At 45.9% G+C, this 144,179-nt stretch overlaps 2 protein-coding genes across 6 annotated transcripts; one reads left to right on the top strand and one right to left on the bottom strand.

Annotated features, from left to right (window-relative positions):
• Window positions 1-14,960: 14,960 nt before the first annotated feature.
• On the top strand, window positions 14,961-53,224 carry LETM2 (leucine zipper and EF-hand containing transmembrane protein 2; the record flags this gene model as incomplete). The annotated part of the gene is made up of 10 exons (XM_080710584.1): window positions 14,961-15,007; window positions 23,131-23,578; window positions 26,692-26,835; window positions 33,544-33,681; window positions 37,716-37,916; window positions 41,098-41,217; window positions 48,139-48,252; window positions 50,832-50,924; window positions 51,781-51,888; window positions 53,162-53,224. The coding sequence occupies 10 exons, from the start codon at window positions 14,961-14,963 to the stop codon at window positions 53,222-53,224; spliced, it is 1,476 nt and encodes a 491-aa protein (XP_080566710.1).
• A 4,771-nt stretch (window positions 53,225-57,995) lies between these two features.
• Window positions 57,996-104,824, bottom strand: FGFR1 (fibroblast growth factor receptor 1; the record flags this gene model as incomplete). 5 transcript variants are annotated; one of them, XM_080709819.1, is made up of 17 exons in its annotated part: window positions 57,996-58,172; window positions 58,309-58,414; window positions 58,570-58,707; window positions 58,941-59,011; window positions 59,166-59,288; window positions 60,584-60,774; window positions 61,471-61,581; window positions 61,975-62,096; window positions 62,320-62,465; window positions 64,342-64,538; window positions 66,408-66,552; window positions 68,444-68,634; window positions 69,526-69,649; window positions 72,660-72,832; window positions 73,096-73,179; window positions 74,510-74,776; window positions 104,734-104,824. In XM_080709819.1, the coding sequence occupies 17 exons, from the start codon at window positions 104,822-104,824 to the stop codon at window positions 57,996-57,998; spliced, it is 2,457 nt and encodes an 818-aa protein (XP_080565945.1). The 5 variants fall into 5 exon arrangements, with proteins under 5 accessions (XP_080565945.1, XP_080565944.1, XP_080565943.1 ...); XM_080709818.1 differs by having other exon boundaries at window positions 73,090-73,179; XM_080709817.1 differs by having other exon boundaries at window positions 73,090-73,179; window positions 104,722-104,824.
• Window positions 104,825-144,179: the final 39,355 nt, after the last annotated feature.

Here is a 144,179-nt window from a genome sequence, read left to right on the forward strand (position 1 = left end):
GGCGGGTCGGGGTCGCGCGCCGCCGCGGGCGCGGGAGGAGCCTCGGCGGGCGGGCGGGCGGGCGGCCGGGCCGGGGCGGCGGGCTCCCAGGCTGCGCTCGCTCCAAGTCGCACGCCTCTCCGCCGCGACTCGCGCGCTGTCCCTGGCCCCCGCCTCCGCCTCCGCGCTGGCCGCCGCGCCGCTCCCGCCGCCGCCGCCGCCGCCGCGCACAAAGCCCCCCCACCCGGCTCTCGGGGCGCCGCCGCCGCCGCCAAATCCGCAGCCGCCCATTGGCCGCGCGCCGCGCCGCCTGCCGGGAAATGCAGTCCCCGCGGGGGCGCGGAGGGCGCGGCCGCGCGGCGAGGGGAGGGGCGAGCCGAGCCTGCGCGGCCGGAGCGGCCGGACCGACCGGAGCCCGGGCGGCGCTGAGCTCGCGCCTGCTCCCCGACGCTGATTAATAATGGCGCGCAGTAAGTGCCGTGCGGCCCTCCTCGGAGCGGCGCTGCGCCACACTTCTGGGCGTCAGGCGAACCTACGACGGGCACCCGCTAGGACGGCGCGGAGACTGCGCCCGCCCGCCCGACAGCTGTCAGGAGCGCTGGGTGCCCCGGGCGCGCCCGGCCGTCGGGAGCCCAGGGCCTTCCGGCCGCGACGCGAGCGGCGCCCTCCGACCCCGGGGTGGCGCCCGCTCTCTCGTGGGCTCCGCCGCCCGCTTCCTGCTCGGCCCCGAGGCTTGTGGGTAGCGCGGAGGCCGTGGGCGCCGGCACCCGCAGCCCCGCCGAGCGCCGGCCGCCGTCACGTGCCCGCCCTGGCCGCGGCCCGGAGCCCGAGCCCAGGACGCCCCCTCGCGCACGAGGAGGAGCCGGCCCGGGACGCCAAGCCCAGAAAACCTCAGCCCTCCCCCTTCTAAGAAATATATGTAACAAGGAAGATCCGCGGTGTGTGACAGCAAAGGAGACGTGCAGGGGCGTGCACATTAGTCATATTTCCTGGGGCCCGGCGAAAACGACTTAGAAAGTAGCAGCACAGAGAACGTACAAAGGAAACGCAGGCAGCAATCCGATGGGGAAACCGAAAGTACTCTGCTCTCTATTCTGAGAATTGGCCACATCATGGCCAGACTCTTGGTAGACATTAGAGAACTGCGTCTATTTGGTACCATTACAAGAAATACCTTGTATCGTGTGTGTGTGTGTGTGTGTGTGTGTGTGTGTGTGTGTGTGTGTTTCTGTGTGTTACTAGGAATTGAACCTAGAGGCATTCTATCTAGGAGCTACATCCCCAGACCAACTTTACCAACCTTATTTCTTTTTTTTTGATGGTACTGGGGTTCCTGGAAACCCTTCTACCTCCGGGCTACACTCCCAGACCTATTTTTTATATTTTTATTTGGAAACAGGTTCTCTTAAGCCAGAGAAGCTGGCTTTGACCCAGCGTGATCCTCCTGTCTCTGCCTCCCAAGCGCGGGGATTACAAGCCTGCGCCACCACGCCCGGCTTCAACTTTATTTGGAAACAGGATCTTGCTAAATTAATGAGTCTCACTACTTGCTGAGGTTGTCCTCGAACCTTTGATCCTCCTGTCTCAGCCTACCAACTACTAGGATTACAAGTGTGCACCACCACACTATCTTATATCTTTAAGTTAGAAGATTCTTGCAGATCAATTATTTTAATGGGACCTAATTATGTATTCGTTTGTTAATATAACCCTGTTAGGGCTGCAGGTGTAGCTCAGTGGTAGAGTTGTTTGCCTAGCATGCCCTTGAAATGCCTTGGGATAAATAAAATAAAAATAATAACACCAAAATAAAATATAAAATAAAAATATAAGAACAGCACTGTTAATACAAAGGATGAAAACCGGGTGTGGTGTTGCACGCTTGTAATCCCAGCATTCGGGAGGCTAAAACGGGAGGATCACGGTTCGCAGACAGCCTCAGCTAATTAGGCCCTCCACAATTTAGTGAGAGACCTTGTTTCAAAATAAAGAATAAGTCGGGCGTGGTGGCACAGGCTTGTAATCCCTGTGCTTGGAAGGCTGGGACAGGAGGATCGCACACATTCGAAGCCAGCCTTGGCTACTTAGTGAGGCTCTCAGCAAATTAGACCCTGTTTCCAAATAAAATATAAAACAGGCTTGGGAGTATAGCCCGGAGGTAGAAAGCCCTTGGGTCCACCCCCAGTACCGCCAATAAATAAATAAATAAGAATAAAAAATAGGGCAGGGGATGTAGCTCGGAGGTAGAATGCCCAGACCCGCAAAAAAAAAAAAAAAAAAAAAAAAAAAAGAATGATACTGAGAATTAAGAGTTCCCATTACTATTAAACCCTAATTTTATTTATTTATTTATTTATTTATTTATTTTTGGTGGTGGTACTGGGGTTCCTGGAGCCCTTAGACCTCCGGGCTACACTCCCAGACCTATTTTTACATTTTTATTTGGAAACAGGGTCTCCTAAGCCAACGCGCGCTGCTGGCTTCAAACCTGCGCGATCCTCCTGTCTCTGCCTCCCAAGCGCGGGGATTACAAGCGTGCGCCACCACGCCCGGCTAATTTTATTTATTTATTTATTTTGTAATACTAGGGATGGATCCCAGGGGCATTCTACTCCGAGCTACACTCCCAGCCCTATTATTTAGTGTGTGTGTGTGTGTGTGTGTGTGTGTGTGTGTGTGTGTGTGTGTGGTACTGGGGTTCCTGAAAAACCCCGGGGCTACACTCCCAGACCTATTTTTATACTTTTTTACTTGGAAACAGGGTCTCTTAAGTCAGCGAGGTTGGCTTCAAACCTGCGCGATCCTCCTGCCTCCCAAGCGCGGGGATTACAAGAGTGCCACACCACACCCAGCATCTTTTTTTTTTTTTTTTTTTTTTTTTTTTTTGCGGATCTGGGGGTGGAATCCAGGGGCATTCGACCTCCGAGCTACACCTCCTGCCCTATTTTTTATTCTTTATTTTGAAACTGGGTCTCACTGAGTTGCAGAGGGCCTCACTAAGTAGCTGAGGCTGTCCACGAAACGCGATGTTCGGGTCTCAGCCTCCCGAATGCTGGGATTACAAGCGTGCGCCACCACGCCCGGCTCACCTGGCATCTATTTTGAAACCGGGTTTCACTGAGTTGCAAAGGGTCTCACTAAGTAGCCAAGGCTGTTCACGAACCACGATACCCCTGTCTCAGCCCCTCCCCCACAATGCTGGGATTACAAGCGTGTACCAACACTCCCGGCTTAAACCGTATTTTTATTTGATTTATTGGTTCTGAAAAGGAGTCAAGTTATGTTGCCCAGGCTGACCTGGCACACTTGGGCTCATTTGATCTTCCTGCCTAAATCTCCCAACCAACTGGTACTAAAGACAGTAGTGTGGTACCACACCCCTGGATTTTTTATTCTTTCTTTTTTTCTTTTTTCTTTCTGTTTTTTGTTTTGTTTTGTTTTGTTTTGGTACTGGGGATGGAAACCAGGAGCATTGCACCAGTCCTATTTTTTAGTCTTTTTATTTTTTGAAACAGGGTTTCACAGAGCTGCAAAGGGTCTCACCAAGTAGCTGAGGCTGTCAGTGGACAGTGGTCCCTTGCTTCGCGTCCTGAACGCTGGGATTACAAGCGTGTGCCATCACGCTGGCTCTTTTTTTCTTTCTTTCTCTGTTTATTTATCATGATACTGGGGATTGAACATAAGGCATTCAAACTTTGAGCTACAGTAAGTTGTGGAGGGCCTCACAGGTTACTGAGGCTGGCAGCGAACCTGCGATCCTCCTGTCTCAGCCTTTCAAATACTGGGATTACAAACATGGGCCACCATGCCAAACACCGCTGGTTTTTTATTTTATTTATTTCTTTATTTTTGGTGGTACTGGGGGTGGAACCCAGAGGCTTTCTACTTCTGGGCTATACTCCCAGACTCATATTTTATTTGGAAACAGGGTCTCACTAAGTTGTTGAAAGCCTCACTAATTAGTGTAGGCTGGCTTTGAACCTGTGCGATCCTCCTGTCTCAGCCTCCCAAGCGCAGGGATTACAAGCGTGTGCCACCACGCCCGGCACACGCCTGGTTTTTTAATTATTTTTAAGCCTTTGCTTTGTGTAGTGCCAAAAGTTAAGTCAAGGCAGTCATGGTGGTGCACGCTTGAATCTCAGTACTTGGGAGGCTGAGATAGAAGTATCACAGATTCAGCCCCCTGGGTTCTACCCCCAGTATCACAAAAAAAAAAAAAAAAAAAAATAGGGCTGGGGACGTAGCTCAGAAATAGAATGCCCTAGAGTTCAATTCCCAGTACAACACACACACACACACACACACACACACACATACACACACACACACACACACATTAATAAAGACACATTATTTACTATAAATAACATCTTTTTAAAACAGATGACCAAGGAGCCAAGTGTGGTGGTGCACGCTTGCAATCCCAGCATTCCGGAGGCTGAGACTGGAGGATCACAGTACGCGGACGACCTCAGCTACTTAGTGAGGCCCTCTACAACTCAGTGAGACCCTGTTTAAAAAAAAAAAAAAAATAGGCAGGTGGTGTAGCTTGGAGGTCGAATGTCCCTGGGTTCCATTTCCAGACCTGGAAAAAAATCAAACAAAAAGAGATGACCAAGGAGGCCACCTGAGCCTTGTTTCAGTCTGTCTCCTGGAAAGAGGGGTTAAAGTCTTGGTTTTTTTCCTATGGTATTTTCTACCTCCGTCCTTTTTCCACTCTCCTGTACCCTTCTTGATTTGTTGATAAACTTACCTTAACTTGGTACCTGGATTTTCCCCTTGAGAAGAATCTGGTAAATTGTCCCAGTGTATTTGAAGCCTTATAGCTATGCAGACAACAAAAGTTTAAGATTGAGCCAGGCGTGGTGGCACAGGCTTGTAATCCCAGTACTTCGGAGGCTGAGACAGGAGGATCGCACAGGTTCGAAGCCAGCCTCAGCTACTTAGTGAAGCTCTCAGCAACTTAGTGAGACCCTGTTTCCAAATAAAATATAAGTCTGGGAGTATAGCCCGGAAGTAGAAAGCCTCTGGGTTTCACCCCCCCATACCATCAAAAATAAAAAAGTTTAAGATTGAAATTATATGACAAGTCGGGCGTGGTGGCACACACTTGTAATCCCAACATTTGGGAGGCTGAGACAGGAAGGATCTGGGTTTGCGAACAGCCTCAGCTACTACTTAGGCCCTTTGCAACTCAGTGAGACCCTGTTTTAAAACAAAGACTAAACTGGGCGTGCTAGTGCACGCTTGTAATCCCAGCATTTGGGAGGCTGAGACCGGAGGATTGTGGTTTGTGGATGGACAGTCTCAGCTACTTAGGCCCTCAGCACCTTGGACCCGGTTTCAAAATAAAGAATAAAAAGTAGGGCAGAGGGTGTAGCTTGGAGGTTGAATGTTGCTGGGTTCCATCCCCAGACCTGAAATAGATAAATAAATACTAAAAAATAGGGCCTGGAGGTGTAGCTTGGAGGTAGAATGCTTCTGAGTTCCATCCACAGTACAAGAAAGAAGAAAGAAAGAAAGGAAGAAAGAAAGAAAGAAAGAAAGAGAGAAAGAGAAATGATATGGCATAGATACATACATAGTGTCTCCCTGAAAGCCGGGCGTGGTGGTGCACACCTGTAATCCCTGCACTTGGGAGGCTGAGACAGGAGGATCACACACGTTTGAAGCCAGTCTCAGCTACTTAGTGAGGCTCTCAGCAACTTAGTGAGACCCTGTTTCCAAATAAAGTATAAAATAGGTCTGGGAGTATAGCCCGGAGGTAGAAAAGCCCCTGGGTTCCACCCCCAGTACACCAAAAACAAAACAAAACAACAAAACAAAAAACAAACATAGTGTCTTCCTGAGAAACATTAGAAAATACAGTTAATATTTGATCTGGAAGCCAGGTGCAATGATTCACACCTATAATCCCAGTTCTTGGGAGGCTGAAACAAGAGGATCACAGATTTGAGGCCAGCTTCACCAATTTATCCAGACCATTTGAAAATAAAAGGCTGAACCGGGCATGGTGGCACATGCCAGTAATCCCAATACTTGGGAGGCTGAGACAGGAGTATCACAGGTTTGAAGACAACCTCAACACGTAGTAAGACTCTCATCAACCTAGCAAGAACCTATTTCCAAATTAAAAAATTAGGAATGGGGGTGTAGCTCAGAGATAGAATGTCTCTGGGTTCAATCCCTAGTGCCCCCCCACACACATATGCTAGGTCAGGTGTGGTGGTACACACCTGTAATTCCCAGTACTTGGAAGGCCAGACCCAGCAACTTAGTGAGGACTAGTTTAAAATAAAAAATAGAGCCGGGCTGGTGGCGGGTTTATGCTTGTAATCTCAGCATTTGGGAGGCTGAGACCGGAGGATCGTGGTTCGCGAACAGCCTCAGCTACTAAGTGAGGCCTTCTGCAACTCAGTGAGACCTGGTTTCAAAATAAAAAATAAAAAAATAGGGCAGGGAGTGTAGCTCAGAGGTTGAATGCCCCTGGATTCCATCCCCAGACCTGCAAAAATAAATAAATAAATAAATAAATAAAATCATAAAATAAAATAAAAAATAGGAGTTGGGGTGTTCCTCAGAGGTAGAATATCCCTGAATTCAATCCTCAGTACTACAAAACAAAACAAAACAAAACAAAACTGGGGACGTAGCATGGAGGTAAAATGCCTCTGGATTAAATCTCCAGTACCAAATATACATATGATCTGGAGCCATACTTAGGGAAATGAGCACTAAAATAGTGACATTTTCAGTATCTAGGGTTTTTTTGTTTTTGTTTGTTTGGTTTTTTTTTACGGTACTGGGGATAGAACCCAGGAGCATTCTACCTCCAAGCTACACCCCCTGCCCTATTTTTTATTCTTTATTTTGAAACCGGGTCTCACGGAATTGCAGAGGGCCTCACTAAGTTGCTGAGGCTGTCTGCGAATCAAGATTCTCTGGTCTCAGCCTCCCGAATGCTGGGATTACCAGCGTGCATCACCACACACGGCTGCCCATTGTAATGCCAGCATTTGGGAGGCTGAGATGGGAGGATCTTGGTTTGAGGACAGCCTCAGCTACTTAGTGAGACCCTGTTTTAAAAAAATAAAAGAGAAGCCGGGCATGGCAGCACGCGTTTGTAATCCGAGCATTTGAGAGGCTGAGACAGGAGGATTGTGGTTCGCGGACAGCCTCAGCTACTACTTAGTGAGGCTCTTTGCAACTCAGTGAGAGAGACCCTGTTTCAAAATAAAGAATGGTAGATCTGTCTTTAGATAGAGAAAGGCCAAATTCTCCTCTCCTATTGACTTATTAATTTTTTTTTTTTGGTGGTTCTGGGGGTGGAACCCAGAGGCCTTCTTCCTCTGGGCTATACTCCCAGACCTATTTTCTATTTTTATTTGGAAACAGGGTCTCACTCAGTTGCTGAGAGCCTCATTAAGTAGCTGAGGCTGGCTTTGAACCTGCGTGATCCTCCTGTCTCAGCCTCCCAAGCGCGGGGATTACAAGCGTGCGCCACCACGCCCGGTGACTTGTTAATTACTTTTAGCTATGTTAATTTACATTGGAATAGTTGCCTGCTTTTAGGCAGAAACCAAGTCCTTGCACAGATTTGCCACTCACCCAATTTTTGAAATATATTAATAATCATAGCTTTCTCAAATCTTCCTAGGCCATTCCCAATACTGGTACACTCTGCAACTTAGTGAGACCCTGTTTCAAAATAAAGAATAAAAAATAGGGCAGGGGCTGTAGCACGGAGTTCAAATGCCCTAGGTTCCATCTTCATACCCGCAAAAAAAAAAAAAAAAAAAAAAAGAATAAAAAATAGGGCTGGGGTGTAGCTAGGAGGTAGAATGCCCTTGGGTTCAACCCCCAGTACTGAAAATAAATAAATAAATAAATAAAAGAGTCCGGCGTGGCTGGGTGTGGTGGTGCAGGCTTCTAAATCTCAGTGCTTGGGAGGCTGAGTTAGGAGGATCGCACAGGTTCAAAGCCAGCCTCAGCTACTTCATAAGGCTCTCAGCAACGTAGTGAGACCCTGTTTCTAAATAAAATATAAAATAGGTTTGGGAGTATTGCCCGGAAGTAGAAAGCCTCTGGGTTCCACCCCCAGTACCACCAAAAATTATATTATATATTACATATTATATAGATATTATCTATGTATAAATGTATTATATAAACATGTATATAATTTATAGATTTTTATTCTGGTATAAATGTTCCCTAGTGAACTGAGAGAAATATTTTTGTATCCTTATGATATTTTCCATAATGTATACATATGTAGTAAAGCAGTAATTTATTATATAAGTATGAAAATTATGGAGCCGAGTGTGGTAGTGCACGCTTGCAATTTAGCATTTGGTAGGCTGAGACCCGAGGATCGCAGTTTGCGGACTGCCTCAGGTATTTAGTGAGGCCCTCTGCAACTTAGTAAGACCCTGTTTCAAAATAAAGAATAAAAATAGGGCAGGGGGTGTAGCTCGGAGATCAAGTGCCCCTGGGTTCTATCCCCAGACCCGCACACACACAAAAAAAGAAAGAAAATTATGTCAATCTATTTTTCTTGTCTTGGTGGTAGTGAGGTTCCTGGAAGCCCTTCTACCTCCGGACTACACTCCCAGACCTATTTTTATATTTTTATTTGGAAACAGGGTCTCTTAAACCAGTGCTGCTGGCTTCGAACCTGCGCGATCCTCCCGTTTCCGCCTCCCAAGCGCGGGGATTACAAACGTGCGCCACCATGTCCAGCTATGTCTAGCTTTTAAAATTCAGATTTTACTATCAGGAATTTCTAGAGAGGGAAAAGTAAAGAGGAGAAAACTTTGTAGATTTTAATTCTAGTAAACAGAACTGGTAGCAAAATGTTTATGTAGAAGGTTGGTCATCGAATATGCACAAAGGGACCTCTAGTGGCCAAACTGAAAATTTTTGCCAGTCGGGTGTGGTGGTGCAGGTTTGTAATCTCAGTTTTTGGGAGGCTGAGATGGGAGGATCGCGGTTCGCAGACAGCCTTAGGTAATACTTAATGAGGCCCTTTGCAACTCAGTGAGACCCTGTTTCAAAATAAAGAATAAAGAATAGGAGTGGGAGTGTAGCTCGGAGGTAGAATGCCCCTGGGTTCCATCCCCGGTACAGAAAAAAAAAAAAAAAAAAAAAAGTTTTGCCTATTTAACACAGTTGATCAATTCAGTTAGCTGAAAATGCGTTGCTGATTAAAAGTGGCCTGCATTTCTTCCTGCAATTTAATACCCATCATCTTTCATTCTTACAAACATGCTGCCCATATGAATAAAATCTGTAGTCTGTTCACATGTGAAGAGAAATGTTCTTTTTGAAAGAAACACTAAAATTCCTTGCTGTCTAATGTTAGAGTAGAACGATTAAAATTTTTGTTTCCCTTTAAAAGAAAAGCCAGATAAAATGGAGAGGAAGAGATGGCTAGAGAACAACATTGCTTTCTCAGGTCTGCTCAGTTCTCATTCTAGAAACTACAGTGAGACAGGAGGCTCGCGGTTCAGGGACAGCCTCAGCTACTTAATGAGGCCCTCCACAACTCAGTGAGACCCTGCTTCAAATTTAAAAGAATTTAAAAAAAAATAGCTGAGGCTGTCTGCCAACCGTGACCCTTCTGTCTCAGCCTCCCAATAGTGTGTGTGTGTATATATATATATATATATATATATATATATATATATATATATATATATTTTTTTTTTTTTTTTTTTTTTCGGTACTGGGGATGAAACCCAGGGACATCCTTCCTCCAAGTTACATCCCAAGCCCTATTTTTTATCCTTTTTTTTTTGTGTGTGTGTGGTATTGGGAATGGAACCCAGGGGTATTTTACCTCTAAGCTCCACCCCCCAGCTTTTTTTTTTCTTTATTTTGAAACAGGGTCTCATTGAGTAGCAAAGGACCTCACTAAGTAGCTGAGGCTGTCGGTGAACTGGGATCCTCCTGTCTCAGCCTCTCAAAATGCTGGGATTACAATTGTCTGATACCACGCCCGGCTTCCCAATAATATAGACATTTTATTTTATTTATTTATTTTTGCAGGCCTGGGGATGGAACCCAGGGGCATTCGCCCTCTGAGCTACACCCCCTGCCCAATTTTTTATTCTTTATTTTGAAACAGGGTCTTGCTGAGGGCCTCACTTAGTAGCTGAGGCTGTCTGTGAACCACAATCCTCCCGTCTCAGCCTCCCAAATGCTGGGATTACAAGCGTGCGCCACCATGCCCGACTCTAGACATTTTATTTTATTTATTTTTCTTTTTGGTGGTACTGGGGGTGGAACCCAGAGGCTTTCTACCTCCAGGCTATACTTCCAGACCTTTTTTATATTTTATTTGGAAACAGGGTTTCACTAAATTGCTGAAAGCCTCACTAAATAGCTGAGGCTGGCTTCGAACCTGTGCGATCATCCTGTCTCAGCCTCCCAAACACAGGGATTACAAGCGTGTGCCACCACGCCCTGCGGCTCTAGACATTTTAAATATTGAGATTTCAAGCTGGGTGTGGTGGCGCACGCTTGTAATCCCAGTACTTGGTTACTGTGTGTGTGTATGTGTTTGTGTGTGTGTGTGTGTGTGTGTGTGTGTGTGTGTGTGTGTTACTGGGAATGAAACCGAAGGGCTTTCTACCTCCAGGCTATACTCTCAGACCTTTTTTATATTTTTATTTGGTAATAGAGTCTCACTAAATTGCTGAGAGCCTCACTAAGTAGCTGAGGCTGGCTCAAACCTGTGTGATCCTCCTGTCTCAGCCTCCCAAGTACTGGGATTAGCTGTTCGCACTTGTAATCCCAGTACTTGGGAGACTGAGACCAGAGAGTCACAGGTTTGAGGCAAGCCTCAGCAATCTGTGAGGCCCTCTGCATCTTATGAGACCCTATTTCAAAATAAGAATAAAATAGTTCTGGGGGTGTGGCTCAGAGGTAAAATAGCCCTGGGTTCCATCCCAAGTACCACACACACACAAACATTTATTTTATTTATTTATTTTTTGCGGGTCTGGGGATGGAAGCCAGAGGCATTTGACCTCCGAGCTACACCCCCTGCCCTATTTTTTATTATTTATTTTGAAACAGGGTCTGACTGAGTCGTGGAGGGTCTCACTAAGTAGCTGAGGCCATCCACGAACCGTGATCCCTTTGGTCTCAGCCTCCCAAATGCTGGGATTACAAGCCTGTGCCACCATGCCCAGCTAATAAATGTTCTTTTATAAAGATGTTGCTCATGATAAAGTTTGTATAGAAATCTCAACATTTAAAAAAATTTTTTGTGTGAGCTGGGCTTAGTGGCACACACTTGTAATCCCAGCATTCAGGAGGCTGAGACCGAGAATTGTGGTTTGCAGATAGCCTCAGCTACTTAGTGAGGCCCTCTGCAACTCTGTGAGACCGTTTCAAAATAAAGAATAAAATATAGGGCAGGAGTGTATCTAGGAGGTCGAATGCCTCTGGGTTCCATCCCCAGACCTGCAAAAAATAAATAAATAAAAATAAATAAAAGAACATTTATAAAACAAATTTCTTTTTTATCCATGTGTGTGTTTTACTGGGGATGGAACAACCCAGGGGCATTTTACTTTGAGCTATACCTCCAGCCCTACTTTATTATTTTATTTTTAAACAGCGCCTCACAAAGTTGCAGATGGCCTCAGTAAGTTGCCTAGGCTGACCACGAACCTGTGATCCTCTTTCTCAACCTCCCAAGTACTGGGATTATAAACGTGCGCCACCACGCCTTGCAGCAAATTTCTCTAGTGGAATTCAGATTTCCATAGGAAGAGATCAGCCTTGGGCCCTGGAGAAGGGAGAGGGATGTTTTCCTTCCAATTCCCGCTATTTCTGTCATCGCTCAACCTCCTTTCCAAGTTGGGTCCCCCTAGTCGGTTTCGTAGTTGAAGGGGGCAGAGGGCGACTACATGAAAGTGCTGTCATTACGGATTCCAAGATGGTTACCATGGCGATGATCAGACATTACGAAGGTGCGAGTCTCTTCCACCCAGCCTTCATTCAAAGAATTTCCCAGGGTTGGCCACAGACAACGGGATGTGGATAGGCAAAAAGCGCCAGTCTTGAATCCTCTGGCACGGACACTAATCGTCACTTCGCTGGTGCAAAGGAGACAAGGTCGTCTCCCGGCCAGCCACAATTAAAGACGCCCACCCTGTCTAGAGTTGAGAGCTAATTGGCCGGTGGTGGCGTCACTCCGTGACGTCATCACGCAGCGGGAGGAGGTGGGGCGCGAGCGCGCTCGGGCCCTTCCCGCGCCGGGTCCCGAGGAGTCGGGGGCCTCCGGGAGGACCGAGGCGGCGGTTCCTGCGAGCGGGCGGCGGAGGTAGGGGTGGGCGGCCGAGTTCGGCGAGTTCTGGGTAGCCGGCTCCCTCGGCGTCCCGCTCTCCCATCCGCGCCCAGTTTTCTCTGGGGCTTCCACCGCGCCCTCCTTAGTGTGAGACTTCATCCCCTCCGGACCTCCCAAACTTTGGAGGCCAGCCTCCATTCCCCTCTCCTCCAGCGCCTCACCTCTGAGTTTCTAGTCGGTGCCCTGAGCCCTCCGCCTCTTCTTCATTTTAGAAAACCCGGATCACCAACCAGGGTCATCGTTCCCGTGCCCGCCCCAACCCACATAAAAAAAATAAAACAAGCCGGGCGTGGTGGCGCACGCTTGTAATACCTGCATTCGGGAGGCTGAGACCGGAGGATCGCGGTTCGCGGACAGCCTCAGCTACTTAGGCCCTCCGCAACTTAGTGAGACCCTGTTTCAAAATAAAGAATAAAAAATAGGGCAGGGGGTGTACCTCGGAGGTCAAATGTCCCTAGGTTCCATCCCCAGAGCCGCAAAATAAAATAAAATCCCGCAACCCCATCAAAAGTCCACCCACATGCTGTGTGCACCGAAGCCGCAGGCTGAGTTTTGCGCCTGGATGGTGATGTGCCAGAGACAGATAACCTTAGGAGTCCAGGGCGAGGAGCCGCGCAAAAATGGCAACGGGCCAACCCCAGTCTGCGTCCGGGCTCCCGCGGGCCGAGGTGGTAACCGCCTCCCTCCGCAGGTCCGGCTCCTCCAGCCTAGCACCTCCGCCCCTGAGCTGGGTTCAGAGGTGCGAGCCCTGCTCAGTGTCAGCTCTGTGACTGAGGTTTCCACTCCGGAGAGATCCTGGTATTTCTCTAAGCCCAGTGGCAGGAAAGCAGAGGTGAGGGTATGAGATGCAAGCTTCAGGAAATCCTGTTCCTTGCGGTTGAATGAATGATAGTAGATGCCACGTTTCTTCTCTGTGACACAAATGAGATTAGGAGGTTCCTTCAGACTTTTGGCTCTGGGGTTGCTTGGCCACATAGGGAAAAAGTTAAATGAAAACAAATCTAAGCTGGGCGTGGTGGCGCACGCTTGTAATCCCCACGCTTGGGAGGCTGAGACAGGAGGATCGAGCAGGTTCGAAGCCAGCCTCAGCTGGTTTAAGAGACCCTGTTTCCAAATAAAAATATAAATGGGTCTGGGAGTGTAGCCCGGAGGTAGAAGGCCCCTGGGTTCCATCCCCAGTACCAAAAAAAAAAAAAAAAAAAATAAATAAATAAAAATAAAAAATAAAAAAAAATAAAAAGAAATCTAAGATACATACCAGTATTTTTAGACTACAAACAGGGTGGCTTTCTTTTTTAAATACTTGGCAAAGAAAGCTGGGAGTGTTGATTCACGCCTCTAAGTCTAGTACTTAGGAAGCTGAAGCAGGGAGGATCACAAATTCAAGGCCAATCTCAGTAAATTAGCAAGGCCCTGTTTCAAAATAAAATAGGACTGAGGACGTAGCCCAGAGATAAAACAGCCCTGGTTCAATCCCCAGTGCCACCAAAACAAAAAATACCTTGGCAACCATTCTAGTTATATCCTAGACACTACTGTCCAGAAATAAAAATGACTTTGAAAGCTACATCATATTCATTAAGCATTATCATAAATCATTTTTGTGTGTTGGGTATCAAAGTACCATTCTCAAATCCAGAGCTAAGAAAATATTGCTTATTTTTGTTGTTGCTTTGTTTGTTCTTGTGGACATTCTAACTCTGAGCTATATCTCGAGCCTTAATTTTTATTCTGTGTGTGTGTGTGTGTGTGTGTGTGTGTGTGTGTGTCCCTAGGGATTAAACCTAGGGGCATTCTACCTCAGCTACATCCCCAGCCCTATTTTATTTATTTTATTACAGGTAGAACCCAGGGGCTTTCTCCCTCTGGGCTATACTCCCAGACATATTTTATACTTTCTTTGGAAACAGGGTCTCACTAAGTTGCTGAGAGCCTCACTCAGTAGCTGAGGCTGGCTTCAAACCTGTGTGATCCTCCTGTCTCAGCCTCCCAAGCATTGGGATTACAAGCTTGGGCCACCACGCCTGGCTCTTATTTTATTTTCATATGAAACAAGGTCTCACTAGGTTCATGAAAGTCTCACTGTTTGCTGAGGTTGTCCTCCAACCTGCGCTGCTGAGTCTGGCCTTGAACCTGGGATTGTCATGTCTCAGCCTCTCAAGTACTGGGATTACAAGGGTATGCCACCACAGGAGGCTTGAAAATATTGTTTATGGTTGTTGGAAATATGCTTTAAGGATGTTTTGTACCTTGAATAGGCAAATTTTCTACCCTTGAAGTAGTTAAAAACATTTTGATCCTGGTATCTTTTAATTGATGCCTTTTTATTTATTTTTTATTCTTTTGGTGGTATTGGGGGTGGAACCCAGAGGCTTTCTACTTCTGGGCTATACCACCAGACCTATTTTATATTCTATTTGGAAACAGGGTCTTACTAAGTTGCCAAGAGCCTCACTGAGTAGCTGAGGCTGGCTTCGAACCTGTGCAATCCTCCTGTCTCAGCCTCCCAAGAGCAGGGATTACAAGCGTGTGTCATCACACCCAGAAATTGATGCCTTTTTAAAATACTAAATTTCTTTTGCCTAGGTCTCTATGTTGATTAGTTGAGACAAAAGTAAATATGGCCTTCTACAGTTATAATTCAGTCTCAGCTATTGTCTGGACAAGGTAAGTATTGGAATCCCCCTATCCCTCCTCCATACACCCAATATACACACTATATACATATACATATGTGTGTGTGTGCGCATATATATGCTTCATTGTTCTAGATGAATAGGATGTATACACAATATACACACATACACACACACACGTATATATGCTTCATTCTTCTAGATGATAGGCTATATATAAAGAAGGATTGGCTTAATACATGAATAAAACTTTCTTACTTTTCGACTATGTTGGTTCTTAGGAAGCTAACATTTTAATGTATTTAAGTTTACCAAGCCAGTGTGGTGGCGCACGCTTGTAATCCCAGCATTCGGGAGGCTGAGACTGGAGGATCTCGGTTCGAGGACAGCCTTAGCTACTTAGTGAGGCCCTCTGCAACTTGGTGAGACCCTGTTTCAAATTAAAGAATAAAAAACTAGGGCAGGGGTTGTAGCTTGGAGGTCGAATGCCCGCCCAAGGGTTCCATCCCCAGACCTGCAAAAAAAAAAAAAAAAAAATTACCTAAAATTTTCTGTATGCTTTAGAACTCAGGCTGAGTAATTTTGTAGGTGTATAGTATAGGATAGATAGAAGATGTATGGTATTAGAGTGATGAATGTTACATGAGGCTTTGGGTTCCACCCCCAGTACCACCAAAAAAAAATGTGAAAGGGAGAAAAATGGGCAACGAACAAGGGCATATTCTTATCTCATTAAGGTTTGTTATCATTTATTTATTCAAAAGGCTATTAACTGAGAATTTACTATGTACCAGACACATTGTGCACCTTCTCTTTTGGTTATTCGAAGAGTATTCTTATCTTAGAATGGTTAAAAAATAATATGGGGAGGCTGGGCATGGTGGTGCACACTTGTAATCCCAGTACTTGGGAGGCTGAGACAGGAAAATCACAGGTTTGAGGCCTGCTTCAGCTAATTGGTGAGGCCCTCCACAACTTAGTGAGACCCTGTTTCAAAATAGAATAAAAAATAGGGCTGGGGGTATAGCTTGGAGGTAGAAAGCCCCTGGGTTCCATCCCTAGTACTACCCACCTACAAATAATAATAATATGGGGACCTGAGATAGCTCAATGCTAGAGTGGTTATTTGGCAGGAGACCATGGGTTCCATCTCCAGCAGAACACACATACATACACACACAACTTTGTGACTTCTGTCTGTAGTCCCAGCTACGCCAAAGCCCAGAGCAGGAGAATCTCAAGTCCAAAGCCAGCCTGGGCAATTACAGCAACACAGTGACACCTGTCTCAATATATGCAATATACGCAGTACTGGGGATAGAACCCAGGGGCGTAATACCTCCAAGCGATACCCCCAGGTCTATTTTTTAGTCTTTATTTTGAAACACAGGCTCACTGAGTTGTAAAGGGTCTTACTAGGTAGCTGAGGCTGGCTTTGAAACTACGCAATTCTTTTGTCTCCGTCTCCCAAATGTTGAGATTACAATTGTGTGCCACCATGCCCAGCTTAAAAAAAAATATATATATATATATAATATATATAATATAAATATATATATAAAATATAAATATATATAAAATATATATTATATATATATAAAATTGTGTGTGTGTGTGTGTGTTACTGGGGATGGAACCCAGGAGCATTCTACCTCCAAGTTACACTCCAGCCCTGTTTATTATTATTTTTTATTATTATTATTATTATTATTATTATTATTATTATTATTATTATTATTTGTGTGTGTGTGTGTGTGTGTGTGTTACCAGGAACGGAACCCAGGCGCTTTCTATACCTCTGGGCTACACTCCCAGACCTACTATATATATATTTTTTTTGTGTGTGTGTGTGTGTGTGGGTCTGGGGGTGGAACCCAGGGGCATTTGATCTCTGAGCTATACCTCCTGCCCTATTTTTTATTCTTTATTTTGAAACAGGGTCTCACTGAATTGCAGAGGGCCTCACTAAGTAGCTGAGGCTGTCCGTGAACTGTGATCCTCTGGTCTCAGCCTCCCGAATGCTGGGATTACAAGCGTGTGCCACCACGCCCAGCTCTATTTTATATTTTATTTGGAAATAGGGTCTCACTGAGTTGCTGAAAGCCTCACTCAGTAGCTGAGTCTACCTTTGAACCTATGCAATCCGCCTGTCTCAGCCTCCCAAGTGCTGGGATTACAAGTGTGTGCCACAACGTCCGGCTCCTATTTTTTTTTTTATTATTTTTAAACACAATATCACTGAGTTGCAAAGGGCCTCACTAATAGCTGAGGCTGTTTTCGAACCCTGTAATCCTTGTCTCAGCCTACCATGCCTGACCCTCCCTAGTCCTTTTTTTTTTTTTTTTTTAAGCCAGGTTTCACTGAACTGCAGAGAGCCTCACTAAGTGGCTGTCTGCGAACCTCAATCCTCCGGTCTCAGCCTCCCGAATGCTGGGATTACAAGTGTGTGCCACCAAGCCTGGCCTCCCTAGTCCTTTTTAAAATTATTTTTAAAAAGGGTGTCAGATGGGTGTGGTGGCACATGCTTGCAATCCCAGCACTCGGAAGGCTGAGACCAGAGGATCACACAGGTTCGAAGCCAGCCTCAACTACTCAGTGAGGCTCTAAGCAATTTAGTGAGACCCTGTTTCCAAATAAAGTATAAGATAAGTCTGGGAGTATAGCCCAGAGATAGAAAAAAACTCCACCCTCAGTACCACAAAATAAAATAGAATAAAACAAAATAAAAATAAAGATACTAGCCGGGCGTGGTGGTGCAGGCCTTAATCTCAGCATTTGGAAGGCTGAGACAGGAGGATCAAGGTTCAAGAACAGCCTCAGCTACTTAGTGAGGCCCTCCACAACTCGGTGAGACCCTGTTTCAAAATAAAGAATAAAAAAATAGGGCTGGGGGTGTAGTTTGGCGGTAGAATGACCAAAACAAACAAACTAAACAAAAACAAACAAACAAAAACCCACTCCTATTATAGGCACACACCTGTAATCCCAGTAATGGGAGGCTGAGACAGGAGAATTGAAAGTTTGAGCAAGTAATGAGACTTACCAACCTAGCAAGACCCTGTTTCAAAATAAAAATAAAACAGTGCAGGGGTATAGCTTAGAGGTAAAATGCCCATGGGTTCATTCCCGACCACCACACACACACACGCACGCACGCACGTTCTGTTGGAGCCAGGTGTGGTAGCCTGTAATCCCAGAATTTGGGAGGCAGATACAAGAGGATTGCAGGGGCACTCTACCTCCAAGCTACATCCCCACCCCTTTTTATTTTTTATTTCGAAACAGAGTCTGTCTAAATGACTAAGGGTCTCACTAAGTTGCTGAGGCTGGCCTCAAACCTACAATTCTCCTGTTTCAGCCTTCCAAGTATTAGGATTTTATGTATATGAATTGCACCCAGCTACAAGTCTTTTTATGATAACAGATAGGGATGATACTATTGAATGTAATCCCTGTCAGAAAGATGTTTACTAGTAGATTTTTTTGTGTGTGTGCTGGGGTAGAACTCAGGGACATTTTACCTCCAAGCTACACCTCCACCCTTATTTATTTTTTATAGTTTATTCTTTATTTTGAAACAAGGTCTCATTAAGTTGTGGAGAGCCTCACTAAGTAGCTGAGGCTGGCTACAAATCTGTGATCCTCCTGTCTCACCACGTCTGGCTACTTGTAGATTTTTTTTTTTTTTGTACTTGGGTTGGAACCCAGAGGCTTTCTACCTCCGGGCTATACTCCCAGACTTATTTTATACTTTATTTGAAAACAGGGTCTCACTAAGTCGCAGAGAGCCTCACTCAGTAGCTGAGGCTGGCTTCGAACCCGTGCGATCCTCCTGTCTCAGCCTCCCAAGCGCTGATATTACAAGCCTGCGCCACCACAGGCTTATTCTTTATTTTGAAACAGGGTCTCACTGAGTTGCAGAGGGCCTCACTAAGTAGCTGAGGGTGGCCGCGAACCACAATCCTCCTGTTTAAGCCTCCCGAATGCTAGAATTACAAGCATGCGCCATCATGCCCAACTTATTTATTTATTTATTTATTTATTTATTTAGTGGTGGTGCTAGGGTTGGAACCCAGGAGCATTCTACCTCCAAGCTACACCACCAGCCCTATTTATTATTATTATTATTATTATTATTATTATTGTTGTTGTTGTTGTTGTTGTTGTTGTTATTGTTATTATTTTTATTTTTATTTTTATTTTTTGGTGGTACTGGGGTTCCTGGAAGCCCTTCTACCTCTGGGATACACTCCCACAGGCTACACTCCAAGACCTATTTTTTTACTTTTTATGTGGAAACGGGGTCTCTTAAGCCAGCAAGGCTGGCTCGGAACCAGCGCGATCCTCCTATCTCCGCCTCCTAAGCTCGAGGATTACAAGCGTGTGCCACCACGCCCGGCTATTTTTTTATTATTTATTTTTAAACAGGGAATCTTAGCTGGGCATGGTGGCGCACGCTTGTAATCCCCGTGCTTGGGAGATTGAGACAGGAGGATCGCATGGGTTCGAAGCCAGCCTCGGCTACTTAGGTTTTCGGCAACTTAGCAAGATCCTGTTTCGAAAAAAAAAAAAAATAGGTCTGGGAGTATAGCCCAGAGGTAGAAAGCCTCTGTGTTCCACCCCTAAAAGCAGGGCATGGTGGCGCACGCTTGTAATCCCAGCATTCGGGAGGCTGAGACCTGGAGGATCACGATTAGCGGACAGCCTCAGCTACTTAGTGAGGCCCTCTGCAACTCAGTGAGACCCGGTTTCAAAATAAAGAATAAAAAATAGGGCAGGGGGTATAGCTCCGAGGTAAAATGCTCCTGGGTTCCATCCCCAGACCTGCAAAAAGAAAACAACAAAATAAAACGGTGTTTCACCGAGTTGCGGAAAGCCTTCTCAATAAGTAGCTGAGGCTGTCTGCAAACCATGATCCTCCTGTCTTGGCCTCCCAAATGCTGGGATTATGAGCGTGTGCCACCACACTTGGCTTTTTTTTTTTTTTTTTTCAAGTCTGGGGATAGAACCCAGGGGCATTCGACCTCTGGTCTACAACTCCCTGACCTACTTTTTATTCTTTATTTTGAAACAGTATCTCACTAAGTTGCAGAGGGCCTTATAAACAGTTAAGGCTGGCCTTGAACCTGATCCTCTGGTTTCAGCCTCCTGAATGCTAGGATTACAAGCATGCGCCACCATGCCTGGCTATTGGCTTATTTTTTAAATTTTGAAACAGGGTCTCACTAAATTGCTGAGGGTGTCCTCAAACCTGTGATCCTCCTGTCTCAGCCTCTCAGGTACTAGTATTACAAGTGTGCACCACCATACCAAGCTTATTCTTGGGAATGAACTAATTAACATTTCCCATAGAGCATATTCAACCATAGAACATACTGTTTCTCATTTGGGGAAAAAGTTATGTTTGGGGCTGGAGTATAGCTCAGTGGCAGAGCACACGCTTAGCATATGTGAGGCCCTGGGCTTGGTCCTCACCACCCTACACACGCACAAATATACTTAGTTCACTAACAGCTGCTTACGGGCTTTAAATGCATTGCATTGTTTTGCCGTGTATACTGGCGTACACCTGTAATTCTAGTACATGAGAGGCTGAGACAGGAGGATCACAGGTTTAAAATCAGCCTCAATAGCTTAGCAAGATCCTGTTTTAAGACAAAAATAAGAAGCCAGGCGTGGTGGCACACACTTGTAATCCCAGCATTTGGGAAGCTGAGACAGGATGATCCCGGTTCTCAGACAGCCTCAGCTACTTAGCGAGGAGGCCCTCTGCAACTCAGTGAGACCCTGTTTCAAAATAAAGAATAAAAAATAAGGCTGGGGGTGCAGCTTGGAGGTAGAATGCTCAGCTTATTCTTGGGAACTTCCTAATTAACATTTCTCATAGAACATATTCAAGTATAGAACATACTGTTTCTTATTTGGGGAAAAAGTTATGTTTGGGGCTGGGGCTCCATCCCCAATACCACACACACACACACACACACACACACACACACACATACACACACACACACACACACACACAGAGCCAGGCATAGTGCTGCATCCTTGTAATCCCAGGACTTGAGAGGCCATACCACACACACACACACACACACACACACACACACACACACACACACACACAGAGCCAGGCATAGTGCTGCATCCTTGTAATCCCAGGACTTGAGAGGCCAAGACAGCAGGATCGCAGGTCCGCAGCCGGCCTTACCAACTTTGTGAGGTCCTCTGCAACTTAGCGAGACCTGTTTTTGCTTTGTTTTTGTTTTTTGCAGTACTGAGGATGGAATCCAGGGGCCTTCTACCTACATGTTACACACACAACCCTATTTTTTTTTTTTTTTTTGATCTGGGGATGGAATTCAGAGCATTCAACCTCCGAGCTACATCCCCTGCCCTATTTTTTATTCTTTATTTTGAAACAGGGTCTCACTGAGTTGCAGAGAGCCTAAGTAAGCCGGGCGTGGTGGCGCACGCTTGTAATCCCCACACTTGGGAGGCTGAGGCAGGAGGATCGCACGGGTTCGAAGCCAGCCTCAGCTGCTTAGTGAGGCTCTCAGCAACTTAGTGAGATCCTGTTTCCAAATAAAAATTTTTTTTTTTTTTTTTTTTTTTTGGTGGTACTGGGGTTCCTGGAAGCCCTTCTACCTCGGGGCTACACTCCCATACCTATTTTTACATTTTCATTTTGGAAACAGGGTCTCCTAAGCCAGCGCGCCGGCTGGCTTCGAACCTGCGTGATCCTCCTGTCTCTGCCTCCCAAGCGCGGGGATTACAAGCGTGCGCCACCACGCCCTGCGTCCAAATAAAATTTTTTAAAAAAAGGTCTGGGAGTAGAAAGCCTCTGGGTTCCACCCCCAGTACCAAAAAAAAAAAAAAAGAAAAAGAAAAAGAAAAAAAAAGAGCCTAAGTAGCTGAGGCTGTCCGCGAACTGCCATCCTCCTGTCTCAGCCTCCTGAATACTGGGATTACAAGTGTGTGTCACCACGCCAGGCTACCCAGTCCTATTTTTAATTCTTTCTTTTTTTCTTTTTTTTTTTTTTCGTTTTTTGTGGGTCTGGGGATGGAACCCAGGGGAATTTGCTCCGCTACACCCCATGCCCTATTTTTTATTCTTTATTTTGAAACAGAGTCTCACTAAATTGCAGAGGGCCTCACTAAGTAGCTGAGGCTGTCCGTGAACCGCGATCCTCCTGTCTCAGTCTCCTGAATGCTGGGATTATAAGTGTGCGCCACCATGCCCAGCCCTATTTTTAATTCTTCTTCTTATTTTTTTTTTTTGCAGGTTTGGAAATGGAACCCAGGGGCATTCAACCTCTGAGCTACACCCTCAGCCCTAGTTTTTACTCTTTATTTTGAAACAGGGTCTCACTAAGTTGCGGAGGGCCTCATTAAGTCATTAAGTAGCTGAGGCTGTCTGGAACCGAGATCCTCCTGTCTCAGCCTCCTGAATGCTGGGATTACAAACCTGTGCTACCACACCCAGCTTAATTCTTAATTTGAAATAGGGTCTTACTGACTTGCAAAGAGCCTCACTAAGTAGCTGAAGCTGTCTGAGAACTATGATCCTCCTGTTTCAGCCTGCCAAATGCTAGGATTATGAGACCCTGTTTTTAAAATAAAAAATAGCCAGGTGTGGTGGCGCATGCTTTCAATTCCTGAGCTTGGGAGTTGGAGACAGGAGGAACGTGCAGGTTCAAAGCCCGCCCCCCTGGTTTAAGAGACCCTGTTTCCAAATAAAAAAGTATAAAATAGGTCTGGGAGTCTATCCCGGAGGTAGAAGGGCTTCCAGGAATCCCAGTACCACCAAATAAATAATATAATAATATAATATAACATAATATAATATAATAAAAATAGGGCTGGGTTGTAGCTCAGAGATAGAATGCCCCTGAGTTTCATCTCCACTAATACACACACAAGCCAAAAATCATCGTGTGGTTTTGTTTGAGGTTTTTGTTTGTTTGGTCTTAGAGATAGAATCTGCAAATGTGTGATCCTCCTGTCTCATTCTCCCAAGTATTAGGATTACAACTGTACACCACCATGCCTAGCTCATTGTTTTGTTTTAACCAGGTAACCTATCTATTCTTTAATTTTTAAGTTTGTAATATTATACGCTCACCCCAGAAACGCTGTTCTTTATTCCAGGCTCCCTAGCCGTTTCGCCCATCCTATCTGCTCTTATTCCCCAGCACTTGCATTCCTTCACTTGCCAGATTCTTATTTCAATAAGACATATAGGAGGAGCTGTGGAAGCAAGAAGTACTGTCACCCCTATCAATCGGGCAATAAAGTGCCTCCCTTCCGAACTAGACCAGTGCAAAGGCTACATACAACTGCCTTGCTACCACAAAACCCTGGAAAATCTCAGCTGGGGCAAACGCGAGAAAAGCCAAAGGTGACAAGCCCTCAAACCACGAAAGAAGCTGGAACAAAGATTAAAGAAGGAAGGTGTTCTTATAGGCAGAAAATCATGGATGAACTTAAACATTATTCCACTGGGTTCCACTTGCTTTGGATTGACACCAAAGTGGCTGCCAGAATGGTTTGGAGGCTGCTGCACGGACAGGTGCTGACCAGAAGAGAGAGGCGAAGGGTAGGCAATGAGCAAGGAGGTCTGGAATTCATATGAACTATTTGGGAATTTTTTTTTTGTGTGTGTGGTACTGGGGGTGGAACCCAGGGACTTTTCTACTTCCGGGCTATATTTCCAGACTTTTTTTTTTTTTTTATATTTTGTTTGGAAACAGGGTCTCACTAAGTTGCTGAGAGCCTCACTAAGTAGCTGAGGATGGCTTCGAACCTGTGCGAGCCTGTTGTCTCTGCCCCCCAAGCGCGGGGATTACAGACGTGCGCCACCACGCCCAGCGGGAACCTAATTTTAAACTCAAACTTCATTCTTTTTCTTCTTCCTGTTTGTTTGTTTATTGCTGTTGGGAATTGAACCTAGCCCTTTTAATTTTTTATTTTTTTTGCGGGTCTGGGGGTGGAACCCAGGACCATTCACCCCCTGATCTATTCCCCCTACCCTATTCTTTATTCTTTATTTTGAAACAGGGTCTCACTGAGTTGCACAGGGCCTCACTAAGTACCTGAGGCTGTCCATGAACCGCGATCCTCCAGTCTCATCCTCCCAAATGCTGGGATTACAAGCATGCGCCACTATTCCTGGCTGAACCTAGCCCTTTAAAAAAAATTTTTTTTTTTGGTACTGGATGTGGAACTCAGGGGCATTCTACCTCTGAGCTACACCCCAGCCCTATTTTTTTTTCTTTATTTTGAAACAGGGTCTCACTGAGCTGCAAAGGGCCTCATTAATTAATTTTATTTTATTTATTTATTTTTTTGAGGGTCTGGGGATGAAACCCAGGGACGTTCAACCTCCGGGATACACCCCTGGCCCTATTTTTTTATTCTTTATTTTGAAACTGGGTCTCACTGAGTTGCAGAGGGCCTCACTAAGTAGCTGAGGCTGTCCATGAACTGCGATCCTCTGGTCTCAGCCTCCTGAATGCTGGGACTACAAGCGTGCGCCATCATGCCTGGCTCAAGGGCCTCACTAATTTAAACTGAGGCTATCTGTGAACTGTGATCCTCCTGTCTTAGCTTCCCAAATGCTGGGATTATAAGCATGCACCACCATACCTGGCGAAAAAAAAAATTATTTTCAAATAGGGCCTCACTAAGTTGCTGAGGCTTGCCTCGACCTCCCAAATACTGGAATTACAGGTGTGCACCACCATGTTTATTTTATTTTATTTTATTTTATTTTATTTTTGTGGTACTGGGGTGGAACCCAGGGGCTTTTCTACCTCCGAGCTATATTCCCAGCCCTATTTTATGTTTTATTTTGAAACCAGGGTCTCACTAAGTTGTGTAGCTGAGGCTGGTCATGAACTTGTTATCCTCCTGTCTTAGCTCTCAAGTACTGGGATCACAAGCATGCACCACCATTCCTGGCTTAAGCTTTATCTTAAATATACCAAGTTAAGCTAAGTGTGGTGGGCACACCTGGGAGGCTGACAGGAGAATCTCAGATTCCTGGATGGCCTCCGCAACTTGATGCCCTCAGCAAATTACTGAGACCCTGTTTCAAAATAAAACAGAGTTAGGATATAGCTCAGATAGAATGCCCTTGGGTTCAATCCCCAGTACCACAAAACAAATAAATATATACATAAATACATAAATAGGGTTTGGGGTGCAGCTCAAAGGTAGAATGCTTCTGGGTTCCATTCCCAATACTACAATAAACAAATAAACCAAATTAATTTTCCTAGCATGCTTGAGACCCTAAGATTGGTACCCAGCACCTGTTCACCCCCCATGTTTAGGAATAGGAACTACTGGGGAGGAACAGTATTTTTTTCTCCCTCCCACCCTCCCTTTCTTCCTTTCTATCTTTCCCTTCTTCCTTCTTTCCTCCTTTCTTTTTTGCAGTACTGGAGCTGGAACCCAGAGGCATTCTACCTCTGAGCTCTACCCCCATTCCTATTTTATTCTTTTCCTTTTGAAACAGAGTCTAAATAAGGTGCAGAGGGCCTGACTGAATTGCTGAGGCTGACCTCAAACCTGCAACCCTCCTGTCTCAGCCTCCCAAGCGCTGCAAATACAAACCTGTGCAACCATGCCCGGCCTTTTTTTTTTTTTTTTTTGCACAGCACTGAGGATGGAACCCAAGACCCTACATATGCTAGGCAAGTGCTGTACCACTGAGCTACAATTCCCAGTCCCCAACAGAATCAGTTTCTTACTGAATTCCCTATTTATCTGCAGCTGACTTGCTGTAATACAATTTAGATATATATATATATATATATATATATATATATATATATATATATATATGTATGAATATAAGTATACATATATATATTTACAACTTTTTAATCTCCCTGAGGGGTTAAAAGGCATCAGATTTAATGTGCATCAGAAATACAAAGTAGTAAGATGGGTGTGGTGGCACATGCTTGTAATCCCAGCATTTGTGAGGCTGAGACAGGAGGATAGTGGTTCGTGGTCAGCCTCAGCTACTTAGTGAAGTCTTTGACAACTTGGTGAGACCCTGTTTCGAAATAAAGAATAAAATATAGGGCTGGGAAGGGCCGGGCGTGGTGGTGCATGCTTGTAATCCCAGCATTCAGCAGGCAGAGACTGGAGGATTGCAGTTTGGGGACAGCCTCAGCTACTTAGGTCTTTGGCAACTCAGTGAGACCCTGTTTCAAACACTAAAAAGACTAAAAAATAGGGCTGGGGGTGTAGCTCGGAGGTAGAATGTCCCTGGGTTCCATCCCCAGTACTGGGGGAAAAAAAAATAGGGCTGGGGGTGTAGCTCAGAGGTGGGATGACCCTGGGTTTCATCTCCAGTACCACAAAAAAAAAAAAAAAGAAAGAAAGAAAGAAAGAAAGAAAGAAAGACAAAGTAGTAGCTAGGTGTGGTGGTACCTGTAATCCCAGTACTTGGGAGGCTGACACAGGAGGATCGCAGGCTCAAAGCCAGCTGGAGCAACTTGGTGAGACCCTGATTCAACATAAAACAAAATTGCGCTGGGGAGTATAGCTCAAAGATAGAATGTTCCTAGATTCAATCCCTAGTACCACAAAAGAAAATAAAAAACAAAAATAATACTGAGGCAGGGTTTTTTTTCTTTTTTTTTCTTTTTGGCACATCCTAAAATAATGAAATATTGCTTATGCTTAATTCCCCAGCTGTTGAGAACTTGTGCTGATTTCTTCCGCTTGGTTCCATTTATGGTGTTCATAATTGTACCCTTCATGGAATTTTTGATACCAGTGTTTCTGAAACTCTTTCCAGATATGTTGCCATCAACTTTTGAAAGTGAATCCAAAAAGGTATGTAAGACTTTTTGTGTGTGTGTGCGGTACTGGGGATGGAACCCAGGGGCATTCTATATCTGAGATACGCCCCCAGCCCTATTTTTTCCTCCTCCTCCTCCTCCTCCTCCTCCTCCTCCTCCTCCTCCTCCTCCTCCTCCTCCTCCTCCTCCTCCTCCTCCTCTTCTTCATTTTTTGCAGTACTGGGGATGGAACCCAGGGGCATTCTACCTCTGATCAGTACCTCCAGCCCTATTTTATTCTTTATTTTGAAACAGTGTCTCACTGAGTTGCAGAGGGCCTCATTAAGTAGATGAATCTGGTCACGAACTGTGATCCTCCTGTCTCAGCCTTCCAAATGCTGGGATTACAAGCGTACGCCATCACGCCCAGCTTATTTATTTATTTATTTATTTATTTAAGACTTAAATAATTTTATTAAAATATAGAAATACAGAAAAATAGAAATACAGAAAATAGTTACAGCCCCATGCCAAAATGGCATGAGGCGGGGAGGGTGGCCAGGGCTGACTCACCACTCCCCCTTATTTATTTATTTGAAACAGGGTCTTACTGAGTTGCGGAGGACCTCCTCACTAAATACCTGAGGCTGGCCACAAACCATGATTCTCTTGTCTCAGCCTCTCAAATGCTGAGATTATAAGCATGTGCCACTACACCCAGTTTAGGTATGTAAGACTTTTAATTTTTTTTTCCAAAAAATTATATATTATAAGCCAGGTGTGGTGGCACATGCTTGTAATCCCAGTACTTGGGAGACAGAGAAAGGAGGATAGTGCAAGTTCAAAGCCAGCCTTAGCCACTTAGTGCAGCTCTCAGAAGCTTAGACCCTGTTTCCAAATAAAATATAAAATAGGTCTGGGAGTGAAGTCCAGAGGTAGAAAGCACCTGGGTTCCATCCCCTGTACCACACACACACACACAAAAAATTAAACATTATAAATTTGGCATGGTGGTGCATGTTTGTAATCCCAGTACTTAGGAGGCTGAGACAGGAGTATTGCACAGATTTGAAGCCAGCCTCAGCTACTTCATGATGCTCTCAGCAGCTTAGTGAGACCCTGTTTTCAAATAAAATACAAAAATAGGTCTTGAGGCGGGCTTGGTGGCTCACGCTTGTAATCCCAGCATTTGGGAGGTTGAGACTGGAGGATCATGGTTCGCAGACAGCCTCAGCTATTTAGTGAGGCCCTCCTTAACTTAGTGAGACCCTGTTTCAAAATAAAGAATAAAAGCCGGACGTGGTGGTGCATGCTTGTAATCCCAGCATTCAGGAGGCTGAGACCAAAGGATCGTGGTTCGCGGACAGCCTCAGCTACTTAGTGAGGCTCTCTGCAACTCAGTGAGACTCAGTTTCAAAATAAAGAATAAAAAATAGGTCAGGAGGTGTAGCTCGGAGGTTGAATGACCCTGGGTTTCATCCCCAGAGCTGCAAATAAATAAATAAATAAATAAAAATAAAAATGAATAAAAAACAGGTCAGGGAGCCAGGCATGGTGGCACATGCTTGTAATCCCAGCATTCGGGAGGCTGAGGCTGGAGGATCACTATTCGTGGACAACCTCAGCTACTTAGTGAGGCCCTTTGCAACTCAGTAAGACCCTGTTTCAAAATAAAGAATAATTTTTAAAAATTGGGCAGGGGATGTAGCTTGGAGGTCAAATGCCTCTGGGTTCCAGCCTCAGCCCCCCCCCCAAAAAAAAAGAATACATAGTAGAAATAATGTCATGAATGTATAAAAAAAAATGTCAATTTCAATCTATAAGCCTTGGGGGTGAGGGTGAAGGGGGGTACCCAGTGGGGAGAGGAACAGAAGTTGTGTGCATGTATTTTTCTAATACTCTGTACACGAATATAAAATTACAGTGCAGCCAATTAAAAAAACAATAGACTTTATTTATTTATCAGTACTGGGAATTGAATACAAGGATGTTCTACCTCTAATTTTTTTTTTTTTTTTCGTGTGGTATTGGGGATTGAACCCAGGGGCATTCATTCTACCTCCAAGCAACATCCCCAACCCTATTTTATACTTTTAGTTTTATTTTTTTATTTTTTAAATTAAAAAATTTTTTTTTATTGGTGCACTGTATTCATACATCATAGTGGGATACAAACTTTTGTAGACATACATGCACACATTGCCCAGTCAGCCCCCACCCGATCCCCACCCCATTCTCTCCCCATCCCTCCCTCCCATGCTTGGCTTAGTGGTTGACATCTAGTATTATAGCAATTTATCCAAAATTAAAAATGATAATCTCACATAACAGTTTCATTTGTCTGATACCAAGCTTTTGATGACTTAAAGATAACATTTCAATATTTCTTTTTACTTTCTTTCTTACCAGAGAATATTTTTTTCTATTTTTTTAGGTGAAACTATCATATATTTATATATTTATTTTCAGAAAAAACTCTGTCCTAATATGGAATATGGACTCTAGATACCCAAAACGATCTTGGAAAAGAACAAAGCTAGAAGATATATATTTTCTGATTTCAAACCATATAAAGCTACAATAATTGAAACAGTATAGTACTATTCTAAAGGCAGATATATAAACCATTGGAGTTAAATAAAAGCCTAGAGCTAAATTCTTCCCTATATTGTCAAATTATTTTTGACAAGGTTTTCATGAACATTTGGTGGTAGAAATAATAATATTTTAACTAAATATTGTTGAAACATAATAATTACATGGAAAAGAATAAAGTTGGACCCTTACCTAATCCCATATACAAGTATTAACTCAAAATAGATAAAAGACCTAAATATAAATCTTAAGACTATAAACTTTTAGGAGAAAATCTGGGTCATAAAACCTCACAACACTGAAATTGGCAGTGATTTCTTGGATATGATTTCAGTGGCAGAGGCAACAGAAGAGTATACAAACTCCCTAAAAAATAAAAAAAACTATTGTATATCCAAAGACAATGTAAACAGAGTTAACAGTTACTAATAGAATGGGATAAAATATTTCCAAATGCTATATCTGAAGGTATATTAATATTCCAACTAGAAATCCTAAAAATTAACAACAATAAAGGCAAACAATACCATTTAGAGATAGGTAAAAGACTAACATAAGTAATGAATCTCCACAGATAACCAATCTTAGTTGACTGTTGGATGGAAACTCTTGTTTTTCTGGTTCTGGTGTGTGTTACCTATTTCTTCTTTGTAGTTAGTCTCTTTGAGTATTTTCTCTAGCGCTGTTTTTTTTTTTTTTTTTTTTTTTTTTTTGGTGGTACTGGGGTTCCTGGAAGCCCTTCTACCTCCGGGCTACACTCCCAGACCTATTTTTACATTTTTATTTGGAAACAGGGTCTCCTAAGCCAGCGCACGTGGCTGGCTTCGAACCTGCGCGATCCTCCTGTCTCTGCCTCCCAAGCGCGGGGATTACAAGCGTGCGCCACCACGCCCGGCTTCTAGCGCTGGTTTTGAAGACAAAAATTCCTTCAGTTTCTGTTTGTCATGGAAGCTTCTTATTTCTCCATCTAATTTGATAGAAAGTTTTGCTGGGTAGGAAATTTTTGGCTGGAAGTTGTTTTCTTTCAGAGTTTGGAATATGTTACTCCAAGCCCTTCTGGCTCTCATGACTTGGTTTGGGAAGTCTGGAGTGATTCTAATTGGTTTGCCTCTGAATGTCACTTGGCCCTTTGTTTTTGTTGCCTTTAAGATTCTCTGCTTGGCTTCCACATTGGTAATTTTGACAATTATGTGGCGTGAGGATCCTCTTCTCCGATCGTGTCTAAAGGGAGTTCTATAAGTTTCCTGGACCTGTGTATCGACCTCTTGCTCTATGTTTGGAAAATTTTCTGCTATTACTTCCTTGAAGAGATTGTTGATCCCTTTGGTTTCACTTTCTTTTCCCTCCTCTATTCCAATTATTCTTAGGTTAGCTCTCTTAAAATGGACCCATATTTCTTCAATATCAGATTCCTGCTGTCGAATATTTTTTCCTAGATTAGAAACTATGCGTTCATTTTTGGAATGATCATCTTCTAAGAGCGAGATTCTGTTCTCCATGTGGTCTAATCGGTTGTTTGTGCTTTGAATTGAGGCCTTTACTTCATTAATTGCATCCTTTATCTCTTTTTGGCTCTCTCTGAGTTCTTTTCGAAGCACCTCTATTATTTCTACAGTTGCATTCATTGCTCTAGTAGTATTCCTCTTTCCCATGATTTCGGAAGTTTGTGCCTTCTCTGGGTTATTCCCTTGGGTCACTATGACTTCACTTAAGGTGTTCTGGATCTCGAGTCAGTAGTATCTCAGACCCCACTACTCCTTTACTGGGTTGTATCACAGAATCTCCGACCCAGAGAGTCGATAGAGGCTGCTTTAGACTGTGGGGGGTGCCAGGTTGCACGTTCTCCTATGGTGTGATATCTCTGCCACCGCCCCTCCCCCACTGGGTCAAGTCCCAGGGAGTACAGTACTGGGATTTCTCCTCTGGGGCCCGCAATTTGACTCACTGTTCTGGAGTATGCAGATGTAGCTGTACTGGATTCGGTGAATTCTCTGCTGCTGCCGCCGGTGGCAATATGGCGCCTCTGCCACGCCCTCGGCCGTGAGGCTGGCATATTTTCTTCTTGGTTTTGATTTCCACTCTGAATCCCTGCGGCATGTGCTGAGCTCAGCCACTGGGAGCTTTAGATTTTACCTGCGGCGAGAAATCCCGCCTGGCTGTTCCGCAGCGGCTCACCTCGGCTTGCTGTAGCCGTCCGGTGAATTTGCCGCTGCCGCCGGCAGTATGGCGCTGCTGCTGCGTCCTCGGGCGTGAGGCCAGTGTATCTCCTCTGTGGCTCTGAGCTCTGTTCTCAGTCCGCTTTCTCTCTGGAGCCTGGTGGTTTTTTTGTTTCTCTGGTGATGGTGTTTTCTGGCTATGAAAGGCGCTGATTTTGTGGTAATGGAGATTGGTTGTTAGCGGGGCTCTTAAGCCCCGCTTTTCTCGGTCGCCATCTTCCCGGAAGTTAGTTTTATTTTTTATTTATTTATTTTTTGGTACTGGGGATGGAACTCAGGAGCATTCTACCTCTGAGCCTTACCCAGCCATATATTTTTTATTCTTTATTTTAAAACAGGGTCTCACTGAATAGCTGAGGCTGGTCTCAAACCCGGATCCTCCTGTCTCAGCCTCCCAAATCTGGGATTTCAAGTGTGTGCCACCACGCCTGGATATACTTTTAGTTTTAACAGGGTCTCACTAAGGTTCAGAGGGCCTCACTAAATTGCTGAGGCTAGCCTCAAACCTGAAATCCTCCTGTCTCAGTCTCCCAAGTACTGGGATTACAGACATGTGCCACCATGCTTGGCTTTGTGTTCTACCTCTAACCCCCCACCAGCCCTTTTTGTTATTTATTTTGAAACAGGGTCTCACCAAGTTCCCAAGGGTCTCACTGAATTGTAGTGTTGTCATGGAATCTGAGATCCTCCTGTCTCAGCCTTGCAGGTACTGGCATTTCAGGGGTGTGCCACCAAACCTAGCTTTTACATGAAAATCTGACAGAAAGTCTTGTTCTTCTCTACTACTCCTACGTACCAGCTCTGATTTCTCCGAGTATTAACATCCTGAATCACTGTGGCACAGGTGTTACAACTAAAGAACCGTATTAATACATTCATTAATTGAAGTTTGCATTTGACTTTTGGGCTACCTTCTGAGGTCTGTGGTTCTGTGAGTTGTGTAAGGAATGTGCTACCATACCCAGTTTATTAAAAAAATTATTTATTTATTTTTTGCGGGTCTGGGGATGGAACCCAGGGGCATTCTACCTCTGAGCTACACCCCCTGCCCTATTTTTATTCTTTATTTTGAAAGAGGGGCTCACTAAGTTGTGGAGGGCTTCACTAAGTAGCTGAGGCTGTCCGCAAACTGCGATCCTCCAGTCCCGAATGCTGGGATTACAAGCGTGCGCCACCACGCCCAGCAAAAAATTTTTTTTTTAATTTTAAAAACAGGATCTCAAGCCAGGCGTGGTGTCACAGGCTTGTATTCCCAGCACTTGGGTGGCTGGAACAGGAGGATTGCACAGGTTTGAAGCTAGCCTAAGCTACTTGGGCTCTCAGCAACTTAGTGAGACCCTGTTTCCAAATAAAGTATAAAATAAGTTCTGGGGTGTAGCCCGGAGGTTCAAAGCCCCTGGGTTCCACCCCCAGTACCACAAAAACAAAACAAAACAAACAGGATCTCAGCTGGGCATGGTAGTCCACACTTGTAATTCCAGCATTTGTGAGTCTGAGACAGGAGGATCACGGTTCGAGGACAGTCTCAGCTACTTAGTGAGCCTCTCCACAACTTAGTAAGACTCTGCTTCAAAATAAAAAATAAGAAACAGGGCTGGGGGTGTAGCTCAGAGGTAGAATGCCCCTGGGTTCCAGCCCCCTAGTACCGCAAACAAACAAAAACTGAGGAGGCTGAGACAAGAAGATTACAAGTTTAAGACAAGCCTCAGCAACTTTGGGAGGCTCTCAGCAACTTGGCAAGACCCTGTTTCCAAATTAAAAAAATAAAAAAGGGCAGGGGAAGTAGCTGGGAGTCAGAAGGCCTCTGGGTTCTATCCTCAGTACCATAAAAATAAAGAAGTTTATTAGAAAGATAGAAATACAGAAAATAGAAATACAGCTCCATACCAGACTGGCATGGAGGGGTGACTCGAAATGAATACAACCCAGCTTTTTTTAATTTTATTATTAAGGAAGAAAAACAGAAAAAGACAATGGCTGCAAAGTTGGAACTAGCAAAATTCCTTCAAGAAACAATTACAGAAATGGCAAGGAGGAACAGAGCCAAGATGGGAGATGCCTCTACACAGCTGTCATCCTACGTGAAACAGGTGTCAGTCTTCTGTGTCACAGCAAACAACTCCTGGGCTGGAGTTCTATGAATAATGCACATTGCCATGGATCTTCCAAATTGTTCAAATCTTTGAAATTGCAAATATCTAAGTTATAAAATACAGTATTACAAATTTATATCATGATATAAATATTGCATAAATTATATCATATATAAATATCATGTATCATAATAGTTTTCAGAAAATTACTTTTTTTTTCTCTTCTGGAAATTGAACCCAGGGGTGTTCTACCTTCGAGCTAGCCCTATATTTTATTTTTTATTTTGAAACAGGAACTTACTAAGTTAATGGAGGGTCTCATTACATAGCTGAGGATGGCCGTGAACCTGTTATCCTCCTGTCTCAACCTTCCAATTACCAAGATTAGAAGTATGCACCATCGCACCAGACTCAAGAAAAACCTAATTTTTCTTTCTTTTTTCTTCTTTCTTTCTTTCTTTCTTTCTTTCTTTTCTTTCTTTTTGTGTGTGTGTGTGACACTGGAGATTGAACCCAGAGACATTCTACCTCCAAGCTAAAATCTCAGCCCAATTTTATTTTATATTTGGGAAATTTGGAAACAGAGTCTCACTAGGTTGCTGAGAGTTTTTATTTTATTTTATTATTTTTTCTTTTTCTTTTTTTTGGGGTGATACTGGGGTTTCTGGAAACCCTTTTACCTCCAGGCTACACTCCCAGACACCTATATTTTATATTTTTATTTGGAAACAGGGTCTCTTAAGCCAGCTGAGGCTGGCTTCGAACCAGCGTGATCCTCCTGTCTCTGCCGCCCAAGTGCAGGAATTACAAGTGTGCACCACCACACCTGGCTGCTGAGAGTTTTTAAATTGCCAAGGCTACCTTTGAGCTTGTGATTGTCCTATCTCTGAACTTGTGATTATCCTGTCTCAGCCTCCCAAGTACTGAGATTACAAGCATGTGCCACCATGCCTGGCAAAAAGCTGTGTGTGTGTGTGTGTGTGTGTGTGTGTGTGTGTGTGTGTGTGTGTATGTGTATGTGGTGCTGAGGATTGAGCCATTGAGCCTAGGGGTATTCTACCTCCAAGCTATACCCTTACCCCCAATTTTTATTCTTTCATTTTTTTTTCCTGGTCTGGGGGATGGAACCCAAGGGGATTCGACCTCTGAGCTACATCCCCTGCCCTATTTTTTAGTCTTTATTGTTGAGGGCCTCACTAAGTAGCTGAGGCTGTCCGGGAACTGCAATCCTCTGGTCTCAGCCTCCTAAATGCTGGTATTACAAGCGTGCGCCACCACACCTGGCTCTTTCTTCCTTCCTCTTTCTTTCTTTCTTTCTTTCTTTCTTTCTTTCTTTCTTTCTTTCTTTCTTTCTTTCTTTGTTTCTTTCTTTGTTTTTTTGCGGGTCTGGGGATGGAACCCAGGGGCATTTGACCTCCAAGCTACACCTCCTGCCCTATTTTTATTCTTTATTTTAAACTGGGTCTCACTGTATTGCATAGGGCCTCACTAAGTAGCCGAGGCTATCCGTGAACCACGATCCTCCTGTCTCAGCCTCCCAAATGCTGGGATTACAAGTGTGCGCCACCACACCTGGCATTATTTTTTATTTTTTGAAACAGGGTCTCACTGAGTTGCAGAGGGCCTCACTAAGTAGCTGAGGCTGTCCGCGAACCAGGATCTTCCTGTTTCAGCCTCCTGAATCCTAGGATTACAAGCATGTGCCATCATGCCTGGCTGCAAAAAGCCTATTTAAAAAAAAAAAACAAAAAACTTTTTTCACAATACTGGGGATTGAACCCAGGGGAATTCTTACCTCTGACCTATACATACTCCAGCCTTTTTTATTTTTTGTTTAGAAACAGGGTCTCAATAGGTTTCTGAGAGTCTCACTAAGTTGCTAAGGTTATCCTTAAACCTACCATCAATCCTTCTGTCTCAGCTTCCCAAATGCTGGGATTATAAACGTGCACCACCACACCCAGCTCATGATAACTTCTTGGAAAGAAATGTAGAATTAAAGTCACCATTAACCATTCTTGATTTTCCACGTTTTGACCAGAGGGCTGAGTTCATAAATCCATTATTTTGCAAATGAGTCCCTTGGAACCAGATATGGTGGCACATGCCTCTGTTCTCGGTACTTGGGAAGCTGAGACAGGAAGATCTCAGGATTGAGGCCAGCCTCAGTAACTTAGTGAGAACTGTTTCAAAGTCTATAATATAGGGTGTATTCATTTCGAGTCACCCCCTCATGCCATTTTGGCATGGGGCTGTATTTCTATTTTCTGTATTTCTATCTTTCTAATAAACTTCTTTAAATCTTCAAAAAAACAAAACAAAACAAAATATATAATATATAAGCCAGATGTGGTGGTACATGCTTGTAATCTCAGTACTTAGGACGCTGAGACAGAAAGAATGCAAGTTCGAGACCAGACTCAGCAACTTAGTAATACCCTGTTTCAAGATTAAAAATAAAATCAGGCTGGGAGTGTAGCATGGAAGTAGAACACCCCTGAGTTCAATCCCTAGTACTATAAAAAGAAATAAACTAATTAAAGAAAATATAATACTGGGATGGGAGTGTGGCTCAGAGGTAGAATGTGCTGGGTTCAACCTCCAATATCAAATAATAATAATAATAACAACTAAATAAAAAATAAACAAACATCAGTGGGTGTGGGCTTGGAGGTGAATGTCCTTGGGTTCAACCCCTAGTACCAAAAAGCAAGTCAACAAATAGTCTATTGGGAAGGTTATGTTAAGCAAGAAGCACCATTTTTATTATTTGTTTATTTATTGTGGTACTGGAGATTGAACCCAGAGGGTTTCTACCTCCAAGCTACATCCCAGCCCCATTTCATTTTCATTTTGAAACAGGGTCTTGCTAGGTTATTAGAGTCTTACTACTTACTGAGGCTGTCCTCAAATCTATAATCCTCCTGTTTTAACCTCCCAAGACTGGGATTATAGTCATGTGCCATCACACCTGGTTGAAACATATATATATATTTTTTTGGTGGGGGGGAGAGGTATTGGGTATGGAACCCAGGGGCATTCTACCTCTGAGCTATAACTTCAGCCCTATTTTTTTTTATCTTTTTAAAATTTTTGAAACAGAGGCCAGGCATGGTGGCACACGCTTGTAATCCCCGCGCTTGGGAGGCAGAGACAGGAGGATGGCGCAGGCTTGAAGCCAGCCGCGCGCGCTGGCTTAGGAGACCCTGTTTCCAAATAAAAATATAAAAATAGGTCTGGGAGTGTAGCCCGGAGGTAGAAGGGCTTCCAGGAACTCCAGTACCACACCAAAAAAAAAAAAAAAAAGTGTGCCACCACGTCCGGCTTGAAACACATTTTATTTATTTATTTATTTATGTATTTATGTATTTATGTATTTATTTATTTTGCTAGTCTGGGGATGGAACCCAAGGGCATTCGACCTCCAAGCTACACCTCCTGCCCTAGTTTTTATTCTTTATTTTGAAACAGGGTCTCACTAAGTTTCGGAGGGCCTAAAGAACTGCGATCCAGCCGGACGTGGTGGCGCCCGCTTGTAATCCCCACGCTTGGGAGGCAGAGACAGGAGGATCGTGCAAGTTCGAAGCCAGCCGCGTGAGCTGGCTTAGGAGACCCTGTTTCCAAATAAAAATGTAAAAATAGGTCTGGGAGTGTAGCCCGGAGGTAGAAGGGCTTCCAGGAACCCCAGTACCACAAAAAAAAAAAAAAAAAAAGAACTGCGATCCAGCCAGGCGCACGCTCGTAATCCCCCCGGGTTTGGGAGGCGGAGACAGGAGGATCACGCAGGTTCAAAGCCAGCCTTGCTGGCTTAAGAGACCCTGTTTTCAAATAAAAATATAAAAAATAGGTGTCTGGGAGTGTAGTCCGGAGATAGGGTTTCCAGAAACCCCAGTACCACCAAAACAAAACAAAACAAAACAAAAAACCTGCGATCCTTGGGTCTCAGCCTCCCAAATGCTGGGATTACAAGCGTGCGTCACCTCGCCCGGCTTGAAACACATTTGAATTAGCCTCTTTACTCTGTTGCCTAGGTCCAGACAGGCCACAAGCCCAGCACAAAGGAGATAGTTCGCTTTTCCAAACTTTTTGAGGATCAGCTGGCACTGGAGCACTTAGACCGATCGCAGCTGGTTGCCCTTTGCAAACTGCTAGAATTGCAGACCTTTGGAACCAACAACTTGCTCCGCTTTCACCTCCTGATGACACTGAGGTCTATAAAAGCAGATGATGAAGTAAGAGCTTAACCGTAGCTGACAGGCCTGGAGAGGGCTTGGGAGGTACCAAGGCTGCTTTCGGGAAGGGGAGCATTTTTGTTGGGCCTGGTCATGGATGGAGTCTGGCAAGATGAATAGTTTCAACAACCATTACCAGCTGGGTATCTTGGTGCATGCCTGTCATCTCAGTACTTGGAAGGCTGAGACAGGAGGATCGCTGCTTTGAAGCCAGCCTCAACAATTTAGTGAGAACCTGTGTCAAACAAAAAAAAAGGGCTGTGTGTAGCTCAGAGATAGATTGCCCTTGGGTTCAATTTCCAGCATCAAAACCAAATCCAGACAGCAGCCTTCACCATTTCAACTTGAACCTGTACTCATTTTAGGAATTGTTTGTTGTATTGGGACCCATCCATCTCTCTTCCTCCTCCCTCCCTTCCTTTCTTCTTTCCTTCCTCCCTTTCTCTCTCTTTTTGTGGTACTAGGAATAGAACTCAAGGGTGCTCGACCTCTAAGCTACACTCCCAACCCTATTTTATTTTAGGTACTGGGAATGGAACCCAGGGGCATTCTAACTCCGAGCTACACCCCCAGCCCTACTTTTGATTCTTTATTTTGAAACAAGGTCTCACTGAGGTGCAGAGAGCCTCACTAAGTAGCCGAGGCCGGCTGTGAACCACGATCCTCCGGTCTCAGCCTCCCAAGTACTTGGATTACAAGCGTGCGCCACCATGACTGGCAAAAATTTTATTTTGAAACAGGGTCTCACTAGGTTGCTGAAAGTCTCCCTAACCTGCAATCTTCCTGTCTTAGCCTTCCGAATACTGGGTGGGGTTATAGGTGTGCACCACCACATCCAGCTCCTGGGACCCATTTTCTTGAGAAAGGCCATCATAAGCGGTCTTATAATATGGAGGTTTTAGCTGGCACTAATCTGGTTCTAGTCTGGGGCTGGGCATGGTGGCACACACTTGTAATCCCAGTACTTGGGAGGCCAAGACAGGAGGATCACAGGTTCCTGGCCAGCCTCTGTTACTTAGTGAGGCCCTCTGCAACTTAGTGAGACCCTGTTTCAAAATATAGAATAAAAGACAGCCAGATGTGGTGGTGCACGTTTGTAATCCCAGTATTTGGGAGGCTGAGACAGGAGAATCAGGGTTCGCGGACAGCCTCAGCTACTTAGTGAGACCCTTTGCAACTCAGTAAGACCCTGTTTCAAAATAAAGAATAAAAAAATAGGGCTGGGGCTGGGCATGGTGGCACAAGCTTGTAATCCCTGTGCTTGGGAAGCTAGCCAGGAGGATCGCACAGGTTCAAAGCCAGCCTCAGCTACTTAGTGAGGCTCTCAGCAACTTAGTGAGACTCTGTTTCCAAATAAAATATAAAATAGGTCTGGGAGGGAACCCAGAGGTAGGGTTCCTATACTTTGTAGGAAAACAAAACAAAACAAAAAAAAAAAGAAAAGAAAAGAAAGGAAAAGAAAAGAAAAGAAAAGAAAAAGCTGGGCGTGGTGGAGCACGCTTGTAATCCCAGCATTTGGGAGGCTGAGACTAGAGGATCGTGGTTTACGGACAGCCTCAGCTACTTAGTGAGGCCCTCGCAACTTAGAGACCCTGTTTCAAAATAAAGAATAAAAAATAGGGTAGGGGGTGTAGCTTGGAGGCCAAATGCCCCTGGTTTCTTTTGTGTGTGTGTGTGTGTGTGTGTGTTTGTGTGTGTGTGTGGTACTGGGGTTCCTGGGAGCCCTTCTACCTCCGGGCTACACTCCCAGACCGCCGATATATACATATATATATATATATATATTTTTTTTTTTTTTTAAACAGGGTCTCTTAAGCCAGCATGGCTGGCTTCGAACCTGCGCGATCCTCCTGTCGCCGCCTCCCAAGCACGGGGATTACAAGCCTGCGCCACCACGCCCAGCTGCCCCTGGGTTTCATCCCCAGACCCGGGGGGAAAAAAAATGGGGATGGGATTGTAGCTTGGAAGTAGAAAGCTGCTGGGTTCCATCCCCAGTACTGCAAAAAAAAAAAAATGGAGCTGGGGGTGTAGCTCGGAGGTAGAATGCTCCTGGGTTCTATTCCCAGCAACACACACACACACACACACACACACACACAGTTAGGAACACACACATGCACACACACATGCACACACGCATGCACATGTAGTTAGGAGCTGGGGGAAGGAGCTCCCAGCACAGTAGATCCCTGGCAAAGCTCTACCCTACACCTCTGCTTCCTTAGGAGGAGCTGGTGCCAAAGTAAGCATGGTCCTGGGTGAGTAGGCCTGGTAAGGGGCAGCCTCCCGAGTCCTGGGATTACAGTCGTGTGCCACTACACCTGTCTAATCCAGCTTGATTTATTTTTAATTTGAAACAGGGTCTCACTAACTTACTGAGGACCTCTCTAAATTGCTGAGGCTGGTCTGGAACCTGTGATCCTTTTGTCTCAGCCCCCCAGATCTTGAGATTATAGGCATGCACTATCATGCCTGATTTTATTGATTGATTGGTTGATTGCGGGTCTGGGGAGGAACCCAGGGCATTTGACCTCTGAGCTACACCCCTGGCCCTATTTTTTATTCTTTTTTTTTTTTTTTTTTGTGGTACTGGGGTTCCTGGAAGCCCTTCTACCTCCGGGCTACACTCCCAGACCTATTTTTGCATTTTTATTGGAAACAGGGTCTCCTAAGCCAGCTTGCGCGGCTGGCTTCGAACCTGCGCGATCCTCCTGGATCTGCCTCCCAAGCGCGGGGATTACAAGCGCGTACCACCACGCCCGGCTTGTTTCACTTTTGGATTGACCCGGGGCATTCTACCTCTGAGCTCCCTCCCTAAGCTCTTTTTATTTTTTATTTTGAGACAGGGTCTCCATAAATTGCTGAGGAGCTCTCTAAATTGCTGAGGCTGGCCTCAGACCTGTGATCCTCCTGTGTCAGCCTCTTGAGCACTGGGAGTCCAGGCCCGAGCCACTACCCCTGGCTTGATACCTCTATTACTGGTACCTGTTAGCAGAATGCCCTTCATCCCAACTGCTACTTGCCTAAGTCACCTTAGTTCTTCAGGGTCCTGGCCTTTCTAGTAGTCAGGCAACAGAGGGTCAACTCATTCGATTCTGGGTTTCTACTGAATTTCTGGAATGTGGGGATCAGGTAAAATTGGAATCCAAAGCTCCAACACTGTTCTTTACATTACTTGCAGGTAATTGCCAAAGAAGGGGTGAAGGCTTTGAGTGTGTCAGAACTACAGGCTGCCTGTAGGGCCCGAGGGATGAGGTCACTGGGTCTTACTGAGGAACAACTGCGACAGCAGCTCACAGAGGCAAGCAGCCCGGCCCCACACTCCCTACAACCAGAACACCTCGCTTTGTCATTTCTTTTTTTTTTTTTGCAGTATTGGGTATGGAACCCAGGGGCATTGTATCTCCAAGCTACACATCCAGCCCTATTTTTTAGTTTCTTCCTTTCTTTCTTTCTTTCTTTCTTTCTTTCTTTCTTTCTTTCTTTCTTTCTTTCTTTCTTTATTGGTGGTACTGGGGTTCCTGGAAACCCTTCTACCTCCACGCTACACTCCCAGACCTATTTTTCATATTTTTATTTGGAAACAGGGTCTCTTAAGCCAGCGCGGCTGGCTTCGAACCTGCGCGATCCTCCTGTCTCCGCCTCCCAAGCACCAGGATTACAAGTGTGCGCCACCACGCCCGGCTAGTCTGTTTATTTTTATTTTATTTTATTTTAATTTTTTTTGGTGGTACTGGGGGGTGGAACCCCAAGGCTTTCTACCTCTGGGCTATATTCGCAGACCTATTTTTTATATTTTTTATTTGGAAACAGGGTCTCACTAAGTTGCTGCGAGCCTCACTCGCTAAGTAGCTGAGGCTGGCTTCGAACCTGTGCGATCTTCCTGTCTCAGCCTTCCAAGTGCAGGGATTACAAGAGTGTGCCACCACGCCCGGCTAGTCTCTTTATTTTTTTCAAACAGGGTCTCAGTGAGTTGTGACGGGCCTCACTAAGTAGCTGAGGCTGTCCGCGAACCACAATCCTCGTCTCCGCCTCCCAAATGCTGGGATCACAAGCGTGCGACACCACGCACGGCTCACTTCATTATTTCTACTGCAAGTTCTGTTAGTCAGCTTTCAGTCACTGTGATAAAATATCTGAGATAATCAACTTAATAAGGGAAAGATTTGTTTGAGCTCATGGTTTCAGAGGTTTTAATCCATGGTCCCTTGTCCTTGTTGCTTTGGGCCTGTGGTGAGGCAGAACTTCATAGTGGAGGTGTGTGCCAGAGGAGGTCTGTTCATCTCATGGTAGTCTTGAACCTGAGAGAGAGGAAGGGTCCCAGGCCCTAATAGCCCTTGCAGCCCTCTTATCTCAGCCTCCAAAGTACTAGGATTTCAGGTATGCACCATCACGTCTGCTTTGGGGGGACATTTAAGATCCAAACCACAGCAAGGGCGTGGCGGTGCTCTCCTGTAATCCCAGATTTGGGAGTCTGAGATAGGAGGATCACAAGTTTGAGGACAGCCTGGGCAATTTAGTGAGACCTTTTCTCAAAATTAAATTTTAAAAGGAAGCCGGGTGTGGTGACACACATTTGTAATACTAGCATGCGGGAGGCTGAGACCGGAAGATCGCGATTCCACCTCAGCTACTTAGTGAGGCCCTCTGCAATTTAGTGAGACCCTGTTTCAAAATAAAGAATAAGAAATAGGGCAGGGAAGTCGGGTGTGGTGGCGAACGCTTGTAATCCCAGCATTCGGGAGGCTGAGACCCAGAGGATTGCGGTTCGCGGACAGCCTCAGCTACTTAGTGAGTTTCTCTCTCTCTCTCTCTCTCTCTCTCTCTCTCTCTCTCTCCTCTTCTCTCCTCTCCTCTCCTCTCCTCTCCTCTCCTCTTCTCTTCTCCCTCTCTCTCTCTCTCTCTCTCTCTCTCTCTCTCTCTCTGAATCCAGAGGCATTCTGAGCTATACCACCAGCCCTATTTTATACTTTATTCTATTTATTTATTTATTTATTTATTTATTTTATTATTATTTTTTTAGTGGTACTGGGGTTTTTGGAAACCCTTCTACCTTCAGGCTACACTCCCAGACCTATTTTTATACTTTTTTTGTTTGGAAACAGGGTCTCCTAAGCCAGCGTGGCTGGCTTCGAACCTGCACGATCCTCCCAAGTGCGGGGATTACAAGTGTGCGCCACCACGCCGGGTGCCTATTTTATATTTTATTTTGAAACAGGGTCCCACTAAGTCACTGAGGCTGGCCTTGTATCTGTGATCTTCCTGTTTCAGCCTCCCAAGTACTGGGATTACAAGCATGTGATACCATGCCCAGCTCCTATGAATTTCTTAAAATTGGGGTAGTAAGCTGGGCGTGGTGATGCACGCTTGTAATCCCAGTATTTGGGAGGCTGAGACAGGAGGATCATGCAGGTTAGAAGTCAGCCTCAGATACTTAGGCTCTCAACAACTTTGACCCCGTTTCCAAATAAAATATAAAAGAGGCCTGGGAGTATACCCTGGAGGTAGAAGGCCCCTGGATTTCTTCCCCAGCATCACAAAAAATAAAGGGGTATTAGATGGATTCATATTATCAAAATGCTTTCTTAAAAAGGTGTATCATGCTGGGCATGGTGGAGGGTGGCACATGCTTGTAATCCCAGTTCTTGAAAGGCTGAGACAGGAGGATCACAAGTTCAAGGACAGCTTCAGCAAGTAGTGACTCATCAACCTAGTGATACGCTGTTTCAAAATAAAAATTAAAACACAAGGTTGGAGGTGTAGCTTGGAGGTAGAATGCCCCTGGGTTTATCCCCAGTGACTGACACACACACACACACACACACACACACACACACACACACACACGGTGTATCATTCTACAATCCTCTGCAGGGAGTGAGGGGATCAACCCAACCACAACCATAAGATGTTCAGCTTTAGTCAATGAACTCATGGGGTAACACACACTTGTAATCCCAGTACTTGTGAGGCTGAGATAGGAGGATTGCAGGTTTGTGGCCAGCTTCAGCTACTTAGGCCCTTCATAACTTAGTGAGACCTTGTTTAAAAAAAAAAAAAATAGGGCTGAGGGTGTAGCTCTGAGGTAGAAAGCCCTCGGGTTCCATCCCCCAGTACCTCAAGGAAAAAAAAAAGATAATTTGTGTTGTCTAGTTCATAAAAAAGAAAATTATAAGATGGTTAAAATATTACATTTTTTAACCTTACTCATATGATACATTAAAACTAAGATATGAGCCTGGCGTGGTGGTGCATGCTTGTAATCCCCGCGCTTGGGAGGCTGAGACAGGAGGATCGCACAGGTTCGAAGCCAGCCTCAGCTACTTAGTGAGGCTCTCAGCAACTTAGTGAGACCCTGTTTCCAAATAAAATATAAAATAGGTCTGGGAGTATAGCCCAGAGGTAGAAAGCCTCTGGGTTCCACCCCCAGTACCACACACACACACAAAAAAAGATATGCCAGCTGGGAGTGGTGGTGTGTACCTGTTATCCCAGTACTAGGGAGGCTGAAACAGGAGGATTTCAAATTCAAGGTCAGCCTCAGCATTTTAATGAGGTTCTCAGGATCTTAGTGGGACCCTGTTTCATAATAAAAAATAAAAATAGCTGAAGGTATAGCTCAGATGCAGAACATCCTTGGGTTCTATCCCTAGTACCACAAACAACAACAAAAAACCCAAGAGAGTCCATATTCAGTATTCAATTGGCAAAGATCAGAGTTTTTTTTTTTTTTTTTTTTTTTGCGGGTCTGGGGATGGAACCCAGGGGCATTCTACCTCCGAGCTACACCCTCTGCCCTATTTTTTTTTTTTTATTCTTTATTTTGAGACAGGGTCTCACTAAGTTGTGGAGGGCCTCACTAAGTAGTTGAGGCTGTCCGTGAACCGCAATCCTCCAGTCTCAGCCTCCCGAATGCTGGGGATTACAAGCGTGCGCCACCACGCCCGGCTCTCAGAGGTGGTTATTACACTCTGTTGGTAAGAGCTTTGGTGGAGGTGCATTCATGCCCAGCTGGCAAGATCTCCATGAAGAGAAATTTGGTATTATCTTTCAAACTTTAAAAATATATACCAGGCGTGGTGGTACATGCTTGTAATCCCTGCGCTTGGGAGGCAGAGACAGGAAGATCACTCAGGTTTGAAGCCAGCCTCTTTGGTTTAAGAAACCTTGTTTCCAAATAAAAAAATACAAAATAGGTCTGGGAGTGTAGCCTGGAGGTAGAGTTCCATCCCCAGTACCACCAAAAAAAAAAAAAAAAAAAAAAAAAAAAAAAAATATACTCTTTGACTCATCGATTTCATTTCCAGGAATTTCTCCTATATTCTTGCACATGTGTAAAAGGACATATGTACACAATTATCCATTGCAGCACATATTTGATAGCAAAAGATTGGAAACAGTTGAAGATTATTAATCGGAGAATAATAAATTATAAGAGCCGGGCCTGGTGGTGCATGCTTGTAATCCTAGCATTCAGGAGGTGGACAAGAGGATCATGGTTTTCGGACAGCCTCATCTACTTAGCAAGGCCCTTTGGAACTCAGTGAGAACCTGTTTCAAAAAAAACATACAAGCCGGGCATGGTGGCACACGCTTGTAATCCCAGCATTCGAGAGGCTGAGACAGGAGGATCGTGGTTCGCGGACAGCCTCAGCTACTTAGTGAGGCCCTCTGCAACTCAGTGAGACCTGGTTTCAAAATAAAGAATAAAAAATAGGGCAGGGGGTGTAGCTCGGAGGTCAAATGCCCCTGGGTTCCATCCCCAGACCCGCAAAAAAAAAAAAAACCTAAAAAATAGAGCTAAGGGTGTAGCTCATTGGTAGAATGCCCCTGGGTTCCATCCCCAGTACTGTAATAAATAAATGAATAAATTACAGCATTTTCATACAATATAATTAATTTTTTTCTTTTTTGGTATGGTACTGGGGATTGAACTCAGGGGTATTCTATCTCTGAGCTATACCCCCATCCCTTTTTTTTTTTTTTTGCAGGTCTGAGGATGGAACCCAAAGACATTTGACCTCTCTGAGTTACATCCCTGCCCTGATTTTTATTCTTTATTTTGAAACAGGATATTTTGAAACTAAGTTGCAGAGAGCCTCACTAAGTAGCTGAGGCTGTCTGCAAATCAAGATCCTCCAGTCTCAGCCTCCTGAATGCTGGGATTACAAGCGTGCGCTACCACGCCCGGCTCACCCGCATTCCTTTTAAAAACATTTTTTTTTGGTGGTACTGGGGGTGGAACCCAGAGGCTTTCTACTTCCGGGCTATACTCCCAGACCTGTTTCATATTTTATTTGGAAACAGTGTCTCACTAAGTTGCTGAGAGCCTCACTAAGTAGCTGAGGCTGGCTTCGAACCTGTGTGATCCTTCTGTCTCCGCCTCCCAAGCCCGGGGATTACAAGCGTGCGCCACCAAGCCCGGCTACTCTTTTTTTTTTTTTTTTTTTTTTAAACAAGGTCTCATTAAGTTGCAGAGGGCCTTTTATATCTTTGGTCAGTTTTATTTCTAGATATTTTATTGGTTTTGAGGTTATTGTGATTGGAATTGTTTTCTGAATTTCTTTCTCAGTGGATTCATGGCATATAGAAAAGCTCCTGATTCTTTTAGGTTGATTTTGTGTCCTGCTACTTTGCTGAATGTGTTAATCAGCTCTAGTAGACTTTTGGTTGAGTTTTTGGGTCTTGTACTTATAGATCATGTCATCTGCAAATGGAGATAATTTTATTTCTTCTTTTCCTATTTGAATTCCTTGATGTCCTTTATTTTTTTATTTTGAAACAGGGTCTCACTAAATTGTGGAAGGCATTGCTAAATGCTGTATAAACCTGTGATCCTCCTGTCTCAGCCTCCCAAGTATCAGGATTACAAATTTTATCACCACTCCTGGCTTCAAGCATTTTATTTATTTATTTATTTTGTGCTGGGGATTGAATTCAGAGGTATTTTACCTTTGAAACCTTTGAATCATACCTCCAACCCTATTTTATTTTATTTTTATGAATTTTTTGTGGTACTGGCGGTTGAACCCAGGGGCTTTTCTACCTCTGGGCTATACTCCCAGCTGTATTTTATTTATTTATTTGTTTGTTTATTTATTTATTTATTTTGAGGTCTGGGGATGGAACCCAAGGGCTTTGACCTCCAAGCTACACTCTCTGCCCTGTATTATTATTATTATTATTATTATTATTATTATTATTATTATTATTATTATTATTGTGTGTGTGTGTGTGGTACTGGGGTTCCTGGAAGCTCTTCTACCTCCAGGCTACACTCCCAGACTTTTTTTTTTTTTTTTTTTAATTTGGAAACAGGATCCCCTTAAGCCAGAGAGGGCTGGCTTTGAACCTGCGGGATCCCCCTGTCTCTGCCTCCCAAGCACGGGGATTACAAGTGTGCGCCACCACACCTGGCTTGTTTTTTATTTTGAAACAGGGGCTCTCTGAGTTGCAGAGGGCCTAAGTAGCTGAGGCTGTCTGCGAACCACGATCCTCCGGTTTCGGCCTCCCAAATGCTGGGATTACAAGTGTGCGCCACCACACCCAGCTCCCCAGCTCTATTTTATACTTTATTTGGAAACAGGGTCTCACTAAGTTGCTGAGAGCCTAAGTAGCTGAGGCTGGCTTCGAATCTCCTATCTCAGCCTCCCAAGCGCTGGGAGCCACGCCTGGCTCTGTTTTATTTTTTATTTTGAAAGAGGGTCTCACTGAGTTGCAGAGGGCCTCACTGAGTTGCTGAGGTTTGCAGTGAGCCTGTGGTCCTCCTGTTTCAGCCTCACAAATACTGAGATTACAAGTGTTTGCCACCATGCCCAGTTTCCCCTGAGGGTGTAGCTCAGAATTAGAGTGCTTCTGGGTTTAATCAGAGAGGGTGGGGGGAGGAGAGGGGAGAGGGCGAGGAAGGGAGAGGGGTGAGGCAAAGGGGAAAGGGGAGAGAGGAGAGGGGAGAGGGGAGAGAGAGAGTAGGAGAGAGAACGTGAATGGATGTGAGTACTTAGCTGCTTTGGTCCACAGTGGCACACTCCCTCTCAGGCCTGCTAGTGGCCCAGTATGACAGTGGGCCGCCAGGTGCCAACATCGGGAAGTCTGGGGCTGGTGTTTTCAACCCTGTTCTGCCACAAGCTGGGGAAGCTGCAGCTGGGGAAGCAGCTGAGGGTGGGAGAGGCTCCTGCTCTAACATTCTGTGCTCCACTGTGTTTTCCTCTTCTCCATCTTCCAGTGGCTGGATCTCCACCTGAAGGAGAATGTCCCTCCGTCTCTTTTGCTCCTGTCTCGTACCTTCTACCTAATAGATGTGAAGCCAAAGCCAGTTGAGATACCACAAAATGGAGAGGTGAGTCCCTCGGTCCACAGAGCAGAGCAGCATTTCTTTTGGAATTTGGTTCAATTGCCTTCAATACCTTCTTTCTTCTTTTTAGTACTGGGGATTGAATGTAGGGGTGTTTTCCATCTAAGCTTCACCCCCAGCCCTTTTATTTTGAAACAGGGTGCCTCTAAGTTGCTGAGGGTTTTGATAAATTGCTGAGGCTGGACTTAAACCTTCCATCTTCTTGTCTCAGCCTCTTAAGTACTAGGAATACAGGAATGTGCCAGGATGCTGGCTCAAGCGGTTTTTAAATTTTTTTTTTTTAAATTTGTCTGTTTACTCATTTATGATACTAGAGATTGAGCTGTTTGAACTGTTCCTACCTCCAATCCATACCCACAGCTTGCTTGCTTTATTTGTTTGTTTATTTATTTATTTATTTATTTGGTGGTACTGGGGATGGAACCCTTCTACCTCCGGGCTACACTCCCAGACCTATTTTATATTTTTATTTGGAAACAGGGTCTCTTAAGCCAGAGAGTCTGGCTTCGAACCTGTGCCATCCTCCTGTCTCCACCTCCCAAGCGTGAGGATTACAAGCATGCGCCACTACGCCTGGCCACAGCCTTATTTTTAAATTTTGAAGCAGGGCCTCGCTAAGTTGCTGGGGCTGGCCTCAAATCTGTAATCCTCTTCTTGTTTCAGCTTCTCAAGTACTAGAATCACAGGGGTATGCCAGATGCGGCTCAGGATTTTTCCTCCCCCAATATTCTAGAGATTGAACCCAGGGGCATTCCACCTCAAGCTACACCCCCAGCATTATTTTATTTTTATTTTGAAACAGGGTCTCTCTAGACTGATGAGAGTCTTTCTACTTGCTGAGGCTGTCCTCAAACCTGTGAGACTCTTTTCAGCCTCCTGATACTGGGATCACAGGCTTGTGCTACCATACTCGCCTCAGAGGAGATTTATTTACTTACTTACTTATTTATTTTGGTACTGGGGATTGAACCCAGAGGCATTCTACCTCCAAGTACACCCTCAGTTCTATTTTATTTCTTATTTGGAAACAGGTCTCCACTGGGTTGCTGAGAGCCTCACTAAGTTGCAGAGGCTGACTTTGAATCTGGGATCTTCCTGTCTCAGCCTCCCAAGTACTGGAATTACAAAGTGTGTGCCACCATGTCCGCATATCTGGTTCAGAGCTTTTTTTTTTTTTGGTACTAGGGATGAAATCCAGAGGCCTTTTACAAACTCTGGGCTACATCTCCCTCTCTCTCTCTCTTTTTTTTTTTTGCGGGTCTGGGGATGGAACCCAGGGGCATTCAACCTCTGAGCTACACCCCCTGCCCTATTTTTTACTTTTTATTTTGAAACCAGGTCTCACTGAGTTGCAAAGGGCCTAAGTAGCTGAGGCTATCTGCAAACCCCAGTCCTCTGGTCTCAGCCTCCCGAATGCTGGGATTACAAGCGTGTGCCACCACCCCCAGCTACTCTTTCTTTTCTTTTCTTTTCTTTTGCAGTACTGAGGATGGAACCCAGGGGCATTCTACCTCTGAGCTACACCCCCAGCCCTATTTTTTTAGTCTTTATTTTGAAACAGGGTCTCACTGAATTGCAAAGAGCCTAAGTAGCTGAAGCTGTCTGCGAACCACAATCCTTGTCTCAGCCTCTCAAATGCTGGAATTATAAATGTGTGCCACCACACTCAGCCTTCTATTTTATTTCTTATTTGGGAACAGGGTCTTGCTAAGTTTTTAAGAGTCTCATTAAGTTGCTAAGGCTGGCTTTGAACATGTGATCCTCCTATCTTGGTTTCCCAAGTACTAGGATTACAAGCATGCACCATCACTCTTAGCAGGTATTACTTAAAAAAAAAAAATAAGCTCTGAAAGGCTGGGTGTGGTGGCGCACGCTTGTAATCCCAGCATTGAGACAGGAGGATTGTGGTTCGAGGAGAGCCTCAGCTACATAGTAAGGCCTTCTGCAACTCAGTGAGACCGTTTCAAAATAAAGACTAAAAAGTAGGGCTGGGGGTGTAGCTTGGAGGTAGAATTTGTCTGGATTCCATCCCCAGTACTGAAAGAAAAAAAAAAAAAAAAAAGCTCTGAGCCAGGCATGGTGGTGCATGTTGTAATTCCAGTACTTGGGAGGCTGAGACCGGAGGATCATACAGGTTCAAAGCCAGCCTCAGCTACTTAGTGAGGCTCTCAGCAATTTAATGAGACCCTATTTCCAAATAAAATTATAAAATAGGTCTGGAGGTAGAAGTACCCTGGGTTCTATCCCTAGTACCACACATACACACACACGAAAGCTCTGAAGCATAGTGGCTTGTTAATGACTGAAGATTTCAAACATTGGAATCTAATTAGTATACAACTTTTGTGTATAGATGATTCAAAACTCAAAGAGAAATGATAATACTAAGTTGCTATTTCAGGGACATATTTCATATGCCACTCATAAGGGTGCAGTGAGAGGAGGAAATTAGGAATTTACTGGAAACCTGGCAGTGCCACAGGGCACTGCATCCTGCAGATGAGTTCTGAGCTTCAGAAGAGCAGCAAGTCCATGCTCATGCGATGTAGTATTCTCGTCCCCAGGCTCCAAAGCCAGCGGCTCCTGTGGGGCCACCTACTTCTCCTGACTCTAAAGAGGACATGGTGGATTCTGCACCTCAACCCCAGGGAATTAAGGTCAGACAGTTACTTTTCACATGACTAATTAAGTTAAAAAATACAGTACTATAGTAATTTACCCTATTTTTATTTAATTAAACTAATTAATTATAATTTTTTGTGGTACTTGGGATTGAACCCAGGGGTGTTCTACCTCTGAGCTAAATCCTTAACCAGATTTGATTTTTGTGGTGCTGGGACACTCCCAGTCCTATTTTTTTTTTTTTTTTTTTTTTTGGTGGCACTGGGGTTCCTGGAAGCCCTTCTACCTCGGGGCTACACTCCCAGACCTATTTTTACATTTTCATTTTGGAAACAGGGTCTCCTAAGCCAGCGCACGCGGCTGGCTTCGAACCTGCGCGATCCTCCTGTCTCTGCCTCCCAAGCGCGGGGATTACAAGCGTGCGCCACCACGCCCGGCCTCCCAGTCCTATTTTATTTTTTACTTGGAAATAGGATCTTGCTAAGTTGATGTGAGCCTCACTAAGTTGCTTAGGGCGATTTCAAACCTGTGATCCTCCTGTCTCAGCCTCCCAAGTACTGGGATTACAGGTGTGTGCTACCATGCCTGACTTTTTAATGCTCTTAATGAAAGTGAATTTTAATACCATAATGATCCTTAATAAGGAGTATTTATTGTACTGTTTGGGCTGTTTCTAAGAAAGCTTAATATTTGAGATTGGGTATAGCTCAGTGGTAGAGCACTTGCCTTGCATATGCAAGACTCTGGGTTCATTCCCAGTAACACACACACACACACACACACACACACACACACACACACACACACGAGTTCAACACTTGGCTATATGTAATTAGATTCCAAGGATTTTGTTTTAAATCAGTCACCCAACTCTCAGTTCTGATGTTTAAGGATGAAGAATTTATACAGCTGTCACCGGTACCTCCAGTACCACCATCACCAATAACACCATCAACACCTATTTCATTGCCCAAAGGATCTATCACTTCTAAAGAAGCTGTAAGTATCGAAAAAGAGAAAGTCCTTTCCCTCTAGTTATTTCTAGGGTTGCGAGAATCTAGAATTCTAACCATCGCAAAGCACTGCACATAATTCTTCCTGCTATATAAATACAAAGTTATAGGCTGAACTTTGGTCATCTTATAACCACTATATACATACAGACACACACACACACACACACACACACACGTAATATATATGGTGTGTGTGTGTTTGTGTGTGTGTGTATGGTGCTGGGGACTGAACTCAGGGGGATTCTACCTCTGACCTACACCCCCAGCCCTATTTTGTATCCAAAAATGGGGAAAAAAAAACAACTAGCCAATGGCAGACCAGACCTAAACATGTTAAGTCTGGAAGCTAATTATACTATAGGAAGATCCTTATTTTTTAATGCACCACATAGAGATAGTTTCCATATGTTGTGTATTTTACACAGGCTTCTGATGTCAGGAAATACTAGCAGGAAAGCAATTACAATTTTTGGGGGGGTACTGGGGATTTAACTCAGGGGCATTCTACCTCTGAGCTACACCCTTAGCCCATTTTTTTATTCTTTGAAACAGGGTCTAAGTTGTGAAGGACCTCACTAAGTAGATGAGGCTCACGGTGAACCTGTGATCCTCCTGTCTCAAGCTTCCCCAAGTACTGGGATTACAAGCATACAACACTGTGCCTGGCTAGCCCTTTTTCTTTTTTTATTTTTTTGCAATATTGGGGATGGAACCCAGTGGCATTCTACCTCCAAGCTCCACCTTCACCCCCCCCTTTTTTTTTTTGTGGTACTGGGGGTGGAACCCAGAGGCTTTCTACCTCTGGGCTATACTCCCAGACCCATTTTTATATTTTATTTGGAAACAGGGTCTCACTAAGTAGCTGAGGCTGGCTTCAAACCTGCGCGATCCTCCTGTCTCGGCCTCCCAAGCGCGGGGATTACAAGTGTGCGCCACCACGCCCGGCTCTATTTTTTATTCTTTATTTTGAAACAGAGGCTGTCCACAAACCGCGATCCTCATCATCTTAGCTTCCCAAATGCTGGGGTTACAAGCATGGGCCACCACACCCAGCTGCCCTTTTTATTTTGAAACCAGGGTCTCAGTAAATTGCTGAGGCTGGCCTCAAATTCAAGATCCTTTCGCCTCAGCCTCTCAAGTACTGAGATTACAGGCATGCTTCGCCACGCCTGGCTTGTAGTGTCATTGATTAGGAAAACAAAAGGGTACACATCGAATTGTGACCAACGCCTAAAGTCCTTGTGCTTGATACCTAGACATTCCAGGCCAAATCACAGAAGACTTCTCAGGACAGCAAGGCCAGTTCAGAGGCAGCCTAAAGACGTGAGGGTGGAGCTCATGTCTTTGCTGCCATGGCCTGCAGCAGTGCCCACGAAGGATTCCAGGCTGAGACTCCCTGAACCTGACTTGGGAGGATCATTTAGTCCTTGGCACAGTCCTCTGGCACCTCATGACCATTCCACATGGTCAGCAGTGATACCAAGTCCAGGTCATTTAGAGAAACATAATTGCAGTGTTTCTTCTATACCATTATGTCATCCCACAAAATTTTGTATATAACCCCCCATGTTGCTTTTGAGTATTTTCCTATTCGCGTACCTCTCTCTTAAGAGAGGAAATTGCTTTGCATAACAGAACCATCTTGGCACCGTGGACACCTCTGCTTCCTATGGCTTGAATCTCAAGTCACAACTGGGAGACTCCAGAAATCTCCTTAAGAACACCTGACCAACTTATTCAGAATGATCTCTCAATAGAAACAGGGACCCAAAAAGCAAGTACCCTGAGACAGGGTGGGTATACTTCCCAGTAAAGTCTTTCTGGATATAAGGAAAGCTTCTTAGAACAGAAAAATGGGGAGTTAAACCACTGGCAGTCAAAGAGACTTTGTTGCTGCTTAGCTGTCCCCATAGATACCTCAGGCTTGAGCACATATGTCTTTCATTAGGCACCATTTTACTAAGAAACATAATTAGGGGCTTAAGGCTCAACAATTTGTTCTGGATGTGTATTTTTCTGGTCAGCTTGTTTCTTAAAAGCAAGACTTTTGTTAGTCACTGAGGTTGGTGCAGTCAGATATAATCCCTATATCACTTAGATATTTGTCTAGTGTTTTCAGTTTTATTAATACAGGAAACAACCAAACAGGTAGACTGCTGTGCAGGTGACCAAGAACTTTGTTTTTTGGGGGAGGTGAGAAGGGAAAAAGTATTTCAGCTTGTGGGTGATGAAATTAGATTCCTTCACTTGCTGTGAAACTGAAAGCAAATGGGAGCCAACTAAACCAAGTAGAACTCCGATGTGGCCTGTCTTGGACCAGCTGAGAAGTGTTATTAGTACTGTACAGCAAGAACACACACTTTAAGATGCTCTGAGACTTCTCCATCAGGGCCAAGCCCCACCCTGGCCTATCAACTAACTCCACGTCTTTTTATGAAGACAGCATCCCATGGGTCTTGCCAGTGGCAGAGCCAGATGATTTACAATAAAATTCTCCAGTTTTGAAATGATGGGTGTTTAATTAGTCTGCATTTCAGGTAAGCATGGCAAAGGGATCACCTAGTTAACTCAGTCCTGTTCTGTTGAGTGATTCTTGTGTGTTCAGCTGCTGTACAGTTCTTTGTGGCCTTCTTTTCTTCTGAGAACGATGGTTAAGTCAGGCTGACCATCTTGTTTGCCTTTACCAGTTTTTGCTAACATAGGTATGTAAGACATTTGATACTGGAGATTGAACCCAGGGGTGCTCTGCCTGAGCTGTATCTCCCCAGCCCTTTTTATTCTGAAATAGGGTCTTGTTAAAGTTATTGCACATTGATCTCAAGACAGTGATTCTCCAGTCTCAGCCTCGTAAGCACTGAGATTATAGGCATAATGTATATGTCTATGGCTCTCAATTAGGAATGCTTCTTTGTTCTCATTTCAGGTACTTGGCTGTTGGGTTCCATGGTTGTTAGCTAAAATTTGGCTGGTGGTGCCCTGGTCTATGATTAACAATCAACTCTCTGAGGGGAATAATTGCCTTACTTTGTAGCATTTGCAGTTTCCAGTGATGTAAACATCCTGACCACAAACATGAGGTCACTTAACAGTACCAAGTTCAGACGAAGCACAACTGGCTCTTGAGAAAGTACATCACTGGCCCAGCTTCTGGAGTCACAGGCGATAAGGAACTAGTTGGCAGGAGTCTTTCAATACATCCCGTCTATATGCCTGGACATGCACTGAGGAGCAGTGCGCTACACACGGTTCTGGATACTGCTAGGTATCAACCAAGACGGGATGGAAGGCTATGCTAGATTAAGCTGGAGCTTGCTTCTCTCTTGGTGCTCTCTACTCTTCCCTCCTGGTTCAGAGGTCTTAGCTCTACCAGGTGCTTATAACCTCACTGGTATGGTTGTAGGCACGTTAGGGTTTACCTTTGTTTCTCACACGGAGAAAATTCTGCAGCTGGTAAGGAGTTGATGGCACTTGTGCCTTGTCTAGTGCTGTACTTTAACCATGAGCACATTGCCCTGTACTGCTGAACCTGGGCTAACAGACTCCCCATTCACTTCCAGCACACATCCAGAAGGCCAGAATGATGCTACTTCCAGCAGATTGGCACTGTGCTCGTGTGGGAGATTTTAGCTTGCTGGACCCACCCATTGGTGACTGATAGGCACAGTGACTTTATTACCATTAAGATATTTTTCTTGCTTCATCTGATGTTCAATCTTACTTACCTGAGATCAATAATTACATTAGCAGTGGCAAGGGACTGATGATCCCCAGCCTACAGCAATTAGGGAAGATGGAAAGGCAGTATTGATTAATGCTGTGCTGATTCCAGGCCCTAATCTTTTAACCCCGAGGAAACCAGCTGGATTCAATGCTTTGACTGCATAATATCCTCATTACATAAACTGGATTCCCTTCCCCAAGAGAACCAATCTTGTCATCTGAGTAAAACGGCCATTTCATTTTCTCTCAAGTCAATTTCACTGTCTTTTATTTGACAGCCAAGCCAGTCCCTGGGGAAATCTGTGGGTGATTTGAGTAGTAACAGCAAGGACATCACTGTTGTAATAATAGTGCCTTATATTTCTCAAATTCCTCTCCCAAAGGCACACGGAGCCCTTTATACAGCCTCCTCCCACTTGAGCATATCATATCAAGGTAGGGCCAAGGCAGACATCACTGCTATGATTTTACAAGGAAAAGACACTGCTACATGACCTCAAAGCAAATGGTTTTAAGAGCTAATAAAACTCATTTCCTGGCTCTGTTCATCAAATTATACTGTCTTTAAGCATAAACAAATATTGTAATATTTTGACAGTTGCATATTTACAGAGAAACAGAATTCCACAATGGCAACCAACACTGCTGCTGGAACTCAGAAAGGAAAGTTAGAGCAGCAGCCTCATCTTCCCTGTCCAAGACAGGTGGAAACATATAGAACTTTCTGGTGTTCAGCAGTGGCCCAGCAGAAAGCAAACTTTAAGAAAGGCTGAGTAATGCTGGGTTGAAGGTACTGAGAAGCCAGAATTCATTTGGCCAGTACACTGACAACCAGCAGGTGGCAGAGTAAGTTTTCAGATAGCCCCAAAGCAAAAACATTTGGAGGATTTTTTTTCCCTTCCCTGAGGGGTAGGGTGGAGTTTGTACAGGAAAAACCTTAGGAAGCCAAGATCTGTAATAGATCCAACAAGCGTGGTCTGGTCACACAGCTACAGGAAGACTCCCAACTGGAGCAGGATCATGAGCAGAGGCTGGAAAAGCAAGGGAGGTATAAACTAGCCTCCAGTGACAGGCTTTCCCTGGCACAGGGGCACAAGCCAAAACATGTCCACATAGGGACTCCAGCCCCTCACTGGGCTAGAGTCTCTGCAGGCCCTCTCTTAAATGGTCTTTGCTTTTTTCTTCAGCACTTTGGCGGTACCTCTTGGCTATTCCAAGCACTCCTGTTTCCTCTGTGGAAACAATCTGGTTATGGCTGCTGTAGCCTTGGCTTTCAGCCCAGCATCTCTGGGGTAAGGGCAGGTTCCTAGCCACACATCTTCTCCAGCCTTTCCAAAAGCATCAGCGAGATCTGCAGTTCCAGGTGCACGGCCTAGGAGGAAGAGGTTACAAGGGAACTGCAGAGCCCATGGTGCCTGCTGTCTGCCAGCCAAGGCCTCTTCTCTGGCTCCCTCCTTTTGGTGGACACTCCCTCCCCTTAACACAGCCCGTATAAAAATGAAGCAGCAGCAATTTTTATTGAGGGACCTAAACTGAAAATAGGCTTAGAACATAATTTAAAAAAATAAAACAGCAAAAGTAGCAAAAAATATATGACCTTTTAAAAAACATTTTCCTTTTTTTTCTTCTGTTTTCTTTGTTTTTAATATATAGTAACTGATGTCTCCCAGCCACCAGGAGCATCTTACCCAATGGGTAAATCTCTGGTAATGACCCTTTTAAAAAGACATGTAAATATATACTCAGATTTATACACTTTGTGTTTTCTTTCATAGCTATGTACAAAGCCCCCAGGTCAGGGCTGGACCCCAGGGCCACACCACTGCTCCCAGTCTTTGCCTCATCATCCTCTAGTCCCAGGTATTTGGTCAGCAAAGCAAATTAGTACTGGAATTAATTAATAAACCCCTGGCATCATCCAGGTGGAGCAGAGGTCACCTTCAACTGAGGCTGGGAGCATCAGGATGCCCACTGCAGCAGCCCCAAGGACCAGACACCTGCCACAGGGAATGCAAGGGGCCAACAGGGTGGGGTTTAGGGTGAAACAGACAACACTAACATGAGAAAGCTCAGCGGGCTCCCGTGGGCAGGCCTGCTGTTTTCCACTCCCTTGCCTTCAGGCGGTCCTCAGCAGGGAGGAGGCTTGGTCCAACACTTGGGAGGGGACGAAGGCCATTGGCAATACCTGTCTCTTTGCTCCTGTCTCTCACAGGTGGGCTGTGAGGGAGAGGAGCTCAGTGGGTGTAGACAGGCCACATAGCATGGCCTTGGTAGGAGGCTGGCTCCTGCCAGCAAGGAAGGGCAGTCTCATGGGACCAATGGAGAGGGATAGAGTTGGTAACGGAGTTCAGGGTAGGCTGGGGAAGGTGGTCAGCGCCGCTTGAGTCCACCATTGGCAAGCTGTGTTGGGTGTCGTGGCAGACAAGGCTCCTCGGGCAACGGCTCATGAGAGAAGACAGAATCCTCCCCTGAGGAGCAGGTAGAACTTCGAGTGTCAGGAAAGCTGGGTGAGTATTGGTCCAGGGGCATTGACAGGTCCAGATACTCCTACAACAGTTGAGAGAGCGACATGTGGGGTGTGCACCTTCCTGCACCCATGTGGTGGTGGCCTGAGGTCCAGGGCGGTCACATGCTTCCTATACCCATGTGGCAGTGGCCCCGGCCTAGTGTGGGGCAGCCTTACCTGGTTGGAGGTCAGAGCCACAATGCGGTCCAGGTCTTCCACCAGCTGCTTGAAGGTAGGCCTCTGGGAGGGCACTGCATGCCAGCAGTCCCGCATCATCATGTACCTGCAGCAGGAGTGTGCAGTCAGGAAGGAAGGACAGAGGCGAAGAGATGAGGCAGAGGACCTAGTGCCAGAAAGGCCACTTCTAGAAGAGTGCCCCTTCCTCTGCCTGGCAAGTCCCTCTCCTCTGGGCCTGGCTCAGGGATCTTCTCAACTTACAGCTCATTGGTGCAGTTACTGGGCTTGTCCATGCGGTGACCCTCCTTCAGCAGCTTGAAAAGCTCCTCCACAGGCACACCAGGATATGGGGAACCACCCAAAGTGAAGATTTCCCACAGGAGCACCCCAAAAGACCACCTGCAGATGAGCACAGAGCCATTATGTCGGAGGGCACAGAGCGAGGTCCCCAAAGCCCTCCGTCTCCCCCACTGCCTCGCTGCACCCCAGGACTCCCGAAGAGCACCGGAACACTGTGACTGGCCTCCCGACAAGTGGGCACTGGTTTTTCTCTCCTGAATTCAGGGGCAAGGCAGGACTTGCCTGTACTGGGAATTCTCCTGCCCATCTTTGGCAAGCATTTTTAAACTCACACGTCACTCTGGTGGGTGTAGATCCGGTCAAACAATGCCTCAGGTGCCATCCACTTCACAGGCAGCCGGCCCTACGGGCAGCAGGGGGTGAGAGGACAGGGAAGGCACAGATAGGGTGGGACCCTCCAACCACGCCACTTGTCAGGGAGAATGAGCTCGCTGGGCTACAGCAGTGCTGTGTCAGTGGGCAAATGCCTGACAGAGAACACACCGAGGGGCACTTACGTTTGTGGTCTTTTTATAGTAGTCGATGTGGTGAATGTCTCGGGCCAGGCCAAAGTCTGCAATCTTCATCACATTGTCCTCCGTCACCAGGACATTCCTGGCAGCCAGGTCTCGGTGTATGCACTGCAGAGGGGACGAGAGGCAGGGGAGGGTGGCAGCTTGACATGTGCCACCACCTAACTGCCTGGCTTCCCTTGCTCCAGCACTGCAGCCAGCAGGTGACCCACTCACCTCAGGGGCCTCTGCTGTGCTGCTGCACCCTCTGGACATGTTCTTTTCCTCTACTCCAAACGCCCCAGTTCCAGGCCTCTCAGTCACCTTAGCAAACCCTTACAGGCCTCCTTTCTGAGCTTCTGGAGTCTCAGCCTAAAGTCTGCTGTTCAGCTTTTGCGGGCACACATGCCAGCCCTGCCTCCTCAGGCGTGGCTTACCCACAGCAGGCTGGCGCTCAAAGGAAGCCACCTCTTACTGAGCACTAAAAACTGTCCCAGACATGGCTTCATCTTATTCCTATGACAATTCTACAACATAAGTATTATTCTTTGGTACTAGGGATAGAACCTAGGGGTATTTTATTTCTGAGCTACACCCCTAGACTTTTTTTTTTGCGGTACTAGGGGTGCAACCCAGGGGCATTCTACCTCCAAGTTATACTCCAATCCCTATTTTTTTTTTCTTTATTTTGAGACAGGGTCTCACTGACTTGCAAAGGGCCTAAGTAGTAGCTGAGGCTGTCCTTGAACTGTGATCCTCCTGTCTCAGCCTCCCAAATGCTGGGATTACAAGCATGCGCCACCACATTCGGCTACCCCTTGACCTTTTTCTTATTTTTTATTTATTGCAGTACTGGGGATTGAACCCAGGGCATTCTACCTCTGAGCTACACCCCCAGCCCTGTTTTTTATTCTTTATTTTGAAACAGGGTCTCACTAGTTGCAAAGGGCCTCACTACGTAGTTGAGTCTGTCTGTGAACCACGATCCTCTGGTCTCAGCCTCCCAAATCCTGGGATTACAAATGTGCACCACCACGCCCAGCTTACTAGACCTTTTTATTTTTAAATTTTGAAATAAAGTCTGGCTAATAAGTTGCTGAGGGTCTTGCTAAGCTGTCAACCTCAAATCTGCCTGGCTTCAACATAGGTATTATTATTTTTTCTTTGAAAAACTGTAAGATGTTCAGTTCTGCCCTAGGCTACGCAGATAGTAGAATGCAGATCCAAATCTAATTTACTGTAATTCAGAAGCCATTAGGCTACATGGGCTCTCTTGCTTCTGAGGTTCCCCCAGAGCCTAAGACAGCAAATGAGTCTGCTCACTATGTCTACAACTCTGCTAAAGGATTAAAGTCATAAGTTAAGAGAACTAGGGGGCTTGGTCCCATTTCAACCTCACTCAGGGAAGCCTTCGGGGTCTATACCTTCTTGGAGGCAAGGTACTCCATGCCTCGGGCCACCTGATAAGCGCAGGACACCAGGTCCTTGGAGGAGAGTTGTTCCTCTGGGCTGTGGCTAGGGTTGTAGCAGTACTCCAGTCCTGGGGGCCTCCGGGCCTGCAGGAACTCCCGGAGATTGCCCTTGGATGCATACTCCACTATGACATACAGAGGACCTGGGAACATGGGAGGAAGAGTTGTCCAAAGGCCAGGTAGTGGACACGGAGGCAGTCTCACCTGAGGAAGCCCCACCCCCAAACAAGTACCTGTTCCCCCTTTTTAACCTCCCTTTTCTGCCCCTTCCTGAGGTTTACAGGCAGTCATTCTTCTACCCAAAGGAAGAGAAGTAATTCTTTCTAGCAAAGTCAAGAAAGTTCCCAAGCAAAGTTTGGGTTAGGAGCCCTAATTGTACCACAGTTATTTCCCTGTTCCTGTCCATACACTGTGTGTGAATCCAACTACTTGTATTCTCAGATGAACACTAATGGGCAGCAACCAACACTGTCATTCATTCATTCATTCATTCATTCATTCATTCATTTTGGTGGTACTGGGGGTGGAACCCAGAGGCTTTCTACCTCCAGGCTATACTCCCAGACCCATTTTGTATTTTATTTGGAAACGGTCTCACAAGCGTGCGCCACCACGCCCAGCTTATTTATTTATTTTTATGGTACTGGGGATTGAATCCAGGAGCATTCCATCTCTGAGCTATATCCCCAGGCCTATTTTATTTTCATTTTGAAAAAGCATCTAAGTTTCTGAGGGCCACGCCAAGTTGCCGGGTCTGGCCTTGAACCTGTGGATCCTATATCAGCCTCCTGAGTACTGGGATTACAGGTGTGCAGCACTGCACCCAGCTTGGTGCCTACCGTCCTGTGTGCAGGCCCCCAGCAGGTTGATGATGTTCTTGTGCTTTCCAATCATCTTCATCATCTCCATCTCTGAGATTAGGTCTGACAGGTCCTTCTCTGTTGCATCTGCTGCACACACAAACCAGAGTGGGCTGCGACTTGTTTACTTTGGGAGGGAGTGGGAGAGCAGCTATGGAAGGGGAGAGGGTATGCGCCCCTGTAGCTGCTCTTTCCCAGGGATTGCTTCTCTCCTTCCCACTTTCCATCCCTTCCCTTCTGTGGGAACCACTGCCATAATATGTGGTAGTATGTGTCTGGAGGTATGGTGAGAAAAACCAGCTAGTTATGAAATCTAGAACAAGCATCTGAACATGGCCAGGCTGACACCACGGAACCAGGTGAGATTATAGCAGTCTTGGGTACAGAGTGCCCCTCTCTCCCGGGTAACCCTGCACAGGCAGCAGAGCAGGAGTGCTCAGGAAGGAAAGGGGTTTCCTTCACAAGGGCAGGAACCTCACTTACACTTCAGCATCTTCACGGCCACCTTTGTCACACGGTTAGGTTTGTCCTTGTCCAGCCCAATGGCCTCCGCCAACACCACCTGTCCAAAGCAGCCCTCTCCCAGGGGTTTGCCTAAGACCAGTCTTTTGGGGGACACAGAGAACAGCATCAAGTTGGGGCTGGTAAGGTCAAACCTCTACAGGCCCCAACTCCACCTCTCCACATTTTACCCACACGAGAGAAGAGCAGCCCATGTTGTCTCTGGGGCTCCTCAGGCACCTTCATTCCCAGGAAGCCTGGGGTACCCGACTTCCACCGTGAGAATAACCATAGGGTGTCCTCAGAAGGTTAGGAGTTGGGGTGTACCTGTCCCGGGGCAGCTCCCAGCGGGGATCTTCAGGAAGCTCATATTCGGAGACCCCAGCTAGCATGGGAGTCCCACTGGAGGAGAGACGTGAGGGCCGGACCAGCAGGACCCCAGAACTCATAGAGGCACTGGAGTCGGCTGACACCTGTGGGGGAGAGTGGGGTCACCCTTCCAGCAAGAGGAGGGTGAGTGGGGCAGTCGCTCCAATATCCTCAGGCCTTTTCACCAATGTCAGAGGTGAGCATTTTTTTGCTGACATATGTGTGCCAGAAGACGTGTGTGTGTGTGTTTTACTGGTGAATGATCCCAGGGGCATTCTGCCTCTGAGCTATATCCCTAGCAACCCTCCCCTTTTTTGGTGGTACAGAGGATGGAACCCAGGGGCATTCTACCTCTGAGCTACACCCTCAGCCCTATTTTTATTCTTTATTTTGAACAGGGTCTCATTGAATTGCAAAGGGCCTAAGTAGCTGAGGTTGTCCTTGGAGTGAGATCCTCTTGTCTCAGCCTCCCAAATGCTGGAACTACAAGTGTGTGCCAATACGCTTGGCTGCCCCTTTTGTTTTTGAAACAGTCTCATTAAGTTGCGGAGGCTGGCCTCACAACTGTGATCTTTCTGTCTCAGACTTCCAAGTGACTGGGTTATAGGCATGTGCCACCATGCCTGGCTGTACTCATCTTTCTTCTGTGTGTGTATGGGGGTACCAGGGATTAAGTCCAGGGATGCTCTACCACTAAGCTATACTCTAGCCCCCCCTCCCCCCATTTTTTGGTGGTACTGGGGAACCCAGAGGTCTTCTACCTCTGGGCTATACTCCCAGCCCTATTTTATATTTTATTTGGAAACAGGGTCTCACTAAGTTGCTGAGAGCCTAAGTAGCTGAGGCTGGCTTCGAATTTGTGCAATCCTCCTGTCTCAGCATCCCAAGTGTGGGGATTACAAGCGTGCGCCACCACGCCCGGCTACTCCAGCCCTTTTTATCTCTTTTTTTCCCCCTGTGGTACGGGGGTGGAACCCAGGGGGTTTCTACCCCCGGGCTACAGTCCCAGACCTATTTTCTATTTTATTTGGAAACAGGGTCTCACTAAGTTGCTGAGAGCCTCACTAAGTAGCTGAGGCTGGCTTCGAAACTGTGCAATCCTCCTGTCTCAGCCTCCCAAGCGCGGGATTACGAGCTTGCGCCACTACAGGTGTAGCTCATTTTTATCTTTTAAAATGAGACAAGGTCTTGCTAAATTAGCGAGGCCCAAAACCTGCAATCTTCCTGCCTCAGCTTCCCAAGTAGCTGAGATTACAGACGCGTGACACTGCACCCAGCTTACTCACCTTTCAAATGAGCAAACCAAATGCATCACAACTCTATTCTTGTCCTGATTCCTTACAAAAACCCTTCCTCAAATTTTATTTTCCTAGCTGGGCGTGGTGGTACACGCTTGTAATCCCAGCATTTGGGAGGCTAAAACAGGAGGATCCAGGTTCGCAGACAGCCTCAGCTACTTAGTGAGGCTCTTTGCAACTCAGTGAGACTCTGTTTCAAAATAAAGAATAAAATAGGGCCGAGGGTATAGCTTGGAGGTAGAATGCCGCTGGGTTCCATCCCCAGTACTGGAAAAAAAAAATTGTGTTTTCCTGGCTCCTAACACACTTTCCATAGTCAGCACTATAGTGCTCTTCTTGAGGTAGGGGACACACAGGAGGGAGAGGGATCTGGGGACCATCCAAATGCAGGAATCAGCTGCACATTCAGAACATGGCTCTCTCAGGCCACATGCCAGGTGAACAGGCACTTGTAGTTGGGAGTACAGGACTGCAGGGGCTAGACCACAGCGTGAAACTGACTCAGGACCATCATGTTTAGGATGTTCCACTGCGCTTGGCTTGAGGCCAGGGAGCAAAGCCCAAGAAGCAACAGATTAGGGAGAGAAGAGAGGGCGGGGTATGAGAGGACACTGGAGAAGTGCCTGAGGCCCAGGGAGAAAAGGTGGCTGAGCTTGCGAATCCCCCATCTACTTTCTGTTACCTGTCTGCGCAGAGGGATGCTCTTGGCCAGCTTGTGCACAGCCATCTGGCTGTGGAAGTCACTCTTCTTGGTGCCGTTCTTCATCTTATAGATAATGACAGAGCCCACCATGCAGGAGATGAGGAAGGCCCCTGTGCAGTAGATGATGATCTCCAGGTAGAGGGGTGAGGTCATCACTGCTGGTCTCTCTTCCAGGGCTGAGTCAGTGCAAACAGGGCATTAGCAGACTCTGGGGGCCCCGACTCACAAGAACACAATACATGCTTCCTTTCCCCTGGGAACTTTTAGGTGGGAAGAGAACCAAACCAGGTCCAAGCTAAGGTTGGAGTTCTGGAACAGAGAATCAGGTGCTCTGTGACCTCTGAGGTGTCCTTCAAATGATCCAAAGCCCATCAGAGATGGACTAGATGACTTTGCTTCCTCTGGAGGCTCCCTGCTCACTCAAGTCTTTTCAGGAAGACCCTCAGCATGGTGTACAACTTATCATCTAAGGATAGATAAACTTTCCAAGTCCTTGTCCCCAAAGGGCTGGGAAGTCCTCAAGGGTAGGGCTGATATCTGGCTCATTTCCTTTTGGGTGCCAGGGGAGGGAACTCAGGGCATTCTACCGCCAAGCTACAGCATCAATCCTTTTTGTTTATTTGGAAACAGAGTCTCCCTAAGTTGCTGAGGCTGGCCTTGAACCTGTGATCTCCTGTCACAGTTTCCCAAGTACTGGGATTATAGCCTGGCTGTCTGGCTCATTTCTGTATGCCACAAAACATAGATTAAGGGAAGACAAGAACCAGCTCCAACCCTGACTAAGACCTTGCCTCACATCTGTGTCATCTGTTAGGTTAGCCATGTAAATATTTATCCTGCCCAACCATAAGCACAGCAGGTTCAATTTCCAAACATGTTTGGACTGCTCTAGATGAACAACATAAACATCTCTGTATGGTGGTGGGGGTGCTATCTTATTCCATTCTCCTACCTTCCGTTTAGAATTCATGCCCATCCCCACACAAGCCAAGTCAGGCAGTGCACCTTCCCCTCAACCGGACACATGTGGTCCAGGCTTTGAGAAGCACTCTTTGCCCCGCAGTGTGGACACCCTCCTCCCCACTGTTCTCCCAGTTTTCCCTTTAAGATACACCAGGCAGCTACAGGAAGGAAGCACCCCAGGGAGTCCTCCCAGAGGGGCTCAAGGCCTGACAAAGAGACGCAGAGCTGACAGCTGGGAGAAGAGTTCTGTTTTTTTCTTTTTTTTTCTTTTTTCTTTTCCCCCCCTGATTTTAAGAAACAAAGACAACTCACTGAGAGCACAGATGGGACAAAGACAGGGACAATGATTAAAACAGAACGCTTCTCTGCCATTAGCAGGGTGTGATGAGACCCTGCTGAGCCAGCAGGGTAGAGGGCATAAGATAGAAGAGAAAGCAGGACAGTGCCAGGAGACAGACCACATGCAGGGTGCTCCAAGAGATGCAGTCAAAACTAGTGCTGGCCGTACAGTCAGTAACCCACCACCCTGCTCAGGCCGTGGGCTCCTTCCTTCCTGGTTCCATGGGCAGACTTCTGTTCTTGGGACAGGAAAGACCATATTAGTCAGAGAGGGTGAGTGGCATCCCTGGGGCTCCTGTTGTCAGACTTCACTCAGGGCAGCTGTCTGGGTAGTGACAGCCAGAGGACAAAGTATGGAGAGGACAGGCCAAGTGCCTTTGTTCAGAGACAGGAGTGGGGCCCTTTCTGAGACTCTTGGGAGTGGCCAAAAAGGATCAGGTAATTCAGACACTATTTAGCAGGTGAATGAGGGAAGGCTGCTGGATCCAAGGATGGAAGGAGCCTGTCCAGAGGAGGCCCAGCTGCAAGGTAAACCCAACGCCCGTGCATGCATCGCCCTGGCCGAGGAGAGAGCCAGCTGCAGATGGGAGGCCTCTGCATTCTTGAAAAACCAGGAGCCTCTTAATGGGCTGAGTGGGGAAGCAGGGCCGCCTCTCCCAGTGGTGTCTCCCCAGGCCACGATGCATGCTCCCCCCGTGCCCGTGGCCAGGGCAGGACATCGAGAGGAGAAGTACAGTGTATACCTTCCAGAACGGTCAACCATGCAGAGTGATGGGAGAGTCCGATAGAGTTACCCGCCAAGCATGTATACTCCCCCGCGTCCTCAAAGGAGACATTTCTTAAGTGAAGCACTTCCATCTCTTTGTCGGTGGTATTAACTCCAGCAGTCTAGAAGAGACAACGGAAGCCAAGATGGACGAGCACCGGACATGAGACCTCCCAGTGAAACAGAAAGGGAGGGAGAGAGAAGGAAGGAATGAAATCAGAGGAAGAAATGCTCCCCAGAATCTCCTTTGCAACAAGGAACAAAAACCACCAGGCAGCGAGACCTGTTAGAAGAAGAGACCAAGGCCCTGAGTGGGAGCTCCGGAAGACCTGGGAAGACGACGGCTGGTTACAACCCTTCACCAGACCCTGGCAGCCACTGGCCCATCGAGCATGCGGGCGGTGGGCGGCATGGAGAAATGGGGCCCGGCATGTTGGGTGGCTGTTTGGTTTCAGGTAGATAGTCAAAGGTGCACACAGGAGGAGAGGAGGGGCACTGCAGCCACACAGGCACACATGCAGAGCCCATGGGCACTGGTGTGCAAAGGAACACCTGGTCCCTTCTCTTTATCTGCCACTTACACTGTCGGTGTAAAGCACTGCACCTAACACAACAAAGTCCACACACGTACACACACAGCCAGGAACACACATGGGGCATGGAGGAAACCAGCCGACACCAGCACAGTACCAAACCAAATCAGCCTCCTAGGCCAGGGATTTTTCCATGGCTCCGGGCACTAGAAACACAGCAGGACAATGGGGAGAGTTGGTGCTGTTCCCCACCTGCCCCAGCAGCGTGGGGCCTACGTGCCCCAGCACAGGCTCCCATTCATCTCCCCATTACCTTTTGCCACAGGTCTGGTGACAGTGAGCCACGCAGACTGGTTAGCTTCACCAATATAATTGGAAACCTTACACACATACTCCCCGCTCTGGGCCTCTGTCACATTGAACAGGGTCAGCACCTCCGCATCTGAGCTATTAATCCCCGAATGCTGGAACAAACCAACAACACTCCAGTCAGTTGGGCGAACGCGGAGATGCGGCCATACTTTGCTTCTGTGTACCTTTCCAGCAGGCCCAGGGTGCCAAGGCAAGGGAGATATGGAGATTTATAATCTTCCTTCCCTTCTGAGTCGGACAAACCAAGTGGGCCTCAAAAGACCAAAACATTTGACTGAAATAAAAATTAGGGGGGGAAAAAAAAGAAAGAAAACAAGTACCGTCCCAAAGCAAATGTTTTGCTTGTGTTAAACCTGCTCCCCAGACTAGGGTGGGGACTGTGAACCAGAGGGGCCCAAGCCTAAGGCTACAGCCCTCTTTCCCCAGAGCAGTTTTGGCACCAGTGGTAAAGAGGAGGGACGGTCAGTAAATCTCTAGGACAGCCAGGCTAGGGGAGGAGGAGGTCTAACTCTGGGACAAGGAGGTAAAGCACTTTCCCAGCTTCTGGTTACTTCCTGCTGCAAGATCCACTGGAGGCTTAGCCAATTACCTTCCCTGGATTAATGGAGCATTCAGGGACAATGAAAGTCTGGGAGTGAGAGGAAAAAGGAAGAAAATGCCATTACTCCTCAAACTGCTTGGAATATATATGTGGCATTTGCTTTTTCAAAGACTTCAGCCTTGTCCCCATCAATCACTCCACCTGCCATGAGGCCTGGCTTAGGAAGTGAGCAGGGACTGGGAGACATTTGCTGGAAAGGCTTTGGTCCTGGGCATGAGTGAGCAGGAGTCCAAGTGCCCGGAGTAGCAGGCCCAGAAGTCCAGGCAGAGTCTCTCCAAGCTGTGCAGAAACCAGCACTGCCCACTCCCTAGCTTCCCTCTACCCCCAGCTCACCTCTACTTTGTGATCTGTCATGAGTCCTGGGGAATATGGCCAATTCCCTACTGCGTAAAGAGGAAAGGCCAAGCCCCAGTACTGGGCATTAGCCTGACCAGGGGAACATGAGCCCCAAGACATAGTGGCCACCTCCCCAGCACACTGGCCCATGATGAGTGGGGCCAAGATTACCTTCAAGATTTGGACATATGGCAGGTTATCCGGACCAATCTTACTCCCGTTCACCTCGATGTGCTTCAGCCACTGGATGTGGGGCTGTGGGTCGCTGTACACTTTACACATGAACTCCACATTGCTGCCTAGGGCTACCGTCTTGTTGGCAGGAAGCCCTGCCTGCAGAATGGGCCGGTGAGGGGACCGCTCTGTGGAGCAAGGGACAGAGCAGAAGATGTCACTCTAAAGAGAGGCGCACCCACATTGATACCCCTTGGCTTTCCTGGCAATGGGCAGGATTTTCCCTGTGCTTCTGCTGAGCCTGGCCTGCCTCCTGAACTAGAGCTGGGAGAAGGGGCACCCTCTCTTCCAGCCCCAAGCCCTCTGGAACCTCTTTTCCAAGGAACAAGTCTATGTTCACAGGCACAGTACATCTCTTGTGTCTACGTGGAGGGCCCTGTAACTCAGATACATCCCCAGCACAGCTTACTTCTCAACTAGCATCAGAGTCTCTTAGATTCTTGCTGCTCCAAGAGCAGCAAAGCCAGCATGACGTAGGAGCTTGTCAGAAACTAGACTCTCAGACCCTAACCCATACCTTCGGGACCACAACCTCCTCCTTAGACTGCATCACTGAGGCTGGGGAAAGGTGCCAGCTGTGAGACCCTGCACCACCACACCTTTGGAGTGTGAGATCTGGGGCTCTAGAAGGCCCATGCTGTAGGAACAGCACCATGAGACAAAGCGTTCCTCCTGAAGTGCTCTGCAACACCTGGGAATGTACATGGTCCTGCGGTCCTGCATTCAGAGCGATGGCCCTCTAAGCCTCAGTGTGTGCTAACATTATGCTACATTTAACCTTACTGCCCAAGCCAGCTTTCAGGATGATCAACGGTACCTGCTTCCCCATGACTTACAGCTTTGAGAGACACACTTATCTGACCCTCTTTACTTTGTTTTACAGATGAGAAAAGTGAGGCTCAAGGACAGCAGTGCAGTGTCAGCTGCTATCATGACTCTGTCCCTAGGAACCCTGACTCCAGGGCTGTTGGCTCTGCCCTTTCTGTTAAGCCTTACTCCTTCCCCTCTGGCCATCTCACCCACGACGTCCAGCTGGTAGGTGTGGTTAATACTGCCATACTCGTTCTCCACAATGCAGGTGTAGTTGCCTTTGTCTGAAGGCACCACGGAGTCCATTATGATGCTCCAGGTGGCATAACGGACCTGAGTGGGCACACACCAAAAGGCTCACTGCAGGTGTGAAGGGGAATGTAGGCAGAAGCCACAGAGCAGTGCTGGCCCCCTGTAGTCTTCCAAGCCACAGCAGGCAGCACGTGATCCTGGCTGCAACGTAGATGGGCCCCATGCACCATCCTTTTACCTTCAGAAAGAACATCCTGTGAACCGGGACAGGCACTCAAGACTGGCTGTCATCAGGAAAATGGGCCTTCTTCAAAATCCCCCATTCACCAGGAACCTCCCCAGTCCTGCCCCTGTTCATTCCACTCCTGCACCTGGACATGTCTCCTGTTCAGACTCTGACCCTGGCTGCCCTTGACATCTCATTTAAAACCCATCTCTGCCTCCAACTGGCTCTCTGGTCAGATCTGTTCCCACCCTTCCTTCCACACCTCTCCTGAAGCACCATTCCATCTGCTTTTTATGATGCTTACTTACCACCAATGTCTGCCCTTATAGTAAAATGAAATATTTTTAGGGGTTATTTTATCCCATCTGGAGCACAGTAACTTACAGACAGTAAATGAACTTAAAATATTTCCCTGTTTTTAATTCTTTCTGCTTAGAAAGAGAAACTAGGTTAAAAAAGGCATGGTAGCACACACTTATAATCCTAGTACTTGGGAGGTTGAAATGGTAGAATCGCAGGTTCAAGGTCAGCCTCAGCAATTTAATGAGGCTCTCAGCAACCTAGTGAGACCCTGTTTCCAAATAAGAAATAAAATTGGTCTTGGGAATGTAAATACCGCTGGGTTCAATTCCCAGTACCACTGGGGGGGGGGGGAGAGGGGGAGGGAGGAAGAGAGAGAGTGTAAGAGAAGTGCTAGGTAAGACAGAGATAAACAGGAACCGTGAAAATGACTAGAGACTGATGAACAGATTATAATAGATGTTCTTCCTACAAATATAAATGGTTAAAGGATATAACAGTTTACTCAGAGGAATGAAAGTTGCTTATTAACAACTTATAACTTTATATTTTTTATTTGTATCATACTGGGTGATTGAAGCAGGGGTTGTTTTAACCTCTGAGCTACATCCACAGCCCTCCCTTCTCTTTTTTTGCAGTACTGGGGATGGAACCCAGGGGCATTTTATTTTCCTTCCCTGTGGTACTGGGGATGGAACTCAGGGGCATTCTACCTCCAAGCGATGCTGCCAGCCCTATTTTTTATTCTTTATTTTCAAACAGGGTCTCACTGAGTTGCAAAGGGCCTCACTAAGTAGCTTAAGCTGGCTTTGAACCTGCACAATCCTCCTGGCTCAGCCTTCTGAATGCTGGGATTACAGGCATGCGCCACCACACCCAGCCACACCCATTTTTAAATTTTGAAATAGGGTCCAAGTAGCTGAGGCTGGCCTGGAACCTGTGACCCACCTTTCTCAACCTCCCAAGTACTGGGATTACAGGTGCGCACCACAGTGCCTAGATGAAACTTTTTAACTGTATTAATAAGAAAAACAAAACAGAAAAAAAATATGAGAACTTTTCATATGTTAAAATTGCTGGAGTACTTATAGAAAAATATGGTTATTCTGCCAGATGTGGTGGCACACACTTGTAATCCCAGTACTTGGGAGGCTGAGATAGTAGGATCCCAGGTTCATGACTAGCCTCAGCTATTTAGTGAGGTCCTCTGCAACTTAGTGAGATGCTGTTTCAAAATAAAGAATAAAAAATAGAGGCCTGGGTCAGGCATGATGGAGCACGCTTGTAATTCCAGCATTCGGGAGGCTGAGACTGGAGGATCGCAGCTTGTGGACAGCCTCAGCTACTTAGTGAGGTCCTCTGCAACTTTGTGAGACCCTGTTTCAAAATAAAGAAAAAAAAATAGGGCAGGGGGTATAGCTCAGAGGTCATGTCCCTGGGTTCCATCCCCAGAACTGCAAAAAAAAAAAAAAAAAAAAAAGAGGCCTGGGGCGTAGCTTGGCAGTAGAATGTCCCTGGGTTTAGTCCCCAGTACCACAATAAATTAATGAATGAATAAATAAGTAATAAATAGAATAAGGAGGGGGGGTATCTTGGAGGCAGAATGCCCCTAGGTTCAATCCCTAGCACTGAAAAAAAAAAAAAAAAAAAAAAGTAAGGTTGGGCATGTAGGTTAGTGACAGAACTCATGCTGAGCATGCACAAGGCTTTGGGTTCAATCTCTAGCACCACATACACACATACAACGAAATAAAAAAATTAACTGGGTAATATGAAACATCAACAGCTTAAAAAATTCTTATGCTCTTTAATCTAGTAATTTCATTTCCAGAAATCTGTCCTAAGGAATCACATTAAAAAAAAAAAAAAAATCATGTGTGAAAATTGCTGGAGTACTTATAGAGAAATAATGGTTATTCTGCCAGATGCAGTGGCACATGCTTGTAATCCTATATCTATCTATCTATCTATCTATCTATCTATCTATCTATAGAAATAGGATATATTATATATATATGAGATATATATATATATATCATGTATATATATATATTTTTTTGGGGGGGTACTAGGGATAGAACCCAGGGGCATTCTACTTCTGAGCAACACTCCCAGCCCTATTTTTTATTCCTTATTTTGAAACAGGGTCTCACTGAATTACAAAGGGCCGCTCACTAAGTAGCTGAGGCTATCTGTGAATGGTGTTTCTCCTGTGTCAGCCTACCAAATGTTGGGATTACAAGCGTGTGCCACCATGCCTGGCTTTTATAATATTTTTATAATAAAATCTTAAGCAGCCATGAAAAACTGTCTTTCAAACACTAGTGCTTGAAAAAATTCAATGTTAACAAATGATAAGATAAATGCTACCATATGAGCAACTATGTTATAACCATACACACCCAAGAAAAAAACCTGAAAACACTTTTAAATTTACATTTTGTTTTTGTATTTGAAATAAAAAACAAAACACATTACCATTATAGTTAAAAAGTATAACTTACAACAAAGGAGACTAGGGATATGGCTCCTAACTGTTCTAATATAGGCATGGCACACACATACCTTGTAGCCTCCAATCCTATGGTCTGGTTTGAATTCTTTGCCATTCTTCAACCAGCGCAGCGTGGGGTCAGGTGTCCCACTGGAAGGGCACTTGAACTTCACTGTTTTGGCAGCTGGTACTGCATGCAATTTCTTTTCCATCTTTTCTGGGGATGTCCAATATGGAGCTACGGCTGCCCAGGAAAAGCCAAGAGACAAGATGGGGGTGGGGGATGGTCAGACTCAAGAATGAAGGTCCAGGCAGGAGCCAGAGGTGCCCTGCCCATGCCCACCTGTGAGCAATGTCTGGTCAGAACATTTAGAGGGCTGGCATTTGAGTTCCTACCACCCCATCTGCCGTTTGCTTCTCTCCGCCTGTTCAGCCAAGCCTCCCCTGTCCTCTTAAACCACTCCCAGGCCCAGGGCAGTAAGGTAGGAAACAGTGTCTCACGCATACGGTTTGGTTTGGTGTTATCCGTCTCCTTCTCCTCAGAAGAGGAGTCATCATCGTCATCGTCGTCCTCCGAGGAGGGGAGTGCATCTACGGAACAACAAGGGGCACTGAGCTCCCTCTGAGGCACCTCTGGATTTCCATCCATAAGTCACCCTATTTGGGCCAACACAGTCAAAGATGAACACAGCCACCTCTTCCCATAAGGACCCTCAGTCCCACTTTTCCCTGAGTGACATCTCTCTGTGGGGGCAAAAACAAAGAACTGTGTGCTTCCCAGCATTCATCTTTCTCCTCCCCCAACCCAAGGCATAGCCCCCCTCTTCCCAGAATCCTCTACATTAGATGGTGCCATCAGGGCCAGGTTCCTCTTTAATTCTATCCAACATTCAGAGGTTCTCAGCTCACAGTACTACCTGACGCTCTAGGTCTTGTAGCCAGCTAGAGAACCTGCATGCTTCATTGGACTGCCAACCTCTGGGAAATCCAGGCAGATCCGGGTACACTGTGGCCAGAAGCTATTTCCAAACCATGGGTTGAATGACCCACTGCCAGGCTTTCCCCAGCATGGATCTGCTAAGGCAGGGAGCTCCCCTTAGCCAGAGCACACAGGTAGCCCAGAGCTGCCAGCTCCTATCCCCAGCACACATCTACCCCTTTTAAAAGCAGGTTTGACATTCGTGTGGTCACCAACAGGGGTCACCAGAAGTCCCTCCAGTCTCTCTGGCACTTTGTGGATCTGGAGGCAAATGAAGAAGGCAAGTCCCTCAGTTGGGGGCAGGCTCTCTATGATGTCTTGGGAGGAGGTGCCAAGCTGCACCCGGGGATGCACAACTGGCACAGAGGAAATTTCAACCCTACTTCCCTGAATCCTAGCTTTGTGAAAGTCACATTCTAGAAGTGGCAGATTCCTAAGGTCACAGAGCTCCAGGATTCTCTGGCTGCCCTCACATACCTCTGGGAGCCAGAAGACAGGTGTTTCCATAAAGCCCATGGATGTGGTGTGTGCCTCATCCAGTGGGGATCTCACCACATGCTCTAGGGCTCTAACTGCTGAGTCTCAGGTCCAAAGGCATGGCAGTGGCAGGATGAAAGCCAGCCAAAGCCCACTTAGCATCCCTAGAGATCTGGGCAAGTTGTAGTGGGAGCAAGGCAGGGTCTTAAGACTCCAAGAGCATCAGCAACAACTCTGAAGAAGGTCCTGGAAGTGCCAGATCTTTGGCCTGTGGCCTACTCTGCCTGGTCGTCCCTCTGAGAGCTAAGCCACGCGGCGGGCAGGGAGCAATGTTAGTGGTAGCAGTTTTGGAAGCAGAGTAGGGGCAGATCATGGAGGGGAAGGAGGTTCACCTCCCCCAGAGACTAGCAGAGAGCCAAAGGGGTGGATCCAGGGAGAGGGTGAGGACAGGACATGGCTACCAACCTGAGACATTGACGGAGAAGTAGGTGGTGTCACTGCCAGAGGGGCTGCTGGTCACACAAGTGTAGAGGCCGGAGTCAGCGGGCACGGAATCCCGCACCTCCACCTCCTCCCCCGTGATGCGGGTGCGGTTGCTTTCCACCAGCTGAACCCCGTCCCGCAGCCAGTTGATGCTCTGCACATCGTCCCGCAGCCGACAGCGAAGCTGCAGCAGGTCACCAGGGTGGACCAGGAGGGACTCCACTTCCACAGGGGCTCCCCAGGGCTGGGCTGCAGCCACCCACAGGGGCCAGGAAGAGGAGCCAAGGGGGGAGAGGAGGGAGAGGAGAGACAAAGGGAGTTATGCTGGCCACAGTGGCATGTCCCGGGCTTCTGCTCACTGGAGGACACAGGGCTGGGGAGGCGGGAGTGGGAAACTGCTGGCTACCTGGAGACCCCTTCTCTTCTCCTCCACCCCACTCCTCCAGAAGTCAAAGGAAGAAAGAGGCAAAGTTAGGAAGCAGCTGCAGCAGCATTAAGCGATCACATTTCATTCCCCATCCTAGGGGAAAGGTGGCCCTCCCCAGGACTTGTGCCAAGGACCCCTCCCACACACTCAGCTCTGGCCAGAATGGCCACTTCCCAGAGGAATTCCTCATGTCTTTTGGTTTAGTCAGCCTTATTCCTTTACCTACTGGTACAAGATGACTAAACCCCACCCCTCAAAAATCTAGCAGCCCCCACACCCACACTGACTGACGGCACTGGGCTCACATGATTTGGGGAGGTAGAGATCTGGCCCCAGTGACTTAGAGGCTTCGGTGGGAGGGACATCCCAGGGAGAGGTCAGCTCAGGGAAACCTTGCTAACAGGTGTTAGCCCGAGGATTTGGAGCTCTTGCCTATATTAGGAACGGAGGCTTGCAGCTGCCACAAAACTCACACTTGCTCTGGCAGCAGAAGTGGCCGCACACAAAGTCCCTTTCTCCTTGTCCTACTTCCCAGGCTCACCCTACTGTGTGCCCCACCTTCCTCCTACAACATGCTGTCCCACGTATTTACTCTGTCCTGCTCCCGCCTCCTTTCTGGGCAGAAGTGCTAGGCCTGCAAGGGTGTCCAGGGCTCATGAGAGATGCTGCTGCAGAGAACACCCATCCCTCTCTCCTGCGTGAGAGGCAGCAGGCCTGTGGCCCCAGTACACCTAGGAGCCAACCGTTATTTCCTTTTAGGATGTACCAGCATACTCCTGGCCTCTTCCACCAAAACACTGCCTCTCACACCTGCCACCTGACTTATATCTCCACTGTCTTGTCCAGGCCTGCCAAGAGGCTCAAGTGGAACTTGTCCTAGGTCCCTGAGGCTCTGAAGCATGGCACACTCCCCTGCCCTACTCTAACTGGCTGCCCCTTCGCCTCACAGGCCCATTCCTTGGTCTGGCTCTCTCTACACACTCTGGAGCTTGGCCCAGTGGTGCCTGCCCCTGGAAGCCACTTCTTACTCTCAATCTGGGTGAAAGGGTAGATGTGTTTGCCTTCAAATCTCCAAGCAGCCACTCTGATGCCTCACCCCCGAGTTGCTCAATAAGTGCTTGATGGTCAAGTGCATAGGGCGGATCCCCTCAAGCTTCTCCGCAGGATTCCCTAGATGAGGGATGACCTCATCTAGTTTTGTTTTTGTGGTACTGGGGATCAAAACTCGGGGTGTTCTAACTCCAAGCTATACCCCCAACACTTTTTTATTTAGAAACAGGGTCTAGCTAAGTTGCTGAGATTGGCTTCAAACTTGCAATACTCCTATCTCAGCCTCCCAAGCACTTATATACAGGCTTGGTTCTACCCCTCTTCTTTCTGGAGTGCTCAACAGGCATCCAGTAGAAATCTTACAAATAAAAATGGGTGTCTGAAGCCTGGCCTGGAGGTTCATACATATGGTCCTAGCTACTGGGGAGGCAGAGGCAGGAGAACTGTTTGAGCCCAGGAGTTAAAAGCCAGTGAGGTCAGCCTGGGTGACAGATTAAGAACCCATGTCAATCTCAATCCATTTTTGTCCCACTGTCCCAAATGTGATCAAGTTATTCTTTCTGGAGTTCTATTCTTTTTTTTTTTTTTTTTTTTTTAGTTTTTTGCGGTACTGGGGCTGGAACCCAGGGGCATTCTATCTCCGAGCGACACCCCCTAGCCCTATATTTTATTCTTTATTTTGAAACAGAGTCTCACTGAGTTGCAAAGGGCCTAAGTAGCTGAGGCTGGCTTCAAACTTGGGCAATTCTCCTGTCTCAGCCTCCCAAATACTGTGATTACAAGCGTGTGCCACCATGCCCGGCTGAATTCTATTCTTTTGAGAAAAATAATGGGTGAGTGATTAGAATGAGCGTGCGTATGTGTGTAAAATATATATACACATGTATAAATATGCAACTATACATATATTTACATATACATATAAAAGATATATAAGCTCTAGATTATGATTCTCAATCTCTTTAAATACACCTATGACAATTTATTTTCCTTTTTTTTTTTTTTTTCAGCACTGGGGATGAACCCCAGGGGCATTCTACCTCTGAGCTACATCCCCAGCCCTCTTTTTTATTCTTTATTTTTGAAACAGGGTCTCACTAAGTTGCAGAGGGCCTCTCTAAATAGCTGAGGCTGGCCATGAACCCGGATCCTCCTGTCTCAGCCTCCCAAGTACTGGTATTACAAGCGTGCACCACGATGTCCAGCTGTACCTATGGCAATTTCATTGAAATATATATAGATTGAAAACTTGAGACCTAATGGGTTAAGAAAAAAAGGGGGAAAAAAGTGTCAGCACTGAAAGTCACCAATCACCACTGGCTTTCCTCCAAGGGGCCTTGAGCCCTGACCTGCTTCAACCCAAGGCCTATTTAAATACCTGGTCATAAGAAAACAGAGGTTCTGCTTCAAGAAGGCTTAGAAACCACTAGATTGGCACAGATTTGTTTTTGTGAATCCGGTCAAGGGGAACACCACAAAGGTGAGCAGCACATACAACTCATTAAAATATGCATTTGTGGGTCTTAGAATAACTTAGAAAAAGTGATTCTTTCCATTTTTAATGGTTTGTGGGTTTGTCAAATGAAGGCAGGAGAAAAGCAGTTTGGACTTGACCCTTAAGGAAAACAGCAGACACTCCTATTGATCAAATCTCATTTCCCTCAAGTGACTTCACTGATTAAATATCTTGCCTCTTGTGATCTACATTAGCTGCTGGTTAACAGTGAACGCCAATTCATAGACTCCGGCATCACATGGCCTGTTTTAACGGGTTCCAGGATGAAAAGCTGCTCAAGGCAAAAACATAGCAAGGAGAGCACTCAGAGGAACCTGCTCTGGCTGACTCTAGCCTGGGTCTCTACAATGCAGCTGGCCCCAACTAGAACATGCAAATAAAACTCTTCTAAGTGATCTATAAAAAGCCTTAAGAACACGCTGGGCGTGGTGGCACACGCTTGTCATCCCTGCGCTTGAGAGACAGGAGGTTCGCACGGGTTCAAAGTCAGCCTCAGCTACTTAGTGAGGCTCTCAGCAACTTAGTGAGACCCTGTTTCAAAATAAAATATAAAAAAGGTCTGAGAGTATAGCCCAGAGGTAGAAAGCTTCTGGGTTCCACCCCCAGTACTACCAAAAAAAAAAAAAAAAAAAAAAAAAAAAGCCTCAAGAACTAGTTTCATTTCTCCTGATGTAACTGTTGGGATGTTGGTCCTCTTCCAGATGTGCCTCCGGTTTGCTTCATCCTCCCCCATTCTGGGCACTATTTGGGATAACTTCCTATACGGCCTCCCTGTGGTTAGGGTTCAAATTCACCCTCACTCACGCCCTAGTGTACATTGTCATGTTATTCTCCCAGTTGGGGTGAAGGCCTACATCTTGTACAGCATAATGGCCACATCCCTGCTTAGTCTGCATCTTCTCTATACTACAAAGCTTCTTTTGACAACTGGAGCCCTACTGCCCTAGACTACACAAAGTCCACCATCAAAAATGTCTAGGAAGCTAGACATGGTGGTGCATGCCCATAATCTTAGTACTTGGGAGTCTGAGACAGGAGGGTTACAGGTTCAAAGTCAGCCCCAGCAATTTAGTGGGGATCTCAGCAACTTAGTGAGACCTTGTTTCCAAGTAAAAAATAAAACAGGGCTGAGGATATAAGTTGGTGGAAAATACCCCTGGGTTCAATCTTCAGTACCACACACACAAAAAAACCCCCAAATAGCTGGGCGTGGTGGCCCACGCTTGTAATCCCCGCTCTTGGGAGGCGGAGACAGGAGGATCACGCAGGATTGAAGCCAGCCGCGCTGGCTTAAGAGACCCTGTGTCCAAATTAAAAAGTATAAAAATAGGTCTGGGAGTGTAGCCTGGAGGTAGAAGGGCTTCCAGGAACCCCAGTACCACACACACAAAAAAACAACAACCCAAATAAACAAATAAATAATAATAATAATAATAATAATAATAATAATAATAATAGGTCTGGGGGTGTAGTTCAGAGGTAGATTGTCCCTGGGTTCAATTTTTTCCAGCACCATAGGAAAAAAAAAAGTATAGGAAGCTGGGTATAGTAGGGCACACCTATAATCCTATATATTTGGGAGGCTGAGGAGTATCTCAGGTTTGAGGCCAGCCTCAACAACTTAGCAAGACTGTTTAAAAAAATAAATGAATAAAAAGGGCTGTGAGTGTAGCTCAGAAGTACAATGCTCCTGGGGTTCAATCCTTTTTTTAAAACAAACAAAAACAAAGCAGTCTCTAAATTTTTTCTTTCTTTCTTTTTTTTTTTTTTTGCAGGTCTGGGGATGGAACCCAGGGTCATTTGACCTCTGAGCTACACCCCCTCCCCTATTTTTTATTCTTTATTTTGAAACAGGGTCTCACTAAGTTACAGAGGGCCTCGCTAAGTAGCTGAGGCTGCCTGCAAACTGTGATCCTCTGGTTTCAGCCTCTCAAATGCTGGGATTACAAGTATGCGCTGCCACGCCCAGCTTGCCTGCTTCATTCCTCCCTCCCTCCCTCTCTCCCTGCCTTTTTCTTTCTTTCTTTCTTTTCTTTTTTTTTTTTTTTGTGGTACAGGATGGAGCTCAGGGGGCATTTTACCTCCCAGCTACAACCCCAGCCCAACTTTTTATTTTGAAACTGAGTCTCACTGAGTTGTAAAGGGCCTAAGTACCCGAGGCTGGCCACAAACACGGATCCTCCTGTTTTAGCCTCCCAAATGCTGGGATTACAAGCGTGCACCACCACGCCCAGCCAGTCTCTAAATTTCTGTAAAACAGGTACAAATGACACAAATTTGTACCATACCAGCCTGTATTTTTTTTCAAGCATCAGAGATAATTTACAGACTGTAAAATTCACCCATTTAAAGTACATAATTAAATGGCTCTTGGAAAAGTCATCCCTTGCTATCCACGAGGAATTAGCTCTAGCATCCCCTACAGAAAGGAAGATCTGAGAATGCTCAAGCCCCTTATATAAAATAGTGCCATATTTGAGTTCAACCTTGACATTTCCTCCCCTATAATTTAAATCACCTCTAGATTACTTACAACACAAAATACAAAGCAAACCTTAGGTAAATAGTAGTTACACTGTATTGCTGACACTAAAATAATAATGAAAAAAGTGTACATATTTAGTACAGGTATGATATTCCTCCCAAATATTTTCCATCCAAGATTGGTTGAATCTTTAAGTGCAAAACCCAAAGGCACACACAGAGGGTTGAATGTATATTCAGAGCTATAAAACTGTTACCAAAAACTAAGTTCAGAATATTTCTACCACCCCAAAACGAAAAAGAAACCCCAGAGCCATAGGAGTCACTTCCTATCCCCCATGCCAAGTCTCGGCGACCACTAATCTGCTTTCTGCCTGTATAGATTTGTCCATTCTGTATATCAATGGAATCACATAATAAATGACCTTTTGTGACTGGCTTCTTTTACTCTGAACAATGCCTTTCTGTTGTAGTTATGTCCCAGTATTCTTTTTTTTTAAATTTGGTTATACTGGGGTTCCTGGAAGCCCGTCTACCTCTGGGCTACACTCCCAGACCTATTTTATACTTTTTTTATTTTTGGAAACAGGGTCTCTTAAGCCAGCGCGGCTGGCTTCAAACCTGCGCAATCCTCCTGTCTCCGCCTCCCGAGCGTGGGGATTACAAGCCTGTGCCACCACGCCCGGCTGTCCCAGTATTTTATTCCTTTTAATGGCCCAGTATTACCGTGTGGATATACCACACTCCCTCCAGTCATCAGTCTGCGGACATTTGGATGTACCCTCTCTTTACTGTCACCAATGTCTTGCCTCTACGAACAAGCAAGCAACCCAGACCAAGGTCATCTCTTACTGTTTTCCCAACAGTGCCTAACAATGTCAGAAATATTGAACTGAATGTTTAAGGTCTTGAACTGAACTTAGTATCTGCCAAAAGCTAATTTTTAGAGGAGCCAAAATCAGACGAGGGCATTAGAGTGCCAATGGTTGTTTTCATTGCTAGCAATGCCCTTGGTATGTGTCAGGTTCTCCATTTACCAAACAGGGATATGCCACTTTCTTCTGGGAGGCAATGGAAAGGTAACCAACCATGTGTTTTGTTTAGCAGGCTACTTGTCTACCCCACTCCTGTAGAGTGACCCTGACCTTGTCTTGTCCTCTGTATGGTGACTCATGTGAGGGCATCTCTGTCCACCAGCAGCCCACAGCCATAACATCACTACTTTCCATTCTCTTGGTCTTTCCAGTGTCCCTCACTTATGCCTTCTTTAGAAATAAGGCCCTTGCATCTTCAGCTATAGCTTCTCTGAGCTGGCCTTTCTCTGGTCAAGCAGCAGACAAGGGCCACACACATTCTTAGGTGTCAGCCAGAGATGAGTTAACTGATGCTTTTATTGAGCTGACCATGAAGGATATAAAGAAAGCCATTTTATGGCTCAGCCACTTAAAACCAATTATTTCCATCTCAAGAGAACCTGATTCATCAGCACTGGGTACAGAAGAAGCCTTCCTATGAACAGTTGGTTCGAGGAAAGCAGCAAGCTAAGGTGCTTGCTTTAGGCCCCTGTTTCCTGAGAGACAGGGCAGGGAACAGAGGCTGAAAATGTTCCACTGTGAGTCAAATGACGATACTCAAGTTCTGGGTGCAGTGTTAAAAGTGTGCTGTGGGAAAAAGGGTGCTTCAGTGCCGGCAGAATGTATAGTGAGTCAGTCCAGTCAGTCTGTCTGTCTCTCCCCTCTCCTCTCCTCCCTCTCTCATACTTGGGGATTGAACCCAGGGCAGTCCTACCTCTGACCTACACCCCTAGCCCTTTTTATTTTGAAAAGTATTTCCTTAAATTTGTAAGGTTCTTGTTAAATTGCTAAGGCTGTCCTTGCATCTGCCACCCTCCTGTTTTGGCTTCCCATGTACTAGGATTACAGGTGTTCATTACCACGCCCTAAAGGTTGGGGGTCCCTATCAGTAACACCTGGACAAAGCTTGACTTGACTTATACATATCCTTAGGGGACTCAGGTTGCTGACTTCACATCCAAAGCTTAGAGCAACTCTCTGGAAAGCAGAGAGAACAAAGGCTCTTAGCTGCTGAATAGGAAAATGAGGGAGTCTAGCCTCAGGCAGGTGTCCAGGACAGTATATGTTCCATGACCTTGGGAACTCACAGCCTGGACCCAGGGCCCCCAATAGTGAAATAGGATATACAATCTTATCCTGCTTCTCCAAAGGAGCCTCCCTCTCCTCTCTGGGGCAGTGAGGAGCAGAAGGGGACCTTCCCATGATGATGCTTTTAAGTTCTGGAATGTGATTATGTCATTTCCTTCCTTCCTTCCTTCCTTCCTTCTTTCCTTCCTTCCTTCCTTCCTTCCAGCTATGTAACGCTCAACGAGCCAATCAGAGTGGCATTTTGTTCATGGCAGAATGGCAGAACTCTTCCAACAGTCATTCAGCAGGCAGTTTTGCCCTGGGTATATCAGATCAGATCTAAGCTAAATGACTCCTGTTTTTTCTGCCAACCATCAGTGCTGTGTGGGGTGAGGCAGTGGAGCCTTGAAGAGACTCAAACCCATTTAAACCTTGTTAGTAGTGTGTGTGTGTGTGTGTGTGTGTGTGTGTGTGTGTGTGTGTGTTTTTTGCTGGAGATGGAACTCAGGGGCATTCTACCTCTGAGCTACACCCCCAGCCTTATTTTTATTCTTTATTTTGAAACAGGGTCTCACTAAGTTGTGGAGAGCCTCATTAAGTAGCTGGACTGGCTGAGAACCTATGCTCCTCCAGTCTCGGCCTCCCAAGCACCAGGATTACAGGTGTGAACTGCCTTGCCCAGTTTTTAATTAGTTAATTTAATTTTAAAATAATTTGTTAAATTAATTATTTATGGTACTGGGTACTGAACCCAGGGGTTTTCTACTTTTGAGCTATACCCCAACCTTACTTTATTTTTATTTTGAAACAGGGTCTCACTAGGTTGAATGAAAAAGTCTCATTATTTGCTGAGGTTGGTCTCAAACCTGAGATCCTCCTGTCTCAGCTTCCCAAATACTGAGATTATAGGTGTGCATCACCACACCCAGTCAAAACTTGTTATTTTTATGAGAAGATGAGACTGTAGTTCCTGAGAACTCAAGCGGACAAGAAACTGGCTTCAAAAAAGCTACCAATAGGTGTGTCTAAGAGTACTAGTCTCCTGGCAAGGAGAAAGGGGTTAAATGAAGGTCTTGAATGTGTACCTAGCCTGACCAGAGTGATGCGATGTGCAGCTTGATATGCATGGAGGACTTTTGTGTGTGTGTATGTGATACTAGGAATTGAACACCTAGGGGCATTCTACCTCTCAGCCACACCCCAACCCTATTTTATTCTTTATTTTGAAACAGGATCTCACTAAGTTGCAGAAGGCCTAGTGAGATTGCTGAGGCTGGTGGCTAACCTGTGGCTCCTCCACCGTGCCCAGCTAAATGGAGGACTTTTTATTGTAACGTAACACAATTGCAGAATATAAGTATGGCCTACTTATAACAGAAGGTTAATGGTAGAAAAAAGTAAAAAAAATAAATTAAAAACATTGAACTTTAAGGTAGGAAACAGAATAGCCATTAAAGAAGTCCGAGGGACCTATCTCTGCTGACTGTAAATGCAGGCCATTCATGCCACAGGGACAAATATACCTAAACACGTTTTTTTTTTTTTTTTTTTTGTGGTACCGGGGTTTCTGGAAGCCCTTCTACCTCTGGGCTACACTCCCAGACCTATTTTTTATATATTTTTATTTGGAAACAGGGTCTCTTAAGCACGCGCGGCTGGCTTCGAACCTGCGCCATCCTCCGGTCTCCACCTCCCAAGTGCGGGGATTACAAGCGTGCGCCACCACACCCGGCTTACCTAAACATGTATTTTGAGATCCCACTTTACCAGCTCTGGTCCCCTAACAGCCTGGTTTGGAGGTTATCCATTCCCTAGCTCCACAACTTAACATGGCCCCAGTGAAGAATAACAACATATTTGCAGAGCACTCTGCAATTTTACCACATGCCCTCCCATATACAAGCCAGGATCCTTAGACAACTGTGTACACAGGAACACCAATACTGGCCGGAACTCACAATGGCACTCTGGTGCTGCCCTCTTCTATACGGAGCTGGTGGCTGACTGTATCCCAAGCACAACTCTGGCACTTGTTGCTTCCTTAACCCCCAAAACAACCCTATGATGTAGGTACTATTAGTGTCCTTATTTCACAAAAGGGAAACCAAGGTACAAAGAGGATCAGAACTTGTCCAAGATAGCCCACCTAGATAGTAAATGGCAGAGCTAGGATTCAGACCCAGGTGGTTTGGTTCTCCAGAATTCACACTGTGAAAGGCAACCTGTACGTCCTCTGTGTCTTATCAGTCCCTGACTTCCAGAGAGTGCTGAAGCACCTTTGGTTCATTCAGTTCACTAACCCTGTCTAATGGTTCCCCAGCCCCTACTTTGCTGGGTGGCATGCCAAAATTGGTTGCTTTACCTTAATTGTCCCTCCACAAACCGTTTCCTCAATCCTATAGCTCATTTCACAAACCATGACCTTGTAACTGAGGGCTTAGAACTTACAAATGCATCTTTCTGATCACTGACCCTTGAAGTGGAGCTATAGCTGTCCACACTAGCAGGTGAGAAAATGGGGTGGGGGTAGTGCTGCAATCATGGCCAACTCACAACTGCTACTAATGTCCAGCTTCGGTACTATAGTTGATACTCTCTACAAGGTGTGTTTGTTCATGATTATGACACTCCCATTTTAACAGGAGAAAATGGAGGTTGAAAGGCTTCTCCCAAAGTTAAACAACAGAGACAACTCCTGATTTTGGGCCCCTCCACAGTGCTTCTCACCCAGGGAACGCAGGGAGGGCAGAGGCAATCCATAAGACACTGCCCAGCCATAAGTAGAGCACACAGCCGCCCGCTTCTCCAGCCTCCTAGGCTCAAAGCATCACTAGTCACTTGACACCGAGCTGGCCTTTCTCAAGCCCTCACCCTTGATTACAGCTTAAAGGTGATGACCTCTGATGACCCATTTAGAAGATTAAGAACATTAGTCAAAGGGCCAGCAAGCCCTCCCCTTGGGCCACAGGTGCCTCCTGTCCCCTCAAAGTCCACTCCTGTCTCCACAACCCAACCTCTCCGGCCCCCAACACCTGCTTACCAAATGCCTTTCTCCTCTCACCAACAGTCATCTCCCTCACATCTTCAAACTCACTCTTTGGAGATTTGTAGTTAGAAAACTCTATCCTTTGCTTCATTCTTTTTTTTTTTTTTTTTTTTTTGCGGGGGGGGGGGATACTGAGAATTGCACCTACAGGCTTTCTACCACACCACCAGACCGTTTATTTTTTGGGACAGGGCCTCGGTAAGTTGCTGAGGCTGCCCTGAGCCTGCCATCTTCCGGTAGGGTCCAGGCGGGCACTTCCACACACAGTTCTTCATCCCATCCTCAAAATGCCTTCCCCTGTGGCTGGAGTGCTTGTGGCTTCTTCCCGCATTGGGTCAGGTTGCCGGCTACGGGGTTGGTCCACACAATGTAAACTCATCACCCACGGGATCGGGCTGCCGCACCCCAGTCATGGGTGGTTAACATGTCTCAGAGCAGTGATGCTTTTTGTCATCCCTGTTAAATCCTTTTGAGTTAGAGTTTCTGAGTTAAGGAAATTAGAGGAGAAAGGCCATCCTCTTCAGCAACATAGGGGAACTGGTGGTCTAGGAATGTTTACAGTCTTGGCACAAGCTCCCCAGAGATAAATGAGGGGGCAATTGTGGATGGGGGAGGAACTCGGGGTAGCTTTGAAAGCAACTTAAAAGGAATAGAGAATAGCTCAGCGGGACTGTGGGGGCCTCTGTAGAGGTTTTTCATTACGTTATTTTGGCTTTGAAATGGAACTGAAAACTCACTTGAATCTGGCAAGACCAAGCAGAGCCGGAATCTCACTGAAATCCCAGGTAATAGCTATTATCTTACGAGTGTTGGAGTGGGGGTCCTAAAGACACATGACTTTCTGAACTCATGAAGTCCCCCAAATACAAGGGAAGCTGCCAAAGCGAGCACAGGTGTGTGTGGTAGGAGAGACAAGAGCACTGATCAATTATCCCGGACCTGGCCAGAGGCAGACTCCAGCCCCAGGCCCTGGGGATTTGGAGTAGGGTGCTTTTTTTTTTTTTTTTTAATAGAAAAAGGGAAAGGACTAAGAAGGAACATTTTGCATGCAAATGGGTCGCTGCCAGAAGAGGCCATTAAAATGTAAAAACTCCACATTCAACCTGACAAAATGGTGCAAACTGCTGTGTTTGCCAGAGGGGCAGCAATAAAGCGCACAACAAAGGGGCCGGGGAACAATGTCGGGCTGAATGGCCTCTGTCAGCAGGTCCCCTCCCGCGTTACCATGGGGACCCCACCGGGGCTTACTGAAGGTATTTCCTGAGGAGAAAGGCAGCGCACACAGGCCCAGGCAGCCTGGCTAATCCTGACAGGAAGCCAGCGCCATTCAGCAGCCCAGGGGCTTGGGGCCACAGTTTTGTTTTGTTTTTATTAAAAAAAGATTTCAGTCCTTTGTGTGTTCCACTCGTCACTGTAATTTAGCACAGAGCCGCCTATGCTGGCCAAAGCTGCAGCCAGAGCTCTGTACTCACCCTGTGACCCCCCAAAATCAGCTGCACAGGAACTGGGCTGGAGGAGGAAGCATGCAGAACCCCACTTGGGAGCCTCAGGCCGAGAGCTAGGCTCAATGTCAGTCTTAAAATAAATGAAGGAAGCCTGAGTGGTGGTATAGGAGAAGGGCAGCATCCAATGAGTGTGGGGTCCAAACTTCTGGGTTTATCAGAAGCCTCCTTCATCTTGGCGTTTCTCTCTTTTTCCCCAATGACACAAGCACACACCCCCTACACACACACACACACACACACACACACACACACACACACACACAGGAAAGGCCAGCTCAGCTGGAAGAAGGACTATAATTAAGTGATTAACAAAGGAATGCACTCAAAAGTGTCCTAAAAGAAATCTCCCTTCTTTTCCTAGCTAAAGTTTTGGCCTCAATTGTTTACCAATAGCACCATGAATCAAGCCCAAAATAAAACTCTTATTCCACACATTTCCCCAAACAGTCCCAATCCACTTGTTTCTCTCCCTATCTTACCAACAAAGAAGAATCCAAAAAGAGTGAAGGGAGATGCCCTGCAGCTAAGGAAAGGATGTCTAAGCTACAGTTCCTAGAGATTTTTGTCATCATTTGTTTGGCACCTGAAGTATCCAGACTTGGCAGATTCAGGGAAGGAAGCCAACAACACAGCTGGCAATGGAGACAAAAACTCTGGTGTGACAACTATCCCCTAGGACACAGTTTAGGGTAAATTAACATTTCCTGAGCAAGCAAAAAGAGCCATCCCCAATGGAGACTGCGAAATGAAGGGGTGTAACTCCTTTGCTTGTGATTTGAATACTGGTCTGTATGTTTGTAAAGTTTATGCAGCCAGACCTTCCCCTAAAACAAGTTCTGAACTGGGTATTTTGATAGATATACCAAGAGGAAAAGATACTGTTTTGGAGGCAATTAAGACTGCCCAGCAACTCCCCTGGACACCTTTGGAAGCTCCTAAGGACATACCAGTAGGTACTATTTTGGGAAAAGGAGCTGGAGTCTATGCTCAATGATAGGACACTCCCAAAAGAGATCTCAAATCTAGTATGGACAACACATGATAACTGTATGCTGGGGACCTAGATAGTCAGGTCTTTTCCTGCCTTTACTTAAAAAAAATCACATCCTAAACTCAAATCAAAAGTATGACTAGTCACCAACTGGTGCAATACAAAAGTGAGAATATCTTCCACCAAGATGCTAGCTTAAGAGAGAGTGTGTGGAGGGGTCCTGCTGCTAGGAGGGAGCTCAGACCCTCCCACCACTGGCCTGAAGCCCAGGCCTCCAGGCCATGTGTCTGCAGCTGCGACCTGTCATGCACTTCCTGGTCTGGGTTCTGTAATGGAAAGATCATTAAGAGTGGGGGAGGGAGGAGAGTGAGATGAATCAATAGAGAAGCTCCCACTCTCTGCTGTGCTTTGTGCTCTGGCCTTAAAGTCCGGTCAGGTTCCTCAAAGAAAAGAAGGTATGTATGGTTTTGCCCCCACTGCTCCCATCCCGACCCTCCTGACCCTCCTGGCCTCTGCGTGGCCACCCCTCCCCCATGCCCAGTAGTGAGGCTGTGGGGAAGGAAACCCAGCGGCTGGGCAAGGAAATTTTGCCACTCTCCCAAACTTGCTGATGCATTAGTGCAGGCTCCAGCTGCTTCAGAATGTGCCTTTTGACCCCCAAAACCGCAAAGGGTACTTCCATGCACAATCCACCAAGGCTCTCAGCACCCCCAATGTGCATCCCCACGGTGATTTCAGTTCTTTGATGGTAGGTCGAGGGTGTCTGGATCATGGCCTCTGTGATATGAGGAGGGTCACCACCCATCGCTGGATGGGGAAAGAAATGCCCTCTTCACAAGTGGCATTTTTCTCAATGTAAAGAAATGACCTAGCCGGGCGTGGTGGCGCACGCTTGTAATCCCAGCATTCAGGAGGTTGAGACGGGAGGATCACGGTTCGCGGACAGCCTCAGCTACTTAGTGAGGCCCTCTGCAACTCAGTGAGACCTGGTTTCAAAATAAAGAATAAAAAATAGGGAAGCGGGTGTAGCTTAGAGGTCAAATGCCCCTGGGTTTCATCCCCAGACCCATAAAACAATAAAAAAAAAGAAATGCCCGAGCCAGATGCAGTGACCCATGCCTGTAATCCCAGTACTTGGGAGGCTGAGTAAGGAGGACCACAGGTTTGATGACAGTCTCAGCAATCTGTGAAATTCTCATCAACCTAGCAAGACTCTAGGCTTCAAAATAAAAAAAATAGGGCTGGGGGTGTAGCTCAGAGATAAAATGTCCCTGAGTTCAATTGCCAGGACCACACACACACACACACAAAAAAACTTAATCAAAGATTAATTTTACCCAAATAAAAAATCAAATGGTGATGGCAGTAGACATTTTTATTAAAAATGTGCTTCCTTGATTCTTAAAGTCCGGTCCAAAAACTTAAGGGGAAATTTTACTGGCCCATGACATCTAAAAATGTGCCTCACAAGCCAGGAGTGGTGGCGTACGCTTGTAATCCCCGTGCTTGGGAGGCAGGGACAGGAGGATCACGCAGGTTCGAAGCCAGCCTCAGCAACTTAAGTGAGACCCTGTTTCCAAATAATTATAAAATAGGGCTGGGGTGTAGCCCAGAGGTAGAAAGCCCCTGGGTCCAAATCCCCAGTACCACATACACACAAAATAATAAACAAACAAACAAACAAACAAAAAACAAACAAACAAACAAACGCTTCTCATCCTCTTCACTTCTCCTTGGTTCCCGGTGTTCTTGCCAGAGTTAGGACAGTATATGTCCCATGAGAAGAGTGAGGCAAATACATTTTCAAATGCATTGGGAATTCAAGGGTGGTGAGGAAGGAGTGACAAGATGAAATATACCCCCCAGGCACGAATACAGTCTTCCTGCTCTTATAACAAATCTAACAGTTTTGGAGTCAAAGGGAGAATCTCATTCAGTAACTATTAAAGGTTTAAAAGCGAATTTTTCTTACCTTCCTATTAAAAAGGCTATATTCCTAGCTTTTCCTTTTTAAAGCTAAAAATTTCACATGTCTTTAGTTGTTTTTTGGTATGGGGACCTGAACCCAGGGACAACAGGGCCTCCCAAGCCAAGCTTGGTGGTGCACACTTGTAATTCCAATATTTGGGAGGCTGAGACAGAAGGACTGCAGGTTCAAGGACAGCCTCAGCAAGTAGTGAGATTCTCAATAATCTATCAAGACCCTGCTTCCAAATAAAAAAATAAAATAGGGCTGGGGTTGTACCTAGAAAGTAGAATGCCCCTGGGTTCAATCCCCAGTGCCACAAAAAGAAAACAAAAGAAAAGAAACAGGGCTTCCCTAAGTTGCTGAGACTGGTCTCTAATCTGGGATCCTCTTTAGCCTTCCAAGTTCTGGAATTACAGGTGTTCTCAACATCTTTATTGTTTTTTTGTTTGTTTGTTTGTGGGTTTTTTTTGATGGTACTGGGGTTTCTGGTAACCCTTCTACCTCTGGGCTACACTCCCAGACCTATTTTTTTACTTTGTTATTTGGAAACAGGGTCTCTTAAACCAGTGGGGCTGGCTTCGAACCTGCACGATCCTCCTGTATCCGCCTCCCAAGCGCCGGGGATTACAAGCTTGCACCACCATGCCCGGCCATCTTTGTCTTTTAAATGCATTCCTTACTTATATTTTCTCTTTTAAAAAAATTTTTTTTAGTGGAACCGGGGGTTGAACTCAGAGGCATTCTACCTCTGAGCTACACCCCAGCCCTATTTTTTTAGTTTTATTTTGAAACAGGGTTTCACTAGTTTGATGAGCATCTCACTACTTGAGATGCTTCAACCTAGCCTGAGCTGAACCTGTCCTTGAACCTATGATTCTCTTGTCTCAATCTCCCAAGTACTGGGATTACAGGTATGAGCCACCAAACCTGGCTTGACTTATATTTTCAACTTAAAAAGGGTTTATCAGGGTGTAACCTCATTTTAAGTCAAGGAGCACATATGTCTGTCTATCCAACTATTCTGTAGATAGACACAAAGATCTATATATCCAGAGAGAGAGACAGAGACAGAGACAGACAGACAGACAGACAGACAGTATAATATTTCAGTAAGCAACAAACTGCATATGATAGTCATTCCATAAGATTATATAGAACTGAAAACTTCTTATTGCCTGTGACCTTGTAGCCATTGTAAGGTCAAGGCACAACACATTACTCACATGCCTGTAGTGATGCCAGTGTAAGAAATCTACTGTTCTGCAAGTCATGTAAAAGTAATAGCATGTATGATTATGTACAGTATATAACAAATTATTGCTATTGGTTTAAGCATTAACTATAATTTTTATTACTATTTTGTTGTATTTTTCATTTTTTGGGTACCAGGGGTGAACCCAGGGGGTGTCTACCACTGAGCTACCTAGTCCTTATTTTAATTTTTACTTTTTGAAACAGGGTCTTGCTAGGATGCTGAGAGTCTTCCTAAATTGCTGAGGATAATCTTGAACCTGTGATCCTCCGGTCTCAGCCTTCCAAATACTGGGATTCTAGGCATGAGCTTGTCATTATTGTTAACTATAAAACAGCACACAGTACTATGCCAGCAGTGGCCTCATAAAACTTAGGACGAGTGTCTTGATTACACCATTTTCTCTTGTGCTTTGTTTAATCTGGTTTGCTCATCATAGTTCTAGGAGTAAGAAGGTTAGACCATATACTTAGATATACACGGTATAGCTTTGGGAATGTGAAGTCTATACAATATATTGTGTAAGTACACTCCATGATGTTCCCACAATGACAAAACCTCCTAACAAGGTATTTCTCATTACAAAGTCCCATCATTAAGACAACCAATGACTCTATATGTGTATGTATGAATATATATTCATATATATATACACTATTCATAGCCTATAGATGATAGTTAATTTACCCTTTCACTTTGAAGAAGCCATCCTATATGGTTTCAGATGGCTTTATATAACTGAGGTTTAATGTCTTATCTTGATGTAGACTTTGGATATCACTTCTTAAAATGAGTCATGTATTGTATTTGCATATCTATTAAGATCAACACTGTAGGTTCGAAGCCCCTTGCTGGCTTAAGAGAACCTGTTTCCAAATAAAAATATTAAAAAAAAAAATAGGTCTGGGAGTGTAGCCCAGAGGTAGAAAGGTTCCATCCCCAGTACCACCAAAAAAAAAAAAAAAAAAAAAAAAAAGATCAGCACTGGCCAGTGCAGTGGCACATGCCTATAATCTCAGTACCTGGAAGGCTGATACAGGATTGCAGGTTTCAGGACAGTGTGCAATAACTTAGACCTTGTTTTAAAATGAACAATAAAAAGGGCTGGGGTGTAGCTCAGAGGTAGAATGCTCCTGGGTTCACTCCCCAGAACCACACACACACAAAAATCACACCATTTATAAGCAATCGAGGTAGTTGCTGTGTCTAGACAATACTGCTATATCTAGACCAGGTATGACTGACCTATAAAAACTCAGGTGCATATGACACTGTGGAGACTTTTGACCTTAGACCTTTACCAAGTAGGAGGTGAAGCAGGGTTGTTCTATTGATCACTCCAGGTTAGAAAACCACTATCATTCAAGAGGCTCAGAGACCTATGACTGACATGCAACCCCAGGTGAAGAGTAGAATGTCACAAGGCAAGCATCTCAAAGGGGTTTGAGGCCAGACTGTGGTGGCATAAAGGGGATCGAACTAAACAGTTTAAATCCAAAAGGTGCTCTGCCTCAATTCTGTGGGGAATCTAATTTGATACAAAAGATGTAGTGTAATACAGTAGAAAAACACCAATGTTACACCTTCCTGAGGGGAAAAAAATTTTTTTTGTGGTGCTTGGGATTGAACCCAGGGACATTCTACTTCTGAGCTACACCTCTAGCCCTATTTTTTAATTTGAAAACAGTTTCCAAATAAAAAATAACGTTTACATTTTGAAAATGTAAAGCATGTACAGTGTGAAGATGTAATAAAAATATTTGTTATTATTATCATTATTATAGAATTCAGGGCCTCTCAGATGCTAGCCAAGTGCCCTACTTCCCATTGTATGTGTATGTGCGTGTGAGTGTGTACAGTATGGGGTGGGGGGGTTGAACCCAGAGGCATTCTAGCTCCGTGCTACACCCTCGGCCCTATTTTTTGTTTGTTTGTTTTTTAAAACAGGGTCCCAGTATAGTGATGCTAGAATCTCACAACTTGCTAGAGTATCCTCAGATTTGCAATCCTCCTGTCTCAACCTTCCAAGTACTGAGATTACAATTGTGTGTTACCACGCCTGGCTAAAATGCCCCACTTCTGAGCTACACCACCAGCCCCACTTTTTCTTTGAATTAGGGTTTTGCTAAGGTGCTGAGGTTTTCACTAAATTGCTGAGGCTGGCCTGCAACCTCCGATCCTCCTGTTTTAGCCATGTACTGGGATTACAGGCATGGGCCACAGCCCCTGGCTATCATCAGCCCTATTTTAAGACTTTTACTGGTATGAACTTCCTAAGAGGCAGTTTGGTAAATGATACAATCAAGGCTTTTCAAATATAACTATCCTTGGATACATGAATAGATCTTATTTGAAGGGTACATTTATTGCAGTACAAACTATTAGAAATAACCCAATCAGCCGGGCGTGGTGGCGCACGCTTGTAATCCCTGCGCTTAGGAGGCAGAGACAGGAGGATTGTGCAGGTTCGAAGCCAGCCGCGTGTGCTGGCTTAGGAGACCCTGTTTCCAAATAAAAATGTAAAAATAGGTCTGGGAGTGTATCCCAGAGGTAGAAGGGCTTCCAGGAACCCCAGTACCACCAAAAAAAAAAAAAAAAAAAAAAGATAACCCAATCACTGCTCAACAGTCGAAGACGATAAATTTTGAATACCTACACAATGGAATACTAAGCTATTAGGCATAATTTAAAATTCTTTCTGGATGGTAATAGGTACACACTTAAATTACGAACCAGTATCCACGGTATAAACCCCATTTCTGAAAAATAAAGTTTATATAAATGCAAGAACAAAACTTAAAAGAATAGATTATTGCTGGGCATGGTGGCGCACGCTTGTAATCCCCACACTTGGAAGGCAGAGACAGGAGGATCATGCTGGTTCGAAACCAGCCACGCGTGTTGGCTTAAGAGACCCTGTTTCCAAATAAAAATATAAAAATAGGTCTGGGAGTGTAGCCCAGAGGTAGAAGGCTTTCCAGGAACCCCAGTACCAAAAAAAAAAAAAAAAAAAAAAAAAAAGATTATTGTTTAATGATGACACTATAATTTTTCTTTTTACAGCTCTATGTTTCATATATATATATATATATATATATATATATATATATATATATATATATATAATTTTTTGCGGTACTAGGGATGAACTCAGGGCATTTTTAAATCTTTGAAAACAGGGTCTCACTGAGTTGCAAAGGGCCTCACTAAGTAGCCGAGGCTGGCTTCAAATCTGCGTGATCCTCCTGCCTTGGCCTCCCAAATGCTGGGATTACAAGCATACACCACCACACCCGGCCTTCTTTCCTATATTTTCTATGATGAAATCAGATTATATCTCAAAACAATAATGCTTTATTTTGTTAGGGATTAAACCCAGGAGCACTCTACCTCTGAGCTATGCCCCAGCCCTATATTTTATTCTTTATTTTGAAACAGTGTTACTAAGTTGCAGAGGGCCTCACTAATTAGTGGAGGCTGGCCAAAAACCTGAGATCCTCCTGTCTCAGTTTCCCAAGTACTGGGATTGAGCTCTATTTTTTTTCTTTTTTTAGTAGGGGTGCTGGGGATTGAACCCAGGGCATTCTACTTCTGAACACCACCTCTCACCTTATTTTTTAGTTTGAAATAGGGTCTCATCAAGTTGCTGAGGCCCTATGATCCTCCTATCTCAGCCTCCCCAAGTACTATTCTGGAATTACAAGTGTGAGCCATCATACTCTATTCATGTATCCAAGGATAGTTAACATTTGAGAAGCCCTGATTTGTTATTTTAAAACAGAGTTGGATGTGGTGGTGCACCCTGGTAATCCTAGTACTTGGGAGGCTGAGACAGGAGGATTGCAAGTTCATGGTCAACTTTAGCCACTTAGTAAGGCCCTCTGCAACTTAGTGAGACTCTGTTTCAAAATCAAGAATAAGAAAATAGGGCTAGAGGTGTAAGTACCACAAAAACAACAAAATAACAAAAAGCAAAACACCAGGGTCTCAATTAAATTTTAGAGGGCAACCTTCAAGCCTCCTGTATCCACCTTAAAAAGGGTTAGCATTTGGGAGGCGGGGAGACAGGAGGATAGTAGTTCACCCACAGCCTTAGCTCTACTTAGTGAGGCCCTTGGCAATTCACCTAGACCCTGTTTCAAAATAAAAAATAAGGCTGGGTGTGGTGGCACATGCTTTTAATCCCAGTACTTGGGAGGCTGAGCCAGGAGGATCACACAGGTTTGAAGCCAGCCTCAGCTACTTTTTTTTTGTGTGTGTGTGTGGTGGTACTGGGATTCCTGGAAGCCCTTCTACCGCCGGGCTACACTCCCAGACCCACTTTTTTATATTTTTTATTTGGAAACAGGGTCTCTTAAGCCAGCGCGGCTGGCTTTGAACCTGTACGATCCTCCAGTCTCCACCTCCCAAATGCAGGGATTACAAGCGTGCGCCACCACGCCCGGCTCAGCCTCAGCCACTTAAGTGAGGTTCTCAGCAACTTAGTGAGATCCTGTTTCCAAATAAAATATAAAAAAATAGGTCTGGGAGTATAGCCCAGAATGCCCCTGGGTTCCATTCCCAGTACCACAAAAATAAATAAATAAATGAATAAATTAATGAATGAACATATAAATAAATAAGCAGGGCTGGGGATGTAGCTCAGAGGTAGAATGCCCCTGGGTTTAATCCCTAGTGCCACAAAAAATAACAATACCCCAGTACCAAAAGAATAAAACTCCAGAGACTGGAGATATAGCTTAGTGGTAGAGCACAAGGCAAAAAGCCCTGGGTTTAATCCCCAGCACCACAAAATAAACAAAAATCTTAATATAATGTGAAGCAAAGTAAGTACTAAATGAACAGTTAAAAACAAGGAGTGATTAGCCAGGCATGGTGGCATATGCCTATAAAGACAATAGTTTGGGAGGCTGAGAAAGGAAGATCATAGGTTCAAGGCCAGCCTCAGCAACTTAGTAAGACCCTGCCTGTTTCAAAATAAAAAAGAAAAAGGACTGAGGGTGTAGTTTGGAGGTAGAATGCCCTGGGTTTAATCCTTAGTACCAAACCAAACCAAAAACCAAGGTGTGATTAATTTGGAGAGGGGGAAGACTTCAAGAAGGTGGCCCTTGCTGGGCATGGTGGCGCACGCTTGTGATCCCAGCACTTGGGAGGCTGCAGCAGGAGGATCACACAGGTTCAAACTGCCTCAGCTACTTAGTGAGACCCTGTTTCCAAATAAAGTATAAAATAGGTCTGGGAGTATAGTCCGAAGGTAGAAAAGTCCCTGGGTTCCACTCCCAGTACCACACACACAAACACACACATACAAAAAAAAAAAAAAAGAAAAGAAAAGAAAAAAAAAAAAGAATGTGGCCCTTAAACTAAGCCTTAGTCCAGATTCAAACTAAATCTTAAACTAAGAATGAAGTAGGAGTTATAAAAAGTGAAAAGGAGAAGCCGGGCATGGTGGCACACACTTGTAATTTCAGCATTCACTTGTAACACCAGCATTCGGGAGGCTGAGACTGGATAGTGGTTAGGGTCTACTTAGTGAGACCCTCTGCCACTCAGGGAAACCCTGTTTCAAAATAAAGAATAAAAATTAGGGCAGGGGGTATAGCTAGGAAGTTGAATGACCCTGGGTTCCATCCCCAGACCCGCCCCCCCCCCAAAAAAAATAGTGAAAAGGAGAAAAGGATAAGGATAGTCATTTTCAGCTAAATAATGGCTAAATTAGATCAACAAATTCCAAACAATGGTTATATATAAAGTATACACTGAGCCCGGTGTGGTAGCCCACACTCCCAAGTACTTAGGGGGATGAGACAGGAGGATTGCGGGTTTGAGAATAACCTAGACATACAGTAGCCAAGATTCTCAGCAACCTAGTGAGGCTGTTTCACACTAAAAAATAAAAATAGGGCTGGAGGTCTGACTCAACGGTAGAACTCCCCTGGGTTCAGTCCCCAGTACCAAAAATAAATAAAATATATGTTGTATTCAAGGAAAAGAGAGACTTGTTTGGTCAGATGAATGAGTGAAAATCAGTGAAGGAAAGGGCTGTTAGCTAGAGGCTAGTTTTCAATCTTAAGGAAAATAGGAAGGGGTAAGCTCTGAATTCCATTTTCTTTGCTGATGAACCATTTGAAACACTTCACTGCTGACGTTTTCAATTTTCTACCCTCTTTTCCTGGCCAAGCTCATAACCACTAAGCCCACTCTCTGCAGGATGCCTTGACCCTCTCCTCCTCTTTGGGTTCAATTCACCCACACACCTCAGGCCTAGGAAACACAGCCACATTCATGAAGCAGCAGAAGTCGGTCACCCCAATAAGGGAGCCATCCCACGAGGCTCCACCACTCTACAACCTGGGGGGAGGAGAAGAGGAGAGAGCAGAGTTTCAAACTCTGGGGAATTCAGTGCCTGGAATGAAGTGTTCAAGTGTTCAGAACTCTCATCCCAACCTTCCTGATGCAGGCCACAAACTTCAATGAAGGCAGTAGCACCCTGCTTGGCAAGTGGTTTGAGACAGGACCTAGGAGGATTCGGCAGGGAGACCGCAGGCTTGGTGCAGTGCTGGCAACACTGCTACGGGAGAGGAGGGGTCCAGGCAACTGTCCCCCTACTTGGCTACTGCCAGCTGGAAGTCAGGACAAATCCCCAAGGCCAGGAATGGCCCAGGCTCCAGAAGCCTTCTCCTAAGAGGAACCCATTTGGGATTTGCCCCAGACCCTTACGAGCCCAGCTGGGACAGTTAGCTTGCAGTGAAATCACTGAGGGCCCCAAGGAGGAGACAGGGTGGGCAGAGAAGAAAGTGTCTGTGATAGTTTGTGAGCCGGCCATGTCGCAGAGTGGATGGAAGTCTGAGCAGCTGAACTCATGTGCCTGGATGAGTGCAGCTGGACCTCCTGGTCAGCAGGGAAACAGTTGTCTCGTCTCCAGCTTCAGGGAAGGAAGCAGGAGGCAAAGGTGGTGTCCAAAGGGCAAGCTGCAGCCTCTAGTGGCCCCAGAGGAATGAAGCATTTGAAAACAGGGTGCAGCTGCTGGTCGGGCCTGACCCAAACCTCATCCTTGGGGTCAACGACTCCCCCGAGCTTGCTTCTGCCATAGCTGTCCATCACCACCCGGGCAGTCACAAACTATTGTAGCCTGACTAGGGCCAAAGCCCGGCCTGGCTCTGCTGGCCACCTTTGTGCTGGGGCCACAGGCTCTGGAAGGATCCCGACACTCTCTGGTTCCTGCCCAACCCAGGCTCTGTCATGTAGTCACAGAATGGCTGGGATTCCTTGGGCTCCCCCCTCCCCCCACTGCAGCAAGTCCTCTGGACAACCATTTGTTCTTCCCTGAGAAGTTTCTCCTCCCTGACTTTAGGGAGCGGGCTGGCAAGGCCAGAGTGGAAAATCAGTGGAGCTAATGGTGTAGCAATGCAGAAGTCTGAGCCAAGAACACAGCCTCAGAGCGGCCCGTAGGCAAGCGGGGCTGGTGTCACACGCCTGCACATTCTCACCATGCTGCCTGCCCCCCACCACCGAGAACACCCTCTCAAAGGCATGGGAGACAGCTCCTCGGGTAGGGATGGGCAGAGTAGACCCTGGGGTGGTGGGCAGCAGCTGAGAACCTCACACTACAGACCTCAGCCCCCACCCGTTTTCAAGTAGGTTGGTCAGCATCACCTTTGGCTCCACATAATTCCACTCCCCTTCTGGAATTCCTCTTACCATCCAGTGTGAGTTAGAAGCAAACATGTTCATTTAATGAGAAGTCTGTACTGGGGATGGGGCGGGCAGGGGCATGTCCTCCATGTATTCCAAGGCAATTATGGAGCACTGGTCCTTATTTCTACCCATCAGCTGCAGCCAGCAGGATCAGAGTGTGACTGGGACACCCTTTGGTATCTATCTGAGTGCTCCCCCAACACAGCGTAGTAGAAAGGTACACCCCTTCAGACCAAAGACAGCTGCAGACCCTCAGTGGGGTGGGGTTGGGGGTAGCCAGAGGCCTGTAGTTTGAGGCTGGGCAGCAGCTCTGGCACCACCGGCAGCTTCTTCCTCATGGGTATAGGTTTCTGCAGAACATGGAAACAAAGCCCTGCTTTGTGGTGCACACATGGCATGCAGGGGGCTTGCAGCCAGAAATGGAAACGTGCAGCTTTTCCATTAAATGTAACCTCTTCCTGCTTCAAGAGGCCACCAGACTCCTTCAAATCTGGGTGGGTGGGAGGAGCTGTAAAACCCCAGCCCATTAAATCACTTATGAGTTGCAGGTTTCTACGGGTGGAAGAAAGGATTTCAAGACTGAAAGTCTTGCACACTATTGCCCTGTACTGCGTTATAACCCACGTGACTGCTGAAAAGGGAGTGGAATTCCCTCCCAACTGCCAGAAGTGGCCCTGCAAAGAGGTCTGGTTGTACCTCTGCTTTCCCTCCAAGCCCTACTCTAAGAGAAAAAAAATGTAAGAGCCATCCTCAAGCCCAAAATATCTTTCAAGTTCGTGCTCATCTTTTGAAAGGATTCTTTCACTCCTGCACCCGTACCTCAGCCTCAGCTTCAGTCAATCCATAAACCTCAAAAGACTGATCTGAAACAAGCTTACACTAGAGAAGGGGAAAGAGCAGGAGAGAAGGAGGGAGGCTGGTTTTCCTGGAACCCTTATTAAATCAACTTTCCAAGGACAGTCAGAAACTCCAGACCTTCCCTGGTCCCTCAGGAGCTTGTGCAGACTGCTAGTATTGCATTCAATTGGGAGAAGGGGCTGCCAACGCACATGCATGCATGTACACACACACACACACACACACACACACACACACACACACACACACACACACAGTCTTTCCAGTGGGGAAAACTCTCAATGGTGTAGTTTACTTTAAATTTTTGGACAAGCCAGAGTGGTGGCACATGCTTGTAATCTCAGCATTCAGGAGGCAGAGACCAGAGAATCATAGTTTGCGGACAACCTCAGCTACTTAATAAGGCTCTTTATAGCTTAGCGAGATCCTGATTCAAAAAAATAAAAAGACTAAAAAATAGGACTAGGGGTATAGCTCGAAGGTAGAATGCCCCTGGGTTCCATCCTCAGTACCACACACAAAAATAAATAAATAAATAAATAAATAAATAAATAAATAGATAGATAGATAGATAGATAGATGGGGGTGGTGGCGCATGCTTGTAATCCTAGTTAGCATTTGGGAGGCTAATACTGGAGGATCTGGGTTCACAGACAGCCTCAGCTACTACTTAGCAACTTTGCAACTCAATGAGACCCTATTTCAAAATAAAGGATAAAAATATAGGGCTGGGTTTGTACCTCAGAGGTAGAATGCTTCTGGGTTCTATTCCTGGTACCACAAAAATAAATAAATAAATAAATAAATAAATAAATAAATAAATAGATTTTTTGGGGGGCAAACCTTTTACACATAAATTATGTTTTCTGAGGACAGTAACAGCATTACCTAATAATTAGCTGGGCCAAGACTATACAATATCTTAAATATATGAGGTTCCTTAGGGGTGACAAAACATGGGCAGATTTTCCCATACAATTGTATCACAAAGCTCATGATGAATATGCCACACCAAAGAGCCGCAGAAGTCAGGCCTTACTTTACTGAACTCCTTCTCAAAGTCCAGCAGCTTTCCAATGCTGTGCCCTAAGGCATTCTGGGTTGACGGTGAAACCGTGTGCCCCTCACCACATTGTGGTGTCCTCTGGGGTCCCAGGAAAATGGACTAATAATGACCATTTATTGCTCCCTGTATACCTGGCTCTTGTTTAAAAGCTTGGCAGACTTTCTCACTGAACCTTTACAATGACCTTAGAAGCAGTTTACAGAGAGGAACGTTCCCAAGATCCAAAGTCAGTATGGAATGGAGCTGAAATCAAAATGAAGGTAAGTCACCGGGCGTGGTGGCGCACCCTTGTAATCCCCGCGCTTGGGAGGCAGAGACAAGAGGATCATGCAGGTTCGAAGCCAGCCGCGCTGGCATAGGAAACCCTGTTTCCAAAAATATATATATAAAAAAGTAGGTCTGGGAGTGTAACCCGGAAGTAGAGGGTTTCCAGGAACTACAGTACCACCAAAAAAAAAAAAAAAAAAAGAAAGAAAGAAAGAAAGAAAAACCTATCAACACATGGATGTTTACAGTGGTTTTATTAACAGCAAAATTATTAATACTGCTATGGTCTGAATGTGTCCTGCAAAGGTTCATGTGTTGGAAGTTTGATCCCCAGTGTGGCAATGCTGAAAGGTGTTGGAACCTTTCAGAGGTGGGGGTTAGTGCGCCACCATGCCCGGCTAAGTTGGTTTTTAAAAATGGCAGTCTGGAGCCAGGCGTGGTGGCGAACGCTTGTAATCCCAGTGCTTGGGAGTCTGAGACAGGAGGATTGTGCAGGTTCGAAGCCAGCCTCAGCTACTTAGTGAGGCTCTCAGCAACTAAGTGAGACCCTGTTTCCAAATAAAGTATAAAATGGGTCTGGGAGTATAGCCCGGAAGTAGAAAGCCTCTGGGTTCCACCCCCAGTACCACCAAAAAAAAATAAATAAAATAAATAATAAATAAAAATGGCAGTCTGGCTGGGCGTGGTGGTGCACGCTTGTAATCCCTGCGCTTGGGAGGTGGAGACAGGAGGATCACAGGGGGTTCGAGGCCAGCCTTGCTGGCTTAAGAGACCCTGTTTCCAAATAAAAATATAAAAATAGGTCTGGGAATGTAGCCCGGGGGTATAAGGGTTTCCAGGAACCCCAGTACCACCAAAAAAAAAAAAAAAAAAAAAAAAGGTAGTCTGCCAGACATGGTGATGCATGCTTGTAATCCCAGTACTTACGAGGCTTGAGACAGGAAGATCACAGGTTCAAGGACAACCTCAGTAAGTAGTGAGATTCTCATCAAACTAGTGACACCGTTTCAAAATTAAATAGAGCTGGGGATGTAAATCAGAGGTAGAATGTCCCTGGGTTTACTCCCCAATACCACACACACACAACAGGCAGTTAGTTGAGCCTTAGTCTTCAGTGCTACAAGACTCTTAATGGCCCTCAGCCACTCTCCAATGGCCTCCTCCTATTAAAGACCCAGTACGTGGTCCTTGTCAAGACCTTGAGTAACTGGCTCCAACCTGCACCACGGCCTCTGTTTCCTTCCCCAGGTTAGATCTACAAATAACAGCTCCAATGACTGTCTTCCTCTTATGCTCTTGCCCTCTCCACCTCTAATAGTCCTTCTGCTCACATCTCCCCTCCCCCCACATCTCTTTCCTGCTTACAAGTACCTGGGCCAGAGGTCTATACTAGTTACTTCTTTACCTTCCATTCTTGGGCTGAAAAGAAATGGAACATGCTGCAGGGTCCTTCATAAATTCACATTCCCAACCCTAGTCCACGCCCTCGCTGCTCTCGGGCTCCTTCATCACTGCCTATGCAGTGGCTGATCCAAATCTCTACTCCCCACCAACCTCCCATCCTCAGCTTCTCTTTGTCTCCACTCATCCAGGGCTGACATCCAACCTACATGAATACATATGTTTTATTTCTAGAATGTCTTAATTTATAATCTCACAGCCCCCACCCTGGTTATCAGTGTCCTCTCTCTCACTAGACATTTAGAATGCCTTCTTGCCAACAGTGGCAGCAGCAGTAATAACTACTCAGACTTTACATGTTTGGATTATCACATTTAATCCTTTATTATTGTTCCCAGTTTACAGATAAGCAAATTTAAGGCTTATGGTGTTTGAATAATCTGTCAAAGCAAGTAGTACAGCTATCAAGTCCACCTGACTTCTTCCTCCCAACCATCCAAATTCAGCTGCCAAATTAATTTTCTGGAAGTCAGATTGCATCACTCAGCTTTTCAAAATTTCCCAGCATCTATCCATTTAGGTATATGTTCCTCAGCAGGACATTAAGCCTCTATATGATAACTAAATCCAGTTTTTCCAGATGTGATTTCCCACAACTATGTATTCAACAGGTATGGGTAGCTGATGTGGTCTTGATGAGGTACTTGATTTTTTATTTTTTATTTTTGCAGTACTGGGGATGGAACCCAGGGGCATTCTACCTCTGAGCTACACCTGAGTCCTATTTTTTATTCTTTATTTTGAAACAGGGTCTCACTGAGTTGCAAAGGGTCTCACTAAGTAGCTGAGGCTGTTCGCGAACAGTGATCCTCTTGTCTCTGCCTCCCAAATGCTGAGATTACAAGTGTGCACCAGCACGCCCAGCTCAAGGTAACTGATCTTAATGAGGTTCTCCATGCATCTTATACATCCTACCTGTGTCCTTGCTCGTGCTATTTCATGTAGAACACCCTTTATTTTCTCCTTCCAGAACCCTACCTCCTAGACCCATCTCAGATGGCCTTTGCTCCCCTCTTCCTCAGCATTACCACTGTAGTTTAAACACAGCCTACTTTGTCCTTAATTCCCTGTACTCATTTCTCTACTACCTATTGCTAAACTCCCCGTGGTGAGACATCATCCACTTTGGGTCTCTTGCATGCTCTAGCTCAGATCTTACCTTTAGTTGCCTTACTGGCGCAGCATGATTATGCCTGCTCCAATTATTCTGTGTTCTACAAAGTCCCACTCACATTCCCTGCTCCTTCCCCACCAACATGCATCTCACCCATCATTCATCATTCGAACAGGCCTCACAAGCACAGCCACTACGTCACATTACCCCACAAACGCCTGCCAACCTTCTATGTGTGACCAGCCACTGAGTCCCAAGCTGCACTGCCCTTTGGCAGCAGAAATGCCCAAACATTAATTCTCAAAGTGCCTCAAAAGCCATCAGGTATCTTCATAACTCAAACCAATCCCGTGTGCACTGTGGAAGTCTTCCTGTTACTATAATCCGTGTGAATTTCCAACATGTATAGGTCTCCACCCACCATCATGCTTTCTAGTTCATAGTCTCTCTGAAATCCCTCAAAAAGGACATCTCCAAAGCAGACCGCTCAGCAGGCCTTGAAATAGAGCCTGTGAGACATGACCAAGAAAGGCTAATGGTAAGCATGTGGTGGTGACTGCCAATCCTCACAGAGGACGTGTTCTGGAGCCAGGTATGGTGGTGCACACTTGTAATCCCAGTGCTCGGGAGGCTGAGATAAGAGGATCACAAGTTTGAGGCAGCCCAGGCAACGAAGCGAGATCCCCAGCAACTCAATGAGATCCTGTTTCAAAATAAAAAGGGCTGAAGCCAAGTGTGGTAAGATGCTTGTAATCTCAGTACTTGGGAGGCTGAGACAGGAAGATCACAGGGTTGCAGCCAGCCTCAGTAACTTAGTGAGGCCGTCCGCAACTTAGTGAGACCCTGTTTCAAAACAACAACAAAAAAAAGACTGAGGGTGTAACTCAGAGGAAGAATGCCTCCGAGTTCAATCCCTAGTACTGTTAAAAAAAAAAAAAAGTTTTTTAGGAACAACCCCTTGAAAGCCAGGGCTGTTACCCAGCTCTCACCTCTCACATTCTCTGTTCTCTGAACCAAATTCTAAACCCGAATTTATAGGTCACTGGTTCCCTGATGTGTCATCCAACCTAGGGTCCCAGTCGGATGGTTTTTCCTCAGGAATGACATAAACTCATCCTGAGCTAGTCTCCTCTGGAAAATGGATGTAACCACCCCCCCAACTCCAACCTCCAGTGAAGCTGGTTAGGTTTACAAGAACGCCCAAGTGAGCTCAAGTATATTAAGTGTCTTTGCCATAGAAGGGAAACAAAGGAGCCTTACTGGGGACCACATAATCTCCAACCACATACATCACCTCCATGCCTGCCTAGTACATTTGCAAGGTTCAGGAGTCCCAGGCGACCCTCAGCCTACAGCCTTACCTTGTTCAGGCAAGGTGGGGGCCGGCCTGGCAGTGCACAGTGTGGCTGTGACCAGCACAGCCCAGAAGAGGAGGCACTTCCAGCTCCACATCCCAGTTCTGCAGTTAGAGGTTCGTGACAAGGCTCCACACCTCCATGGATAATCCACCTCGATCTCAAGTTCCCTCCTCAAGGTGGTTCTGGGGAAAGAAAAACCAAAAACGTTAAGGCCCCAGGTGTTAAAGGCTTGTTCCCTAGCAAGGTGCTTTTGGTAGGTGGTAGAACCACCTATAAAAGGCGGAGCCTAAGCTGGGCACAGTGGCGCCTATTCCAGCTACTCCATGTTGAGTTCTAGCCCAGCCTGCCCAACATAGTGAGATCCATTCTCAAAAGAGGTGGACCCAGTGGGAGGTTTTAGGTCATTGGGGGTGTGCCCTCGAATGAGACTGTGGGAATCTAGTGTCTTTCTCATTTTCGTTCCTGGCTGAACAAAAGTGGCAGAATTATTTGTGAAATTTACAAGGCCACTTGCATCTTAGCACCAACAATCCTGAGGCTTCTACCTTTGAGAACCTCACGGTGATATTCCCAGTCAGACTAGCACTCAGCCTGCACTCAAAACATGGTGGCAGAATTGACTAATCCCTCTAGCAAGGAGTACAGATGAACTGTGGAATGGGCCACGGTCTAGGAAACAGAAACCAAGCATGGTGATAACCAGTTGGTAGCTGTAAGACTTAAGGAAGACACTGAACCTCCCTGGTCCTATCCAAGGAAGAAAGTACAAAACATGATTTCCAGGTTTTACTCCTTTTTGTGGTGCTGGGGATGGAACCCAGGCCCTTGCACATCTAGCAAGTACTCTCCAGGGTTCTTTTCTTTTAGTCTCTAAAGCCGTATTAATCACAGGCACTCCTGTTCTACCAGCCTCTCTTGGAGACACAATCCTCTCCAAATCCTTACTTAGAACCTCAGACCGTGGAACCATGTGGTGATGTGGATCTCCATACTGGAAGGTGACTGCTGATGAGGCCTGATTAAGTGAGTTCAGAAGTCAGGGTACAAGTGGGAGGGACTCTTGCAAGGGCTGACTCAAAGATGGCTCATGCCACCCAGTAAAAAGTAGACTCTGCCTTGGTAAAACTTAAAGAAATTCCCTGGGCTCTTAAGGAATGGTGCTGCTAAACATTTACCAGGTGACAAGACTTTCTGGGTACTATTTGGGCGACATGGGGGTGACCATCTCTGCCTTCCAGGTGGCTTTTGTCATAAATGCTCCAGGGAAACACCCAAAGTTATTCAAAGAATCTGTTTCCCCCGGAACATGCCCTAATGTGGTGCTTCAGCTCTGCCTCCCCCACCCTCTGCCAGGAAGGGCCTCTTTCCAGGCAATCAGTCCCGGCTGGCAGAAAACCCCTGGATCCTTGGCTCTGTTCAGCAGGAATATGTATGCACCACCATGAGCTCCTTCCCAAGGCTTACTACAATTTTGTAATGATTTCAAATCAAAGAAATAAACATTTCTCTTTCATTTTTCCAAATTTAGGAAAGGGCCTAGATATAAAAGGAATATTTACTGAATATTTCCGGTGTGTTAAGGCTGCACTAAGTATAATCCATTTATAACTATAAATCTTCATTTATTCGTCACTGTACATTTAGAGGGGGTAGGAAGTATTATTCTCCTCCAAGCAATAGAGAAACTGAGGCTGAAAGAAGTACTTTGCCCAGGAACACAGAGGTAGTAAACAATAACACTAGGATTTAGATTATCCAGGTTTTTGTGTGGACAAGGAGAGGGTCAAGGGATACAAACAAGGGACTGATCAAACTTGAGGGCTGAGGTACAGCTTGGTGGTAGAGAGTGCGCCCAAGGCCCTGTATTCCAGCCCCAGCACCATGCAAAAGGAAACAAAACTAAACAAAAACTTGGCTCTGTCTGATACAGACTCAAAGGGGTTCCCACACCATAAAGAAACCAAGTGGATAAGAACAAATTTGAGTTAACTCTGTAAATTAAAGGGGCAGATCACTCCTTTGGGATAGAGAGACTCCTGAAGATGATTTCCAATGGGCCTTCTAAGATGTAGGATGCAACAAAATCTCAGGCCTTGTAAGAAGCAATGCTCACTTGACGGTATCCCTAAACCCCCATCTCACTGTATCCCAAGAATAAACCTAACTGATCCATCCAGGCCTGTCACCCAGAAAGGTTCACCTAAGAAAACCTAAATCCTATGGTAGCTACCAGAGTTCTGAATTAATTTTAGTATCCCAAGAAAAGAGTGTATGGGAGGTGAGATGATTAAATGTGGCTTCAACTGTAGCAGACTGCCGGACGTAGTGGTGCACCCTTGTAATCCCAGTACTTGGGAGGCTGAGATAGGAAAATTGCAGGTCAGCAGCCAGTCTCAGCTTAGTGAGGCCCTCCAGAACTTAGTGAGACGCTGTTTCAAAATAAAATTAAAAATAGGGTCTCAAAAGTAGAATGCCCCTGGGTTCAATCCCAATTCCACAAAGAAAGAGAGAGAGAACTGTAGCGGACAGGCAGTTTGGCAGTTTCCACCACCACTCAGGTGCCCTTGCCCCTGAAAAGCCTGCCCACCTCCTCAGAGGTGGCCAGACTGTGTTCTTTAGCCCCTGTGATAAGTGTACTTCGAACTAACTTAAGAGCTTCCCCCAACTCATTCCCCAAAATGGTCTCTCCTGCTCCTACCCCTCCAGGCCTCAAGCTTCACATCTGTAAAACTAGGATGCTCAGTGGAATGGGATGTAGTAACACGAACCGCCAGTCCACATGCTGTGACCCGGGGGACTGCCACCTCACCTCTTCATTCTAATTAATGGATTCGTAAAAGCCCTTGGGAACAACCTCCTTCCTTCACTCTTGACAGATGTGACCTGCAGCCTCACAGGTGTACACAGCAGCTCCCCAAGAGTCACTGAGGCTAGTTCCTCTCGGGCTCTCCAACATCAGTCAGGGCTTCCAGGATCCACAGCCCAACTTGCCTGGGTGCAGAGGTTCTCAAAGGGGAACAAGGGTCTCCCCTTGTTCAGTATCTCAATTTTTACACTTGTGGGAGAGAGCTAAAATACTTGTCCTGCCTATATCACAGGTGATTTTTTGGGGACTGAATTGGCAGTCTATAAAGTGCCTACCATCTTCTCTCTAAAGTACTCAACCTTGGGGGCTGAGATATGAAGATCACAGGTTCAAGAACAGCCTCAGGAACCTTGCAAGACTCTGTTTCAAAATAAAAAATAACAAAAGGGCTGGAGAATAGCTCAGAAACAGAACACCCCTGGGTTCGATCCCTAGTATAACACACACACACACACACACACACACACACACACACACACAATCGCAATCTCTCTCTCCACTCAAGGAGGTGGACAAATGACCTTGCATCTCTCCCTAATTCTAATTTTGTGTGTGGTATATGATTGAATCCAGGAGTGTTCTACATCTGACCTACACTCCCCAGAGTCCCCCTTTTTTGGTGTTGGGGATTTAATTCAGGGGCATTCTACCTCTGAGCTATACCTCCAGGCCTATTTAATTAACTAATTACTTATTCATTCATTCATTCTTGGTGCTGGGGATTGAACCCAGGGGTATTCTACCTCTGAGCTACATCTCCACCCTGTTTTATTTTTTATTTTGCACTTGATCTTAGCCAAAAGACCGAGAAGCAATTTATTTTTATTTTATTAATTTTGAAACAGGGTAACACTAAGTTGCTGAGGGCCTTGCTTAGTTGCTGAAGTTGACTTAGAAACTGCAATCCTCCTGTCTCAGTCTCCTAAGTATTGGGATTACATGAGAGTGCTACCACATCCAGTTCCAATTTTTTATGTGAAAACAGGGTTGCACTAAGTTGCTGAAAGCCTTGCTAAATTGGGGTTAGCTTCAAATCCGCAATTTTCCTGCCTCATTCTCCCGAATACCAGGATTCCTGGCTCCAGCCCTTTTTTTTAGTTTGTGTTTTGAAACAGGGTCTTGCTGGGTTGCTGAGAGGGTCACTATGCCTGGCTTCCCCTTAATTCTTAAAGAGCCTACAGAAAGCTGGGCATGGTGGCACACTTGTAATGCCCAGTTCTTGGCAGGTTGAGACAGGAGGATCACAGGTTTGTGGCCAGCCTCAGCATCTTTGTGAGGCCCTCTGCAACTTAGTGAGACCCTAAAAATAAATAAATAAAATAAATAAAGAAAGAAAGAAAGAAATAGGACTGGGGATATAGCTCAGAGATAGAATGCCCCTGGGTTCAATCCCTGATACCAAAGAAAACTGGGCATGATGGTGCACTTTGATAATCCCAGTACTTGGGAGGCTGAGATTGGAGGATCACAAGTTTGAAGCCAGCCTCAGCAATTTAACTAGGCTTTCAGCAACTCAGTGAGACTCGTTTCCAAATAGAACATAAAATAGGGCTGGATTGTAGCTCAGAGGAAGAATGCCCCAGGGGACAATCCCCAGCACCACTGCAACAAAAACAATGAACAGTACCAAAATTAAATCTTCTTAGAATGAGATTTGAATCTCTTGTCATGTAAATGATGTTGATGAGTTCAGGGCCAAGTCTTTGTCTTCCAGTTCTCTGGCGAGCTTAGCAAATGAACTCTTGCCCTTCCAATCAGACCCTACCCCCACTGAGGCGTCCCACTTGTGGGAGGAGTCCGAACCTTGCCTTGCTGCATCACAGGTGGGTAAGAGGATCAAATGGGCAGTGTGAAGAGAAGGCTGGTGTTCTCGGACAAGTGACAGTCAAACAGGAGTTAGAAACACTAAACACTGCCTGGAATCCCAATAGTGGGAGACTAAGACAGGAGGATCGCAAATTTGAGGCCAGCTTCAGCAACTTCGTGAGACCCTGTTTCAAAATAAAAAGTAAAAAGGGCTGGTAGGGTAGCTGGTGGGAGGCCCCTGGGTTCAATCCTGAGAACCACATACACACACACAAAGAAAAGCAATGCCGTGCTTTCATGGTACTCAGAAGGTTTGGGTTACCGGTAGCAGGACACAAAATTCCTACCTTGGAAGCAGGGCATGGTGGCACACACTTGTAATCCCAGCATTCGAGAGGCTGAGACAGGAGGATCCAGGAGGATCGCGGTTGGCAGATAGCCTCAGCTACTTAGTGAGGCCCTTTGAAACTCAGTGAGACCCAGTTTCAAAATAAAGAATAAAATATAGGGCTGGGTGTGCAGCTCAGAGGTAGAATGCCCTTGGATTTCATCCCCAGCACCACACACACATACATACATACGTTTATATGTATATATAATAAAGCAAATTAAAAATATTATTAAATCTAAAATGGATTTCTTCTCAATTTCAAATATGGCTACTAGGAAATCTAAAATTGCCTGATGTTCATGTTTCATTTCCTTTTCTTTTCTTTTTTTTTGTAATACTGGGGATTAAACCCAGGGCATTCTCAATACCCATAACACCTTTGCACTCACAGCAGGTGCTAGCACATTTGTTAACTGGATGAATAAAGGAAGAAAAGAGAAGGAAATGATATAGCCTGTGTATACATACCTCTTTTCAAATGCTTGGGGACAGAAGTGTTTTGTATTCCAAAGTTTTTTGGATCTTGAAATATTTACATAGCTTTTTACCAGTTGAGCATCCCCAGTCTGAAATCTGAAATCCAAAGATTTTGAGCACCAACCTGACATGAGTATTTCAGATTTCAGATTTTCAGATTAGGGATGCTCAACCTGTATATATTCTCTCTTAAGAACAGAATAAGAGCCGGGCGCGGTGGGGCACGCTTGTAATCCCAGCATTCAGGAGGATCACGGTTCGTGGACACCTCAGCTACTTAGTGAGGCTCTCTACAACTCAGTGAGACCCGGTTTCAAAATAAAAAATAAAAAAGGGCTGGGGTATAGCTCAGAAGTAGAATGCCCCTGGGTTCACAGGAGGGGAGTGGGGGAGAGGAGGAAGAAAGAATATTAAGATGACCACAAGTGGCTCCTGCCTGTCATTCCAGTATTGGAAGGCTAAGATGGAGATCGCATGTTCAAGGCTAGGTCTGGCGATGGAAAAAAACCATTTTAAAATTTAAAAAATAAAATAGGGTTGGGGATGTAACAGGAAATATCAGAAGTCAGAGCCAGTACTGCTTGTTAGCCAAACTCTTATTTATTTATTTATTTATTTATTTATTTATTTATTTATTTATGGTGGTAATGGGGGTGGAACCTAGAGGCTTTCTACCTCCGGGCTATACTCCCAGACCTATTTTTATTTGGAAACAGGGTTTCACTAAGTTGCCAAGAGCCTCATTAAGTAGCTGAGGCTGGCTTCAAACCTGTGCTATCCTCCTGTCTCAGCCTCCCAAGCACGGGGATTACAAGCGTGCGCCACCACGCTCAGCTTAGCCAAACTCTATTCTAAACAATACCAAATAAAAATTTCTAAATATCATTTATCAGAATTGAGGAAATCAACATTAAAACCTCTTTAGATGGGAAAAAGACTTACTACTTAACAGTAATAATCAACTTGTCCCCCAATGTGAGCAATCTCTTCTCTATGATGGGGCGTGTTAGGACATGTATTTGTGTGTGCGTGTGTGTGTGTGTCTGTCACCGAGGAGGATTGAACCCAGGGACTTTTTTTTTCTTTTGGTGGTGCTAGGAATCGAACCTGGAGGCATTCTACCTTCGAGCTATACCCCTAGCCCAATTTTTTTTTTTTTTTTTTTTTGTGTGTGTGTGTGTGATACTGGGGTTCCTGGAAGCCCTTCTACTTCCGGGCTACACTCCCAGACCTATTTTTTTTGGAAACAGGGTCTCTTAAGCCAGCGCGGCGATTACAAGCATGCGCCACCATGCCCGGCTTAGCCCAATTTTTTTATTCTTTATTTTGGAACAGGGTCATAGCTGAGGTTGGACACAAACCTGTGATCGATCCTACCTGTCTCAGCCTCCCAAGTACTGGAATTACAAGTACCTGCCACCATACTCAGCTTGAACCCAGTGACATTCTACCTCTGAGCTACACCCCTAGCCCTATTTTTTATTTTATTTTGAAACAGGATCTTGCTAGTTGATGAGAGTCTCACTATTTGCTGTCCTCGAACCTATGATCCTTCTGTCTCAGCCTCCCAAGTATGGAAATTACAAGTGTATGCCACCAGGCTGGACAAGTACTTTAGTAAACATTTGAAAAAAGTCTGGCAGCTCAGTTTACAAAATTTTAGTTTGTCCAAAGAAAATGCTACTACTTGTTTGAGTCTCTTAAAAGGTGTTCAAATGTCCTTGCAAATGACAGGTTTATAAAAACTAGCAATAAGCTGGGCGTGGTGGCGCATGCACGTTTGTAATCCTGCACTTGGGAGGCGGAGACAGGAGGATTGCGCTGGTTCGAAGCCAGTCCTGCTGGCTTAAGAGACCCTGTTTCAAAAAATAAAAAAGTATAAAATAGGTCTGGGAGTGTAGCCCAGAGGTAGAAGGGCTTCCAGGAACCCCAGTACCACACACACACACAAAAAAAAAAAAAAAAAAAAAAAAAACAAAAAGACAAACTAGCAATAAGCCAGGTGTGGTGGTACACGCTTGTAATCCCAGCATTTGGGAGGCTGAGACTGGAGGATCACGGTTCGCAGACAGCCTCAGCTACTCAATGAGGCCCTCTGCAACTTAGTGAGACCCTATTTCAAAATAAAGGATAAAAAAAATAGGGCAGGGGATGTAGCTTGGAGGTCAAATGCCCCTGGGTTCGTTCCAACCCCAGACCTGCAAAAAAAAAAAAAAAAAAAAAAATCTAGCAATAAGCAGGGTGTGGTGGTATACACCTATATTCCCAGTACTTGGGAGGCTGAGGCAGGGGGATTGTAGGTTTGTTAGCCAGCCTCAGTAATTTAGCAAGACTCTCAGCATCTTAGTAAGACCCTGTTTCAAAACAGCCGTGGTGGCACACACTTGTAATCCCAGCATTTGGGAGGCTGAGATAGGAGGATTACAGGTCCGCTGGCTGCTTAGTGAGGCCCTTTGCAACTCAGTGAGACCCTGCTTCAAAATAAAGAATAAAATATAGGGCTGGGGGTGTAGCTGGGAGGTAGAATGCCCCTGGGTTCCATTTCCAGTGCCCCCAAAACAACAACAACAACAACAGGTCTGAGGCAGCTAGGGTACAGAATTTTCCTGAGTTCAATCCCCAGTATCCCTTTTCCCCCTCCACATACTAGCCATAAGTGAAACAGTAATTGTGCCTCATAACCTAGGAAGCCCTGCTGTTGAAGACAAGACACACTGGTGGAGCACCGCATACTTCAGAGTAAATAGTTCTTCACTCAGGTGAGTTCTATTTACTTTGAACATGGTCCTTCATCAAGAGAAGAGGGGTGGTAATGAGGAGAGAATTTGTGTTTAAGGCAGATGCAACCTTGTGGGAAAAACAAATATCCTAACCCATGTCTGGTATTCTGGTATTTAATATCCACTGGAAACACCAGAACCTTCCTACCGCTTACATCTGGACTCCCTTCTATCCCTGGTGCATTCAGACCTTTTACAGAGCTCTGGGGAAGACAAATGCAAGACATATTTCCCAAGAGGAAATTAAACTCGTCTCAAGTGATGTGAGCAAAGCCCTTTCAGAACAAGACATATGAATCCATTCTGCCTGACTCCCTTTCCTCCAGCAGCACCAGGCTTCAACTTCCTAGGAAGCTCTTTAACTAAGTGCCATTTTGTTGAAAGAGATTTTTAAAAATGGAGGCAAGAAAGAAAGCTTTCTGAGGCTGACTGCTAAAACCCTAAGTTCACGTGAGCAAAGCTCCTTTTTTACGGGTCTTGTTTTAGATCAATACTTCAAATAAACAAAAAGCACATCACTAAAAGTAGAACCCATAGTTTTTCCTTAGTACCAAAGGCTAAAGTCTGTCTACCCAGTGCTCAATTCAATTTTCTTGCTCTCTGGAGTTTACCAGGAATAAAACTGGCTGGGCCTTAGGAATACCTGGATGTATTCTAATCCTCTCTCCCAAGGAGGGAGGGGTAACATCTGTGAAGCTCCTTTTCTGTTTCTTCCTGTCCTTCACCTGCTACTCAAAAGACACCAAATGGAACTTCCAAATCCTCCATGGCCAGAGGCCAAGGAAGAGAAGCACCCTAAGACTGGCTTACATCGCTACCAAAGTAAGTAGTGTACACTCTGGCCCAAATCCCCACTGTGAAAATAAAGTCCAAAATGGGCATGGGAGAAGCAGGCAGAGAAAGGTCCTATGTCCAAGTGGCTCTCAATCCCGCCAACCCTCTTTAAAAAGCTGAAACTCAACAATGACTAAGAGTAAATGCAACAGATATTCTAGCAAGCTTATTACTGATGCAGTAGGTAACCATCCTAGCTGGAGCCAGGCCCCAGCTCCCTCACTGTCCCCAAACACCTTGTACTGCAAGGGTCAGCCCAGCCCTGGAGCTTCTTCCAACCAAGTGGGGGAAATATGTAAACAAGTCATTAGGGAGGGAAGCGGGCAGTCAGGACAGGCAATGGCAGAGCCCGCTGGCTCCTGGTCACAGAAGGGAAGGGAGGCGACCCAGGCCTGGGGGTAATTAGCCAGGCGAAGGCAGGTCCCATTGGGCCCAGCTACTTAGCTTTTAAACGAGCCTCAGGGAGGAAACTGGGAGCCTGAGCCTACGGAGGGAAATGGCCACTTTCTGCTCCACAGTCTCTAGGCTAAGGTTCTACAATTCAGATGGTATTCCAAAAAAAGCCCTGGTCCTGCGGTGAAAAGGGCAGGGCACATCTGCAGAGGAAACAGTCACCTTAATTACCATGTCTAGGGAAAGTGCGATTTCATCACAGCCTCCAAAACTACCGCCCAAAGAAGGAACCCGAGAAGTGTTTTCAATTTTAAAAAGACGAGAAAGGAGAGGGTAAGGGGGACCAGCTCTCCAACACTACAACTTTAGACCCTAAGATGCCGTCCAGCCTGGAAGAGTATTCAAAACACTACCCCCACCCCCACCTTCAAACCTGAAGCCGTTATTTAAATGGCAAAACACCCTGCTCTAGTTTCCAAGGGCTGCAGCCCAAATACCTCCCTAAACACACACAAGGAGCGCCTCTGGCAGCAACAGCCCGGGTCGCTGCGCAGGGGCTGAGAGGGGGGAAGGGGAGAAGGGGACGGATGAGCCGCCCACAAGCTCCAGACTAGGTCAGACGCTCCCTCAACCTCAACTATAATTAAAGGGAAGAGAAAGCAAGGCTTCGGTTCTAGAAACATCTATCAGGGTCGGTTCTGGGCCAGACCCACAGCCGAAGGGGCCACCTCTAGCAGACGAACCCCCTAAAACCTTGGCCCTCATCTCCCAAGATGCCCCTCTTCTGCACATCTAGAAAGCACCCCGAATGCCACTGGGCAGTAGCAGAGAAGAATTAGTTTGGAGGGATCCTACATAATTCGGGATCCGAGATAACTTTCTTACCTCTCCAACGCCCAGGCTGCGTTTCCAAGTCTAGACATTTTAGGGGAGGAGGAAGTAGGGACAAGTTGAAGAATCCCAGTTTTAATTTAGGAGGGAGGAGGGGAGGAAGAGGGATGTTAATAATGTGGCTGCGGTGTACCCGTGTGGGGTGAAACGGAACCAGATGCGGCCGCTACATCTGGGAAGAGTGTGGGGAAGGCACCGTAGAAATACTTTTCAAATGGGCTAGTGGCCTCGAGGCCCAGAAAAGAGAAGGTGCCCTCCAAAAGAGCTGTGTGTCTGCCTTGTGGGGGAGTGTTTCATACGAACCCCACCTAAAACGTCAATAAATTATTCTGCAAACGTGGATTCTAGTCTCTCTTATCCTCACTCAAAACAGAGGAGGGAGCGGGAAGCGGGGAGCAGGGGGGTCGGGGCCGGAGGCGCAGGCAGCACCGCCGCCCAGGGCTCGGCACGGGACAAAACCCTCGTCCCTTCCCCCACCCCCGAGGGCCGGGGAGGAACCGAGCGCCCCCGCCCCCGCCCGGCTCCACGTCGCCGGCGGCCCACCCTCCCCTCTCCAAACTTCCGACCCGTCCCGAAACCGGCTGAGAACATCACCCCCTCTCGGAAAAGAAATCTTTCCTGGCTCCCCGCGGAAAGCAGCCTCAGCCATTCGGTGACGACACCTCCTTAAACCGGGTCCAAGCCCAGCCAGCCTTCCCCTCCACTCCGCTCCCCGGGCGCCCCCACCCAGCCGCCCGGCGCCCCCCGGGACCCCGGGTTTCCAGCGCGGCGCCCCGAGCTACCTGCTGAATAGAAGCGAGTTGCCCAGGGGCGCTGGGAAGAGGGGGTGCAATGCAACACACGCACTCGCCGCCCGCCCCCGCCCCGGGGGGACCCAGGCCCTCCCCGCTCTCCCGCCGCCGGCCGGCTCCGGGGCGCGAGTCCGCGCAAAAGTTGGGCGCGCGCGGGCGGCTCTCACCTCGCTCGGCGCTGCGGGCCCGCCGCGGGGGCGCCGGCCGTGGCTGCGCTCCGGGGCCGGCGGGGTCGCGGCGGGGCTCGGCGCCTCCAGCCCCGGCGGGAACAATGGAGCGGAGCCGGCTCCGAGGCGGGCGGGGGAGGGCTGGGGCGCCCCTCTGCGGAGCCCGGCGGCGCCTCACGCCTCGCGCGGACCCGGCTCCATCGCCCCGCGGGGCCCCGGCGAGCGGCGCGGGAACGGTGCGCCGCGGCCGCCCGAGTGCCCGCCGCGCCGGCCGCCGCAGTGCGCTCGCGAGCTCCGCGCCCGGCGCTGCCGCCCCGGCTCTGGGCTCCGGCTCCGAGGCCGCCCGCCAGTGCCGCCCGCGCTCCGGCGCAGTGCGCCCGCCAGGGCCGCGCCCGCCGCCCGCCCCGCCCCCGCGGCCTGCTGGGCCTTGTAGTTCCCGCCCGCCGCGCCGCGGCCCCCGCCCGGCCCCGAGGACCTGGTAGACGGGGCGGGGGGCGCGGCCCTGAAGGCGGGCGAGGCGGGGCGGGCGCTGGAGACTGCTAAGGGGAGAAGTGCTTCTTGCGTGAAATCTATTTGTGAAAGGGTGGTGGGGGTGGTGGGGTAATAGTGCTTTGCATCCAGAGTGGAGGAGTCGATGAGGGCCTGCAGTATAGTTCACACTCAGTCAAGACAAGCAGCTTTTATTCATAAGTAGTTGCCTTTCCCCGCCACCCCCGACCCTTCCCTCGGATTCCATCTTCTCCAGCCAAGTAATGTAGGTTTGGCGGAGAGCTGGACCCTGCACATTCTACAGCACCATTCTTGCCTCCAAGAGTCTCCAGCCTGCAGAAGGTTCAGGAACCCAAGAGGTGGGAGGAGAGGGATATTTTGTTACTTGTGTATGTGTTGGGGGGGATGTGTGTGAGGATGGAACCCGGGGCATTCTACCTCTTAGCTACACCCACAGCCTTTTTATTTTATCTTTTTTATTTTGAGACAGGGTCTTGATAAATTGCTGAGGCTGACATCAAACCTGAGATCCTCCTGTCGCAGCCTCCCAAGTACCAGAATTACAAAGTGTGCCGCCACGCCCAGTTTTTTTTGTTTTTGCTTTAATTTTGAAACGGTCTCAGTGAGTTGTACAGGGCCTCACGAGGTTGCTGAGGCTGGCCACGAACCTACAATCTTCTTGTCTCAGACTCCCAAATATTGGGATTACAGGCATGAGCCACCTCTCCCCGCAGGAAACAGAATTTGAGGGAACCTGATTGGGAAAGCAAGCCACGGAAAATTCAGAATTGAAGCTGGGCATGGTGGCACACACTTGTAATCCCAGTATTTGGGAGACTGAGACAGGAGGGTCACAGTTTAGCTTTTCAGAAACACAGTGAGACCCTTCACAACTTAATGAGACCTTGTTTCAAAATAAAAAATAAAATGGGGCTGGAGGTATAGCTCAGATGTAGAAGACCTCTGGGTTCAATTCCCAATAACACACACACACACACACACACACACACACACACACACACACACTCCAGAAATTGAATGTTAACTCTTAAACACTATTTACCTACTTTGGAGAGTGTATTGCTCTTCCTCTCCATAATTCTTCTAAAACAAAGGATTTAAAGTCCAGCCTTGGTGTCCCATACCTGTAATCCCATTACTTAGAAGGCTGAGATAAGTAGGACTGAAGACTTGAAGCCAGTCTCAACAACTAGGAGAGGCACTCAGTAACTTAGTGAGATCCTATTTACAAATGAAATAAACAAAATAAAAAGGGCTGGGGGTGTAGCTCAGAGGTAGAATGCCCCTGGATTCAATCCCCAACACACAAAAAAAAACCCTAAAACAAACAAACAAAAAGGAAACAAACTAGACTTAAATTGGAGATGTGGGTCAGTGGTGGGTTGGAGTGCCTACCTAACATCTGTGAAAACCTGGATTCAATCCCCAACACCAGGTTGGAGGGTTGGGGGAACTCCAGCCTCTTTCTTCCTTCCTTCCTTTCTTCCTTCCTTTCTTTCTTTCTGCCTTCCTTCCTTCCTTCCTTTCTTAAAACCATTTGAGAAGAATGTGAAACCTAATAATCAGGCTGAAGAATGTGTCTTTTATTTAAACAAAAGAGAAAGATGTAAATGTCTATTTGAGCTTTAGGGTCATAGATCCACTGCTGAACAAATTCCCCTACAGATTTATTAAGAAACCAAGCCGGGCGTGGTGGTGCACACTTGTAATTCCAGCATTTGGGAGGCTGAAACAGGAGGATTACAGGTTCCCAGATAGCCTCGGCTACTTAGTGAGGCACTCAACCTTAGTGAGACCCTGTTTCAAAATAAAGAGTAAAAAATAGGGCAGACCCCTGGGTTCCATCCCCAGACCCGCAATAAATAAATAAATAAATAAATAAATAAATACAATAAATAAATACAATAAATAAATACAATAAATAAATACAATAAAGAATAATACAAAAATAGGGCTGGAATGTAGGTTGGAGGCAGAATGCCCCTGGATTCTATCCCCAGTTCATGAGTGGGCAAGCTGGGCATGGTGGCACATGCTTGTAATCCCAGTACTTGGGAGGCTGAGAAGGAAGATAGCAGGTTGGCAGCCAGCCTCAGCTACTTAGGCCCTTTGAAACTCAGTGAGACCCTGTTACAAATAAAGAATAAAAAATAGGGCTGAGGGTGCAGCTTGGAGGTACAATGCCCCTGAGTTAAATCTACAGTACCACAAAAAAAGAAAGAAAGAAAGAAAGAAAGAAAAAGAAAAGAAAGGAAGGAAGGAAAAAGAAAGGAAGGAAGAAAGAAAGAAAGAAGGAAAGAAAGAAAGAAAGAAAGAAAGAAAGAAAGAAAGAGAGTGGCCAGTTTGGTAGCTTTCCCTCCACCAGTTTTTAGGGAAACAGCTCAAAAAGGGTGAAATGGAGAATGACAAAGAACACGTGGGCTGCCCATACACAGCCCCTAAATAATTGAGAGGTGGCTGGTTTTATCCTTCCGGCCCAACTCCCCTTCTGTATCAAGTCCACGGCCCCTGCTCATTCCCCCCTCCCTTCCTTCTTTTCTTTCGTCTTTCTTTGTGGTACTGGAGGTTGAACCCAGGGGCATTCTACCTCTGAACTACACTCCCAGCCCTTTTTGTTATTTCTTTTTATGGTGCTGGGGATTGAACCCTGGGGTATTATTCTACATCCAAACTATACCCCAGCCCAATTTTATTCTTTATTTGGAAACAGGGTGTCACTAAGTTGCAGATGGCCTAAGTTGCTGAGGCTGATTTCTAACCTGCGATCCTCCTGTTTGAGCCTCCCAAGTACTGGAATTACAAGTGGGTGCTACCACACCTTGGCTTCCCTTTTTAGTTTGAATCAGAGTCTCACTAAGTTGCAGAGGGCCTCAATAAACTTTTGAGGCTGGCCTTGAACCTGAAATTCTCCTGTCTCAGCTTTCCATGTACTGGGATCATATGTATGCATCATGGTGCCAGGATTGTCCCAGGCACTTTCTCAAATGTAGACCCGGCTGTGGACGGAGAGTGTCCCAGGCCAGCCCTGAGCTGCTCCAGGCAACAGAGGTCACTGGTTGCTCTTCCTATCTCTGTCCTGCTCAGTTCTGCAGGGAGACAAAGGCCCTAACACTAGGACCTGTTGCCTCTGGGGTCTGTGGGAGGAGAAGGGTGCCAAAGACCAGGGAAACAGCTCTCTCCCAAGCTTGCTGCACTCCCTTTGTTTGGGACTGCTAAAATCCCTCTCTCTGCCAGCTACCATGTTCTCAGAGTTCTTCCAGGTAGGCAGGAGTCTCTTCCCCTCTGCACCCTTCAGGCCCCATGCCACCCTGCTCCCTCTCCGCTTAGACCTTAGCCATGTCCACCAGGGATGGGCATTCCATTTGTTGGGGTGAGAGGATGGACAAGGAGGACTCTTAACTGCCCAGCCTGGCCTGCCTGCGGGAGTCATGGGACCTCTAGGGACTGGTCCAGTGTCCATTCAGAGAGCTGGTGGCAGGAAGGGCTTCATTCAGAGGAGGGAGCTGCCTGGTTTCCCCCAATGTGGACTGGATGGTTCACAGGTCCCTGGGAGCGGGAGGGCAGTCCAGCCTTTTGCCCCAGGCCCCTGGAGTTAGGGAACAGCAGCCAGTGGCCTCCATTTGGCCTCCATTTGGTGACCTCTGGCTGTTCTCAGTCCCAGCTTCAGCTTGTCAGGGATGGGAGGGTGTTGTTTGGTTTAGGGTTTTGGTAAATAACATTTACTCTCACCAACTGGGAGTGGGGAAGGGGAGCTAGCAGCCCTGCTGCCACATTTATTAACTGAGCACTGGGGCAGGGGAGGGGTGCTTCTAGTGTGTCAGGTACTGTGTGGTGGGCACAGTGGGCCTGGTGAAGTCTTTGGGGTGCTGGCAGTTTGTAGGGGAGCCCACTTATTACAAGTGGTGCCACCCAGGGTATCAGAAGGTGTTTGGGGAGGAGAGTTTAGAAAAGAGGATGACAGTTTGGGGGAAGTGATGCTAGAATCTTAAGCGAGTGAAAGTCCAGGGGCTCATGGGAATAACTGAGGAGAGCGGGCCTGGGGCGTACATGCCAGGTGGATGGGAAGTTTGGTGGCCACTGATGCTTCTCAATCTTCCTCTGAAGGGATGAACACAGTCTCTGAGGTCAGGCAGTTTTGAGCATGTGTCCTGATAGTGCCACTTCCTTTGGCTGTATGATCCTGAGTGAGTGTCTTAACTCTGTCTCTTTATCCAGTGAAGATAACCTCAGAGGAAGCCAGGCATGGTAGCCCAGGCCTATCATCCCAGTACTTGGGAGGCTGAGACAGGATGGTAGGTTTGAGGACAGCCTCAGCAATTTAACAAGACCCTCAGAAGCCTAGTGAAACTCTGTTTCAATGCAAAAAATAAAAAGGGCTGGGGTTGTAGCTCAGAGGTAGAATGCCCAGGATTCAATCCCCAGTACCCCCCCCCCAAAAAAAAAAAAGCTCCAGAGGAGCTTCACATGGTCCTAGTTCAGGCTTCTGCCTCCCTGCAAACAGTCTGGCCTTTGGTTCTCTGCTTTTCTTCAAGGCTCCCAAAACTCTCCCTCCTGACCCTACCTTACAAGCCCTCTACCAGTTAAAGCCATTTGTCTGGGGCCCAGAACTGGAAACATGGTAGAGAGGGCAGAACAGTGAATGATTTGCATTTCTGAGGGACACCCCCTCCCCCCTTTCACTGGAGGACCTGAGCTTAGGCTTCTGCTCTGCCTGGAAACAAAGATCAAGGCTTCAGGGTTAGACTTGAACCCTTGAGGACTCAACTTTGAAGTGGATGCCATCCAAGGATATGCTAACGAAGTTGCAGAGGACACCCTGGGTTGTGAAGAACTTTTGGTGACACTGGCATTGGTAGGGTCAGAGAGAAAGAGAACTTAACAAGAGCATCTTTCTATTTGGTTAAAATAAGACATATATGAATTTTAGAAGACTGGAAGATTTTGGTATTGATAGGGAAATGAACACTTAAAACCATTGGCAATAGCAGTGATGATTAAATAACCTATATGGGAATAATTTGATGATATTTATCATTGTGTGTGTGTGTGTGTGTGTGTGTGTGTGTTTGTGTATTGCTGGGGCATTCTACCTTGAGGCTACAACTGTTTTTTTATTTTATCTTTTGAAATAGGGTCTTAGTGAAGCTGAAGTTGCTGAGTCTGCTTTTGAACCAGCGATCCTCCTGTCTCAGCCTCCTAAGTACTGGGATTCCAGGCGTGTGCCACCACACTGGTTGCATGTTATATATTCAACAATTCTCTCTTTTTTTTGGGGGGGGGTTGTTGAACCCAGGGCCATTCAACTTCAGAGCTACACTCCCAGCCCCTTTTGTTTTTGTTTGAATACAAAGTCTCATTAGGTTGTTGAGTATCTTGCTACATGCTAAGGCTGTGCTTGAACCTGTGATCTTCCTATCTCAGCCTTCTAGTACTGGGATTAGGAAGTAGAGTGTATATTATGCTCTCTGGCACTATTTAAAAATTTCACTGTGTACCTGTATTTTTCCTCCAACTGAATTTAAAAACAAAACAAAAGAAAGGTCTGTTAACCAAGTTAGAAATAGTGATTTTCTGTGAAAGTGTGATAAGAGGTTTACACTATTTTTTACATACCTTTGCATCTTTGAAATTTTTGAAAGGAGTATGACCTGGCTGTGCAGTTGAATAGGTTGTATTTTAGGCAGGAACTCTGCCAGCCTTAGCCCCACCTGCTCAGAGGAAAGATGTCTTCTTCCAACTTGCTCAAAGGCACCCTGGCCCTGACTATGTTCTTTCTCCCTTCTCTTCCTTTCCCTTCCCTTCCTCTTTCTTTCTTTCTTTCTTTCTTTCTTTCTTTCTTTCTTTCTTTCTTTCTTTCTTTCTTTCTTTACAGGGAATGGAACCCAGGGGCATTATACCTCCAAGCTACATCCTCAGTCCTATTTTTAATTAATTAATTAATTAATTAATTGTGGTACTGGGGATGGAACCCAGGGGCCTTCTACCTCCGGGCTACACTCCCAGACCTATTTTATATTTTATTTGGAAACAGGGTCTCTTAAGCCAGCTAAGGCTGGCTTCGAACCTGCGCGATCCTCCAGTCTCAGCCTCCCAAGCGCGGGGATTACAAGCGCGCACCACCACGCCCAGCCTAGTCTTTTTATTTTTTGAAACAGGGTTTCACTGAGTTGTGAAGGGCCTCGCTAAGTAGCTCAGGCTGTCCACGGACAACAATCCTCTGGTTTCTGCCTACTGAATGCTGGGATTACTAGCATGCTCCACCATGCCCCGCCTCTATGTACTACTTTCACATCAGCAAATAGTGAGACCCTGTTTCAAAATAAAAAATAAAATAGCTCTACTACAGTTTAATTTCTACTACCGAAGAGAGAGGGAGAGAGAAGATAGACATCTGGCAGATGCAAGTCCATTTAGATAACCTGTAAGTGGCCACTCCCAAGTCTTCACAAGACACTCTTTATCCCTGGCCCATAGTAACCTCCACCCAAGCCACCCACAAAATAGCCCCTTATCTGAAAGGAAAGAGCTGACCTTATGTCTTGGGTGAGTGAAGGGGTGCAGCAGGGGCCAGGAGGCCTCTGAGTGTCCTTCCACCAACCTCGCAGGGCATATCTGTGAGACCTGATAGAGCAGGAGAGGCCAGGCCCCTCCCTCAGGAGCCGATAGGATATTGCATATAGTTTATTTTTGTTTGTTTGTTGGGGTGCTGGGGATTGACCCCAGGGCTTGGCACATGCTAGATGAATACTCTACCACGGATCCTCACTCCACCTCCAGCCCCTGCAGCTGAAGGGAACCCATGGGATTTCTTTGCCAAGCCAGTTGAGGGGAATTTCTCAGGCCTGTTTCCAAAAGCAATGTCAGTGGGTGTCAAGTCCTCTTTAGATCTTCCAGGCAGTGCCTTGCCAAGGCAAGACAGAGACCAACAAATTGCACTGGTATGGTCCTAAATGCATTTATTTGACTTTGATAGGTTTCCAAGAATGTGAGCTTATTTTCTAAGAGGTATGTAGAAAATACAAATAGTAAGCCGGGCGTGGTGGCGCATGCTTGTAATCCCAGCATTTGGGAGGCTGAGACAGGAGGATCTTGGTTCAAGGACAGCCTCAGCTACTTAGTGAGGCCCTCCGCAACTCAGTGGGCACTTGTTTCAAAATAAGGAATAAATTTTTTTGGGGGGGGGTCTGGGGATGGAACCCAGGGGCATTCGATCTCTGAGCTACACCCCCTGCCCTATTTTTTATTATTTATTTTGAAACCAGGTCTTACTGAGTTGCAGAGGGCCTCACTAAGTAGCTGAGGCTGTCTGTGAACCGCGATCCTCCTGTCTCAGCCTCCCGAATGCTGGGATTACGGTGTGTCTGCAACTCTCATCTGTGTGTTTGTGTGGTGTATGTTCACCCTCCTACTTTCTTTGTTTAAGTTTAAGTGGCTTTACCAGCTGTTCTCTTCTTTAGCCATTGCTTGATTCTATTTTTTTTTTATGTAAACAAACTATCTCAGGTATCTGACAGGCACCCCAGTTCCAAAACCCCATCATATTTATTCCATTTTCTACAGCTGATTAGAAGTCCAAGGTCATATGAAGTCAGACAGGGTCACAGTTCCTGATGCAAATTGTTAGCATAGAGTTCTACTTTTTGTCAGTCTACAATGAAAAGCCACATGAGTCAGTGGATATACAGAGATCATTAATTGTTTCCCCTAAATAGAAGGAAAAAAGAGCTCTTACATTATAAATTCCAGAAACAAAATAAGGAATAAAAAATAGGGCCGGGGTGTAACTCAGAGGTAGAATGACCCTGGGTTCCGTCTCCAGTACTGAAAAAAAAAAAAGGGAAAAGAAAATACAAATAGCAGAGCCAGGTATGGTCATGCACCCCTGAAATCCTAGTACTTGAGAGGCTGGGACAGAAAGATTATAGGTTCTAGGGCATCTTCAACAACTTAGCAAGACTCTTTTTCCAAATAAAAAATTAGGGCTGGGGCCATAGCTTAGAGGTAGAATGCCCCTGGGTTCCATCCCTAGTACCGCAAACAAAACAAAACAAAACAAAACAAAACAAAAAAAAAAAAAACCAGCCCAGGAGAAAGTATGTAGGGTGTAATGTTGAATGGGAGCAGGCAGAGGAGGACAACCCAGGGAGACAAATACCCAGCACATCTTTGTCTTCATTTGGTACCACACCTGTCCTTCCACCAGAAGGGTTCCCTCTGCTGCAGCAGCCTGGTGACGGGCACTGAAGCTGAAAGTCCTGTGTTAAGGGCTCACCTGAGGCTCAGAGAAGACTTGCTGAGAAGGCTCCACTCTGTGGCTTCTTCCTTCCTGCATTTTTACTGAAGGCCTGGGAAGCGAGCCAGGACATTCGATGGTGTTTGTTTCTACAGATACTCCACTCCCTCTGTTTTGTTCTTCCAGATCAGATTATCATGTGTTGGTGGCAGCAAAAACAGAGTATTGATGACAGGTAGAGAATTGCTGGGGAACACACTGGGACAATAATACACGTACAACTTTGTCCACATGACAGATTGTGTAGCCCCAGCCCTGGTTTGAAGGTGCTTTGTCCTGGGACTGGTGAATTGGTATACCCCTGCCCATCCTCCTTTTCCTGTTTCTGTTTCAGGTGGCCTTTTTTTTTTAATTGAAACTGAAGCCCATTGGAGAATCTAAATGAGGCTTTCTCTAGCCTAAATTAAAAAATACAACGCTGGGCATAGTGGTGCATGCTTGTAATCCCAGCATTTGGCAGCCTCAGTTATTTAGGCCTTTTGATACTCAGTGAGACCCTGTTTTAAATAAATAATAAAAAATAGGGCTGGGGGTGGAGCTCAGAGGTAAAATGCCTCTGGGTTCCATTGCTAGTACTGCAAAAAAAAAAAAAAAAAAAAAGTACAGAATAAGTCAGGTACAGTGATGCTTGCCCATAATCCCAGTAGTTGGGAGGCTGAGACAGGAAGATTATAGATTCAAGGCTAGCCTCAGCTATTTAGTAAGACCCTCAGTAACTTCACAAGACTGTTTCAAAATGAAAAAATTAGCTGGGCATGGTGGTGCACACTTTTAAGTCCAGTACTTGGGAGGCTGAGACAGTAGGACCACAGGTTTGTGAGCAGCCTCAGCAACTTAGTAAGGCCATATGCAACTTAGTGAGACCCTTTTTCAAACTGAAAGAATAAAGTAGGTCTGGAGTAAAACTCAGAGATACAATGCCTCTGGGTTCCATCCCCAGTGCCAACAAGAAAATAAATAAAATGAAAAAGAAAATAAATACATCTGAGAGTGTAGCTTGGAGATAGAATGCCCCTGGGTTCAATCCTCAGTACAAAATAAAATAAAAATAAAAATAAAAGGCCAGGGGGTTGCTGGGTGTGGTGGCACATGCTTGTAATCCCAGCATTTGGGACACTGAGAAAGGAGGATGGTGAGACCCTGTTTCAAAATAAAGAATAAAAAAATAGGGCAGAGGGTGTAGCTCAGAGATCAAATGCCCCTGGGTTCCATCCTCAAACCCTAAAAAAAAAAGAATGGGCTGGGCGTGGTGGCGCACGCTTGTAATCCACTCACTTGGGAGGCAGAGACAGGAGGATCACGCAGGTTCAAAGCCAGCGGTAGGAGACCCTGTTTCCAAATAAAAATGTAAAAATAGGTCTGGAAGTGTAGCCCGGAGGTAGAAGGGCTTCCAGGAACCCCAGTACCACCAAAAAAAAAAAAAAAAAAAAAAAAAAAAGAATGGAGGATGGTGGTTGGAGGACAGCCTCACCTACTTAGTGAGGCCGTTTGCAACTCAATGAGACCCTGTTTCAAAATAAAAAATAAATAAAAAATAGGGCTGGGGGTGTAGCTCTGAGGTAGAATGCCCCTGGGTTCCATCCCTAGTACCGGAAAAAAACAAAAAAAAGTCCAGGAGGATGGTGGTAAAGTGCCCCTGAGTTCACTCTCTAGTGCCCCAAACAAACAACAACCACCTCAAACCAAGGACAACGCCCCTCCCACTCAATAACTGAGAGATCTCACAGCATTTTGCTTCTCTAATTTTCCAGGGCATTCCTGGAGAACAGATGTGCATTGGTCTGTCCAGCCTGTAAATTTTTTTTTTTTTTTTTTTTTTTTTTTTTGTATTGGAGATTGAACCCAGGGACATTTTTACTTCTGAGCCACACCTCCAGTCCAGACTTTTTTTTTTTTTTTTTTTGGTGGAACTGGGAACAGAATCCAGAGGCGTTCTACATCCAAGCTACACCCCCAGCCCTATTTTTTTTTAAGGTACTGGGGATGGACCCCAGGGGATTCTACCTCTGAACTATACCCCAGCCCTATTTTTTATTCTTTATTTTGAAACAGGGTCTCATTGAGTTGCAAAAGGTCTCACTAAGTAGCTGAGGCTGTCTGCAAACCATGATCCTCTTGTCTCAGCCTCCCAAATTCTGGGATTATCAGTGTGTTCCACCACGCCCAGCTCCCAGCCCTATTTTTTATTTTTTATTTTGAAACAGGGTCTCACTAAGTTGCAGAGGGCCTCACTAAGTAGCTGAGGTTGGCTTTGAACCTGTAATCTTTCTGCCTCAGCTTCCCAAGTACTGGGATTACAATAATATACCACTATGCCTGGCAATTTTAAAATTAAAAAAATTTTTTTTTGGTCGTACTGGGGTTCCTGGAAACCCTTCTACCTCCGGGCTACACTCCCAGACCTATTTTTATACATTTTTATTTGGAAATAGGGTCTCTTTATGCCAGTGCGGCTGGCTTCAAACCTGTGTGATTCTCCTGTCTCTGCCTCCCAAGCGCAGGGATTACAAGCGTGTGCCACCACGCCTAGCCAATTTTTAAATTTTGAAACAAGGTCTAAGTTGCTGAGGCTATCCTTGAACCTCGGATCCTCCTGTTTCAGCCTCCCAAGTATTGGGATTATGAGCACGTGTCATAGGCTGTGCCTGACTCCATGAATTACTTTCTTTTGTCACCTTGGCAAGTTGAGCAGCTTCTCTGGGTCACAATGTCTTCAACTATAAAATGGATATAAGATGGTCCCTGACCATAATGGTTTGATTTAATGATTTTTTTTTTTTTACTTTATAGTGGTACAAAAACTATCGGTATTCAGTAGAAACTATATTTCAAATTTCAGTCATATGTGGTAAGATAGGATCTTTTGATGCTGGCCAGAGCCTGGGACCCACAGTTCTGTCTGCCCTGAGATCGTGCAGATCTCACGATCTTGGGAGCCAGTGGCCCTCACAGTGTGCTGTGTTGCTAAGCTAGAATGTTCGGTGGATGAGGTACATTCAGTGCATTTTCATGTTACAGTATTTTCAATTTACCCTGGGTTTATCAGGATGTAACCCCATGGCAAGTTGAGGAGTAATGGTGCAGGGTTGGGAGGTTGGACAAAGACACTCCATCAAAAGATCTGAGTGCTTTAGCCCATTTTTCTGTCACTGTGACCTGACATAAACAACAGAGAGGAGGAGAGTTTTGGCTCATAATTTCAGATTCAGTGCAGTCAGCTTACTCCAAGGCAGACAGCTTGGTGGCCTGGTGCGTGGCAGAGGACAGCAGGAAAGCAGAGAGCAACAGGAAGTGACCCAGGGCAGATGGAGGCCCCCAAGGCCACACGCCAGGACCTGCCCCTTCCAACCACATCCCACCTGCTTAAGTTACCACCCAGTAAGCCCATTCAAATGATTGATCCTCCAGTGGATTCGCCACTGGTGAGATTAGAGGCTGGGCTCAGTTATTTCACCTCTGAATATTGTCACATTAAGGACGTTTTTTCAAAGCATGAGCCTTTGGGGGACATTCCAAACCTAAACCATTGCAAGCTGGGCATGGTGGCTCATGCTTGTAATTCCAGCATTTGGGAGGATGAGACAGGAGGATCATGGTTCAAGGACAGCCTCAGTTACTTAGTGAGGCTCTTTGCAACTCAGTGAGACCCTGTTTCAAAATAAAGAATAAAATAGGGCTGGGAGTGTAGCTTGGAGGTAGAATGACCCTGGGTTCCATCCCCAGTACTTCAAAAACAAAACAAAACAAACAAACACAAAAAACACCAAACCTAAACCATTGCACCTGAGTGTCATGCCTGCAACACAGAAGGGGCTCCATAACTGTAGACAGCCTTTACAGAAGACTGCACAGCGTACTGGGAGTCCTCAATGGCCACGAAGTCATAATTATGCTTCGGCTTAAGATCCAGAGAGTCAGGAATGGATCTCAGACTTGCACCCAGTCCAGCCACTCTCCAGGTCCACCCCAAATGATCCCAGACTTGGACTCAAGAGGCAAGGCCCTGTACCTTCCTTATGTTCACCAAATGCATGGTCTTCCTTTGTCCCAACCCCACTCAGTGTCTCACCCTGCATCCAGGTTTCATAAGACAGACGTCAGAGATATAGGGACTGAGGAAGAGAAGAAAGGTAAGTAATCCAGGAGAATGAAAACTGTCAATGATTCTCAGTTCCCTTTTCTCAATGAAAGTTCCTTGGCAACCTCCTTCTCCTACCTTCCCTTAGATTTTTCTTCACTTTGTGCCTCACAGCTAGATTTTTTTTTTTTTTTTTTTGGTACTGGGGATGGAACCCAGGGGCCTTCTACCTCTGGGCTACACTCTCACACTCCCAGACCTATTTTATATTTTTTTATTTTTGGAAACAGGGTCTCTTAAGCCAGCAAGGCTGGCTTTGAACCTGAGTGATCCTCTTGTCTCTGCCTCCCAAGTGCAGGGATTACAAGTGTGCACCACCACACCCGGCTTAGATTTTATTTTTATTTATTAATTTTTATTAATTTTTTCTTTTGTAGCTGGGCATGGTGGCGCATGTAATTCTAGTATCTGGGAGGCTGAGACAGGAGGATGGCTAGTTCAAGGACAGCCTCAGCAACTAGTGAGAATCTCATCAATCTAGCAAGACCCTGTTTCAAAATAAAAATAAAGTAGGGCTGGGGATGTGGCTTTCTATTTTTTGTTTTGAAACAGGACCTCACTAAGTTGCTGAGTCTGTCCTCAAACCTGCCATCCTCCTGTCTCAGCCTCCCAAATCCTGCTTGCTACAGCTAGGATTTATTTATTTATTTACTTATTTATTTATGGTACTGGGGGTGGAACCCAGGGGCTTTTCTACCTCCTGGCTATACTCCCAGACCTATTTTATACTTTACTTGGAAACAGGGTCTCACTAAGTTGCTGAGAGCCTCACTATGTAGCCGAGGTTGGCTTCGAACCTGTGCAATCCTCCTGTCTCAGCCTCCCAAGCACTGGGATTACAAGTGTGCGCCACCACGCCTGGCGTACAGCTAGGTTTTAGAAGAACGATGCAAGCCGGGCATGGTGGCACATGCTTGTAATCCCAGCATTCAGGAGGCTGAAACAGGAGGATCGCAGTTCTCGGATAGCCTCAGCTATTTAGTGAAGCCCTCTGCAACTTACTGAGATCCGGTTTCAAAATAAAGAATAAAAAAATAGGCAGGGAGAGCTGGGCATGGTGGCGCACGCTTGTAATCCCAGCATTCGGGAGGCTGAGACCTGGAGGATTGCGGTTTGCAGACAGCCTTAGCTACTTAGTGAGGCCCTCTGCAACTCAGTGAGACCTGGTTTCAAAATAAAGAATAAAAAATAGGGCAGGGGGTGTAGCTTGGAGATAGAATGCCCCTGGGTTCCATCCCCAGACCTGCAAAACAAAAAAAACAAAAAAAACCCAGAAGAACGATGCAGGGGTTGGAGATTAAGCACAGTGGTAGGGCATGTGTAAGGCCCTGGGTTCAATCCTTAGCAACTAACTAAATAAATAAATGATATAAAGCTAAAGATTTATAAAGTGTCCCCAATGTTCCTGGGCCTGGCTTCTGCCCCTGCCCACTTCTCCTGGATGTCACTCCTGCCCTTCTTCCTCTTATGAAGGCCCTTTGATTCCTCCTCAATGGAATTGTCCTTTCTAGGGACTCCACCAGTGAGCTGAGGAGGATCCTCAGTATTTCCTGACCATATTTTATAAAAAACACAGAGCTCCAGGATCCATTCAGCCAGGTGGCTTTGCATAGCTCTGATCCCTGAGCACTCAGATGGGGTGAAGGGGTGATGAAGACTAGCAGTCACAGAGGCTCCACTCCTGGCAGTGGGTCCTCTTTTTTGATATTACTGATTGAACATGGGGGTGTTCTGTCTCTGAGCCTCACCCTCAGCCCTTTTTATTTTGAGATCACAGGAGCAACCCGGGGAGCGGGCTCCGGCAGAGTGCCAGCTCAGTCCTGCAGACACGCAGCTGTTCCTACTGCACAAACTGCAGACTGTAGTGGGATTGTCTGTTGTCTCCGGACAGTCCCCTAAGTTGCTAAGGCTGGTCTCAAACCTGCAATCCTCCTGTCTTGGCCTTCCAAGTATTGGGATTACTGGCATGGACCACCAAGCCAGGCTGAAAATGGGTTTTCTCATAGACCAGTCTGCAGTTAAGGCCAGCTGGCTAGGGTGTAGAGAAGGCATCCAAGAAATGCCCTTAGTGTAAAGTTCACAGGGGAGGCCCTGTGTGTCCCTGGTTGGCTCAACCACACTATCATGGCTTCATTCACTGCAAAGTGAGCAGAAGACGGATGTATCCTTGTGTCCAGCTCTGAGTCAGACCTTTCCAGTACAGAAGCTATTTCTTGTGCCGAGGGAGCTGGGGGAAGGGGCAACATAAACAATTAACTGATATTCTAGGTGCTTTTCATTTTAGTCACTTAAGCTTGCTAGCTTCCCTGCGCTCCTAGCAGCAGGGAAAGTATGATTTTCATTTTACTATTTGTGCTACTGGGGATTGAACCCAGGGGCATTCTATCTCCGAGCTATACACCCACCCCCAGCCTTATTTTTTAGTTTGAAATGGGGTCTCACTGAGTTGCAGAGGGCCTCAGTAAGTCACTAAAGCTATCTGTGAACCTGAGATCCTCCCGTCTCAGCCTCCCAAGTACTGGGATTACAAGCATGTGCCACCATGCCTGGCTGGAAAGTATGATTTAAAAGCAGTTCTATAGTTGGGCACTGTGGCACACATCTGTAATCCCAGTACTTGGGAGGCTGAGACAAGAGGATCGTAGGTTGAAGGGTAGCTTCAGCAATTTAATGAGACCCTCAACAACTCAGCGAAACCCTATTTCAAAATAAAAAATAAAAAGTTCTGAGGGTGGCTGGTCATGGTGGTGCATGTTTGTAATCCCAGCGCTTGGGAGGCTGAGACAGGAGGATCGCATGGGTTTGAAGCCAGCCTCAGCTACTTAGTAAGGGTCTCAACAACTTAGTGAGACCCTGTTTCCAAATAAAGTATAAAATAGGTCTGGGAGTATAGCCCGGAGGTAGAAAAGCCCCTGAGTTCCACCCTCAGTAACACACACACACACACACACACACAGAAGTTCTGAGGTAGAATTCCCTGGGGTTAATCCCCAGCACAATAAACAAACAAACAAACAAACAAACAAATAATAAATAAATAATAAAAAGCAGCTCCTTGGCTGGCCACAGTTGTGCACATTAAGTAACCCAATGACTTGGGAGTCTGAGGCAGGAGGATCATAGGTTTGAGGCCAGCCTGGGCAAGTTAGTAAGATCCTGTCTTAAAATAAAAAATAAAACATGTTGGAGATATAGCTCAATGGTAAAGCATCCTTTGTTCAATTCCTAGTATTATAAATAAGTAAATAAATAAATAAATAAATAAATAAATAAAAGCAGCCCTTTGGGGTGGGGATAGCCAGGAAGGGAGAGGAGATGGAGAACTTTTTATTTTACTATGAAGATCTAGGACTGGGGTGCCCACATGCACCCCAGTGCATAAGGGAAGGGTGATTCTGTGTCTAAGAACAGAAATAGGTTATGTGGAGGAGAAGGAAGCGGTCAAAGGGGCAGAGCATTAGAGTGGATGAAAGATAGATAAGAAGTGGGAGAGAAAGGCAGGAAGTGCATGAGAGAGGTCACCGGCAGCCTGTCCAGCTGTGGAGAGACCTGTTCAGGGCCTCTGCTCAGAGGGACATGGTCACGCCTGTCACATGGGCCTGGTTGTCTCCAGACAATCCCACTACAGTCTGCAGTTTGTGCATGGGGACAGCTGCAGGTCTGCAGGACTGAGCTGGCACTCTGCCTGCTCCCCAGGTGGTTTTGGGGATCTCAATGAGAGTTCCAGGGAAAAGCACCTTCCAAGTACATGGCAGTCTGGTACCAAATCCCAAAGCCTGTAGCTCCTTGGAGTGGGGTCTATTTGAACCACCCAGCCACACGTGGTGGCACACGCTTGTAATCCTAGTACTTGGGAGGCTGAGATAGGAGGGTCACAGGTTTGAAGCCAGCCTTGGCAATTTAGAGAGGCTTTCAGCGACCTCATGAGACACTGTTTCCAAGTAAGAAATAAAATGGTAGCATGGAGGTAAAATGCCTCTGGTTTCAATCCCCAGTACAAAAAAAAAAAAAAAAAAGTCCAAACTGGGTGCAGTAATTCATGCTGTAATCCTAGTACTTGGGAGAGTGAGACAGGAAGATCACAGGTTCAAGACCAGCCTCAGCAATTTATCAAGACCCTCAGCAACTTAGTGAGACCCAGTTTTTTTTTTTTTTTTTTTTTTTTTTTTTTTTTTTTTTTTTTTTTTTTTTTTTTTCCCAGTACTGGGGATGGAACCCAGGGGCATTCTACCTCTGGGTAGAATGCATTTTTATTCTTTATTTTGAAACAGGGTCTCACTGAGTTGCAAATAGCCTAAGTAGCTGAGGTTGTCCTTGAACCTGATCCTCCTGTCTCAGCCTCCCAAATGCTGGGATTACAAGCTTGCACCACCATGCCCGGCTTTTTTTTTTTTTTTTTCCAGTACTGAGGATGGAACCCAGGGGGCATTCTACCTCCAAGCAATACCCCCAGCCCTATTTTTTGTTCTTTATTTTGAAACAGGGTTTCACTAATTTGCAAAGGGTCTTACTAAGTAACTGATACTATCTGCAAACCTGCAATCCTCCTGTCTAAGCCTCCCAAATGCTAGGATTACAAACCTGTACCACCACGCCTGGCTTGAGACCTAGTTTTAAAATAAAAATAAATACAAAGGGATAGATGTGTAGCTCAGAGGTAGAATGCCTCTGTGTTCAAACCAAACCAACCAACCAATCAACTATAGCTGGACATCTCTTAGCTTTCTGTTGGTATCATCCAGCCAAACCTTCACTTTGACATGAACCCTCCAGAATCTCCTATGCACCAGGATACAGAAGAACATGAATAGTTACAGCAGAGCAATGCTAACTTGCATTCCAGGTGACAGTGACCGGGATTACCTTCTCAAAAAGCAGCCATCACCATTCCTTGGGCATGGCTACACTGTTGACTTTCCAAAGTACCCAATGTGGTACTTGGATTTTCTAAAGGAATCACCCTCATTGCACAGAAGCAAAGGGAGGTTAGGTAATTTGAGAGTCAGATTTTGGAATCAGCTGAGCATGGTGGTGCACACCTAGGGCAGCACATGGTCTTGCAACTTAGCAAGACCCTGTTTAAGAAAAAAGGGAGGAGCTGGGTATAGCTCAGAGGTAGAACACCTCTGGGTTCAATTCACAAATTGAATACCTGAATCTTAGGAATCTTTGGAGTTAGAAAGCTCCTTTGGGGATGTGAGGGCGATCTGGCTGTGACATCTGTCACCCATTGATCGCCAGGGTTGATTCGGCTGATCTGGCTGGCTAGGCGGTGTCCCCTTCCTCCCTCATCGCTCCATGTGCGTCCCTCCCGAAGCCGCGCGCTCAGTCGAAGAGGACGACCTTCGGTCAAGGGTATAGGAGTAGCTGCGCTCCCCTGCTAGAACCTCCAAACAAGCTCTCAAGGTCCATTTGTAGGAGATCGTAGGGTAGTCAAGCTTCCAAGACTCCAGACACATCCAAATGAGGCGCTGCACGTGGCAGTCTGCCTGCCTGCCTGCCTTTCTTTCTTTCTTTCTTTCTTTCTTTCTTTCTTTCTTTCTTTCTTTCTTTCTTTCTTTCTTTCTTTCTTCTTTCTTTCAGTGATACTGGGGTTCCTGGAAACCCTTCTACCTCCAGGCTACACTACCAGACCTATTTTTATATTTTTCTTTGGAAACAGGGTCTCTTAAGCCAGTGTGGCTAGCTTTGAACCTGCGTGATCCTCCTGTCTTTGCCTCCCAAGTGCGGGGATTACAGTGTGCGCCACCACGCCCGGCAGGGCAGTCTGCCTTTCTAAAAAAAAAAAAAAAAAAGAAAAAAAGAAAGAAAATAGGAAAAAAAAAAAAAAAGCTCCTTTGGAATTACCTCAAATTCATGAATTGGTTTCCCTTGGTGATAAAGCTTGAAATAACTATAATATATACTTATTATATAAAGCTTGAAATAAATATAATATATAGTTATCCACATAACTATATTTCTTTAAAGAGCTCTTCTTAGCATTGTAAGATTATGTTTTATCTATTTTTCAGTACTGAAGTATGCTTTCTTTATTAGACTGATAGTGATTTTTCTTTTCTTTTCTTTTTTTTTTTTTTGATACTGGAGATAGAGTCCAGGGGCATTCTACCTCTGAGCTACAACCCCAGCCCTATTTTCTTTTCTTTTTTTTTTAATTTTTTATTGGTGCACCGTATTCATACATCATAATGGGATACAAACTTTTGTAGACATACATGCACACATCACCCAGTCAGTCCCCACCTGATCCCCACCCCATTCCCTCCCCATCTCTCCTTCCCATGCTTGGCTTAGTGGTTGACATCTAGTATTATAGCAATTTATCCAAAATTAAATATGATAATCTCACACAACAGTTTCATTTGTCTGATACCAAGCTTTTGATAACTTAAAGATAACATTTTAATATTTCTTTTTGCTTTCTTTCTTACCAGAGAATTTTTTCTTTTCTTTTTTTTAGGTGAAACTATCATATATTTATATATTTATTTTTCAGAAAAAAATCTATCCTAATATGGAATATGGACTCTAGATACCCAAAACAATCTTGAAAAAGAACAAAGCTAGAAGATATATATTTTCTGATTTCAAACCATATAAAGCTACAATAATTGAAACAGTGTAGTACTGTTCTAAAGGCAGATATATAAACCATTGGAGTTAAATAAATGCCTAGAGCTAAATTCTTCCATATATTGTCAAGTTGTTTTTGACAAGGTTTCCACAAACATTTGGTGGTGGAAATAATAATCTTTTAACAAAATATTGTTGAAAAATAATAATTACATGGAAAAGAATAAAGTTGGACCCTTACCTAATCCCAAATACAAGTATTAACTCAAAATAGATAAAAGACCTAAATATAAATCTTAAGACTATAAACTTTTAGGAGAAAATCTGGGTCATAAAACCTCACAACATTGAAATTGGCAGTGATTTCTTAGATATTATTTCAATGGCACAGGCAACAGAAGAGCATACAAACTCCCTAAAAAATTAAAAAAAAATTGTATATCCAAAGACAATGTAAACAGAGTTAAAAGTTACTGATAGAATTGGATAAAATATTTCTAAATGCTATGTCTCAAGGTATATTAATATTCCAACTAGAAATCCTAAAAATTAACAACAATAAAGGCAAACAATACCATTTAGAGATAGGTAAAAGACTAACATAAATAATGAATCTCCACAGATAACTAATCTTAGTTGTCTGTTGGATGGAAAATCTTGTTTCTCTGTTTCTGGTGTGTGTTACCTATTTCTTCTTTGTAGTTAATCTCTTTGAGTATTTTCTCTAGCGCTGGTTTTGAAGACATAAATTCCTTCAGTTTCTGTTTGTCGTGGAAGCTTCTTATTTCCCCATTTAATTTGATAGAAAGTTTTGCTGGGTAGGAAATTTTTGGCTGGAAGTTGTGTTCTTTCAGAGTTTGGAATATGTTACTCCAAGCCCTTCTGGCTATCATGACTTGGTTTGGGAAGTCTGGAGTGATTCTAATTGGTTTGCCTCTGAATGTCACTTGGCCCTTTGTTTTTGTTGCCTTTAAGATTCTCTGCTTGGCTTCCACATTGGTCATTTTGACAATTATGTGGCGTGGGGATCCTCTTCTCCAATCCTGTCTAAAGGGAGTTCTCTAAGTTTCCTGGATCTGTGTATCGACCTCTTGCTCTACGTTTGGAAAATTTTCTGCTATTACTTCCTTGAAGAGATTGTTGATCCCTTTGGTTTCACTTTCTTTTCCCTCCTCTATTCCAATTATTCTTAGTTTAGCTCTCTTAAAATGGGCCCATATTTCTTCAATGTCAGATTCCTGCTGTCGGATATTTTTTTCTAGATTAGAAACTATGCGTTCATTTTTGGAATGATCATCTTCTAAGAGCGAGATTCTATTCTCCATGTGGTCTCATCGGTTGTTTGTACTTTGAATTGAGGCCTTTACTTCATTAATTGCATCCTTTATCTCTTTTTGGCTCTCTCTGAATTCTTTTCGAAACACCTCTATTATTTCTACAGTTATTTTCCTGATTTGATCTAGAAATCTCTGAATTTCTGTTTTATCGGGTTCTGATGTTGTGGGGTTGTGGGCATTCATTGCTCCATTGTTATTTCTCTTTCCCATGATTTAGGAAGTTTGTGCCTTCTCTGGGTTCTTCCCTGGGTCACTATGACTTCACTTAAGGTGCTCTGGATCTTGAGTCTGTGGTATCTCAGACCCCACTACTCCTTTACTGGGTTGTATCATAGAGTCTGAGACCCAGGGAGTCGATAGAGGCTGCTTTAGACCATGGGGGGTGTCAGGTTGGGCGTTCTCCTATGGTGTGATATCTCTGCCACCGCCACTCCCCCACTGTGTCAAGTCCTTGGGAGTCAGTACTGGGATTTCTCCTCTGGGGCCCGCAATTTGACTCACTATTGTTGAGTACACAGATGGAGCTGTAGTGGACTCGGTGAATTTGCTGCTGCTGCCGCCGGTGGCAATATGGCGCCGCTGCCACGCCCTCGGCCATGAGGCTGGCATATTTCTTCTCTGGTTTTTAGCTCCGTTCTGAGTCCCTGCAGCGTGTGCTGAGCCCAGCCACTGGGAGCTTTAGATGCTCCCTGTGCCGAAAGATCCCACCTGGCTGTTCCGCAGCAGCTCACCTCAGCTCACTGTCTGCCGCTCCTCCCTGGAGCCTGGTGGGCTGTTGAGTGCGTAGGTCTGTAGCCGTCTAGTGAACTTGCCGCTGCCGCCGACAGTAAGGCGCTGCTGCCGTGTCCTCGGGCAGCAGCCCAGTGTATCTCCTCTGGGCTCTGAGCTCCGTTCTGAGTCCCCTTCCTCTCTGGAGCCTGGTGATTTTTTTGTTTCTCTGGTGATGGTGTTTTCTGGCTATGAAAGGCACTGATTTTGTGGTAATGGAGATTGGTTGTTAGTGGGGCTCTTAAGCCCTGCTTTTCTCGGTCGCCATTTTCCCGGAAGTTCCCCTATTTTATTTTCTATTTGGAAACAGGGTCTCACTAAACTGCTGAGGCTGGCTTCAAACCTGCAATCCTCCTGTCTCAGCCTCCCAGGTACTAGGACTACAGATGTGAGTCATCACTCCTGGCTCTAATATGATATTTTAAAAATATTTTTTGGGAGCCTGGAGTGGTGGCACATGCTTGCAATCCCACCAAAAACGCCTGGCTCTTATTCTTTATTTTGAAACAGGGTCTCACTAAGTTGCAGAAGGCCTCACTAAGTAGCTGAGACTGTCTGCAAACCACGATCCTCCTGTCTCAGCCTCCCGAATGCTGGGATTATAAGTGTGGGTCACCATGCCGGGTTGCTTCTTCTATTTAAAGATGATGGTCAAGCCGGGTGTGGTGGCACATGCCTGTAATTCTAGTACTTGGGAGGCTTGAGTCAGGAGGACCACAAGTTGAAGGCCAGTCCTTGATAACTTAGTGAGACCATGTTTCAGAATAAAAATAAATGGGTTTGGGAATGTAACTCAGGGGTAAAGTGCCTCTGGGCTCAATCCCCAGTACCCAACAACCCCCCCCACACACACACACACAAAGATTGCCAATTGGGCATGGTGGGGCACACCTCCTATAGTCCTAGTACTTGGGAGGCTGAGACAGGAGAATCACAGGTTTGAGGACAGCCTCAGAAATGTAGTAAAACTCTCACTAAGTTGCCCAGGCTGGCCTTGAACTTGTGGTACTTCTGACTCAAGCCTTCCAAGTACTGGGATTGCTGGCATGTGCCACCATGCCCAGAGCCTTAATTGCTTCTTTGAAGATCTTATGTCCAAATCTGGTTGTACTTTTGAGGTATTGGAGGTTAAGTCTTCAACGTTTGAATTTTTGGAGCAATACAATTCAGCCCAAATTACTAACCAATGTGCTGTTAATAATTTTATTTATTGTGACATTGTTCAGAGATGGTATTTGTACATTTTGGGAAATTTTTGATGGGCACTTTGAGTATCAGAAATGAGATGCTGCAGGCCCATGTTTATAAATACATCTTTTGGACAGGTAATATTCAAAGTCTCATTGTCTCCCAAAGGCCCATGTGTTAAGAGCTTGGTCCCCAGGGTGGCACTAATGCGAAGTGATGGAAAGTTTGAGGGGTGGGGCCTTGTGGGAGGCTTTTAGATAATTGGGAATGTCCCCTTGAGGGGGGAATTGTGAGACTCATTCTTTTTCTTTCTTTTTTTCTTTTTTTGTTTTTGTTTTTTTTTTACTTCCTGGCCATGAGGTAAATTTGAATTTTTTTTTTTTTTGAACTGGGGATTGAACCTTTGGGTGTTCTACCTCTGAGCTACAGCCCTAGTCCTTTTTATTTTTTATTTTGAAAGAGGGAATTGCTAATTTGCTAAGGGTCTAAGTTCTGAGGGTCTCGCTAAGTTGCTAGCCAGTCAGGCTGACCTCAACCTGCGATCCTCCTGTCTCAGCCTCCCAAGTGTGGGATTACAGGCCTGTGCTGCCACACCCGGCGAGGGAAGTAGTTCTGTCCCACCTTGTGTTCCTACCGTATTGTGCTGTTTCACCACAGGCGCAAACCAGGGAGGGCAACTGATCATGAACGGAGACTTCTAAACCGCAAACCCAAACAAACTTTTCTTTTTATGGTTTAATTTCCTCAGGAATTTTGTTACAGTGATAGAAATCTGAAAGCTGACTAACAGTCATAGAAGAAGAAACATGAATGACCACTAAACACAAGAAGACACTTTCAAAATACCGGGAACTACATAAATGTAAATCAAGTACACAGTAGCACTCCATACCTCTGCGTTGACAAACAACTAACTGCAAGTCTGTTGACAGAAGAATTGAAGCGAATGTGAAGGGCCAGAAGCCTTCCGCGGTGCTGGTGGGAGTCAGCTCAGCTTCACCAGAAGCCATCTGGAAAATGGTCATGCAGCTGGAGACGTGTACTTACTGGTCCAGCATTTCCACTGCCAGGACCAAACCTGGGGAATTTTTGCACCTGTGCATAAAGTGGAGGTGGGGTGGGCATGAGGAAGTCCACTGCAGCCAAGAGCTGGAGGTAACCCAGTGTCTACTGCCAGGAAAAGGGATCAATAAAGAGAGCCTATGCACTCAGTGCTGGGTAACAATGACGGCAGAGTGAAGTCGCCGCTGTAAAGCCAGGTGGAGCGGCCCAAGCCCATCCTATAATCTCAATATTTGGGAGACTGAGACAGAGGATTTGCCGATTTGAGGACAGACTCAGAAAGTAGCAAGACTTTTCAGGAACCTTTCGAGAGCCTATTTCAAAATCAAAAGTATAAAAAGGGCTGGTGATGTAGCCCAAAGGTTAGGATCCCCCTGGGTTCAATTGCCAGTACCAAAAAACAAAACAAATAGTTACCACTATCAGCATGGAGCTTAGAACTAGAGTAACAGAAGCTAGCTAGTTACAGAAAAATACTCACAAAAATACAGTGTGAGACCTTTTTTTTTTTTCCCCAAAGTGAAATAAAATTCTGTTATCCAGGAATATATACATTTGTGTAAATCAGAACAACAAACCTGAGGTTACTGTTTCACTGTGGAATCAGGGAGGGTGTTACGGTTTGAATGTGGGATGTTGCCCAGGGAAAGCTCAAGTGCAGCGTGCAGCGAGGTGCAGAGGTGAAAGAACGGAATCAGGCTCCCACATCAGAATCCTCTTCTCTGGCCGGGAGTGGTGGCGCACGCTTGTAATCCCCGCACTCGGGAGGCTGAGACAGGAGGATCGCACAGGTTCGAAGCTAGCCTCAGCTGGTTTAAGAGACCTTGGTTCCAAATAAAAAAAAATGTAAAATAGGTCTGGGACTGTAGCCTGGAGATAGATGGCCCCTGGGTTCCATCCCCAATACACACACACAAAAGAATCCTCCTCTCTGACTCTGGCTTCCCCGAGCAGCTTTCCTCCACAGACCCTGCCATCCACCTTGGACTTGGCTGACCATGGACTGAACCTCAAACCATGAGTCCAAATAAAATTGTTCTTATAAAAATAAAAGTTGTTCTTATCAGTTATTTTGGTCACGGTGACAAAAAAGTAAAATAACATAGACATTCTTCAGAAAGACTCAACACCATTGTTAATGTCCCATTTCCTAAGATGGATGGGTAAATATTTCCATGGGGCAGAAATACATATTATTACATTTTAGTGTATACATTCATTTCAGATAGTCTTTTTATGCATCAAATAATTTTTACTGGTGCTGAAGATTGAACCCAAGGGACGTACTACCTTCGAGCCACACCCTTATCCCGATGTTACTTTTTATTTGGAAACAGGATCTCCCTAAGTTGCTGAGATCCTGGCTAAGTGCTGAAGCTGGCTGTGAACCTGCAATCCTCCTGTCTGAGCCTCCCAAGTACTGGGATTATAAGTATGTGCCACCATCCCAGCTTGCATCCAATAATTCATTATAAAAAGGTTTTTTTGGGGAGTCTAGGGATGGAACCCAGAGGCATTTGATCTCTGAGCTACACCCCCTGCCCAATTTTTTATTCTTTATTTTGAAACAGGGTCTAATTGAGTTGTGGAGGGCCTAACTAGCTGAGGCTGTCTGTGAACCGTGATCCTCTGGTCTCAGCCTCCCAAACATTATAAAAAGTTTTAAAGGAGTCAGGCATGGTAGTGCACACCTGTAATCCCAGTACTTGGGAGGCTGAGACAGGAGGATTGCAGGTTTGAGACCAGCTTCAGCAACCTAGTGAGATCCTGTTTTACAACAATAACAAAAAATAAAAACTAAAAAAGGGCTAGGGATGTAGCTCAGCGGTAGAATGCCACTGGGTTCAATCTCTAGTACCCCACAAACACACATTTATTTATTTATTTGTTATTTATTTATTTATTTATTTATTTATTTATTTTTGCGGTACTGGCGATTGAACCCAGGGACATTCTACCTCTGAGTTACATCCCCAGTCCTATTTTTTATTCTTTTTATTTTGGAACAGGGTCTCACTAAGTTACAGAGGTCCTCAAAAAGTAGTTGAGGCTGGGCACAAACCTGCAATCCTCCTGTCTCAGCATCCCAAGTACTGGGATTACAGGCATGTCTCATCATGCCTGGATTTATGTAGACCCCTTTTGATAATGCTATCATCAAATGATAAAAAGTCAGGGCTACTAAAAAATCTAAGGAAGGAAAAAAATGGGCTGGTCTGTTAGTAGTTTGTACTAAAAAAAAAAATGTCAAAGAATTATGTCTCCTGGGTAGAAAGCCTCTGGAAAGCAAGTATTCAGCTGATGAGACGGGGGTTTAGACCCATTCACAGCTGAGGGGGTGGGGCTCCAGGTGCCTCCTGATTGAGTCAGCACAGAGCAGAGGCAAGCCATTCTCCTTGATGAGAGCCCTGAGTTATAAGTGTCTCAGATAAATGGCACAGATGTGCAGAAGTAAAGAGAGGGCATGCTGGGGCTAAAAGAATGCAGGAGGCATTGTCAAGAGACAAGAAAGCAGTAGCATCAAATATACAGCCAGGGCATGATGGAATCAAGACAGCCAGAAGAGCAGGTGAGGCTGGGGTGCACGTGCACAGAGGGCCTGCCAGGCTCGGTGCCCTGCAGGGCAGGAGGTGGGTGAGCATGCCCAGAGAAGGCTGAGGCTTAGATGGCGCCAACCCTTGGGGGCTGCCAGCAGTTAGTGGATCTGGGAAGACTTTCCAGAGGAGACCGGCTTCCAGAGCATCTTGCTAGTGGGAAGAACAGGCTGGCCAACAGATGAGGGCGGGAGTTTCAGCACACTGCCTGACTCGTGCTGGCAAAGCTCTAGAGGAACACTGGTTACCAGCTTTCTGTAGTCTTTCACTCTTTTCTATTTCCTTAAAAATCCCTCAACGTGGCACGGGTGATTGGATGTACACTGAGCTGGCACCAGGGGAGGAGGGGGAATTAAAATGCAAAGGAAGGTTGCTGGGGTTTTGGTGTCAGAGATGAGACAAAGGAGCCGGGCGTGGTGGCGCACGCTTGTAATCCCCGTGCTTGGGAGGCTGAGACAGGAGGATCGCACAGGTTCAAAGGCAGCCTTAGCTACTTAGTGAGGCTCTCAGCAACTTAGTGAGACCCTGTTTCCAAATAAAATATAAAATAGGTCTGGGAGTATAGCCTGGAGGTAGGAAAAGCCCCTGGATTCCACCCCCAGTACCACACACACACACACACACACACACACACACACACACAGAGAGAGAGAGAGAGAGAGAGAGAGAGAGAGAGAGAGAGAGAGAGAGAGATGAGACAATAGTGTTCAGTGCCAGGCCAATGAGCCAGGAAGAAGTGAAGCATGCGGCCCTGTGACAGAGCCCTGTGGGAACTGGAGGTCCAGACTGTGGCCACAGAGTAACCTGCTCTAGCTTTTCTCAAGAACAGTGTTAGGCTAAAGAACCTATAAACTGAGGGTGGTGGCACATACCTGTAATCCCAGTACTTGGGAAGGGGTGTGTGTGTGTGTGTGTGTGTGTGTGTGTTCCTGGGGATTGAACCCAAAGGGCATTCTATCTCTGAGCTACACCCCCAGCCATATTTTATTTTTTTTTAATTTGTAAACAGGGTCTTACTAAATTGCTAAGAATCTTGCCAAATTTCTGAGGCTGGTCTTCAACCTTTGATCCTCCTGTCTCAGCCTCCCAAGTACTAGGATTACAGGTGTACACTACCACGCCCAGCCACTTGGCAAGCTGAGACAGGAGAACTGCAGGTTCAAGGCCAGGCTCAGCACTTAGCAAGAACCTTGGTAATTTAGCGAAACCATGTTTCAAAATATAACATTTAAAAAAGGGCTAGATAGATGTGATGGTGTGTGCCTATAATCACAGTACCTGGGAGGCTGAGACAGGAGAATCACAGGTTCCAGGTCAACCTTAGCAAGTTAGTGAGGCCCTCAACAACCTAGGGAGATACTGTTTTGAAACAAAAACAAGCGGGGAGTGGTTGTGCACACTTGTAATCCCAGTACTTGGGAGGTTGAGATGGGAGGATCACAGGTTCTTGGCTAGCCTCAGCTACTTAGTGAGGCCCTCTGCAAAGAAAAAGAAAAAAAAAAGGTGGGGGTAGCTAGGCATGGTGGTATATGCCTGTAATCCTAGTATTTGGGAATCTGATATGGGAGAATCCCAGGTTCTTGGCTA

This window comes from Muscardinus avellanarius (assembly GCF_963383645.1).
Source record: "Muscardinus avellanarius genome assembly, chromosome: 14".
Classification (NCBI taxonomy): Eukaryota; Metazoa; Chordata; class Mammalia; order Rodentia; family Gliridae; genus Muscardinus; species Muscardinus avellanarius.